Below are 144,179 nucleotides of genomic sequence, written 5' to 3'. Positions count from 1 at the left end.
ATTCACTGCATACCCTATAACTGTATAGCAGACCCTCTACTTTCTAATGGGAACATGTCGTACCTTGTTACTGTGGCCCTGCTCTGTGTGTCCTTAAATTCTTAGTGGGGTTTTTCCTAAAATTTGTCAGCCGTTGGATTCACTGCATACCCTATAACTGTATAGCAGACCCTCTCCTTTCTAACGGGAACATGTCGTACCTTGTTACTGTGGCCATGCTCTTTGTGTCTTTAAATTGTTAGTGTTTTTTTTCAAAAATTTTGGCCACCCTTGCAGTCACAGCATGGGCATTACCACTATAGAAGACCCGCTCCTTTATAATGGGAACATTTTTTTTACTGAGACCCTCCTCTATGTCTCTTCAAAGGGGTATTAGGTTGCGTCCAAATTTTTGACAACCCTTGCAGTCACTGGATGCGCAATAACAGTATAGGAGACCCACTTGTTAATAATGGGAACAACAAAGCATAGCCCTCTGATGGCTCTCTAACAATAGCTAGGGCCGACTGCTGGCCTTTTAAGAATAGTAAGGGCCGTCTGATGTCCCTATAAAAATAGGCTTTATGACTTTCAGAGTCCCTCCATCATAAATAAAACAGGATGTGTCTGATGACACCACATTGCCAGATGAGGTTGTAAAATGTTAAAATGACATTTCCCGGTGAATGCATTTGTCATAAAAAATAACATAAAAAAACATAACAATAGGATCTTCCTTTAGTATAAAAAACAGCATCACCAATTTAACCTCAATGTAATCACATTGTTCAGCTCATGCACCTCCTCCTCCATCTCCGAAATGACCACATCAGTCACAAGCTGACAGCACTGCAGCACTGCCTTGGCCAAACAGCAACAGGCTGTGCTGAAGATAACATGCTTAATGCTTAATTGACAAACCGCCCAGCGCTGCATAGTTGTTGAAAGCTGTAACACAGCAGCTTGATCTGTGGCTCTCACCGCTGAACATACAGCCAGGCATGGTCGTGTGTTACAATGGGCGGAACCTGGTGACGGAGAAATGACAACCGGGGTAGATAAGGTTTCCCTCTATGCCAGTCCTTTCACAGAGCTAAAGAATATGGCTGTGGTGAAATACAACTCTCACTGAGAAGCTGTTTCAGATTGAAAAACATTGTGCCCACCAGAGGATTTGTTTCTGAGGGCTAACCTTTCTCACCCGCTCAAGAGCCCCTATAGCAGCTGCAAAGTTAGCGCTATCATGAACTCTCCTGCGGTAGAAGCCAAGGCACACCAGAGAATTCTCTGGTGGGACTGTCCAACCCTGCCGAGAAGCAGTCCCGGCTAAGAAAAGTGTGTGGGAAGATTCCAGGACACTCTATTTTTACTGAGGAGGAAACACACGCAAACATGGGGAGAACATACAAATTTCTTGCAGATGTTGTCCTTGCTGGGATTTGAACCCAGGATCCCAGTGCTGCAAGACTTCAGTGCTAACCACTGATCCAATGTGCTGCCGTTCACCTTCTAATATCTAACAGGCTGGAGAAACTTGAACCTACTGCCACTCTATCATCAGCTCCTTTGTGAGAAAATGTATTTGGGCAGCCACTCAGTCTACCAAATAAAATTCCAGAGAAGGAAATTGAGGATGGCTTCGCTACTGGTACTGGGGGCAGTGCTAATACCATGGTGTTGTACCATAGTTTGCTGGAAATATTCCAGGCTGGTAGGAGGCAAGAAAATTCCCACAGAAACGTACCAGCAGTAATGTTCAGGCCACATTTCAAGTGCAAGCAGCTTTAGAGGACTTCCTGGGAGAAATGACACGCAGGGTAGATACGGTTTCCCTCTATGCCAGTCCTTTCACTGAGCTAAATACAACTCTTATCAAAAAAAGTTGTGGACTGGCTCCGTACCGTCCCTGGCCACATTCACCTGTCCACGTGTTTGTGGTTAGGCAGTCCTTCTTAGTAAGTGCACTGGGTAGGGCATGGGTAATGTTATGGGACCCGTGCTTGTGGAAGGCGAAGGCAATACCGGGAAAAATGCTGGCGGCTGGGGACCGAGTATGGACACCCGGCCGCCGCCTGCATGAGGTTGTGAAAAGCTTCCACCTCCACAAGCTTAAAAGGCCATATTTCAAGTGCAAAGAGCTGCTCAGAAATCTGTCAGTTTAGTATTGCGGCCTGTGGGTGGGTGGGTGGCTGGCTGCATACTTGCAATTGCATTCCAAGTAACAGAAAACTAAGCAGATGATGGCCTCTATCATCATCATGGCCTCACCTCGGCACTATGAACTCTCCTAAAGGAGAAGCCAGGGCCCGCCGGAGGAGTCTCCGGTTCTCTGGTGGGCCCGTCCAACCCTGCCGAAAAGCAGCCCTGGCTAAGAAAAGTGTGGGGGAAGGTTCCTGGACACTCTATGGCTACTTTTTTAATGCGGATCGGCCATGCTTATGCATGTTATTTCTCAAAACGCATTACGGATCAGGCCATTTTCCAACTCTGTATTCAAGAAATTAAATGCGCAAAGAAAGATGTGTGTGTGTCAAAGCACCATTGACAAGTGCGAGTTGATGTTGGATGGGCTGCCATTGCTTCTGCAACAAGCTCAATTACACGATTTTCTGGGAGAAATGACACGCAGGGTAGATACGGTATCCCTCTATGCCAGTCCTTTCACCGAGCTAAATACAACTCTTAGCAAAAAAAGTTGTGGACTGGCTCCGTACCGTCCCTGGCCACATTCACCTGTCCACGTGTTTGTGGTTAGGCGGTCCTTCCCAGTAAGTGCACTGGGGAGGGCACGGGTAATGTTATGGGACCCATGCTTGTGGAAGGCGGAGGCGATACCGGGAAATATAGTGGCGGCTGGGGACCGAGTATGGACACCCGGCCGTCGCCGGCATGAGGTTAAGAAAAGCTTCCGCCTCCACGAGCCTAATAGGCCACATTTCAAGTGCAAGCAGCTGTCAAAAATTTGGCAGTATAGTATTGCAGCCTGTGGGTGGGTGGCTGCCGGCATTCTTGTGCTTGCATTCCAAGGAATGGGGTAGGGACAACTGAACACTGCAGTGGGACAAGGACGTGGACGGTGATTGTTGCAAGTCTGCAACGACGGGTGCATGGCGGGAGGCACCTTCGCATGTGCCAAGGATCACTTATGATGGGCACACATTTAGGCAGTGACCTGGGAGTCAGAGATGTTTCCAGAGGTCTTCCCCTTGCTGTTCCCATGTCTTTTCAGCACTGTATGCATGTGTCTGATGATGTGTCACACACCACATGGCCAGATATGGTTGTAAAATGTTAAAATGACATTTCCTGGTGAATGCATTTGTCTTGGTTGAAAGCAATGCAAAAGTGCAAAAACGTGTCAAAAATGCTACGTGTGTAGGAGTATTTTTGTTTTTGTTTATTTATTTTGCCTTATATACAAGTCATCACCCTGGAAAGGATGTTCCTTACGCCGTAAAAGTGGCGTAATACTCTGACGACGTTGTTGACAGCAGTGATCTGGGAGTCAGAGATGCTTTCAGGGGTCTTCCCCATGCTGTTCCCATGTCATTTGAGCACAGTTCCCATCGATTTGGGCAATTTTTAGACCCTCTGCAGACCGCCGTGGGGAGCCACCTGAAAAATGCTCAAGTTTCCCCTAGACTTATATTGGGCTCATTGCTCGGGTTGAGCACCCGAGTATTTCAATTTGCTCGACCCGAGCAACGAGTACTCGAGCATTTTAGTGCTCGCTCATCACTAATGACAACCAAAAACATCCAAATAATCCTGATCAAAAAGTTCACATACCCTGGTGATTTTGGCCTGATAACATGCACAGAATTTGACACAAATGGGTTTGAATGGCTACTAAAGGTAACATCCTCACCTATGACCTGTTTGCTTGTGTGGCACCCCAGGGGTCTGGTTTCCACAGTAACAGCAATGTTATGTCTGAGAGCAGGTGGGAGGTCTCTTGGTCAGGAATCCTATGCATGCCACACCTCCTGCCCAGTCCTGGGAGGGGAAGGACTTCCCCTATATAAACCTGGGGCTGAGGCAGGGTTAGTGAGTAGAGAAGAAGTAGAGAAAGAAAAGCAGCTATAGGAAGAAACAACAGGAGCTCTGTGGGAGCAGTGCTACAAGGAGTCAGGGGCTGGCAGCTGCAGAGCTCGCCCTGACTGAGAAGTTATCACCGGACCCGGAGTCCGAGGCTGCAAGGACTAACTCCTATCCAGCAGCAGAAACCGACCGGCAGGGGATTGCAGGTCCTCTGGCCCAGAAACCCGAAGGCACGGTCACACGCGTGGGACCAGCACCGCCATCGTGGAGCGGAAGCCATTAGAAGGCCCCGAGTCACCGGCCATATGGGTGAGCACCACACGGTACACTCAGGGACGTGGGCTACTTTTACCCGCCTCTAGCAAGGTAGCCAGAAGAGTACAGTTAGTTGGGAAGGCCTACAACTCCGCCTAGCCAGGGGAGATCCCATCTGCTCAAGGACTGACCAGGCCCCGATTGCTAGCAAGTACTCCGGGAGGGTCTATCTTTGTCACCAGTAAAGACCCTGAACTACACCGCATCGTCTCTGAGTGGTTCCTGCTACCCCCATCATCCACGTCGGCTGCCCTGAGGCCATACCCCTCCCGTTGGGGGTTATACCATCCACGCTGCACCATCCTTCCACCGGCCTCAGCGGTCTGCCCTGCAGCGGCAGCTCCATAGCTGCATTCAACGGGTGGCGTAGTCATCCACCATCTACTGCTAATAGACTGCCACTTAGTCTGACTCCCTGGGCACGGACCGGGTCACCGCCACGAGACTACTACCCCCATCTGATCCGGCTCCGGGTAGGCTCCCGCGTGCGCAACGCTGCGCGACTCAGGCCCAGGGGCGCGTCACTTGTAATCAGTGTGTGTGCATAAAGCTGAGTGAGTTTCTGGGATTCAGCCACTGACGTTTCTGGATTTTGAGATGGGGAAAGCAAAAGAATTATCAACGGATCTACGGGAAAAGGTAGTTGAACTGTATAACACAGGAAAGGGAGGCAAAAAGAGTATAACACAGGCAAGGGATACAAAAAGATATCCCAGGAATTGATAATGCCGGTCTGCAGTGTTCAAACTGTGATTAACAAATGGAAAATCAGATGCTCTGTAAAAACCAAACCACAGTCAGGTAGACCAACAAAAATTTCAGCCACAACTGCCAAGAAAATTGTTCGGGATGCAAAGAAAAACCAACAAATAACATCAGCTGAGAACACACTTAGGGGTGTACTCACTTTTGTTGCCAGCGGTATAGACATTAATGGCTGTGTGTTGAGTTATTTTGCAGGCACACCAAATTTACAGTTAAACAAGCTGTACACTGACTACTGTACATTGTATCAAAGTGTCGCATCTTCAGTGTTGTCCCATCAAAAATATATATATGTATTCCGGCCCATTTTTGGAGTTTTGTGTGAAATTATGTCCAATTTGCCTTTTTTTTCTCAGTTTTTTTGTGTTGTTCCAATAAACACAAAGGAAATAAACATGCGGGTAATAAAACATGTGTAATTTTCTGAAACAATTTCAAGGGTGCCAGCACTTTCCGCCATGACTGTATATGCAGGTAGAGTCCTTAACCCCTTTACAACCCAAAGTGGTTTGCACGTTAATGAGAAGGCCAATTTTTACAATTCTGACCACTGTCACTTTATGAGGTAATTACTCTGGAACGCTTCAACGGATCCCCCTGGTTCTGAGAATATTTTTTCATGACATATTGTACTTTATGATTGTGGTAAAATTTCTTCGATATCACTTGTGTTTATTTGTGAAAAAAACAGATATTTGGCGAAAATTTTGAAAATTTTTAAATTTTCAAAATTTGAATTTTTATGCCCCTAAATCGGAGAGATATGTCACACAAAAAAAGTTAATAAATAACATTTCCCATATGTCTACTTTACATCAGCACAATTTTGGAACCCAAATTTATTTTTATTAGGGAGCTATAAGGGTTAAAATTGACCAGCGATTTCTCATTTTTCCAACAAAATTTACAAAACCATTTTATTAGTGACCGCATCACATTTGAAGTCACTTTGAGGGGTCTTTATGACTGAAAATACCCAAAAGTGACACCATTCTTAAAACTGCACCCCTCAGTGAATCGGGTCATCATGGCAACATCCGGGAAGCCGCGGCACACATTGCTGGACGCCGGCAGGAGAGGTGACTATCCCGATCACCTCCCCTTGCCCCCGCAATACTGCGAACGACTTCGATCGCAGCATTGCGGGGGTTAATGTGCCGGACCTCTCCCAGCACATAGCACCGGGTGTCAGCTGTGACAATCAGTTGACACCCGGCGGCGATCACGCCCGCACAGCCTGTGTGCGCGATCACAAAGATGTACTAATACGTATCAGGCTCTTAAGTCCCAGGGCGCAGATACGTATCAGTACGTCTTGGGCTTTAAAGAAGTTAAAATTATGTGAAAATGGGAAAAGTCACAAAACTTTGCAACTTTTCAAGAGCTTTATGCCAGTTTTCTGGCAAAAACACTGGTGAATCGGGTTCATAATCTCTAATCCTTTCAGCTCCCTTTAATTAGACTACTTTCAACAAACTAATTATAAGTATTGGGTCTGGTTTTTTTTTTATGCTTTTAAAATAATTGTAAATATTTTCAATCCCCTTTTGTTATAAGGATTTCCCAAAAATTAGCTAATCATAGGTTGTCCTGCATTCGTGACAGTGATTGACTGCGCGGTCACTTGGAAGTTTACATTGGCATCACTACAGGGCCGGTAAAGAAGGACTGTCAGGGACCCCCAGAGTGTGGTAAAATGCGCAAACTAATTCATAATTCATTTAATTCTCACACAATATACTAAGTTAGTGTAAGTCTACAAAAAAGCAACAAAACTTGGTGCTAAAAAAATTGAGCATAACTTTTTGAAAAATGAACCAGGTTATGCCAAATCTTACATATTTTGTGACTTTGTGATCAGTTATCAACACAAATATTTTACTCAAATTACCAGATCGATGGATAAGCATTGGGACTTTTCCCTAAATCTCTCCAAAACATCACCGCTTATAGAAGACCACCCTCATATCCAGATCAGATTTTCTGTGAGAGATGCCCAGATTCACAATATAGTATGCATACTGGCCGTCTATGAGAAGTCCACCCCAATGGAAGTCCAGTTATTAAAGGAGATTTTACTGTTTATATAAGGGGCAGACAATGACAGTGAAGGGCCCTTAATCAGGACTTCTGATCTGGGCCCCCCACCCTCCATCAGGCACCACCTACATATACATTTCCATGTATATTTATATTAGGCACACATATAAAATTTGCACATGCTAATACTCTATACACATTTTAACGTATGCATATACATAGTGCACACAAACATAAAATACGGACATACACATAAGATGCACATACACAGTATAGAGTCCCGGTAGTCCTCATAGTTTTAAGCATGGACCCTGGCAAATTGTAGACGGACTTTTATTGTTCATGGGCTTTAAGGGAGAGAGGCTTCCTTTGTGGAGGACACTCATGAATGCCATTCATTTGCAGTGTACACCGTGTCGTGTCATGGAAAACACTCACCCTAGTTTGGCTTTCTACTTCTTCAGCTAATAGCAATGAATTTGCCTGTTGATTTTCTTCTCATCAGAAGATGCTTTTGTTTAGATGTTAACTTCCATCTGACTGATAAGAAAAGCTTTGCTGATCTTCTTGTAGACTTCACATTTTTTGTAAAGAAATTATTTTCTTTCTCAGAAATGTCTTGTGACATTTCTCTTCTATGTGGTGCCACTTACCCTTCTCATCAGAGGACGCTTTTGTTTAGGTGTTAACTTCCATAGTCGGACTGGACGTCTCTGTAAGATGGTTGCAGTTCCATCTTTGTTATAGTTTTGCATCACTTTTGCTACAGTATTCTGACTGATAAGTAAAGTTTTGCTGATCTTCTTGTAGACTTCACATTTATTGCAAAGAAATTATTTTCTTTCTCAGGTTTTGTGACATTTCCCTTCTATGTGGTGCCATTGCTGATAGCATGAAATGGGAAGGAGTTTTCTTTATTAAGTAACTTCCTTTTACAGACACCTGTCTGCTGGACATCTGTTTAATGAATAATTACACTTACCTGTGGTTCAGTTCTTGTTAATTAGAATTTTGTTGTCTAAACTTAGCTTTTCTCTTAAGACTGTTACTGGGATGTTCTCATTTTTGAAACATGATCTTGAATGAGTTTGTTAAGAAAATTACTTTTTTGGGGTCTGCAAAATACCAAATCTTGTTTGCATTCAATGGCTCAAATTTGCGAGAGTATTTTGTAGTATGGTATCGCATATAAAATGATGATTCTGAAAGGAAACTACAGGTTTGCTGACAAATCTATTTGGGTGTACTGATTTATGCTAAACACTGTATATATATATATATATATATATATATATATATATATATATATATATATAACCTTATAAGTTTGGTATCACAGTAATCGTACTACTGACTCTGAATCATTTTGTCAGTTTATTTTTACAACACAGTACACACTGTAAAATGAAGGAACCCAAACCTGGCATTTTTTCTCATTTTTCAACACATTATATGATAAAATGAATGGTGTTGTTCAAAACTACAACACTAAGCGTCAGCACACTGTGATTTGCTGATCTGTAAGATGCGTTCTTTGTGCTGTGAAATACACAGCTGTGATATCTCACCAAATATTCATAGTGGGAACTTAAAATTATGTTTTTCTGCCATGATTAAGGATGGTTTGGATGTATGAAACATGTTGACCTTTTATTTCTATCTTTGTGGAATTAAGGCTGCATGAACCAGTCACCAACCATTATCTGTATATGTACAAATATTAAGTGCTACTGAGTGCTGTAGGAAAAACTTAGAATAGTGAGGTGATTTGATAGTCCTGCCACAAATAATCTGTTTCTACTGCACACTTAAAATCTCTGATAGTGGGAATGAACCTGATTGCCTGCAGTAGTGCACTCCTGACAGCTGGTGCAGCAGAGAAAATGTCTTGGACATGAGAGTGGGAGGTCCTGATTATGGAGGATGTTAATATTAGCTCATTGGAGTGTAGATATGGTAGAGATGCAGGACTGTGCAGCAGTGTGGAGAGGTTTGTGGATGAGTGTAATGACTGGTACAGGGTGGAGGCACCAGTGTAACTGCTGGACAGAAATATGAGACTGACTGCTGCATTAAGGATAATGAGAAATACATTTAGTGAGAAGAAGAGCAATTAGTGAGTTACAAGTATTTGTGAATTCAAGACAAAAAAGGAATCAGAGCAACAGTAACAGATTTTACTTTTTTTAATTAATAATGGGATGAATAAAATCGTGAACATTATCAATAGACTAAATCAAAGTCAGGAAGATAGCCGAGGTCAGATACCAGGTGATCAGTAAATGACAAGTCAGACGAGCAGTATGAATACCGTGGAGCCCGATGACAGAGGCGTTACTGAAACTTGTCCAGGTTGACCAGTCAGAAGGCCACAGGTAGATGGTGAAGGTCCTTCTATACAGCTCCAGCAGTGATGGTGGATCTGCTGGACTTCAGGGCGCTGGATGCTTAGGTGTCCCGTCTTTTAGATGGTTTTAGGGCAACAGTGACAGCATGCAAATGCGCGAGCAGCCCTGGATAATCCACGCCGGCAGGATGATAAGATCCGGCGGAAGATGGAACCTATGACAAGAGAAATAAATATAATGTAAGTGATGGGACTCCATATTACATGATAATGCTGTGCAGTCACTGTGGCCGGACGGCAGAGGAATATTATCATACAGAGGTCAGGGGTCATTGTCAGCAATCATACATGTGACAATCCCATCACTGACAGATGACATCTACTCCACATGAATTATTCTCACTGAAGTCACACAACATGGAGTTGATTCTCACACGTACCTCGTCTCTTTTTCCCATTTTTTCCATTTTCTGAGTTTTGTTGCTCCATACTCAGATTTATTGCCGATTTTCTTTCTTCATGAGATGGAAATTCTGATGAAAAATTAAAAAAAAAAATCAATAACAATATCTTCTTATAGGATCTGCTTTGTCATAATATGGATAACATAAGAGACCTATAGTATTGTATAAAACCATGTGGGAATATTTGAGCTTTGAAGTCAACATTCACATTGCTGGTGCTGTAGACATGTACATACCTGGCAATGGGGACGAGGGTGGCAAGATGGTAACAGCATTGTCTGTATTACATACAGGAACAGATACTTTCTGCCTGTTTGAAGAAGAAAAACATGTAAATCTCAAGTAAACTCCATATAAAAAGGGTTGTCTCACTAGAAGAACACCGACTATAAGGACTAGTAGGACATATGACTGTCATAGTGGGGAAGGTCTTCTGCTCAAGACTACCTTTTATAGAGAGCTGAGAGGAAAACAACTACCAAGAATGGCCGGCATTTCATACTACATCTCTCCTACAGTGAGGGCAGCACTAAAAGTGCATGACCGGCCACAATTATGGGCTGTTATCTCCAACAATTCCGAAAGCTGAAAGCACAATGACCCATAACCATGGGGCGGTGGATGCTGCATTTGATATTATGGTATTTATGTCCTATATTTGGTGTTGTGCACATATATCAGCCTGGAGCTCCCAGTAATGACCCCATAATCTACTCACATTTCTGAGATGTTTGTGTTGGATTCTGGTGTACACTCTGGAGGGGCCTTGGGATCCTCGTTGTTCACCATCCCGTTAGTGGTGGTAGAGTGCTAAATGTGAATAACAATAAGTTATTAAATATATATACCTTTTCATTTTGTAGATCCTTTTTTGTACATATTTTGGATTTATCGATCACATACTTACTTTAGAAAGCCTCTCAGAAGATGATGATGCAAATATTCGGAAGATAAAGTTCTCATCGTCCTCACTTGTGCCCTCCTTATCCTCTGAGATCAGATGGTTGTTTTCATCAGAGTGATCTACAAGACATAGGTAAGGAAGGATTGTTAGAGGGTGTCAGTATAACACAGTCGCTATATCTCACTAGGTTAAAAGATGATGCAACGTAATAAACAGAATACATGAAAAAAAACTCCTGTACAAAATTAGGGAAATAGGGATACAGTACGAACCCATGGTCAACATAGCTGAGATCCATGAAACATGGATAACATAGTAGACCAGAAAAACCATGTGGAAATATTTGAGCCTTGAAGTCAACATTCACATTGTTGGTGCTGTAGACATGTACATACCTGGCAATGGGGACGAGGGTGGCAAGATGGTAACAGCATCGTCTGTATTACATACAGGAACAGATTCTTTCTGCCTGTTTGAAGAAGAAAAACATGTAAATAATAAGAAAACACAGTATAAAATGGGTTGTCTCACTATAAGAACACTGACTATAAGGCCTAATAGGACATATGACTGTCATAGTGGGGAAGGTTTTCTGCTCCAAACTACCTTCCATGGATCAGAACACAACTACCAAGAATGTCTGGCAAGTAATACTACAGCTCTCCTACAGAGTAGGCAGTGCTAAAAATGCATGACCTGCCACAATTATGGGCTGTTATCTTCGGCATTTTCTGAAGCCAAAAGTACAATGACCGTTAACCATGAAGCGGTGAATGCTGCATTTGATATTCTGTTATTTATGTCCTATATTTGGTGTTGTGTACATAGATCAGCCTGGAACTCCCAGTAATGACCCTTTCTAATCTACTCACATTTCTGAGATGTTCCTCATTGTTCACCATCCTGGTAGAGATGGTACAGAGCTAAATACGGATAAAAATAAGATATAAAATATTTTTTTTATGTACTTTTAGAGTTTTTTTTATTTTTTTTTTACATATTTTGGATTTATTAATCACATACTTACTTTACAAAGCTTTTCAGAAGATGACGTAAAATTTTGGAAGTCAAGGCTCTCATTGTTCTCACTTGTGCCTTCCTCATCCTTTGAGACCAGATGTTTGTTTATATCAGAATGATCTACAAGAAATAGGTAATGAAGTATTATTAGAGGTTGTCAGTATAACACAGTCACTATTTATCACTAATATTAATGGGAACAGATGATCACATATTAGGGAAGATGAGACAAACAGTCGCTTAGTCTAGATGACGTCTCCTTCTACTTACTGATAAATAAGCTGGTGTCTGCGTCTGAAACAAGCTGAGGAACATACTCCAGCTCCTGGCTCAGAATGTTGTCAAAGTCCAAGTCACTCAGGAATGGATGAACCTTGATCTCAAATGCTCCTCCTAGAAAAAGAAAAACAAAAGTGATGCGGACATAGTCAGGGATGGCTCCATATCTGAACAGTTTATCGTAATCTGAACTAATGACAAAACTGAGCCGACATGAAGGAAATAAACTGAAAGTCTTAGTGTGGAGAACTAGAAATACAGTAGATGAGCTGATAGAGAAATGCTGATCTTCATGGACATGAGCGATATGTCCTTGGTCTAATAAGGGAATATTAATACTAGTATATCTGTTACCTGTCCCAAGTCTACGCACAGGATTTCTTCTGAGCAGCTCAGTGATGAGATTCTGAGCATCCAGGGGTGGAGCGCGATCACAATTCCAAATTAGTTCTCCTGTTACATAGAAAATTACAGAAAATAAAACCTCTTTACTGGACTGTAACATAAAGCAAAGGAAATAACTAAACAAATGTAACCAATCAACGCAATGATCGGATTATTCTACTCACCAATGACAACCCTTTTATAAAGCTCAGTGAGGGAATCAGCATCAAATGGTACACATCCCAGCAGGAATTTATACAGGATGATCCCCAATGACCACCAGTCAACAGGTCTTCCATAGCCTTCTTTCAGGATGATCTCTGGGGCTATGTAACATGGGGTGCCACAGAACTGGAAACCAACAGAACATAGAGATGAGAATCGATGAAACAATTATTATGACAAGATATTATCATTAAAACACAATGCAGAAGATAAAATATTAGTGGAAAAGTTCTCTAGAAAGGAAGAACGTAGAGAAGAGACAATAGTGTGATGAGATTTGCAAATAACAAGCTAAGTTCTTGTAGGTGATGCTGACCTCACGGTCCTGGAACTCTCTGGAGATGTCCACTGCTAATTCCTTGTAGGTGTTGGTTTTCGGTATCATTAGACCAAGTTTTGAAATCCCAAAATCGGTAACTTTAATATGTCCAGTAGATGTAATCAGGAAGCTGCAAAAGAGAAGATGGTTTTAGCCTCACAGACTGAATGATAATAAATGACAACTTTCCCCACTTTATTATACTACGGGGGCACTTACTTTTCTGGCTTCAGGTCTCTGTGCACCACACCGTAACTATGCAGGTATTCCACGGCAAGTACCGCCTCTGCAAAGTACAAGCGGGCCATGGGGACAGAGAAAGGACCCCTGGTGCTTAGAAGGGTCCCACAGTCTCCACCTATAGAAGAAAGGAAATATGACCGGTGAGGGGTTTATACAGAAGATAACCATGATATACCACGAGCAGATAACCATGATGTATAATGAGCAGTGAGCGGAAACATCCTGGGGAGATCACACAGATAGTGGCGTACATAGAAATCACAAGACCCCATATCAAAAGTTGTAATTGCCCCCCACCCTAAAAAATAAAAAATAAATATATTTATATCCCTGTTGAAGCAGCTTGGTGTTCTCACCAGCAATACAACTTTTATGGCCATTTTAGAGTATGATGCTCCCAAAAATGCCCACACCCACACTCAATGAGTATGGTATCCCCACAGTGAATCCTCCTAAGGAGGCCACCACTTAGAAGGAGGCCAGCCACAACCCCCTACTCGGTGTGATGGCACCCACAGCAACCCTCCCACTCGGGATAATGGTTCCCACAGTCCCTCACACAATATAATGGTCCGCATAACTCCCCACTCAGTATCATGTCCCCACACAGAATGGGGGCCTCCATATAGAGTGAGGACCCCCACAGCACCCCACTTAATATGATGACCTCCACTCAGCATTCACAGTCCCCCCATATCTAGTCATACGGCCCCCTTTCAGTATTTTGGCCCCTACTAGCCACCTACTCAGTATTTTTGCCCCCACCAGCCCCACCTCCTTGAAGAAGCAAATACCGCTGAAATTGTGATGACAGGTGGAGGGATGCTGCCCACTGCCGAGCGTCGACAGACCCCCTCCGACTGATGAGCCCCATAGCGCCCCTGCACCAAGATCAATGAATTTACAAGCATCTTGGTAATAGATAACCTATAGTAAATGCTCTGTGGGGAAGTAACCAACAATGTCCTAATGATATGAGCAGTGATAAGATGAAAGCAGACATGGGCTGAATATAATACAATAGATGTGTCTTACCTCCTACATACGCCATGACCATACACAGGTGAGATCTAGTTGGAAAGGAGCAGAGTATGGAGACCACAAAGGGACAATCAGCAAATGTTAAGATGTCCCTCTCCAAAAAGGCCCATTCCAATCTCTGTGCAGTATTTAGGTTCCGCTTAGCCATTTTCTTCATAGCAAAGGTCTGGTGTGAGTCTTTATGATGCACTAAGTAGACGGCCCTGGAGAGAAGGAGAATCCATCGGTTATAATAAATCCTTATTAATAATCCATCTATAGAAATCATTATATGTTTAATACTGGTATCCAAGGGGTAACATTTCTCCTTGCGGAGAGTGACATGTTAAGCTTGTCAAGGTGAGGAGACTTTTAAGCCTCAATGATCCTCTGGGAAATATGCAAATTGTCTCTTCAGAGAGGAAGAGAACTAGAACTCTAGTGCCCCTTATAGGAAGTAGTAATCCTAAAAGTCAATATCGACCCTTTAACGAGCCTTATCACATGACATGGAATAATAGCCATAACCAAAATCTCAATTTTCGGACACTATGTTTTGGGGTACAAGCACTCATCAGTGCAAAGTGTGAGATATGGTTTGGCTGGGTGAGAGGCATCTGACCGGGATCCAAGCGGTAACGGTTCTCCTTGCGGAAAAAGCCATGTTAAGCATGTCAAGGTGAGGAGACTTTTAAGCTGCAATGCTCTTCTGGGAAATATGCAAATTGTCTCTTTTCAGAGAGGAAGAGAACTAGCACCCTAGTGCCACCTATAGGAAGTAGCAATCCTATTTCCCAGAGGAGCATTGCGGCTTAAAAGTCTCCTCATGTCCGCAAGGAGAAACGTCAACCCCTTGGATACCGGTCAGACACCTCTCACCCAGTCAAACCATTCACACTTTGCACTGAAGAGGGGCAGTACCTCAGAACACAGTTCCTGCAAATTGAGATTTTGGTTTTGGCTATTATCCTAAGTCATGTGACAAGGCTTGTTAAAGGGTCGATATTGACTTTTAGGATTGCTACTTCCTATAGGTGGAGTTCTAGTTTGCTTCCTCTCTGAAGAGACAATTTGCATATGTTTAATACTAGAAGTCTGGCCGCCACTATAAATCCACATCTAGAAATACATAAAATAGCACTACATAGATCACCTATGGGAGGTCTCCACAATGCCACTTCTGCCGGAGCCATCACCCAGGTCACATTATAGATACGAGAATCTATCGAAATTCTCTTTGGGCAGATTCGCTATAACTGACCAAATACAATTTAGTGCAAATAAAATTCGCCCAAAATGAATGTGCTCCAGGGCTCTCTTCTGCTGCTGAGGCCAGTGATTGGGCCCACATGGTCATGGTGGAGGGTGTAGATGTCATTGACGTCAATATAGTGTCACCCTTCATGTGACCATGTGTAGCCAACTTCTCTGATCAGCTTCACAATGGAGCCCCCCCATCAAAACAAAGATCAAAGTGGAGAGCAGAAAAGCTCAGGTGGAGGAGGCAGCATAAGAACAGATGAGGGTCTAGCACAGGCGAATGTAATAATATTATATTATTATATATTATATTATATGTAATTATATTATTTAAATCGCTTTCCTTACAGTTTGATTTGCTACAGATCATATAATTTCCCTATGATAACACTGAATGGCAGAGTGCAGGGGCAGAAGCATTGTCATAGGGAACCCTGAGAAATGTGGATTATGGAAACAGAAATCTCACCCAAAATTTCCACTGCTGATGAGTTTGGAATTTTCATAGTCGCTCATATGCGGCTTTCTCGCCGGAACCAATGAATCCATCACGCTCTATAAAAGAATAAGAAATAATACTGATTTATTGAAGATGCAGGAAAAAAGTTACAGATGCAAAAACTTCTCCCCCCATATTATGTCCCAGATGATTTACACTGATATGATGTTGGGAGGATACAAACCGGACGCTGGGCAGACCTGGCGCTAGCACCCTGCATACCCAGGCAAGTGCCGGGGCCCTGAGTAGGCGAGGGGCCCACTTGCTGTCGGGCACCCTGGCGTGCTATGGGACCGGTGAGCAGAGGAGAGTGGTGCCAGCGCCAGCTAGTGGGGATTGCTCCTCCCCCCCCAATGCTTGCCCTGGACCACAGCCGGCACAATACTTACCTCTCCACAGCTGGTGAGCAGTGAGGTGAGCATTTGATTTTTTTTTTTTTATGTATGGAGGTATGGGGCATTATATGGGGGGAGAAGTGACATCCTGCATGGGGCATTATATGGGGGGGAGGCAGGGACATCCTGCGTGGGGTATTATATGAGGGGGAGAAGTGACATCCTGCATGGGGCATTATATGGGGGGAGTGACATCCTGCATGGGGCATTATATGGGGTGAGAGGTGACATCCTACATGAGGCATTATATGGGGGGGACATCCTGCATGGGGCATTATATAGGGGGGTGACATCCTGCATGGGGTATTATATGAGGGGAGAAGTGACATCCTGCATGGGTCATTATATGGGGGGGAGTGACATCCAGCATAGGGCTTTATATGGGGTGAGAGGTGACATTCTGCATGGGGCATTACATGGGGGGTGACATCCTGCATGGGGAATTATATGGTGGGAGTGACATCCTGCATGGGGTATTATATGGGGGGAGAAGTGACATCCTGCATGGGGCATTATATGGGGTAAGAGGTGACATCCTGCATGGGGCAATATATGGGGTGAGAGGTGACATCCTACATGGGGCAGTGTGTGTTGGGGGGACATCCTGCATGGGGCATTATATGGGGGGGTGACATCCTGCATGGGGCATTATATGGGGGGTGACATCCTGTATGGGCCATTATTTGGGGTGGGACATCCTACATGGAGCATTATGTGGGGGGGACATCCTGCATGGGGAATTATATGGGGGATGACATCCTGCATGGGGCATTATGTGGGGGGGATATCCTGCATGGGGCATTATGTGTTGGGGACATCCTGCATGGGGCATTATGTGGGGTGGGACATCCTGCATAGGGCATTATGTGGAGGGGACATCCTGCATGAGGAATTATATGGGGGGTGACATCCTGCATGGGCCATTATATAGGGGGGTGACATCCTGCATGGGGTATTATATGAGGGGGAGAAGTGACATCCTGCATGGGCCATTATGTGGGGGGGCACAGCCTGCATGGGGCATTATGTGGGGGGCACAGCCTGCATGGGGCATTATGTGGGAGGGACATTCTGCATGGGGAATTATATGGGGGTGACATCCTGCATGGGCCATTATGTGGGGGGGATATCCTGCATGGGGCATTATGTGGGGGGCACAGCCTGCATGGGGCATTATGTGGGAGGGACATTCTGCATGGGGAATTATATGGGGGGTGACATCCTGCATGGGCCATTATGCATGGGGCATTATGTGGGGTGGGACATCCTGCATGGGGCATTATGTGGAGGGAACATCCTGCATGGGGAATTATATGGGGGGTGACATCCTGCATGGGCCATTATATAGGGGGGTGACATCCTGCATGGGGTATTATATGAGGGGAAGAAGTGACATCCTGCATGGGTCATTATATGGGGGGGGAAGTGACATCCAGCATAGGGCTTTATATGGGGTGAGAGGTGACATTCTGCATGGGGCATTATATGGGGGGTGACATCCTGCATGGGGCATTATATGGGGGGAGTGACATCCTGCATGGGGTATTATATGGGGGGAGAAGTGACATCCTGCATGGGGCATTATATGGGGTGAGAGGTGACATCCTGCATGGGGCAATATATGGGGTGAGAGGTGACATCCTACATGGGGCAGTATGTGTTGGGGGGACATCCTGCATGGGGCATTATATGGGGGGGTGACATCCTGCATGGGGCATTATATGGGGGGTGACATCCTGTATGGGCCATTATGTGGGGTGGGACATCCTGCATGGAGCATTATGTGGGGGGACATCCTGCATGGGGAATTATATGGGGGGTGACATCCTGCATGGGGCATTATGTGGGGGGGATATCCTGCATGGGGCATTATGTGTGGGGGACATCCTGCATGGGGCATTATGTGGGGTGGGACATCCTACATGGGGCATTATGTGGAGGGGACATCCTGCATGGGGAATTATATGGGGGGTGACATCCTGCATGGGCCATTATGTGGGGGGGCACAGCCTGCATGGGGCATTATGTGAGGGGCACAGCCTGCATGGGGCATTATGTGGGAGGGACATTCTGCATGGGGAAATATATGGGGGGTGACATCCTGCATGGGCCATTATGTGGGGGGGATATCCTGCATGGGGCATTATGTGGGGGGCACAGCCTGCATGGGGCATTATGTGGGAGGGACATTCTGCATGGGGAATTATATGGGGGGTGACATCCTGCATGGGCCATTATGTGGGAGGGGGACATCCTGCATGGAGCATTATGTGGGGGGGGCACAGCCTGCATGTGGCATTATGTGGGGGGTCAAAGCCTGCATGGGGCATTATGTGGGGGTCACAGCCTGCATGGAGCATTATGTGGGGGGTCAAAGCCTGCATGGGGCATTATGTGGGGGGCACAGCCTGCAGGGGAGGAGTCCTGAGAAGATAATTTGCATATTCCCACTGCATTTTGGGGTAAGTGAAGAGTCTCCGCGAGCTCAAAGAACACTGGATTTTGGCTGTTGGAGCTGAAAAGAGGACATCGGTAAACCATTTTGAAGCTTTTTTTTTTAAGCTTTTTTCACTGTTTTCAGAACATTAACAATAAGAACATGGAAGAGTCCAGGAGCCATTTGGTGAGCTGCATATCCTGCTACATGTTCACAGACTTGCCAGTGGAAAAGCCAGACTTCACATGCCAGAAATGCAAGCTTGTGTCCCTGTTGGAGGAAAAGTTGCGAAATCTAGAAGAGAGGTTAACTACCTTGAAAATCATTAAGGAAGGTGAAGAGTTCTTAGACAGAGCAGAATTATCTCTTCATGATTCAGAAAGAGAAGAAATTCGAACTGCACCTGACGAAACAGAGGAATGGAAGCATGTGACCCACAGAAGCAGGAGGATCGAGAGGCAGTCAGCACCCATACTGCTCAGGAACCAGTACCAGGCTCTCACGCAGGAGAACCATGAAGAAATACAGCAAAATAAGACTTTGCCAGCAATGAATAACCTTGTAAGCCCTCAGAATCCTCCTGGATGGAGAAAGAAGAACGTTGTGAAGAAAAAACGGAGAGTGGTGGTCATGGGGGATTCCCTGTTAAGAGGAACAGAGGCCGCTATCTGCAGACCAGACATAACCTCAAGAGAAATGTGCTGTCTTCCAGGAGCAAAAATTAAAGATGTGTCTGACAGGATATCAAGACTCTTCAGACCTACAGATCACTACCCATTCCTGCTAATACATGTGGGGACAAATGACACCGCAAGAAAGGACCTGGAAACCATCTGCAGTGACTTTGAAGACTTAGGCAAGAAAGTGAAAGAATTGGGAGCGCAGGTGGTCTTCTCATCCATCCTCCCAGTGGATGGCCATGGAACAATGAGGTGGAATAAGATTCTACAGGTGAACAACTGGCTACGTCGATGGTGCCGTCAACAAGGATTTGGATTTCTGGATCACGGAATGAATTACCTATACGATGGACTACTTGCTAGAGATGGGGTGCACCTTACGAAGACTGGAAAACATGTATTTGGAAGTCGCCTTGCTACACTCATCAGAAGAGCTTTAAACTAGAACAATGTGGGAAGGGAAGCAAAAGGCCAGAAAAAGCCATACAGCTGACAAATACTATTGAGATCTCTGCTACTGGAAGTGGAAAAGAAGAACAAAGACAAAAAAATCTAAATAATAAAAATATGGGAGGAAGAGAAACCAATCACAAACTAAAATGTTTTTATACAAATGCACAAAGCATGGGCAACAAACAAGGAGAATTGGAACTACTAATGCAGGAAAAGGAATATGATGTCATTGGAATCACTGAAACTTGGTGGGACGATACACATGATTGGAATAAAAGGCTAAAAGGATACAACTTATTTGCAAGAAACAGACTTGATAAACGAGGAGGAGGTGTTGCATTGTATGTTAGAAAAGCGTATATCTGCACAGAGATTGAAGCTTCAGAGACTGGGAGTTCTGTGGAAACTGTTTGGGTAAGAATACAAGGAGAGAACAACGGAAAGGACACCATTGTAGGCATTTACTACAGGCCACCTGGGCAAGCTGAAGATATGGATGAACTCTTTATGTATCAAATGACCAAGTTCTCCAAAAAATATGACGTAGTGGTCATGGGAGATTTCAACTATCCAGACATTTGTTGGGAATCTCTCTTAAGTAAAACTAACAGGTCAAGCAAATTCTTATCCTCTCTTGCTGACAACTTTATCTTCCAAAAAAAAGGGGAGAAAACAAGGGGATCTGCTACTTTGGATCTAATCCTTATAAACAGGGAGGAAATGGTTGAGGAGGTAAAGGTGGCTGGGACCCTAGGAGGCAGCGATCATGCTATTATAGAATTTTGGATAACTAGAGGAGGAAGACATGTGAAGACTCAAACTTCAAGGTTAGATTTTAGAAAGGCAGATTTTAAGAGACTCAGAAAGAGAATAGGAGGGATCCAATGGCTGGATGTCCTTAAGGACAAAAATGTCCAGGAAGGATGGGAAATTTTTAAAAATGAGATTCTCAAAGCACAATCGTTAACAATCCCGAAAAGTAGGAAGAATGGGAAGCATTTAAGGAAACCAGGATGGATGAACACAGAACTTAAACACATGCTAAAAAGAAAGAAAGAAATGTTTATTAAATGGAAAGAGGGAGGCATATCTAAAGAAGATTATAATGCAGTCTGCAGATCCTGCAGGGCACGTATCAGGTTAGCTAAAGCTGACAATGAATTAAGGCTTGCAAGAGATGTCAAAAGCAATAAAAAAGGATTTTGGGGGTATGTCAAAAGTAAAAGAAAAGTCAAAGATGCTATAGGATTTTTACAGGATGAAAATGGAGAAATGGTAAGAGAGGATGTTGAGAAGGCCGAACTTTTTAATTCCTATTTTGCATCTGTTTTCTCTCAGAAAGAAAATGTAACATCAACTGATCTTCACTGTCCTTTTAAAGGAATAGAGGAATCCAAGTTATCAGTAAACAGAAAGATTGTGAGGGAATATTTAGCTAACATAAATGAGTTCAAGTCTCCAGGTCCAGATGAATTACACCCCAGAGTACTGAAGGAGATTGTAGAAGAAATTTTAGAACCACTCTCCATAATCTTTGAAAATTCTTGGAGAACAGGAGAAGTCCCAGAAGACTGGAGAAGAGCAAATGTTGTTCCTATCTTCAAAAAGGGGAAGAAGGTGGACCCAGGGAACTATAGGCCGGTGAGTCTGACTTCTATACCAGGAAAGATCTTTGAACAAATTATTAAACAACATGTATGTAAGTACATGGATAAGAATGAAGTGATTAACCAGAGTCAGCATGGGTTTGTAACTAACAAGTCATGTCAGACTAACTTAATTTCCTTCTATGACAGAATCACTGACTGGGTGGATCAGGGAAATGCTGTAGATATAGTATATCTTGACTTCAGCAAAGCATTTGACAAAGTATCTCACATCATCCTTATTGAAAAAATGACCAAGTATGCAATGGACCAGGCAACTGTTAGGTGGATTCATAACTGGCTTAGTGATCGGACTCAAAGGGTGGTTGTAAATGGCTTCACATCCAGCTGGATGAATGTCTCAAGTGGGGTACCACAGGGCTCCGTCCTGGGACCTGTATTGTTCAACATCTTTATCAATGATTTAGATGAAGGAATTGAGGGTAAACTGATTAAATTTGCTGATGACACAAAGCTAGGAGGGATAGCTAATACTAGAGAAGAGAGAGAGAGGATTCAAAAAGACCTAAATAAACTGGAGCAGTGGGCAGCAACCAACAGAATGGTTTTTAACAGGGAAAAATGCAAAGTACTACATCTGGGCAATAAAAATGAAAAAAGCATATACAGAATGGGAGGAATAGAGCTAAGCAACAGTACATGTGAAAAAGACTTAGGTATACTAATAGATCATAGACTGAACATGAGTCAACAGTGTGATGCAGCAGCAAAAAAGGCAAATACAATTCTGGGATGTATTAACAGAAGCATACAGTCTAGATCACGTGAAGTCATTATCGGTCTTTACTCCTCTTTGGTCAGACCTCATCTTTAATACTGTGTACAGTTTTGGGCACCACATTTTAAAAAAGACATCGACAAACTGGAGCAAGTTCAGAGAAGAGCGACCAGAATGGTGACTGGTCTGCAAACCATGTCCTATGAGGAACGGTTGCAGGATTTGGGAATGTTTAGCTTGCAAAAAAGAAGACTGAGAGGAGACTTAATAGCTGTCTACAAATATGTCAAGGGCTGTCACATTGTAGAAGGATCATCTTTATTCTCATTTGCACAAGGAAAGACTAGAAGCAATGGGATGAAACTAAATGGGAGGAGACACAGATTAGATATTAGAAAAAACTTTTTGACAGTTAGGGTGATTAATGAGTGGAACAGGCTGCCACGAGAGGTGGTGAGTTCCCCTTCAATGGACGTCTTCAAACAGAGGCTGGACAGACATCTGTCTGAGATGATCTAGTGAATCCTGCTTTGAGCAGGGGGTTGGACCAGATGACCCAGGAGGTCCCTTCCAACTCTACCATTCTATGATTCTATGATTCTATGATTCTATGTGTGGGGTCACAGCCTGCATGGGGCATTATATGGGGGCACAGCCTGCATGGAGCATTTTATTGGGTCCATTATTCTATATGGAGCAATATATGGAGCTCATAATACGGTATAGAGGACTATGTGGTGCCATTATACTGTGTGGAGGACATTACTGTCCGGTCTGCACTGTGAGCTGTGAGGATTCGCCGCTTTCTGAGTTATTGTGGAATTTACAATAGATATCGCTCATGTAATGTAAGAAGTGAAATCTTCGGGCTTGTACTATATATATATATATATTTATCTGCGGTATCTGTGCATCATGAATCGTGGTATGTGTTAAAGGGGCCACTGAGACTCTTTCGCCCAGGGCCCACGAAATCCTGGAGCCGCCCTGCAACGGTCATCATACATTACTATAACATTCTGGATAATGTGGGAGATCACACAGAGGAGGACTTACAGGTAATCTGTCACCAGGTGTTTGCTAAGTATTCTGAAAGCACCATGATGTAGGGGCAGAGACCCTGATTCCAGTGATGTGTTACTTACTAGGCTGTGTGTGGCTGTTTCAATAAAATCAGTAGATTATCACTAGAAGACTATCTGTCTAGCCAGGTAGTCCTATTGCTCTGTACCCCTGCCTCCACCACTGATTAGCAGCTTTCTGCCTATGCACAGTGTACACAGAAAGCTGCCAATCAATGGTGTGGGCGGGGTTATACAAGACTCAGCATTCAGAGCTCTGCAGCAGAAAAAAATAGTGATTTTATCACAACTGCTTCACCGAGTAAAGTAATCAACACATGGAATCAGGGTCTCTGTCCCTGCATCATGCTTCTCTCAGACTAAATAGCATAAACCTGGTGACAGATTCCCTGTAATTCAAATGTAATTAACACCATAGGGTCATCTACACTTAGAATAGAGACGTCCCATGGTTGTATGGGGGATAATACTGGACGAGTCATTCACACCCCATGATCTGATGACACACACGCATCCCCCTCTATGATACTTACGGATTCTTGGATCTCTGGGATCTCACTAATTCCATTGTTAGGATTCGACAGCTCAGTTGTTTCTAAAATAATGATGAAGAAATGAAATGTATTAGAGGATATTATTCCTACATAGATAATACAGCAATATAACGGAGAAATGACAAGATGTCTGTAAATGGGATTAATACTCGTTATATGGGGATTCTAAATATGAGAATATACGGGGAATCCATAGATAAATGTAATGTAAATGATGGAGGAACCCCTTCATAAATAACAAAAGACTGACCATCACTTCCGAAAAGAAAATGGGTGTGAACAGGTGCATACTAAGAGTAGCCATCCAAATACATAACTAACAAAGTTGCACTCTGTAACGCTATAGCATGTAAACATGAAATAAATGAAATTTGAATTGCATTACTGCTGTAGAAAATAGGATAAAAGGAAGATACTTAGCGCATAATTTGGCCAATTCATGCATGGCCAGCAGCTACGGCAAGGCGACCTTCTTTTTCTGGGTGCATGCCCAGTAGCCACGGTAAGGTGACCTTTTTTTTTGCTGGGTGCATGCCCAGCAGTCACGGCAAGACGACCTTCTTTTGCTGGGTTCATGCCCAGCAGTCACGACAAGGCGACCTTCTTTTGCTGGGTGCATGCCCAGCAGTCACGACAAGGCGACCTTCTTTTGCTGGGTGCATGCCTAGCAGCGACGGCAAGGCGACCTTCTTTTGCTGGGTGCATGCCCAGCAGTCACGGCAAGGCGACCTTTTTTGCTGGGAACCTATCTCCACCCATCAGCCCCGGGTGGTTTTAATTACAACAGGATCCTACCTACCCATATAAATGTAGGCTTCAGCCTAGGAGAGGATTCACATTAGGAGAGGATTCCAACAAAAAGATCGCCTTGTCATTGGCTGCTGGGCATTCATGCATTGGCCAAATTATGTGCTCAGTATCTTAGTTTTTTCCCATTTTCTAGAGCAGTAATGCAATTTAAATTTAATTTATTTCATGTTACTTGCTATAGCACTGCAGAATGGACCCTCCATCACATGAAGCCCCCACCCACGCTGCACATACGAGTGATGGTAAGAGAGCTGAAACATAGGAGATATTTGCAAATTAGCCTGGAAGTGCACTGGGGGCGTGTCACTGCACTTGGATTTCTTCTTTCACGCCCCCAGCGCACTTCCATTCTGATTTGTATATGGTGTCTACTTTACATTTCTCCTGACTGGCACATTGGATTTCTACAAACAATTATTATTAGGGGACAATGGCCTATACCGTCACACCACTACTTCTATATGTAACAATGTGCTGCCAGGTTCCCATTACACAGAGTAGAGAGTAAATCTAACATTATCCTCCGTCCTCTGTAATATCTGGACATTCCTTGTAGAAGGTCGGGTGATCGCTCACCTGTAATCAGATCGCTGTTCAGCTCCGGCTGACTCCTATTAGGGTCAGGGATTTTCGGGGTCACATTTTGCCCATATTTGGCGTCGCCTCCTGTTGTTTCCTGATAGATATAATATATATAATTAATATGTGGAAGATTTCACTAAATCACCAAATACAAAAATCATGAAGGACTAAACCAACATTTACAGATGCACCAATTGTAACGATACAAATCCCGCGCCATCTTCAGACCTTTTCTCAGAAAGTCTCCTCAGATACGGTGGATTAAGATACGTCTATTAATATTGATCCTTACCGGGCGTTCCAATGAGCGTTCTAGTATAGACAGGACTTTTTCGGCCAGTTCTTTAAAGACAGCCAAATCTTCAGTCTGAGATCTTTCTTCAGCCTATAAAGAAGGAAAAATGGAAAGGAGAATTTTGAGATGAGAGCGATCAGAATGGAGGCGGAAATTGTATGTGACATCGGTTCTCTGTCTGCAGATACAATGACTACATACTGTATTTGGGGACTCGTTGTGTTTTACCGTATTTTTTGGAATATAAGATGCCTTTTTTTAAAAAATGTTTGACCTCCCTTCTAACACTCTCGCACCCCTCCAATCTATCCTAAACTCTGCTGTCTGACTAATCCACCTGTCCCCCCGCTATTCCCTGGCTTTTCCCCTCGCTCCGCCAATCCCTTCACTGGCTCCACATTACCCAGAGACTCCAGTTCAAGACCCTAACCTTGGCATGCAAAGCCACCCACAACCTGTCTCCTCCATATATCTGTGACCTAGTCTCCCGGTACTTACCTGCACGCAACCTCCGATCCTCACAAGATCTTCTTCTCTACTCCCCTCTTATCTCCTCTTCCCACAATCGCATACAAGATTTCTCCCGTGCATCCCCCCTACTCTGGAACTCTCCACCCCAGCATATCAGACAGATTATTAATAAAAATAATTGTCTGAATGTAGCTTACCAGGGGGGTGGCTGTGGTGGAGTGAGGTCACAGGAGGTAGGGTCACTGCTGTAGGAAGCCGGCAGTAGAAGTGGGGCGCTGCTGCGGGCCCCGAGCTGGGAGGAGCGGGGTATCCAGGAGGTGCGAGGCTGCAGGCCCTGGGCTTCAAGGAAATGTTAGCGGTGATTTAGGAGGGGAGTCTCCGCTCTGCCCATTGAATTTCTGGCGGTGGGCTTCAGGCAAATGGCCGCTGGAGGCAGTGCATGTGCAGATTTAGATCTCGGCTCAATGAGGAGCTGAGATCTCAATCTGCGTATTGGCCATCTCCAGCAGCCTACTTCTTGAAGCCCACTGCAGAGAAATCAATAAGCAGAGCAGGGCCTCCCCTCCTGAATTACCGCTAACATTTCCTTGAAGCCCAGGGCCCGCAGCCTCGCACCTTCTGGGCACCCCGCTCCTCCCAGCTTGGGGCCCGCAGCAGTGCCCCACTCCTACTGCCAACTTCCTGCAGCAGCGACTCTGCCTCCTGTGACCTCGCTCCACTGCCACCACCCCCCTCAGTAAGCAACCGAAAATTCGGACTATAAGACAGGACTATAAGACAGACCCCCATTTTATTATAATAAATGTTTTTCCTATTTACCTCCCAAAAATTTTTGGTGCATCTTATGGTCTGCAAAATACGATATATTAGAAGAAAAAGCTTCTATCCCTCCATTATTATCTATTAATATTGAGATGTTCTGTGCAGAGTGTCCGCCACTTACCTGGTGTAGTAATGTCCTGATGTTCTGAAGTAAATCCGTCAGATAGTCTGACGTTAGACGACGTTGTCGGTGTTTGGTCAGGCAATCCTTTACTAGCTCCATCACCAGCCGGTGAGTGAAGCTGAGGACGCCATCGGGTGGTAGAAGCACACTGTTAGGACGATTGATCATAAGGATCAACAATAGTGCTTTTACCTGAGGAATGTCCAAAACAATTCCAGCCATAGTGAAAAACTGCAAGTGCTATCAGTCACTATAGAGCCAAGAAAGGCACGGGTGAGCCTATGTGCATTGTATATATAGCGACTGTGAGCAGTGATGTCACCATCACCTGTGATGTCATCACGGAATCTTGTGATAGAATCTTCACGGAGCAGCTCTGCGCAAATAGAATGCGGCCTGGTATTATATAAAGTGAAAACACCATACAATTAAATACCCATGTTATCATGACCGTTCTATTTTATATCCAATTAGAACACAACCAGGATAAAGGTGTGTTCACAAGTTGGATTTTGGCAGTATTTTTTTTCTACCTCAAAAATCAAAGGTGGCAGGAAAAACGCTGCTTAAAATTCAGGTGTTTTTACTTGTGTTTTTTTTTCCATTCATTTGCATGGGTGAAAAATGCTGCAAAACCTCTGAAAGACTTGACAAGCTGCAGATTTAAAAAAAATGCAAAAAAAACAGCATGTGAATGAGATTTCAGAAATGTCATTCACTAAGATGGTACTGTAAAACACAGCATTTTTGCTGCAGAAGAAAGAACAGTGAATACACCCTAAAGATATCCTCAGTCATATTATGGGAAATATTGTATATTTCGCATTTATTATCTCACGTGTTTTTCTTCACCATAGAACTTTTAAGGCTGTGTGCCCACTATGCGTTTTTTAGGCGTTTCTGCAGCGTAACTTCAGCCGCGGAAACACTTAAAAAACGCTTGGTGATAGGTCTGCAATGGTCCCCAATGATAATCCGCATGTGCTGTGCACATGCCGCGGAGATTTCCGCTGCGGATTATCATTGCGGAAAAATCCGCAGCACGTCCTTTAATTTTGCAGAGTCGCTGCGATTTAGCCGCCATTGACTTGCATTGGAACGCATAACATCCGCATGACTACAAATACACATGTGGATATTATGCGACTCAATGTGTGGATGGTACCCGGGTCTGGAGATGAAGAGACTCTCCTCCAGACCCGGGTACCATAGTACCTGTAGTTAAAATAGAATTAAAATAAAAAATAAACATATACTTACCTTCTGATGGCCCCTGTCTGCTCCCGGCGGTGCTGCTGGCTCTTCTGCTGCTCGCGTTGGTAAAAGGACCTTCCATGACGCCATTTAGTCGGTTGCATGGAATTATATAGTGTGACCAAGTTGTCAAGCACTTTTCCAAGTGATGCTAAAATCACTTGGCAAAGCGCTTGACAACCCAGGGAGATGCAGAAACGCTTAGGAAAAATCCGCAGCATTTCTGCATCGTGGTCATATATCCTAACTCATTGGCGAACTGTTATACAAGGCTATATTCACACTAGACTTTTTTTAGCGGGCTTTTTATGCAAATTTTCAGCTGCGTTTTACAGTACCAACAAAGTCTATGAGATTTCCGAAATCTCATGCACAAAGCTTGCTTATTTGTCCTCAGTATTTTGTGCTTTCTATGGCTTTTTGCAATAGAGTATGTCACTTGTTTCAGCGTTTTTCACCCATTAAAAAAAAGGGTGGTGGAAAAAAATGCTGAAAAAAAGCCTAATGTGAACATTTTGCTGCGTTTTTAATGAAAAAAGCAAGTATGCGACACACATTTATTCTTGTGATTTTCCCAAGTTTAAACCATCTTGTCTTGGTCACCTGAGATAGCAGCTTGGATTATTACAGTTTAATTAAATTAGTGATGCCTACAAAGTAAACATTGGTTGAGCTAGGTGTGAGATTGAACAACACGTGTGGCCCAGGGAGGTGTGAAAATGAACAATGCCTGAGCAACTCAATGGCAAACCATAATGTGAAAGTAAATAGTGTCCTACAAATTCAATGAACTGCCAGGGTCTTAGATAAATCATTCCAGACCAATTCACCCCCACCCCCCCTGTTACATTTGTAATGTGTACTTTTTCATGAACATATGTCTTGCAATGGTGACCTGTTTTCATGTGTCTATGGTGGAAGCAAAGCTGAACTTTGGGATCCTGAAAAACGCACCAAAAATGCACCAAGAACCACTGCAAAAAAACACACCAAAACCTGCGTTTTTGACGCTACTTCTTTCCTGCCAAGAGATTATGTTTTGCTGCAGAAAAAAACACCTAGTGTGAATATAGCCCAAGACTTACTCTGCCAGCATTAATAGTCAATATTCTGTATACAAATAGGACTCCAATCCAGGTATTCAGTTTATCATAAACATGCCTGAGTTAATCTGCCAAATACACATAGTATGCTTTCTCATAGGTGAAATATAAATCCTGTTAAAGGTCCAAGTTGCAGCAGTTAAGTAGAACAAAACAGACCTCTTCATTCTTTGTAGGTGGAAAAACTTTCGAAATTGTCAGTGTATCAAGTACTTATACTCCTGACTGTATATAGTATAATTGCCGCACTGCTACATACAGGTGCTTCTCAGAAAATTAGAATATCATCAAAAAGTGAATTTATTTCAGTTCTTAAATCCAAAAAGTGAAACTCATATATTATACAGAGTCATTACAAACAGAGTGATCTGTTTTAAGTGTTTATTTCTGCTAATGTTGATGATTATGGCTTACAGCCAATGAAAACACAAAAGTCATTATCTCAGTAAATTAGAATTAACAAGAAACACCTGCAAAGGCTTCCTAAGCATTTAAAAAGGTCCCTTAGTCAGTTTCAGTAGGCTCCACAATCATGGGCAAGACTGCTGACTTGACAGATGTCCAGAAGGCAGTCATTGACACACTCCTCAAGGAGGGTAAGCCACAAAAGGTCATTGCTAAAGAAGCAGCTGTTCACAGAGTGCTGTATCTGAGCATATTAATGGACGTGGAAGGAAAAAGTGTGGTAGAAAAAGGTGCACAAGCAACTGGGATAACCGCAGCCTTGAAAGGATTGCTAAGAAAAGGCCATTCAAAAATTTGGGGGAGATTCACAAGGAGTGGACTGCTGCTGGAGTCATTGCTTCAAGAGCCACCACACACAGACGTATCCAGGACATGGGCTACAAGTGTCGCATTGCTTGTGTCAAGCCCCTCATGACCAATAGACAACGCCAGAAGCGTCTTACCTGGGCCAAAGAGAAAAAGACCTGGACTGATGCTCAGTGGCCCAAGGTGTTGTTTTCAGATGAAAAGTAAATTTTGCATTTCATTTGGAAATCAAGGTCCCAGAGTCTGGAGGAAGAGTGGAGAGGCCACAATCCAAGCTGCTGGAGGTCTAGTGTGAAGTATCTACAATCAGTGATGGTTTGGGGGGGCCATGTCATCTGCTGGTGTAGGTCCACTGTGTTTTATCAAGACCAAAGTCAGCGCAGCCGTCTACCAGGACATTTTACAGCACTTCATGCTTCCCTCTGCCCACAAGCTTTATGGAGATGGAAATGTCATTCTCCAGCAGGACTTGGCCCCTGTCCACACTGCCAAAAGTACCAATACCCGGTTTACACACAACAGTATCACTGTGCTTGATTGGCAGCAAACTCGCCTGACCTTTACCCCATAGAGAATCTATTATAGAGAATCTATGGGGTATTGTCAAGAGGAAGATGAGACCCCAGACCCCACAATACAGATGAGCTGAAGGCTGCTATCAAAGCCACCTGGGCTTCCATAACACCTCAGCAGTGCCACAGGCTGATCCCTCCATGCCACATTGCCGCATTGATGCAGTAATTGATGCACGAGGAGCCCGAACAAGTATTGAGGGCATTTACTAAACATACATTTCAGTAGGCCAACTTTTCGGATTTTAAAAACATTTTTCAAGCTGTTGTTATGAAGTATTCTAATTTACTGAGATAATGACGTTTGTGTTTTCATTGGCTGTAAGCCATAAGCATCAACATTAACAGAAATAAACACTTAAAATAGATCCCTCTGTGTGTAATGACTCTATATAATAGATCCCTCTGTGTGTAAAGACTCTATATAATAGATCCCTCTGTGTGTAATGACTCTATATAATAGATCCCTCTGTGTGTAATGACTCTATATAATAGATCCCTCTGTGTGTAATGACTCTATATAATAGATCCCTCTGTGTGTAATGACTCTATATAATAGATCCCTCTGTGTGTAATGACTCTATATAATAGATCCCTCTGTGTGTAATGACTCTATATAATAGATCCCTCTGTGTGTAATGACTCTATATAATAGATCCCTCTGTGTGTAATGACTCTATATAATAGATCCCTCTGTGTGTAATGACTCTATATAATAGATCCCTCGGTGTAATGACTCTATATAATAGATCCCTCTGTGTGTAATGACTCTATATAATATAGGAGTTTCACTTTTTGCATTGAAGAACTGAAATAAACTAACTTTTGATGATATTCTAATTTTGTGAGAAGCAGCTGTATATAGTATGAAGCCCCACTGCCCCATATGTGTATGTATAATTTGATGCACATGACTCGCCCCCTGGGCCGTGGGGTACACGGAACCGGGCCTTCTAGTGTACGGTGCTGATGGGGGTAGTAGTGGCAACCCGATCCCGTGGCTCAGGGTGGTCAGACCAAATGGTGGCAGTCTATTTATCAGTGTTTTGAATGTCCGACTACGCCACCCGTGGATTGCGGTCAGGGATAACCGCCGCTGCGAGGCAGACTGCTGAGGCTGGTGTTGGTGTGCAGCACAGGTGTAGGATAACTCCCCACGGGAAGAGTGTAGCCTCAGGGCAGTGTAGGTGGATGTTGGGGGTGATAGTGCAGGCCGCAATAGTAAGAGTTCAGAGTCCGCTTCAAACAGTTCAGGGTCTTTATTGTAGATATTATTAATGACCCAACAGTACCGGTTAGGAATGGGCCTGGGTGTCTGAGAGCATTCGGGCGAGCCCCACTGGTCAGGGTGAGTGTGTAGGCCTACCGTTCTCTCTATGCTCTTTCTGACTATCCCCCTTTTCGTGGTGTAATAGCCCACGTCACTGAGCTGGCCGTGTACTTCTCGCCTGTATGGCATGCGACTAGGGACTTGGGTACCTGTTGCTTGCTCCTCGCTGTACTGGTCCCTCTGTGTGGCGGAGCCTCCAGGCTTCTTAGGCCAAGGGACCTGAAATCCCTCGCAGGTTGGTTCTCTGCTGCTGGGCTTGTAACCCTGACAGCCCCGGACCCCAATGCCCGGTAGATTGGTTCTCTTCCAGGACTGGCTCTCGTCACCTCTGTCCCTGGCTTGCAGTTTCTCCTCTGCCTCACGGACTCCTCAGCTACAGCTGAACTGTCCCTCGTTCTCTGGGACTAGTCTCACTCCTGAGCTAGGTCTTCCAGTTCTCTCTAACCCTGCCCCCAGTTCCAGCTTTTATAGGGGCAGCCAGCTCCCCCTGCTGGCCTGGGACAGGAGGTGCTGTATGCTAATTGTCCCTAACCAGGGGACCTCCCTCCTGCTCTCAGACACAGATTATTGTTTGTGGCATCCAGGCCTGGGGTGACACATTCTCCCCTAGTAAAATTTAGTACTCCGGACTAAACAGGAAACACAAATACATGGTATAAATGACAACATAACATATATACAAGTATATTTTGTCCTTGAGGTCACGGCGCTTCCGTGACCGGGTGTCCATGTCACCCAACAAGGTGTGAAGTTTTCCACGGTGTGGGGACCTGTTTCCATAAACCCCAAGTTCCTCGCCTTGGGCGTGGCGACAAGGCTGAGCTCTCTACTTTGGGCCACAAGGAGGCCACAAGGAGGCCACACCGGATAGATTTTTCTTCCTTGGCCATCTTCGAAAGAGGGCACCAAGTGCAACTATCTACAAGACAGTTCCGGTTATTCAGCGTCCATAACCTGTTAGTCCATGAACTAGAAAGACTGGAAAAACATAATTAGCAACCAGGCAACAAACATAAAACATTTACAATATACAGCATTTAGATCTTCCAGCGAGCTGGTATTTGCCCCCTAGTGCTCCGGGTTGACCTGCGTAACCCACTGTCTGGTGGTGGTCTAACCTGACTTTCCCCACTAGCATTCAGGGTACAGCTACTAGCTGGGTTTACAGGCAGTGCAGGCAGCTATCTGCGGGTCCTTTGGCTTACCGCAGGTATGGCAGGCTCACTGTCAGCAGAGGGTTGACTCTCCTGGGTTGCTGGCATGGGTTCTTCTGCCTCTAGGGCTGCTTCGTCTTCTGATTCCTCCTGCTCTCCTGTAGGTTCCTGCTGGGTTGGTTGAAGGAAGTGTAGGACGGGTACCACTATTGCATCATTTATCCGAGTCCAGGACCGGGGGAACTCTCCAAGAACTGTGCTGATCATTTCTTTCTTGTCTTCTGCGGGTTCAAGGTCATCTTGATCTTCTCCTGCACTCTGTAGTTGCTTGGGGCACCTTTTTAGGTGGTCTCTGGAGACGGTGCTAGTGGTTTCTCCTCCATCCTTGGTAATTACACATACCTTCGGGTTGTTGTGGTTGGACTGCAGTACTGTGTACGGGTCGCTCTCCCACTGGTCATCTAGCTTGTGAAGCCTTCTCTTCCGCTTCAGGACCTGCTCCCCAGGTTCCAGGACCAGCAGGGGCGTGTTGGTTGAAGAGCCTCTCTTGCTTTTCTCTCGCTTGAGCCAGACTCCTCTCCACACTCTCCTGTACCTTCTTGTACTGTAGCCGCCGTTCCGTATCCCAGTCCGCGTCTGGGGAGGTGGGGAGGACTCCCATCTCCAGGTCTATCGGCAGCTTACCTGGTCTTGCCCTCATCAGGTAAGCCGGGGTGCAATTTGTAGCATTCACCGGGATATGGTTGTATAAGTCTATCAGGTCTGGCAGCTTGTGTACTTCCCTTTCCCCAATGTTTAAGATCCGGACGGGCACCCTTCCATGGCGGACATCGACCACCCCCCGGGCTGTCAAAATGGTGGGCCTGCTGTCTGAGTACACGGGTTCTACCATGGCTTGGTAGTCTCTCCCTCTTAACCCGATTGCAGTCCGACACCAGATCATTTCACTTTTGGGGGGCATGGCAATGGGGAACGGGTCGCTCATCCTCACGCTACCGATCTCACCACCAGACAGTTCTACCTGTTGCCATCTCATCAGGGCTCTTATCTCCTTCTGGAGGACCCTCTGTTGGCTGGAGCTCGCGTTCATCGCCACCTGCTGCAAAATTACAATTGCTTCTGAAAGACAATTTTCAATCACATTAGTACCCAAGGTTATTTTAGGGTGACTTTCTCGACGGTCAATGTCCACAATGATCACTCCCTGTGCCGGCAGTTCAAGTTTACCAATCTTAATGGTCATCTCTCTGAACCCCACCTGCGGCACGGGTTGACCATTGCTGGCGATGATGCTCAAGTCATCGTCTGGATAACGAGTTATATCAGTGTCACTCCAGTACTGCGTGAAAAGTACATAGGGGATGGTAGTCACTTGGGACCTGGTGTCCAGCAGTGCACTCATGGGGATACCGTCCTGCACTACGGGTAAAATCGGGCGTCCCCCTACGTACTTATCAAGCAAATTAGATGGGCCTGATGACCTTATGCCTGGGGGTTGGCCCTTTGCCCCAGGTCGGACCCATTTAAAGTACAGTACCTGGTTACGTGTCCCGGCTGGCTGCAACGGCGGCAAATCGGCTGTCCATCCTCAGTGTAATGATCGGCGGGCCTCCCTCTGAACCACGGGATCCTCCTGCGTCGACGCCACGGGACATCCTCCGGACTGGAAGCCAGCTTGATTGGTCCTGACGGGTCCATCTGTAATGACTGTACGGTCCTGGTCAATGCAGCAACACTCTTTGTTAGTTCTTGGACCTGATGGTGCAGGTTTGCAGGAGGGGATGGATTTAGGGCCTGCGCATCAGCCCCCACAAGGTCTGCGGGATAGGGCGCCGCCCCCTGGTGGTAAGGGATGGCAGGGCGCCGGGAAGCTACAGCGCCACCCGGTGCAGGTTCTCGGAGCTCCCCGATGGCCCTATCTTTGAACTGTGCAAAAGTCAAATCGGGGTTCTGTAGGGCCATGAGGCGCAGCTGGGTTCTGTGGGCGCTGGACAGCAGACCTTCTATGAACTGGTCAGTCAATAGTTTATCTGTATCCTGCACGCTGCCAGGGTCAGCTTGCTTAATTGCCCCCAAGGCTTCCTGTAAATTTAGGGCATAATCTCGGATGCTATCTTGAGCTCACTGCTTACATCCATAGAACCGCATTTTGATTTCTGCTGAGGTACGGGTATCAAAGGTGTCCCGTAGACGGGTCAGAACCCCCCTTACAGTCCTTTTCTCCTCAGCTGTCCAAGACTTTACCTCCCGCTGGGCCGCACCAGTTAACTGCCCTATCAGTATGCTTACTTTCTGTTCTTCTGTCAGGGGATAAACTTTGAACAGTCTATACAGCCTTTCTTTAAAGTCGCCCAAGGTATGCGACTCGCCGGCATACTGGGGCAGCCAGGCCGCTCCGGGGATATAGGCAGGGGTGGATTAAGAGTAGCAAGGGCCCCGGGCAGTTTAGAAGGCGCGGGCCCCCTCCACACACCTGATTTATCACGTGACATGTCACATGATCCCCTGTGATAGATCATGTGATAGTTCACGGGAAATTAATTTGGCATAATATTAATTGTGCTGCCTCATCTGAGAGCAGCACAATATTGGGGCAGATACCCTGATTCCAGCGATGTGTCACTTTTTCAGCTGCTTGTTGTCATTTTGAGAAAATCACCGTTTTATCTGCTGCAGATCTAGCAGCTCTCTGAATGCTGCGCTCTGTATAGCCCCACCCACACCACTGATTGGCAGCTTTCTGCCCATGCTCAGTGTACACAGAAATCTACTGATCAGTGATGGGGGTGGGGTCCTACAGAACTTACTAGTCATCTAGTGATAATTACCTTCTGACAAATCAATGATTTTATCAAAGCAACACTAAGCAGCCCAGTAAGTGACACATTACTGGAATCAGTGCCTCTAACCCTACATTATGCTGCTCTCAGCTTAGGTGGCAAAAACCTGATGACAGATTCCCTTTAAAGGAGCTGTAAAGACAAAAAAGTTTGTATTAAAAAAAATACAAGCCATTTGTTAAATTAACTTTTTTTAATTGTTAATTCACATTAGACTGTATCTTCAACACTTTTGTCAGCAGGTCTTATTTCAGACTCTGAATAGGGCAGCTCTCTCCCTCTCCCTCAGCAGAAAGTCACAGCATGGTTAAAAAACGGGATCTTTTATGATTTTCTCATAATAAATAAAAAAGGACATGCAAGTCCTCCAAACTATTTTCCGTTTCTCTATAGGCGAGGTCCTAAATCTTTCTTGTTCTTTAGTTGATCACATGTCAAAAATGCAAAGCATTTACTATGAACTCGCCTAAAAAAATATACACTTGGAGAGTAATATCATCATCTGCATGTAAATATTCCTTGACTCTAAGGGCTCGCTCACACTGTCGTATAACACGGCCGAATGCTATGTTAGGTTTTATCGGATAGGACTCGGCCCTATGTTATACTATGGGACAGTGCGATTATTGGCATGAGAAAATAATCTCATTCGATATTCGGACCATGTGCACCCATACAAGTCTATGGGTGCACGTAAAACATTGGACTGCACTCGGATGTCATCCAAGTGCAGTCCGATGAACACTCACAGAGACTATGGAGAAGATGGAGAAATTAAGTTCTCCATCTTCTCCATATCTGTGCTGCGAGAGAATCGGATCACACTCAGTTGAAGCTCTGACAGAGTTTGAGCCCAGTGTCATTAGCATAATTGGCCCTATTCTCTTGCATGAGAGAATATATGGCTTAGTGAGTGGACACTAAAACTGAATAGTAGTGACGGACAGGCACCTCACAAGCGGGATCCATGTAGCTCTCAGATGTCATGTAGGTAGGGCTTCATTCCATGGGGTAGGGCTTAATTTCAAGGTATATACAAAAAATGGACTTCAAATAAAAATTAAATGAACACAAAAAGCACTAATTGAATTATTTTTTTCATATTTATGTTTGCAGCCCCTTTAAAAACCCTTTGAGGACCAAGGCACATATATGTCCCATAGTTTTAAACTGGAAAAAAATTTGATTGAATAAAATTTAAGGTCCTAAAAGGTTTAAGTAGGTCATAAATTCATATGAATACTTGCTCATACAATTGCACATGCCAAAAGATGAAGAAGAACAGAATCAAAAATATGACATTAAGTGGAGCACTTACAGGTATTCAAGGTGAAAGAGACCAGCAAAGGCATCGTCTCGAATGACAGTAAATGAGTTAGAATTCAGCAAGCTGAAAATGAAGACAGCAGGTTAGAAGCGAACCAGACTTTATGGTGCTCAGAATTAGTCAAGCAGAATTTATTGACTGCTCTTGCAAAGCACTGAGACTGCCGCTGTGTATAGATGGCGCCGTGCGGCCTCCCGCTGTGTATAGATGGCGCCGTGCGGCCTCCCACTGTGTATAGATGGCACCGTATAGATGGCTACGTGCGGCCTCCTGCTGAGTATACGTGTATAGATGGCTACGTGCGGCCTCCTGCTGAGTATAGATGCCGCACGGCGCTCCCCCCAGAGACAGCAGGAGGCCGCACAGCGCCATCTATACTCAGCGGGAGGCCGCACGTAGCCATCTATACACAGCAGGGGGCCGCACGGCGACATCTATACTCAGTGGGGGGCCGCACGTAGCCATCTATACACAGCGGGGGGCGCACGTAGCCATCTATACACAGCGGGAGGCCGCACGGCGCCCCCCCAGAGACATCAGGAGGCCGCACGGCACCAACTATACTCAGCAGGAGGCCGCATGCAGTCATGCACACACACAAACATATACAGACACGCATAAACACATTTGAAACACAAAAATACATACAGACATCACACAATGACATCTGCCCACCCACACACACACACACACACACAAACAGACAGACATCACACGCACACACACACACACACCTGCCCACACACACACATGCGCACACACACACACACACCTGCCCACACACACACACACCTGCCCACACACACACATCTGTGTGTGTGTATGTATAGTGTGTGTGTGTGTGTATAATTTGTGTGTGTGTATTTTTTTTTTAAGTTAAAAACAAGTAAAATGCATGTGGCATCAATATCAAAACTCCAGATATAAGGGCCTATTCACACTGAATTTTGCAATGCATTCATCTCCTCTTTCCAGGCTTCTATCTAAATCCCTGAAAAATGGCATTCAGATGTGCCTTGACATAGCCATTGATTTGAACAAAGGCAAACCGAGGCTAAAGTCTGAATCTTTAGGCTCCATTTGCTCTGCTTTCAGATGTCTCATTTCAGACAGCACAATCCTGAATTTCAGGGATTCAGTTGTAAGCCTTGTGTAAAGACCTGAATGCAGCGCTGAATGTAGTGTGAATAGGTCCTTACATCCTACACCACCTCAGGGGATTGTTGTTATGCAGTATTGCCCCTGGGTGGCCGCAGTTATGACCACCACCAGGGCTCGCGGTCACCCACCCTAGCTTTGGTATTCTGGGGAGCTGGTATAATGAATATCTGAGAAGAGCCCTAGAGAAGCAAGAACATTGGACAACCAAGAGGTGGTGGCCTCAAGTCAGGTGTAGTGTTCAACAGGGCAAGACTTTCTAACCTGCCCACACACACACACACACACACATCTGCCCACACACACACACACCTGCCCACACAGACACACACACACATCTGCCCACACACACACACACACACACACATGTAGCGCCTCGAGGGTTCGGCCGCTACAGGGGTATTGCACCTCAGACCAGAGGTGTGATATTCCACTCCCAGGTAAGGATGGAGTATGGACCAGGGCTCAGTTAGCTGCATACAGCACACACACCCCATTTCCGAGGGACAGCTCAACGGTGCTCCCACTAGACAGAAGTGCAGGCACGACCGACTATGTGTCTGCCTGGAGTGGGGAGGGGGGTGGAACACCCAGTGCTGTAGGGGCAGATAGGGGTTGGTTCCTGAGCGTAGGAGGGAGCTCATTGGTTACTGGTCACCTAGGCTCATGGTCAGAGGGAGGTATAAAAGGTGGGCACCATCTTAGATCTAGGTTCTGTCCAGAGAGGAGAAGACAGGGAGTAGAGGCTCTGTAGGAGCTCTAATCCAGAAGGGCCTAGTGAGAGGCCGAGGAGGAGGTGAAGGGGAGCTGAGATTGTGGCTCATCCCAGCTCCAAGAGAAAGGAACAGGAAGGAACAGAAAAGGAGAAGAAGAGACAGAGAAACAGAAGGGCTCAGGAACAAGAAGGTGGAAGGGACCCTAAGAACCCACGAGAATCCAGGGTGAAGGGTCAGGCAGATTAAGGGTACCGGATCCCAAGTTGGTGGAGGAGAAACTACCCTCAGCCAAAGACCGGTCGTCGTGATCATTTATTGGTGCGACACCTCATCAAACCTGCTAGGAAGGCACCATATAGGACAGCGGAGGACGGGGCCCACGTTTAACCGCACAAGCCTGCGGCAGCTGGACAAAAGTGGGTCACTGGTGAGGCAGGCCAGAGAAAGGATTAAAGGGGGTCCTGAGCCATACTTCTGAACTGCCTGGGAGTTGACCGAGCCCCTCACCTGGTGGACGCAGCATGGCTCGGGCGGTCACCACCTGTACAGAATTGACCTGGAGTTCCTGAACTGTGAGTAAAAGACATTGGACTGCAGTACGTTGTCTGTGTGCTCTTTCGCTCCTCCAGCACTACCGGTACTGGGACTCTCACCACCATCACTCCCACCATTCACTACACTGCCCTGGGGCCGCACTCTTCCCGTGGGGAGTCACATCATCCCAGCTGCATACATCATCAGCCCCAGCGGACTGCCTTGCAGCGGCGGTTCCTAATAGCCGCAATCCACGGGTGGCGTAGTCGGACTTTATCATCAGTACGTAGCAGGCTACCATTGGTCTGACCACCCTGAGCCACGGGACCGGGCCGCCACCACTACCCCCATCGCTCCCCTATCGCCCGGATCCGCATGCCCCACGGCCCAGGGGGCGAGTCACACACATCTGCCCTCACACACACCTGCCCACACACACACACCTGCCCACACACACACACACACCTGCCCACACACACACACCTGCCCACACACACACACACACCTGCCCACACACACACACACACCTGCCCACACACACACACCTGCCCACACACACACACACACACCTGCCCACACACACACACACACCTGCCCACACACACACCTGCCCACACACACACCTGCCCACACACACACCTGCCCACACACACACCTGCCCACACACACACACCTGCCCACACACACACACACACACACCTGCCCACGCACAAACACCCACCCACACATCTGTCCACACACACATCTGCCCACACACACACACACACTCAAATTCCCCCGGCTCCATTCCTCCTGCCTGCTCTCTCTCTTCTCCGGTGCAGCACTGCAGGCTGGGCGCGCACTGCGTGACGTCAGAGCTAGGAGACACGGCCGCGCACAGGGCCATGTCTCCTAGCAGTGACGCGGCCGGGCCAGCACAGGGAAGTTAACTGCTGCAGTGCTGGCCCGGCCGATGAAGAAGTAGCGGCGGCCGCTGCTGGGGGAGTGGTCCGGGCCCCCCCCTCCCGCCACTGCTACCGGTATGTGCCGCGGCGGGCCGCACATATAATGAGGGCAATCCGGCATTAGACACCCCGCCTGGAGCCGCGGGCCCCCTGCGGGCTCGGGGCCCCGGGCGGTCGCCCGGATTGCCCTCATTATAACCCGCCTATGCACACAGGGGAGAAGCCTTTCTCATGCTCAGAATGTGGAAAATGTTTTACACACATGACTAGTTTTATCAGACATCAGAGAATTCACACAGGGGTGAAGCCTTTTTCATTTTCAGAATGTGGGAAATGTTTTGTGAAGAAATCATCTCTTCTTAGTCACCAGAGCAGTCACACAGGGTAGAAGCCTTTTTCTTAATGTGGGAAATGTTTTCCTTGAAAATAAACTCTTAATAAACTTTAGAGAAGTCACACAGGGGAGAAGCCTTTTCCACGTCCAGAATGTTGGAAATGTTTTAACTGAAAATTGTACAATCTTAAAGGGGTTGTTCACTACTAGGACAACCCGTGTCATTCCTCATGTTTAGCCTAGAGAAAATAAAAACACTCATACTCAGCTCCCATGCCAGCGCCGTTCCAGCGGTGCCGGGACTCACATTCCCGGGGTTGTTACATCACATGAGCCCTGCACCCAGTCAATGCTGACTTCACTGTCCCCACTTTCGGACATATTGAACATCAACAGGAAGCCAGGGCTGCAGCTGCTCTCAGATTTCCTCATGATGTTCGATTTTTCTGAAGGTGGAGACAGTGATTCCAGCAGTTACTGGGCTCACACGACGTAACAGCCTCACATGAGCCCCGGGAACGCATGTGCCGACACTGCTGGAATGGCGCCGGCATCGGAGGTTTGATACAAATCTTACAGACTGTTTGATAAAGAAAATATAACATATAATAAAACATCACATTTACAGGATTAAAAAGAAACACCCCCAACCCTCCCCTCCAGATCCTCCCCCTTTCATCCCTTACCCATCTGATTTTGCATAAGACTATTGTCCCTTCTTGAGGTAGAAATACCAAATGTATCATGAATTGCACAACTTTCTATCCATCCTATTATGTTGTTATTAAAGAACTAGCATATCAAATATTATGTCTCTGACCAACTCATCCAACACCACACTTGAGCATTTAACCCAATCCCCCCACTGTTTCCCAAATTTAGCTGTGGCCCATTTTTATATAGACCCGTTTTTCCATTAGAATAGTACTGTTGAAAGCTCCCACTACTTCTTCTATTAAGGGAGCTTTGCTTGCCAACCAATGCCTACATACAGTCTTTCTAGTATGATATAAAATCTTGGCTATTGGCAATTGTATTGGAGGCGAATCCCTAACCCCTGCCACATACCCAGCACACATACCTTGGGAGCTAGAGGAATAGGAGTATTAAAAACCTCTGAGATCAGTTTACCAATATCTCCCCACAGCCCAGCTACATGATACAGGATCAGAACATATGGACGAAATCTGCCGCTTCCTCGCCTCCATGGACACCGATCATCTGCCCTAATGCCCATTCTAGTGTTCTAGGAGTTCTATAGGCTCTGTGTATAAGAAATAATTGAGATCTTCTTTGGGTCCACTTTATAGATAATTTTCTTGGTGACTCCAGGCTTTCCTCCCACTCCTCCTGAGTGACTAATCTCACATCCCTCTCCCATTTAGGTTTAATTGTAGCCAGAAGATCTCCCACAATCTTTAATAGCAGAGAATTATACATCAGAGAGATAAGACCTCTCATGTTCTTTGCATTTATTACTGAGTCCAGTATCCCATTAAGAGAAATGGTCAAATCTGAGATAGACTCCTGAGCTCTGACGGCGTGCCGCAATTGTAAATATCTGAAAAATTCAGAGTTATCCCAATTAAAAGTTTGCTTTAAATATTCGGATGAGCAAAAGTGCCCTTCCACGTATAATTGGTGTAGATATTTCATTCCCTTACTTTTCCATGTCCCAAAGCCCTCCGACCTTTTGTAATTCTTTCAAATAGGGGTTGGTCCACATAGAAGTATATTTCGAGTACACACCCATTCTCAACCATTTCTTGCAGGGCCACCAAATTTTATGCATAATAGTTAGAGTTGGAAAACCTCTCGAATCGCCCTTGAACTTTTTCATCTCTAGGATATCTACAAAATTGTAACAAATGCAGTTTAAAAGCTACTGGGGTGGGAGAGGGTGCATCGCTGCTGGTTCCATGCTCAGACAGGCCCACCCGGAGAAACTGCTACTCTAAACTATCGCTGTGTGCAGTGCGCCAATCTGGTTAAACTCTGGAGTGGAGCAGGGACACATGATCTCTCTGTACTTCCGCTTCACATTCTATAGACTGCAGGTCGATTTAACGATTAATCCTGTGGTCTACAGAAAAGTAGGGAGATACACAGACAAAGTGGATTCTACATGCCCCAGCATGATGATATCACCCTATTGGTCCTCTCATGCCTTGGTCCGGTCTGCCGGCAGACTTTTGGGAACCATGGTTGAATATAAGATGTTTGTTTTTATTTTAATAGAGCTCAAGGGTGGACTACTAGGGGCCATCCACACAGTGTGAGGTGACTACTGGAGCCATCATACATTGTGGGGGGAAGACTGAGCTCCAGCCATACAGTGTAAGGGGCTACTGGACTACTGGGGGCCATCCATGCAGTGTGTGGAAAGACTGGGGGCCATCCATAGTGTAGGGGGACTAATGATCTACAGGGAGCTATCCATACAGTGAGGGGGACTACTTGGGACCATCCACACAGTGTAGGGGGAAACTGGGGGCCGTCCATACAGTGTGGAGGGAATACTGGGGACCACTTACAGTGTGGCGGAACTACTGGGGGCCATCATACAGTGTGGGGGACTATTGGGGATCATCATATAGTGTAGGGGACTACTGGGGGCCATTTACAGTGTGTAGGGACTACTGGGGGCCATCATACAGTGTGGGAGAACTACTGTGGGGCCCATCATACTGTGTATAGGGAGCTGTGGGCCCAAAATGTTGTGTATGTGGGAGCTGTGGGGGCCATGATGCTGTATAGAGGGGAAATATAATGGGGGACTTGGAACATTATTACATTTTAAGTGTGCACTTAAGATGCATAATTGTTATAGGGGCACGCCGGCTATTGTGACTGTCAAATGTGCCCACTGGAGGCATTATTATTTTCTATGGGAAAAATGTGGCCACTGTTTTCGGGGGCACAGTTTTACCATCTAAGGGCACAAAGAAGGCGTTTTACTTTGTAAAAGGCACATTGGTGGGCATTATTATGTGGGCACTAAGAGGATCAGGAATAGGGACACAGCAGTGGTTCAGGATTGGGGTGACAGCGGGATGAGGAGTTTGTGCAGGTTGGGAACAGATGGGGACGGTGCTGGAGGTGTGAGAAGTCAAATGTTTCTTTGTTGTAATCTCTGCAGTCGTTGCTAGAGAAGTCGTGATATCGGCCCGGACCAAATGGAAAAGACGGGAAAAGTGAATGACCCAATCAGAAAGAAAACGTCAGCTGTGAGTTAATTTAATATAACATATACAGTACAGACCAAAAGTTTGGACACACCTTCTCATTTAAACCATTTCCGGTGACTACCTCTTGAAGCTCATCAAGAGAATGCCAAGTGTGTGCAAAGCAGTCATCAAAGCAAAAGGTGGCTACTTTGAAGAACCTAGAGTATAAGACATATTTTCAGTTGTTTCACACTTTTTTGTTAAGTATATAATTCCACATGTGTTAATTCATAGTTTTGATGCCTTCAGTGTGAATGTACAATTTTAAAAGTCATGAAAATACAGAAAAATCTTTAAATTAGGTGTGTCCAAACTTTTGGTCTGTACTGTATATACAGTTGAAACCAGAAGTTTACATACGCTATATAAAAAAACTCATATGTATGTTTTTCTCACTATCTGAAATTAAATCAGAATAAACCTTTCCCGTTTTAGGTCAATTAGGATTACAATAATTTTCAATATTTGCCAAATGCCAGAATAATGAGAGAGAGAGAATGTTTAAGGAATTTTTTTACTTACTGCAAAGTCAAAAGTTTACATACATTTCATTAGTATTTGGTACCACTACCCTTAAACTGAATGACTTGGGTCAAACGTTTGGGATATCCTTCCACAAGCTTCTCACAATAGTTGGTTGGAATTTGGGCCCATTCCTCCAGACAAAACTGGTGTAGCTGATCCAGGTCTGTAGGTCGTCTTGCTCGCAGCCTTTTCAGCTTTGCCCATAAATTTTCAATAGGATTGAGATCAGGACTTTTGTGATGGCCGCTCCAAAACATTGACTTTGTTACCAATAAGCCACTTTGTTACCATTTTGGCAGTATGGTTCGGGTCATTGTCCATGTGAAAGACCCATCTCCGCCCAAACTTTAACTTCCTTGCTGATGTCTTGAGATATTGTTTCAGTATTGCCACATAATCTTTTTTTCTCATGATGTCATTGTGACAACACAACTTTTCTTCTTAATTATGCCAGACATACTTTCTGATGGCAAGAGCAATATACCTTTATTTTTATGCTGACTTTTTAACCTGTAATCTTCTGTGGTTGGTTAACACAGACTATTGTTTGAATAATCCTGATCGTTGACACTTGCGTAAAGATGTACTACAACTTATTGTCTGCAAATTTTGCAAGATAGGGTGAGCAATACTGTTTGATAATATGCTGATTACATATTATACCAGCTAAAGGGAGTTGTTGATTTGCCGAGCAATAGAGGACAAACTATTCAAGTTGATTAAATGCTCAAACATGAGCTCTTTCCACCTTCATCCCTGACCTTTGACTTGTGAATGATGGCTGCAAGGACAATTGTGATCTATAAAAAGGGGGTCTCTATCTCTATTCGGTGAGCATGTCAGCTTAGGGGACTTCGGCCCCAGCTGGAGGAATACAGATCGGCTCCATTGACCATTGCTGAACCCTCAGAGATGTCTTAAGGAATCCAGATTAGGACAAACAGGTCACCTGGCCCCAGACCTCACTGCCCTCGGCTAGTTTCCTAAGCTTGTCATTACCTCCTCTCTTTGGGGGCCCGCAAAAAGCGGTGTGCCACTGGTGGGGGTTGTCAGCCCTGGAGGCCCCAAAATCGCGACTGTTCTATCCCAGATGGGCCAGTGGAAGGGTGAGGACTCTGTAATTTTTACCATCTTGGGTACTTGCTGAGACTGTTCTATGTGTTTATTGCCCTATTTTGTGGTTCATTAAAGTATTGCCACACTGTTTAACCCTCACCCTGTGTTGTCTGAGTAGTGTTACTGTTACAACTCTCCTGTTAGTTTTTTTTTAGTTTGCTGGTCACATGACCATTTTGCCTATTTAATCCGGCTCCGCCCTCCTGGCTTTGCTGGACTTCATTGTATTTACTACTGTTGAGCTAGCTTGTTGCTCTATTGCCGTTCTCTGTTAGTTTTGCTAGGTCTTCTGACCTCTTTGCTTTTTGTTGTGTGTTTGTCTTTGACTGCTACTATCTCTGCTAGGAGGTGTCCAACTAAATCCCAGTCCTTAGATCTTGTAGGGATCCCTCCCCCACATCTATAGGTCTGCGTTCAGACTAGCCGAGGACTTTAGCGGGTCTGATCGCAGGATCAGGTTCCCCGTTACATCGTAGGGATCTAGTTTAGTTCTATTGTAGGGACAGATCTCTTCTCTTTCCTTAGTCTCTGTAGCAGATCATAACAGTAAGTCCAGCCTGTAAAGAAAAAAAAAAAAATAAAAAAAATTTCTCTAAGGAAAGACCTCCAGTTTTCCATCATGGTCTCGGTGCAAGATTTGGCTCAACGCTTGCAGGGACTCTCTCTGGAGGTGACCAAGCTCCAACAACACGTGAGTAGCTGTTCTGGAGCGCATTTTGTTGAACCTAAGGTACGTCTGCCTGATCTATTTTTTGGCGAACAACAAGATTTTTTTTCTTTTAAAAATGCTTGTCTATTATATTTTCGTTTGAGACCCGGATCCTCTGGTGATGAATCACAGCGCATAGGGTTCATAATGTCACTTTTGCGCAAAGATCCTCAGGGATGGGCCTTTTCTCTCCAACCTAGTGATCCGTGCTTTAGATCAGTGGATAGTTTTTTTTCTGCTTTGGGTTTGTTGTACGATGATCCTGATCGTGTCTCATCTGCTGAGTCTGAATTAAGACGTTTGAGGCAGGGAACAGGTAATGTGGAAAAATATTGTTCTCACTTCCGTCGGTGGTCTGCCCAGGTGGGGTGGAACGATTCTGCTTTGAAAAGCTTGTTTCTTGCAGGGCTATGTGAAAGGGTAAAGGATTTACTGATTGCTTATCCCACACCTGGAAACTTGCAGGAGGCAATGCAATTAGCTATACGGGTGGACAGGAGACTGCGTGAAAGGGTTAATGTGAGCAAATCCTCTGCTATGTCAGCTTTGAGTTCTGAGAGGTTCGGTGCTGACAATGGAGAGCCGATGGAAATTGGGGCGATGGCACCCCGCTCTCAGGAAAAAGACCGCCGATTTTCTGAAGGCTTGTGTTTCTATTGCGGAAGCTCTGGTCATTTTATTAAAAGCTGTGTGCTTCGTATGAAGAAAGAAAAAAAAATGGTCAGTCATGCCCGTATTGCCTGTTTAAATTCTAAGGGAGTATTCCTATCTGCCACTACTGCTGCTCAGGATGAATTAATTGAATTTCGGGTATTTGTGGATTGTGGATCTACTCTGAATGTGATTGATGGGGGATTCTTGGAAAAACTTAAATTAGAACCTAAAACTTTGTCATCCCCTATTGCTGTGGTTTCTGTTGATGGCTCTCCCTTGAAGAGTGTTACTCACAAGGTCTGTGAATTTCCCCTCACTATTAATGGTATTCATCAAGAGAATTTGGATTTGGTGGTATTGGATAATTTGCCTTCTCCAGTAATATTGGGGTTACCCTGGTTGAAATTGCACAATCCTGTGCTGGATTGGTCTACCAATGAAATTAAGTCCTGGAGCCATAAATGTTATGACAAGTGTTGTAACGGGCGCATTGCTGCTGTGGATAGAGGGGAATTGCCTGTACCTATTCAGGATTTTTGGAGAGTCTTTTCTGAGGAGGAGTCGCAGGTTTTGCCTCGCCATAGAGACTATGATTGTACCATTGAATTTGTCCCTGGAGCGACTCTTCCTAAGAGTCGTTTATTTAATCTTACTATTCCTGAGAGAAAGGCTTTGGAGGAATACATACAGACAAGCTTGGCCGCCGGTCACATTAGGCCTTCCAAGTCTCCTGTGGCTGTTGGTTTTTTATTTGTAAAAAAAAAAGATGGCGGTTTACGTCCTTGTCTGGACTTTCGTGAGATTAATAAAATTACTGTACGCAATCCTTACCCACTGCCATTGATTCCCGATTTATTTAACCAGTTAGTGAGGGCCAAGTGGTTCTCTAAAATTGATCTCCGGGGGGCATACAATTTGTTGCGCATGAAGGAGAGTGATGAATGGAAGACTGCTTTTAACACTCCTGTGGGTCATTTTGAGAATTTGGTTATGCCTTTTGGTCTTACCAATGCTCCAGCATTTTTTCAGAATCTTATTAATGATATCCTTAGACCTTTAATCGGCAAAAATGTGGTTGTGTATTTGGATGACATTTTGATTTATTCGCCGGATCTGGAGTCTCATTGGCGGAGCGTACGTGAGGTATTACAGTTATTAATGGACAATTCACTTTTTGCTAAGCTGGAGAAATGTGAGTTCGCTGTACAGAGAATTAGTTTTTTGGGCTACATTGTCTCCAGTGAGGGTTTTGAGATGGACCCGGTGAAAGTTCAAGCTGTGCAGGAATGGCCTAGGCCTAATGGTTTGAAATCGATACAGAGGTTTTTGGGTTTCGCCAATTATTACAGAAAATTCATAAAAAATTTTTCTATTATTGTCAAACCGCTGACCGATCTCACCAGGAAAGGCGCTAATGCAGTTCAGTGGACTTCTGAGGCCATTGAAGCTTTTGTGTTTTTAAAGGAGAGGTTCACCTCTGCTCCCATCCTTATGCAGCCTGATGTGACTAAGCCGTTTTTGGTTGAGGTTGATGCTTCTTCGGTGGGGGTTGGTGCGGTGTTGTCTCAGGAAAACAAGGATGGAGTACATCCCTGTGCCTTTTTTTTCAAAAAAATTTTCCGAGACTGAACTTAATTACGATATTGGTAATCGGGAATTGCTGGCGATTAAACTCGCATTTGAACACTGGCGCCAACTCTTGCAAGGTGCTGAATTTCCCGTTCAGGTTTTCACTGATCATAAAAATCTGATCTCTCTTGATGCTGCCAAGCGCTTGAATGCCCGTCAGGCTAGGTGGGCACTTTTTTTCTCGCGGTTTAATTTTTCTGTTACTTACATCCCGGGTACCAAGAATGTTAAAGCGGATGCTTTGTCTCGCAGCTTTTCTCCCATGGTCGGTGTTGAGGAGGAGGAGGAGACCATTTTACAAGAAGGTGTTGTGATTGCTGCTTTGGACTCCGTTTTGGAGGATGAGATTCTTAAAGCACAGGAGAATGCCCCATCTAACACTCCCCATGGGAGGTTGTTTGTGCCTAAGACTTTTAGGAGAGATTTGTTTGTTGAGTGTCATGAGTCTCGGTTGGCAGGTCATCCAGGAATTTCTGAGACCAAGAGACTTGTGTGTCGCAGTTTTTGGTGGCCTGGATGGCAGAAGAAAGTCATTAAGTGGGTGCGCCAATGTACTGTGTGTGCAAGATCCAAGTCTTCACATGCTCCTGCTGCGGGGTTGCTTTGCCCTCTGGAGGTTCCTAGTGCACCTTGGACACATCTGGCTATGGACTTTATTACTGACCTTCCTCCCTCTGAAGGTTTCACGGTCATCTGGGTGGTCGTGGACCGTTTTAGCAAGATGTGTCACTTGGTTCCCTTCATCAAACTGCCTTGCGCTAAGACACTCGCTAAGGCCTTTGTCAAGGAGATTGTCAGACTACATGGTGTTCCTACTGACATTGTTTCTGATAGGGAACCTCAGTTCGTGGCTCGTTTTTGGCGTGCCTTTTGTGACAGGTTGGGAGTTCATTTGTCGTTTTCATCCGGATACCATCCTGAGTCTAATGGCCAGACAGAAAGGAAGAACCAGGATGTTGAGCAGTTCTTGCGTTGTTTTGTGGCAGACAATCAAGAGGGGTGGTCTGAGTTTCTGCCACTTGCTGAATTTGCTCTTAACAACCATACATCCTCTTCTGCTGGGTGTTCGCCTTTTTTTTGTTGTTCTGGGAGACATCCGTCTTTTGGGTCATTTTCCAAACTGGTTTCGGCTGTGCCTGAGGAGGAGAGTTTTTAAGGTGATTTGGAGAGAGTTTGGACGGATGTGCGTGGTTATCTTCAGGAGGCTAACAAAAAATCTAAGAGGTACTTTGATAGGAAACGGCAAGAGGTTTTGTTTGCTGTTGGTGACATGGTTGGTTGTCCTCTAAGAATCTGCGATTCAGGATTCCTTCTAAAAAATTGGGTCCCAAGTTCGTAGGGCCTTTTAAGGTACTTCAGATAGTTAACCAATCTGCTGTTAGGCTGGAGGTTCCTACGTCCTGGAGGATTAATCCGGTGTTTCATGTTTCTCTGTTGAAAAAAGCTGATGTGTCGGATGGTGACGCCTCTGCCACTGTTCCTCCGGTGGTGGAGGACGGGGAATATGAAATTTCCCGCATCCTAAATTCTAGACGGTATAGAGGGAGTTTGCAGTATCTCGTCGCTTGGAAGGGTTTCGGACCTGAGGATAACTCATGGGTGAGGGCGGATGATGTTTCTGCCCCCAGAGTTGTCCGAGCGTTTCACAGGAGGTTTCCTGGTAAGCCTGGGCCTAGGGGATCCGGAGGATCCTCTTAGAAGAGGGGGTACTGTTACAACTCTCCTGTTAGTTTTTTTTTAGTTTGCTGGTCACATGACCATTTTGCCTATTTAATCAGGCTCCGCCCTCCTGGCTTTGCTGGACTTCATTTGTATTTACTACTGTTGAGCTAGCTTGTTGCTCTATTGCCGTACTCTGTTAGTTTTGCTAGGTCTTATGACCTCTTTGCTTTTTGTTGTGTGTTTGTCTTTGACTGCTACTATCTCTGCTAGGAGGTGTCCAACTAAATCCCAGTCCTTAGATCTTGTAGGGATCCCTCCCCCACATCTATAGGTCTGCGTTCAGACTAGCCGAGGACTTTAGCGGGTCTGATCGCAGGATCAGGTTCCCCGCTACATCGTAGGGATCAAGTTTAGTTCTATTGTAGGGACAGATCTCCTACCTTTCCTTAGTCTCTGTAGCAGATCATAACAGTTACGCCCACAGAAGACCCCGGGTCTTCACGACCATCTATTTTGTGAAGTACACCAGTCCCTCCTGCAGCAAAACAACCCCACAACATGATGCTTCCACCCCCGTGTTTCACAGTTAGGATGGTGTTTTAGGCTTACAAGCTTCTCCCTTTCTCCTCCAAACGTACCTATAGTCATTATGCCCAAAAAGTTAAATTTTAGTTTCAGCAGACAACAGGACATGTCTCCAAAAATTAAGGTCTATGTTCCTGTGTGCATTTGCAAACATTAATCTGGCTTTTTTATGTTTCTTTTAGAGTAATGACTTCTTCCTGGCAGAGTGGCCTTTCAGCCCATGTTGATACACTACTCATTTCACTGTGGATATTGACACAATCTTAACAGATTCCGCCATCATTTTCACAATGTCTTTTGCTTTTGTCCTTATGTTGATATGCAAATATCGGAAAAAAGCATGTTCATATCTGGGACATAGAACCCATCTTCTTCCTCAGCGGTATAATGGCTGGACATTCCCATCTTTTTTGTACTTGCGTATAATTGTTTGTACAGATGAACGAGGCACCTTCAGGTATCTTGAAATTGTACCCAAGGATGTGCCAGACTTCTGCAAGTCCACAATTCTCTTCCTGATATCTTGGCTGATTTCTTTAGACTTTCCCATGATGTTACACAAAGAAGCAGTGTGTTTCAGGTGTGCTTTTAAAAACATCAATAGGTGTGTCTCTAATTAACTCAGATGTTGCCCAAAAAAAAAAAGAAGCTTCCAAACGCTTGACATCATCATATGGGCAGTCCAGAATTGTTTAAAGGCATAAGGATCTTAGTGTATATAAACTTTTGACTTTGCAGTAAGTAATAAAAATGCCTTAAAACATTCTCTCTCTCTCTCATTATTTGGGCATTTGGCAAATATTAAAAATGATGTTAATTCTAATTTACCTAAAACGGGAAAGGTTTATTCTGATTTCATGTCAGATATTGAGTAAAACATGCAGATGTGTCTTTTTATATAGTGTATGTAAACTTTTGGTTTCAAATGTATATATCCAGGGGTGGGTTAAGGATAGCCAGGCCCCGGGCAGTTCAGACTGTGTGGACCCCCGACGGGTCACGTGACGGGTCATCATATACCTGAAACAGATTATTTCTGAAAAAAAATAGCTGCTGAGTGAAACTATAACCAAAAAAAACCCATCAATTAATACACAATTTACCTACAGTTAAAAGTGTTTAAGCCATAGTATTGAACAGACCAATTGTAATATGTAACAAGTCTCTTTCCAGTTGTCACAAGCTTTTCATATCGATAGTGCAGCACAAACACAGAATACTGTAGAAAACATTTACAGCATCACATTTCCACTACAATAGAAACATCAGTCATTATATCAATAATAAAGTGTCAAATGTATAATGTAAAATAAATCTATATATATTTCATAAAGCTGCCTGGACCATAAACTGTAGAAAGTGTCCTCTCACTAAGCCTAAGCTCAAGCACACAGATAGTTTGGGGTTTGTTACTTGTTACATTTTATAGGTTAATTTGACCTTCAACCAAGGGGACTTAGTAGAGATTTGTCTCTGGACGCGTTACCCTTTTCCCCTGTATGATGCTGACCAATCATAAACTGGAGGCAACATGGAGGGAAAAGAAGAAAACACCCCCAGATTAGGTAAGACCTGACCTTTCCTGTGTAATAGAAGACTCGTGTTTGAAGCACTACTCCAGGAACTTCGTTTAGTTGCACCATTCCAGCACTGAAATAAAAACAAAACACTAGACCGTAGCTTTAACCAGGTCACAAAACTCTCACTAGCGGTGATTACTGTGCAGGGGAGGAGAGCGGAGGTGTGTGATTCCATGTACTGCTCTGTATCTATCCCAGGCTGTGTGGAGTAATGTCCTGGGACCTGGGGTAAACGCTGAGCGCTGTATGTGACACGTGCTGATCGGACACTGCAGCTCTCATCTCAGCCCTGTCCTGCTGCTGTGAGACTAGAGCTGTGGTGTGCGATCGGCATTTATCCCAGGTACCGGGAAGTTATTCCCCAAAGCCTGGGATGGATGCGGAGCAGTATATGGAATCTCACATCTCTGCATAGTAATCGCTGGAAGTGAGATTTTTTTTTTAACTAGTTAGACGTGTATTATATCAGATACAGAGAAAGCCAGTTCTGATATTCTCTGGGGGTGTGCTCTTTATCCTCTGCCTGACACCTCTTGCATATTAATGGACAATGTCATACAGGGGAAAAGTAAATGCCCCCTTAGTTGAAGGGGAAATTGGTGTAAAGTTTACAAGTTAATATCTCTGCAATGGAGATGAGAAATAAAAGAAACCATGTATTATTCATATCTTCAGACACTTGAATGTAAAGTAACTAGTTCCTCTTTAAAGGGAATCGTTTAATAATATGAACCTGGCTCAAACCACATATATAGACATGCAGATCCTTGAAACCTAAATCCAATGACACCTTTATATCTTTTATCTGCTGCTGCATACCAAAGAAATCAGTTTTGTAACTGGACTTGAAATATGATAACTAATGGGTGAGTGGTCTGGTGGGCGTTGTTTTCCTTAGTCTAATTGTTCCACAGTCCCACTAATCATGTTATCATGCCCTGTGGGTTTGAGTGACATTATTTGCAAGAGCGGTGCCATCAACAGCTCTCTGTAAATTTCAGCATCGCTGATAATGCACAATAAGCCAGGTGTGCTTCATGGGAACACTGAGCATGCCGGGTATGCAGCACGGACGCAGGACACAGCCAGCTGCGGAATTTGCAGAGAACCGTCTGTGAAGGCTGGCTGTGTCCTGTCATCATTGCCTGCAGTTAATACACTGTGCCCCGATAAAGTTGGGGTGCATACGCCTGGCTGACTGCGCAATGTCAAAGAGCCAGTGGTAACAACGCTCTTGTAACTAATGTGACTCATGCTCACAGGGGTATAACGTGATTAGTGGGACAATTAGTCTGGGAAAACAACACCCCCACAGCTAGTCCCCCAGTACTTAGCAAATTGCAAGCCCTGTTATAAAACTGATTTTATGCATAGGCAGCAATTAATAAGCCCAAAAAAAGCCTTGTAAGAAGGGTATAAAGGGATCAATAAATACGTGGTTACAGATTGGAGATCCTGACCGATTCCCTTTAAAGTAAAAATTTCTTGGAAATTAATAGACATGAATATTAGTGATGGGCGAGCACTAAAATGCTCGGGTGCTCGTTGCTCGGGTCAAGCACATTGGAATACTCGGGTGCTCGACCTGAGCAACGAGCCCAATGTAAGTCTATGGGTAACTTGAGCGTTTTTAGGTGGCTCACCCCCAGCGGTCTGCAGAGGGCCTAAAAATTGCCCAAATCGATGGGAGCAGTGTTCAAATAACATGGGAACAGCATGGAGAAGACCCCTTGAGGCATTTCTGACTCCCAGGTCACTGCTGTCAACAATGTTGTCAGAGTTATTACGCCACTTTTACGGACTCACAATAAAACATACAAAAAAAGGAAGCCAAAATGGATTTTCCTGGGAAATATGTTAAGGAACATCCTTTCCAGGGTAATGACTTGTATATAAGGCAAAATAGATAACCATAAACAAAAATACTCCTCCACACCATAGGCTATGTTCACACATAGCGTTTTTGATGCGTTTTTGCACTTTTGTATTGCTTTCAACCTTGACATATGCATTCACCAGTAAATGTCATTTTAACATTTTACAACCTTTTCTGGCCATGTGGTGTGTGAGACATGATCAGACACATCCTGCTTCATTTATAAAGGAGGGACTCTGAAAGTCACAAAGCCTATTCTTAGAGAGCCATCAGCCGGCTATGCTTTGTTGTTCCCATTACTAAAGAGTGGGTCTCCTATACTGTTATTACGTATGCAGTGAGTGGCAGGGCTGCCCAAAATTTGGACGCACCCCAATACCCCTTTGAAAATTTGGACGCACCCCAATACCCCTTTGAAGCGACTTAGAGGAGGGCCTCCTGAAAACAATGTTCCCATTATTAGGAAGTGTGTCTCCCATACTGTTTACCTATGCAGTGAATGCAAGGGTTGTCAAAAATTTGGAGGCACTCCAATGCCCCTTGGAAGAGACGCGGAGGTCAGAAGGCCTCCTCAAAACAATGTTACCATTATTAAAAAGTGGGTTTCCCATTGTGTTTGTCTATGCAGTGAATGCAAGGGCTGCCAAAAATTGGGAGGCACTCCAATGCCTCTTGGAAGAGACGTGGAGGAGGGCCTCATAAAAAAATGTTCCCTTTAGAATGGAGCGGGTCTTCTATACTTGTAATGCCCATGCACTAAGTGTATGAGTGTATGGGCTGACAAACATTTACCCCTGGGGGCTATACATGAACATACTGTATAAAAAATTTTTTTTACGAGCATCATAAACACCCTTTAAAAAAATTGGGTGGGTGTTGCATCATGGACCACGGTCACACAGGTGATATGTGGTGGAGGAGGAGGACAAGAGCAAATAGCCAAAATCAGGAAGCGTATACCCATGTGTGGGTGTGAAAAGGTGCATGGGAATACACCTCCCAAAAAAAGACACTGGATTTGAGTTTATGTTACGCTGCTATCATTCGGTGGTGTTGAGAAGTCTGGCCCAATCCAGCCCTTGTTCATTTTTATAAGAATTAGCCTGTCAGCATTTTCAGTTGGCGGATGCGCTTATCAGTTATAATTCCACCAGAGGCACTAAAAACCCACTCTGATAAAACGTTAGCGGCAGGCAGGCCAGGACCTCCAAGGCGTAGAGAGCCAGTTCATTCCACGTGTCCAGCTTGGATACCCAATAAATATAAGGCACAGAGGAATCACGGAGGAGGTTGGTACGGTTGGCAAGGTACTTCCTCAGCATTTTCCCAAACTTTGCACTCCTTCTGAGAGTAACTGTGCGATGGGAGGGGCTGAGAAAACTCTCCCAGAGCTTTGACAGTGTTCCCCTGCCTCTGTTGGAGTTGTGTCTCTCTCGACTGTACTCCTTGGTTGTCCAACGAACTGTGACCTCTGCTGCCAGCGTTTTCAGATGGGAATTTTTTTAATAGTTACGCAACAAGGGCCTTCTGGTACTGCCCCATTTTTGTAGACCTGTAAGCCTCAGGAATAAGAGATAGAAAGTTCTCCTTGTAGCGTGGGTCTAGAAGTGTCACCAACCAGTAATGACTGTAACCAAAAATTTTGAGAACGCGAGGGTCACGGGAAAGGCAGCATAACATAAACTCAGCCATGCGTGCCAGATTGCTAACAGGCAAGACTTCCATGTCCTCACCAAGAGGACGACTGACCATGCTCTCCTCCTCCCTGTCCTCAGGCCATCCACGCTGAACTGACAGTATGACAGTTGTACAGGTAGTACCGTCTATAGCGCATGAAACTAGCTCCTGTTCTTCCTCCTCCTCTTCCTCATTGTCACCCAATCCACGTTGGGAGGAGATGAGGCTGGGCTCTGTGTAATCACGCTGTATGGTTCCTTGCTCCATCTTATCGTGCTCCGCCTTCAATGCATCCTCTTTGATTGTGAGCAGAGAGTGTTTCAGAAGACAGAGAAGCGGGATGGTGAAGCTAATTATGGTGTCATTGCGCTCACCATCTTGGTGGAGTCCTCAAAGTTTTGGAGGATGGTACAGATGTCTGACATCCATGTCCACTCCTGAGGTCTTATGCGTGGAGTCTGAACTGAATACCAACGGCCTTGTTGATGCAGGTAGTCAACAACTGCCCTCTTCTCCTCACAAATCCTTCCCAACATCTGCAGTGTAGAGTTCCAACGCGTTGGGACATCACACACCAATCAGTGAGCCGGAAGCTGCAAACGCTGCTGAAGCACGGTAAGGGCGGCGGAAGCTGTAGCTGACTTTCTAAAATGGGCAAACAGGCGGCGTACTTTGACAAGCAGATCCGGCAGTTCCGGGTAGCTTTTGAGAAACCGCTGAAACACAAGGTTAAGCACATGGACCAGGAATGGTACATGTGTGAGCTCGCCTCAGAGCCGCCACCAGGTTCCGGCCATTGTCACACACGACCATGCCTGGCTGTAGGTTCAGCAGTGTCAGCCACAGATCTGCCTGCTCTTTCAGAGCGCTCCACAACTCTTCAGCATTGTGCGGTTTGTCACCTAAGCATATTAGCTTCAGAACAGCCTGTTGCCGCTTGGCCGAGGCAGTGCTTCCAGCTTGTGACTGATGTGATCATTTCGGAGATGGAGGCTGAAGAGTAGGAGGTGGCTGAGGTGCAGGAGCTGTAGACTGTGGGGGCAACCCTGATTGACCTAGGGCCCACAATCCTCGGCGTCGGGAGGATGTGTTCCGTCCCAAGGTCTGGCTGGGTCCCGGCTTCCACTATGTTAACCCAGTGTGCCATCAGCGACATGTACTGTCCCTGCCCACAAGCACTTTTCCACGCGTCTGTGGTTAGGTGAACTTTCCCTGTATCTGCATTGTTGAGGGCACTGCTAATGTTGTGGGACACGTGCTTGTGGGGACGGCACACCGCGAAAAATAGTGGCGGCTGGGGACCGAGTACCGAGGGACGGCCACTGCAATCAGGTTGCGTAAAGCTTCCTTCTCCATGAGCCTAAAAGGCAACATTTTGAGCGCAAGCAGTCGTGAAATGTGGGAATTTAGTAGTGTGGCCTGTGGGGCGTCGGCTGCGTATTTGCGTATTTGGACAACTGAACGCTGCGCTGTGACAAGGACATGCTTGCTGATAGTGCTAGTTGAGAGTGTGCAACGACAGGTGCAGGGCAGGAGGCATCTTCGTATGGCATGTGCCATGGGCAGGGGATTGGCTTGCACGCACAACAGCAGAAGAAGCAGTGGTGTCACCCGCAGACACTGTTCCTGGACCCTGGGATTCGGTCCACAAAGTCGGGTGCTTTGCTGCCATGTGCCTGATCATGCTGGTGGTGGTCAGGCTGGTAGTTTTGCTACCCCTGCTGATGCTGGCCAGGCAGGTGGTGCAAATGGCCTTTTTGGGGTTATCGGCAGAGTATTTAAAAAACAACCAGACTCGGGAAGACTTAACAGTTGTACTGGCAACTTCAGTCGTGTTGTTGTTACGGGGAATGGTTGCCCGCCTTCTGTTTGTGGTCACCACACTGCTTCTTCCTGCCTGTTGGGGTGCTCGGCCTCCCGCCTCCTGTGTTCTGCTGTCCTTGCTCTGCATGTCCTCCTGCCAGGTTAGGTCAGTTACTATATCATTCACCACCTTGTCTTCCACTTCCTCACCCCGGTCTTCCTTCTGACTTTCTGGCAATTGTGTCTCATCATCGTCCACCTCTTGTGACACTTTCCCACCGTCACCTTCATACGACCGTGGCTGCTCAAATATTTGGGCATCGCAACATGTGATCTCCTCTTGCCCCGTTTCAAGTGGACCAGGCGAGACGCCCGAATCTATAAATGGAAAAGTGAACAGCTCTTCGGCGTGTCCAAGTGTGGGATCAGTTGTCTCTGGGCACTCGGTATGGTGGGTGGAAAGGAGGTTCAGGGTGAGGAATATGCGGTCCAGACTCACAGCTACTGAGACTTCACCGTGTGGAAGACAGAGTGGTGGTGGTGGCTAAGTGACGGAAGCATTATCTGCTATCCAACCAAGAGCCTTTTCACACTGATCTGTGTTCAATAGTGGTGTATTGCGGTCCCCTATTAATTGGGACAGGAAGGTCGAGCAAGAAGATGTGGGCATTTGTTGTGGCACAATTTCAGCTTGCCCTCAGCCTCGGCATGCACCATCACGTCCAGTTCCCTGTCCCTTGTCACGTGCCTTGCCCATTTTAAATGGAGGACAATATCTTCCACGCTCACTACAAATAGCTGAATTTGGAGCCAACTTATATGTGATCCGTGTGACGGACAAACCACAGTTTTAAATAGCCGGCCTGTAGGTAACTATTTTTAAACAACGTTGACCTCGTGTCAATAAGTTCACTGACACACTGCAACAAAATTTCAATGGAGGCCAGAAATGGCAGTATTTTCAGCGCAATTATATGTGATCCGTGTGACGGACAAACCACAGTTTTAAATAGCTGTATTTTTAGCGCTTTAATATGGAAAGGACCTGGCTGTATTCTGCAGTGCCAACAAGCAAATGGGGCAGATAAACGGTGTTCTCTGGATTGCTTTTTAAGCAAATAATCAGGATTAAGATAAAAAATAAATTATTCCTGGCCCCTGATACCTGGGCCTATTTCTACAAATATCTGTAAAAGGACAAGCAGACAGAACTGGAATGGACCCTCTTGCTATGTGCACTGCAGTCTGCTATATACCCGGCCTGCCTGCTTAGCATGGCGGCGCCAGGTCTGATATAGACCTGATGACGCTGTGCGGCCAGCCAATCCCTGTAATGCAACAACCAACATGGCTGCGGCATTACAGTGTGTGGCAGAAAATCCCTGCATGTTGATTGGCGATCTAAAGTGCGCCACACATGCAGGGTGGGGACCCGAGCTCCCGCCGAGCAACCCTGGAAAGTGTCACAAGAGCAGTGAGATGCTCAGGCATGCACCGAGCAGTAGCGAGCATGCTCGCTCATCACTAGTTACGGTTCATTACAACATTCCACGCTAAAGCGACAGAATTACGTGACTGTCTTATCAAATCATGGCCCATCTTAATGGCTGACCCTATATTGGCAAAATATCTACCAGAGAGACAACAAATCACCTTCAGAAAGGCAAAAAATCTCTGTGATCACCTTATGAGAAGCCACTATTATCCTACCACTCCCCCTAATTTTTTGAAAAGACCACCTCCACTAAATGTATGTGTACCATGTGGTAGATGTGTGGCGTGTCCTAATGTCGAACATGCTAACTCTTTCACAGATTCCCAGGGCTCTAGGACCTATTACATCACCAAACCGATAACTTGTACCTCTAAAGCGGTGGACTATTATGCGATATGCCTGTGTCCTAAAATCTATGTAAGGTTCACAACTAGACAACTTAAGACAACAATACGTGAACACGTCCTAGGTATTGAAGCGGCGGTAAAGGAAACTGATATTTCTACGTTAAAAACTATTCCCAAGCATTTTAGAATACACCATAAGTGTGACGCATCTAAACTTAAAGTTCGGGGTATTGACATGATCACCACTAATATTAGGGACGGTAGAGTGAGCCAACTATTAGCCCAGAAAGAGAGCAGATGGATTTGGACTTTAAAAACACTCCATCCATTGGGCTAGAACGAAAATATTAGTTATGCCCCATTTCTCTGATCACCTATATCCACATTGTTTTAACTTTTTCCTATTTCTTTAGTGTTCCTCCATGAGAGTTTGTCGTCTTTTTCTACCAAATATTCATAAAGGCATTACATGGTGATTGGCATGTTTGTATACATGATCTCTCCATTTCTATGTCAATGACGTTCATGACTTCCATTCTGCTATTGGATAACATGGACATAATTGCTGGCACTGTATTGTCTCTCAAGATCTGTAACTTTTTTCTGTGTGTGCATTTTTTGTCCATACAGTTATTATTGGATATCTTTCGCATTTATAGATCGATATTTTGAGAGATATTTTCTTATATCTTATTATGCATTTACAGTATACTATGATCTCATATAATCATGTTATACTTCATGCGTTTCTTAAAGATATACTTTATTTGTTTCGTCATGTCCAATTAACTTCTCTGACTTATATATAATTGGCTATCGCCTATACCCCTTAGATATATATATACATTTGTGCTATGCTATTATTGACAGTTTACCCCATTATGCTAGTTTCTTTTTCTCTCTGGTTGTATTTGACTATATATGTCTGTGGACTGGGCGGTACGCATGTCTTCACTGTTCTCTGTGGTGTCCTCGCTGGTCGTATCAATATTTGCTCCATGACGAGCGGTCACGTGGTTCCCCATGTGCTTGCGGCATCATGGATCATATGATGCGGTAGCCGTGGATGCCGCGGTGATTGCCATGTGTCATGCCACGCCCTCCCTACACCCATTGGCGGACTACACCCCCCCTTTTCCATTGGCTCAAGGGTTTCTAAACCCTACCCACCTTCATTGACGCCACCCCCTGACGAAGGCAGCCGTGCTGAAACGCGCATCAGGGTGAGCGCCATTGAGGAGCGTGTTCACATCCACTGTGGCTGTAAGTATTCTATAGGATTTATGCTACACTCTTTTTGCTGCCGTTCTTTAATCTTTTTTCCTACTTAGGTGCATTTTCTAGGCTTTAATATGTATTAGGATATACTTTTACCCTGTAGCCTAAGAGGTCACTTATAAAGATCTGCTGTCCCCGGTATGAGCTATCTAGATTAGTACCTATATATAGACAGCGGTATGACTAACCTCTTATATAGCAACTACTTCTGACCTACCTCATAAGCACCTGCACTTTTATTGAATGCTTCACTGCATTTTAACAATATATTCTTATTTTTTTGGCAGCCCAATTATGTATTTACATCAGAAAATAATCATGTTAATTTGTCTCATGCTCCTCATTAGTGCTCCTCCATTGTTTTACTATTAACTGTCTCTGATTCATATTTTTTTCCTGTATAAATTATAATTAATACAATTTTGTAATTTTTTCACTATTATATGGGACTCTGACTTGAAGTTTTTTCCTCTTGTTTATTATGTATGGAGAACTATGTGGGGCCCATTATTCTGTATGGAGGACTATGTGGGGCCCATTATTCTGTATGGAGGACTATGTGGGGCCCATTATACTGTACACTGGTTGGCCCACGACTTTGTCAAAGTTTTTCATTTTGGCCCTCTGCATGTTTTGAGCTTTACATCCCTGATGTAGTCAGTCTGGGTAAATGTACATGGAAATGGCAATAATGCAAAGCTGCTAATTGGACTTTGCTACAAGCCTCCTAATATAGCTGAACACGTAGAGGATGATATGCTGCAACAAATTAAAAAGGCAACAAAAACATGTCATCGTCAAAAGTGTTGGCTCCCTTGAAATTGTTCCAGAAAATGAAGTAATTCTCCCAGAAAATTATTGAAATTACACTTTTTGTTATACACGTTTATTTCCTTTGTATGTATTGGAACAACACAAGAAAACAGAAAAAAAGGCAAATTGAACATAATTTCACACAAAATAGGTAGGACAAAATAGGTGACACCTTGCCAAAATTGTGGGTAAACAACTTTGTTTCAAGCATGTGAAGCTTGTTCAAACGCAATTTTGGCAAGTAACAGGTGTGGGCAATATGAAAATCACAACTAAAACCAGATAAAGGAAGAAGTTGATTCAATCTTTGCATTGTGTGCATATGAGTGGCACACTAAGCATGGAGAAAACAGAAAACGGAGAAGAGAACTGTCTGAGGACTTGAGAACCAAAATTGTTGAAAAATATCAACAATTTCAAGGTTATAAGTCCATCTTTAGAGATCGGCATGTTCCTTTGTCCAAGGTGTACAGCATAATCAATAAATTTACAACCCATACAGTCAAATATGGGGGAGGTTCAAAGGTGTTTTGGGGTTGCTTTGCTGCCTCCGACTGTGTGCAAGGCATCATGAAATCTGAAGATTAGCAAAGGATTTTGGGTCACAATATAGTGCCTAGTGTCAGAAAGCTGGGTTTGCGTCCTAGGTAGTGTTGAGCGAGCATGTTCTATTAACCCTTTCGCCGAGTATGCTCGGGCCGAGCTCCGAGTATTTACAGCTGCTCAGTGATATGTTTGAATCACTCCCATGTGCATGATTTGCAACTGTTTGACAGCTTTATTACATGTGAGGAATGTCCATTTCTTACACATTCCTCACATGTAATAAAGCTGCCAAACAGTCGCAAATCATGGACACTGGAGCGATTCAAACATAACACTGAGCAGCTGTAAATACTCGGAGCTCACCCGAGCATACTCGGAACAGAACATACTCGCTCAACACTAGTCCTAGGTCATGGATCTTACTGCATGACAATGAGCCCAAATATACTTCAAGAAGCACCCAGAAAATGGATGGAAACAAAGTGCTGGAGAGTTCAAACAAGCAATGAGTCTTGATCTAAATCCCATTGAACACCTGTGGAGAGATCTTAAAATTGCTGTATGGAGAAAAATATTAAAATTTGAGAGTCCTCAGTGGTTGATACCATTTTTTCAGTTAGCCATTAGTCAGTAAGCTTTCGAGACTACTCAGATCTCTTCAGCAGACATAGTATAACACAAAATCTGAAGAGTCACATATTTATACACAACAGGGCACAGGAATAATGCAATAGATAAGACAAGTGAAGTGAAGCAGAACTATCAGTATGGGAGAGGGATAAGCAGTTGTGGCCGTAAAAATGTGTGGACACAAGTAGATTTATTCTTTTTTTCGTTTTTTTGTGTGGTGATGAGAATTCATCCTTGTTTTAAATTTTTGCCCTGTCTTCCCTACATACAGACCCCCAGTTGGACATTTGGAACATATAATTAAGTTCATTGTGATGCAGCTGAAAGTACCTGGGATCTTGTGGTCCTGATGTGAGTTGGGAATCTTTATCTTGTCCGTGGTCTTTATAAATGGACGGGTTTTACATTTACAGTTGGTGAGGATGAATCCTGTAAGTTTCACCACAAAGGTGAAACTATCCTCCCGGTCAGTTTGCTTTCCCTCCCAGTACCTTTTAATTCTAACAATGTTAGGTTTCTGGGAGATTATACTTGTTCCTTTTATTTTTGGTTCTCCTTAGCTTGCCTTCTTTGCCCTATATGAATGTGTTTTTCTTTCTCATTCAGGGTTTTCATATTTTACTTCATACTTTCCTTTCCCCTTGTTGACAGTGTGTTGCAGTGTCCCCTCTGGTTCCTCAGGAGGTATGAGAAACTCATCAACGACTTATTAGGGAGTTAGGTCTGTGGTGACGTTTTTAGTTGTACAGCTAGGGCATTTCTTGTCTGTACAGAGACTAGTTGGGTGTAGTTGCGGCATTCTCCCGTGTGGGTTCTCCGATGGTTATCAAGATGCGCTTTCTGTTTAAAACATTTCCCACATTTTGAACATGAAAAAGGCTTCTTCCCTGTGTGAGTTCTCTGATGTTTATTAAGATGTGAATTCTGTCCAAAACATTTCCCACAATCTGAACATGAAAAAGGCTTTGCCCCTGTGTGGGTTCTCTGATGGTTGATAAGATTTGATTTCTCTGTAAAATATTTCCCACATTCTGAACATGAAAATGGCTTCTCTCCTGTGTGAGTTCTCTGATGGTTGATAAGAGTTGATTTCTCAGAAAAACATTTTCCACATTCTGAACATGGAAAAGGCTTCTCCCCTGTGTGAGTTCTCTGATGTTTGAAAAGATTTGATTTCTTTGCAAAACATTTCCCACATTCTGAACATGAAAATGGCTTCTCCCCTGTGTGAGTTCTCTGATGCATATTAAGATATGATTTCTGGTTAAAACATTTTCCACATTCTGAACATGGAAAAGGCTTCTCCCCTGTGTGAGTTCTCACATGTTTGATAAGAGTAGATTTCTTTGCAAAATATTTCCCACATTCTGAACATGAAAATGGCTTCTTCCCTGTGTGAGTTCTCTGATGTTTATTAAGATGTGAATTCTGTCCAAAACATTTCCCACATTTTGAACATGAAAAAGGCTTCTTCCCTGTGTGAGTTCTCTGATGTTTATTAAGATGTGAATTCTGTCCAAAACATTTCCCACAATCTGAACATGAAAAAGGCTTTGCCCCTGTGTGGGTTCTCTGATGGTTGATAAGATTTGATTTCTCTGTAAAATATTTCCCACATTCTGAACATGAAAATGGCTTCTCTCCTGTGTGAGTTCTCTGATGGTTGATAAGAGTTGATTTCTCAGAAAAACATTTTCCACATTCTGAACATGGAAAAGGCTTCTCCCCTGTGTGAGTTCTCTGATGTTTGAAAAGATTTGATTTCTTTGCAAAACATTTCCCACATTCTGAACATGAAAATGGCTTCTCCCCTGTGTGAGTTCTCTGATGCATATTAAGATATGATTTCTGGTTAAAACATTTTCCACATTCTGAACATGGAAAAGGCTTCTCCCCTGTGTGAGTTCTCACATGTTTGATAAGAGTAGATTTCTTTGCAAAATATTTCCCACATTCTGAACATGAAAATGGCTTCTCCCCTGTGTGAGTTCTCTGATGTATAATAAGATTTGATTTCTGTACAAAACTTTTCCCACAATCTGAACATGAAAAACGCTTCTCCTCTGTGTGGGTTCTCTGGTGTTTAAGAAAACTAGATTTATGGTTAAAACATTTTCCACATTCTGAACATGGAAAAGGCTTCTCCCCTGTGTGAGTTCTCTGATGTTTGATAAGAGTAGATTTCTCTGTAAAACATTTCCCACATTCTGAACATGAAAAAGGCTTCTCAACTGTGTGAGTTATCTGGTGCCTAACAAGACTTGATATCTGATTAAAATATCTCCCACACTTGGAGCAAGAAAATCTATTCTTCGCTGTGTGAATTTTTTGATGTTTAAAAAAAGACTTTTTGAGAAGAAAACTATTTCTATATTCTGAATGTGAAAATGGCTTCTTTGCATTAGGAGCAGTTTGTTTTTTAATGCTTATTTTGTGACTTTGATTTTCCTTAGTAGTCGGTAATGAATCAGAAGACGAGACCTGTTTCAAAGGATCAGATGGCAGATCTTTGCTGTGAAGGGATGATGGTAAATCTGGAGTAATGGCATTCACTTCAATTGCATCCTGTGGAATCTGAAAATTATCTGATTTGAAAATTGAAGATGTCAGCTGTCCCTCTGATCTCCTGGTACAGTCATCTGCCAAGAATAAAAACAATCATCATTTTTTAATAAAGAATCCTTGAATTTTATATTTTTGAACATTTCTACTTAAACGGTCCATTAAAAAAGGCAAGTTATATAAAAAAATTCACTTATTCACCAAGACAATGACCATCTAATAGAAAACCTCATAGGATGAAGCAGTGGAGCGTGGTGTTCAACTGTTTGTTCATTCTGGCTCCCAAATATGGAGTAAAAGGCGCAGGCTCTGTCCAGCCACTAAGATTAGGGTGCCTGGGACCTGTAGTACCATCCAGTCTGGCAGTATGGGTGTGTGTGCTGTCCAGCTGGAATAATCTGCTCCCTGCTTCAGCCATTTGGAGAGCACCGCACCCTACTAAAGGTGGAAGCATATTGCTGGAAGCTGCCAGATACAGCCTTGTTCTCCTCTGGTTCAGTCCTCTGTGCTCAGCTCCCGGCTTGTGGATTTGTTTCCTGTTGTGACCTCGGCCCGTTTACTGACTACTCGTGTCTTCTGATTTTGTATTTTCTCTGCCCTCCTGGTTCTGACCCGGCTACCTGACTATTCTTCTTTCCATCTCACTCCAAAGAATAGCAGGTAACACCGTGGCCCAAGCCTAGGGGTCTCTGTGTAGGTTCAGATCCATGTAGAGGGGTTAAAGGGTGATGATCAAAGTAATTTGTGAAATCTGTAAACAGGGTAGATAGTGACAAGCCTGTTCGTGGTAGCCATCTTTTGAGCATTCCTAATATCTAAATGGCGCTCCTTCCCTTCTTAACCTGCCATGTGCCCAGACAGTAGTGTACAACCGTATATAGGGGATTGTCAGATTCAAAAGAAGTTGGAAAATAATTTGTAAGGTCCATTTGTTTCCTATTATCCTTTGTGAAGAATTCCAAAGTTATCACCACATAAAGTGACACACGTCAGATTTGAAAAATGGGGCCTGATTAGAAACATAAAACTGCGGGAAGGGGTTAAATCAGAGGATTACAGAAGTTAAAAACTGTGACTATAGACAATAAAACATCGACTGAAATGATCAAACTGAACAGTCTTCATCAGAGAAAAATGAGTAACTAGTGGTGAAACCTCTCTGGGGTAATTGGAGTATGGGGCTCGGTGGCTCTTGGCAATCTAAACCATCGTAAGAACCAATATTTTCTGTCAGATGAGTGTCAAGAAGAAATATTAGACATTTAAAGTGAACTTTTTTATAATACTGCATTTGGAAGAGGTAATGGAGATCTTTTTGAAAAACTACCAGGGAGTTATAGAGTCACATAAGTGAGGCCGGCCGATCCCACCACAATGAAACTATCATAGAGAGGGAATTTGTAAAAAAAAGAAAGAATATAAAAACATGTAACATCCCCAACAACAACGTATGTATGAAGGGAGAAATCCAACACTAAACTGGAGTTGCACTCATTTATGGTGGACCATTTGGCTCGAACAAGCCGGAACCCCGAACACGAACCTGAATTTGAAATGCCGAACAAATTCGCTCAATACTATTTATGATGTGGAGTGAATCCATGAAACCAGGGCTCAAGCCAACACATCTCCTGCAGGCGTGAAAAAATGTATATTACAGCCATCAGCCACGCACAGCTTAGAGATATATCATGGCACAGGTGTAATGTTTTCTGTATAGTTTATCACAATCCAGTTTGCAGTTAGTTGGTTTTAAAATAAATTGAACAGTCAGGATAAAGGGAAACTCTACTGTTATTGTACAGAAATTCACACTTGGCCTCACTGCACATTTAATGTTGTCGATCATAAAAGTGAAGTTTGGCCAAAAAGACTGGACCTGGTCTTGTAGGGACCATATGAGCACATTCAGCAGCACAGAAGGTAGATTCATCCAATAAGATATCAGGGATCTAGGAAGCCAACACCATCATTACCCTCCGCTTTCTCTTACAGGCCCATCATTATATTTTTCTTCAAGGGATTTTCTCACTAGTCAGCACATTCTACGTACGCTGTCATTTGGCTTTATAGTTTACAGACCTGGGCAGGTAACGGTCAGCGTCTACTAATCCCAGGGGGTAGGTGGATCCTCCAGGTTGTAAGTGCTACAGAAAAGGGCTTTCACAATTACACAAAGTAATCTGAATATTTTCGGACGGAGGAGAATGTTGTGGTCTAGCGGCAAAATGGTGATCACACGATTGTGATATGGCTGGACTACATCACCGATAAAGCAGCCACAGCCAGTGACTGAGAAGAATCTGAGACTTCTCTGCATTTAGTGGTTACTACTCACCTGGGTAGTCATATGTAGGAATCTCCTCTTTACACCGCTCATCACCCCTCACATATGTCTCTGTAGTATTAATATGGGTCAGATCTTCACCCTGAAACAAATATTATAAAAGTCAAAGACAGATGAAGAAGTCACATCTATGATCAGCTCTAATCCTGTTATCTCCACCGTTCTCATAACACAAATTTAAAACATAATAATGGTGGATAAAACAAGACTGAAGACAGGACCTTTACAGCCGTCTACACATCATAGGGGAAATCTCATGACATCTTCTCTCCATCTACCTGAAGAACATTGGTATCTTCTTGTTTACAGTCCTGTGGAAGAAGAGGATGGGGACATCTCTCTGGTGTTGTCCTCTTACTGGATAGATCTGGAGGAAACACATACAAGGACTGAATTCATTTTTTACATACAGATAATTATAGGCCGTGTGTATTTAGTCCTGTCTATTACCTGGTGATGTGAAGGGCTGGGGAACCTCCATCATGACGTCCTTGTACAGATCTTTGTGTCCTTCTAAATACTCCCACTCCTCCATGGAGAAATAGACAGCGACATCCTGACATCTTATAGGAACCTGACACATACAATGATACCGTCATCCCCCAGATCCCTTCATAGCATTACTGTATAATATCCCAGCATTCCCAGCAGTGTCACCTCTCCAGTCAGCAGCTCAATCATCTTGTAGGTGAGTTCTAGGATCTTCTGGTCATTGATGTCCTCATGTATCAGAGGGTGAGGTGGAGGCCCTGTGATTGGGCTCAGGGGTCTTCCCCATTCCTCAGACACAGGGTCCTGACAGCGCTCACTAGAGGTCTTCTTCACTACTGTGTAATCCTGGTTATGGAGAGACACATTAATAAATCTCCCTCCAGACATTTCCAGAGTCCTCACCTCTCCAGTTCTGTTCATCTGTTATTCCCATAGATAAGAATGATGTAATGGGACGTCATCAAAATCTCTCACCTCTCCAGTAAGACGGAAGAGGATCTCTAGGGCGAGGTGTAATATCCTCTCCGCCATCTTGTCCATCATTTTCCTGGATAAATCAGGAAAATTTTCTTATATAGATGATCTTCACTGAGAGGATCCGGTATTTTAGAGATCTGAATGAGAAAAAGATAAGCTGATGGATAAGACCATTTTTCACAGCTTACTAATTCTCCTATACATAAAGATGGAAATATTCTTTGACCTGATCTTCGCCCGGCTCTGTTCAATACATGATTTTACTAACTCTCCTCTTCCACTCTCTGATCACAACCTTCTTTCATTCTCTGTCAAGAACTGTCACCCTGCTCAAGACACCCCCACTTTCCACACTTATACAAATATACATGCCATTAACACCCAGAAATTTATGAAAATGTTGCAATCATCATTGGCCCCAATCTCCTCCCTCTCATGCCCTGACTTTGCACTGAAGCATTATAACGAAACATTGCAATGCGCCCTGGATGAAGCCGCACCTCCTACACAGAGAACAACTCGGCACAGACGGCGACAACCCTGGAACACACTGCAAATACACTTTCTCCAGTGGTGCTCCAGGTGTGCCGAACGGCTGTGGACAAAATCTAATCTGGCCGAAGATTTCCTCCATTATAAATTTATGCTTAAAACCTATAACTCCACCCTTCACCTCTCCAAACAAACCTACTTTAACAACCTCGTCATCTCATGGTCCAATAATCCTAAACACCTGTTTGACACTTTTCACTCTCTCCTTAATCAAACAGCACAGGCCTCAAACATCAACCTCAGCACTGACGATCAGGCCAATTATTTAAAAGAAAAAAATGACCATATCCGATAGGAAATTTTCTCTCAATCCCCAAATGTTATGCATACTCCTCCCTCCCACACTGCATCTTGCTAATTTTCTGACTTCAAACCAGTCACGAAAGAAGAAGTGAAAAGGCTCCTTTCTTCCTCTCGCTCTACCACCTGCACCAGTGACCCTATTCCCTCACATCTCCTTCAGTCTCTTTCTCCAGCTGTCACTACTCACCTAACTAAAATATTAAACCTCTACCTTTCATCTATTATTTTTCCCTCCTTTTTTAAACACGCCAGCATACATCCATTACTTAAAAAAACATCCCTCGACGAGAACTGTGCTGCTAACTACAGACCTGTTTCCAATCTTCCCTTTATCTCTAAACTACTCGAACAAGTGGTCCACTCCTGTCTAATCCGCTATCTCTCAGATAACTAACATTCTACTGAAACTGCACTCACTAAAGTTTCTAATGATCAACTAACAGTAAAATCTAATGGTCACTACTCCCTGCTGATTCTCCTGGATCTCTCTGCAGCATTCGACACTGTGGATCTACCTCTCTGACCGCTCCTTCACTGTGTCTTTTGTTGGCTTCTCTTCTTCTCCCCTTCCCCTTATTCTCGGGGTTCCTCAAGGATCAGTCCTAGACGCCCTTCTTTTCTACTTATACACCGCTTCTATTGGACAAACAATTAGCAAATTCGGTTTTCAGTACCATCTCTATGCTGATGACACCTAATTAGACACCTCTTCTCTGGACATCACTCCTGCATTATTACAAAATACCAGTGATTGTCTTTCCGCTGTCTCTAACACTATGCCCTCCCTCTATCTAAAATTGAATCTGTCAAAAACTGGACTCCTCTTATTTCCTCCCTCCACTAACCTATCTATGCCCGATATTGCCATTTCTGTTTGTGGCTCCATCATTACTCGCCAGCAACATGCCCGCTGTCTTGGGGTCATACTTGATTCAGATCTTTCCTTCACTCCTCACATCAAATCACTTGCTCGCTCGTGTCTTCTATACCTCAAAAACATCTCTAGAATTAGAAATTTTCTTTCCTTTGACTCTTACTGTAGCTCTTACTCATTCTCGTCTGGACTATTGCAACTCTTTACTTATCGGTCTCACCTACCGATACAACGATGTCTCTTCCCTGTGCCAGTCATTGCACTGATTGCTCATCCAATACAGAGTTCAATATAAACTTAGTGCTCTTACCCACAAAGCTATCCACGATTCAGCACCACTCTACATCTCCTCCCTCGTCTCATTCTAGCAGAACGAAGGGCACTGGTAGGGTGGTAATGACTTAAAGCTGAAATCCTCAGTAAGCCGCACCTCCCACTCCCGTCTCCAAGATTTCTCGCATGCTGCACCAATTCTTTGGAATGCACTACCCAGGACAATTTGATTAATTCCCAATACCCACAGTTTTAAGCGTGCCGTAAAAACCCATTTATTTAGACTGGCCTATCACCTCAACATACTTATCTAACTGTCCCAGTTTTGGCCCATATTAAAATTTTCTTCAAAATCATGCTCATACCATCCATGCACTGCATAGCCTCTGTCTGTACTGTACACATACTGGCTGGCGATCAGTTCATCTAGTGTTATGTACTTACCCTATTTAGTATATTAAGGCTGTATTATACAATATATGTACATTTTACCTTTTGTGTCTCCCCTATTTCCTTATAGACTGTAAGCTTGTGAGCAGGGCCCTCACTCCTTTTAATATCTGAGTTATGCTTATTCTGTAAAGTCTGTATTGTCTGTGTAAGTCCCCCCTAAAATTGTAAAGTGCTGTGGAATATGTTGGCGCTATAAAAAAATTATTATAATTAAATTCAGATGTAAATCTCAGGCCCACTCTATTGATGTTGAGTTCCCTGACAAATTCAAAAGATTGTTCACTCGTCCCCGACCAGATGATAAAAATGTCATCAATATATTTGTACCATACCCCAATATATGGCTGCCATCACTTATGACCATCCCTGAATATTGTGGATTCCTCCCACCAGTCCAGGGATAAGTTAGCATATGAGGGGGCACAGAGGCTCCCCATCGCAGTACCCCTGAGCTGGTGGAAGTACTTCCCGTCAAAAAGAAAGAAGTTATGAGTAAGAGTGAATTTTAGAAGATCCTCCATGAAGTCATTATGTCTGCTACACTCTATTGACCTGGATTTCAGGAAATATCTTACTCCTCTGATACCATCCTCATGCGGTATATTACTGTACAAAGCCTCGATATCTAGTAAGGCCTGCTCCCCTACATGCATGTATACATGCTCGAGGGTCTACATGTAGGGGAGCAGGCAAAGGGAAAACCAACTCTAGAGGGATTATTCCAACTTCAGGACCTCAGGCGATACTATGGGAATATTACACTGTGTAGGGGCATCATACATCCTGCATAAGGGGGATAATGGGGGCATTACACTGTGTGGGGGCATCATACATCCTGCATAAGGAGCATAATGGGGGCATTACACTGTGTGGGGGCATCATACATCCTGCATAAGGGGCATAATGGGGGCATTACACTGTGGGGGCATCATACATCCTGCATAAGGGGCATAATGGGGGCATTACACTGTGTGGGGGCATCATACATCCTCCATAAGGGGCATAATGGGGGCATTACACTGTGGGGGCATCATACATCCTACATAAAGGGCATAATGGGGGAACATTACACTGTGTGGGGGCATCATACATCCTGCATAAGGGGCATAATGGGGGCAGTACACTGTGTGGGGGGCATCATACATACTGCATAAGGGGCATAATGGGGGCATTACACTGTGTGGGGGCATCATACATACTGCATAAGGGGCAAAATGGGGGCATTACACTGTGGGGGGCATCATACATACTGCATAAGGGGCATAATGGGGGCATTACACTGTGGGGGGCATCGTACATACTGCATAAGGGGCATAATGGGGACATTACACTGTGTGGGGGCATCATACATCCTGCATAAGGGGCATAATGGGGGCATTACACTGTGTGGGGCATCATACATCCTGTATAAGGGGCATAATGGGGGCATTACACTGGGGCATCATACATCCTGCATAAGGGGCATAATGGGGGCATTACACTGGGGCATCATACATCCTGCATAAGGGGCATAATGGGGGCATTACACTGTGTGGGGGCATCATACATACTGCATAAGGGGCATAATGGGGGCATTACACTGTGGGGGCATCTTACATACCGCATAAGGGGCATAATGGGGGCATTACACTGTGGGGGCATCTTACATACTGCATAAGGGGCATAATGGGGGCATTACACTGTGGGGGGCATCATACATACTGCATAAGGGGCATAATGGGGGCATTACACTGTGGGGGCATCATACATCCTGCATAAGGGGCATAATGGGGGCATTACACTGTGGGGGCATCTTACATACTGCATAAGGGGCATAATGGGGGCATTACACTGTGGGGGCATCGTACATACTACATAAGGGGCATTATGGGGGCATTACACTGTGTGGGGGCATCATACATACTGCATAAGGGGCATAATGGGGGCATTACACTGTGGGGCCAGTAAAGGGGTCCTGTACTATGAGAACAATACGTTTCCTCCCTTCCTGTCTCCATAGTTGGGTCGTATGTATCTATTATAGGAAACAGAACAAAAACCTTGATTCTTATAAAGGGGCAACACAAGACCCCAAAAGAGTCTCCGTGCTGAAGGGGTTAATGCCCCCTGCCTCCAGTAATGGGGGAACTCCACATACCTCCACCTGCAGAGCCGCCACCACATATATGGCTGCTCTGTGCGCACAGGAGCTGTGATGAGGTCACAGGAGGGGAGGAGTCAGGGGTCACATGATCAGGGGCCTCAGTGGATGCAGGACTCTGCTGTGCTGGTTGTCATGGTGCTGGATGAGCTGAAGTTTATGTGTGGGGTCAGGAGGGGTTTACAGTGTGGATGTAGCAGAGCCGTGTGTGTACGAGGTGTACGGAGCAGAGCCGCGTGTGTACGAGGTGTACGGAGCGGAGCCGTGTGTGTACGAGGTGTACGGAGCGGAGCCGCGTGTGTACGAGGTGTACGGAGCGGAGCCGTGTGTGTACGAGGTGTACGGAGCGGAGCCGCGTGTGTACGAGGTGTACGGAGCGGAGCCGTGTGTGTACGAGGTGTACGGAGCGGAGCCGCGTATGTACGAGGTGTACGGAGCGGAGCCGCGTGTGTACGAGGTGTACGGAGCGGAGCCGCGTGTGTACGAGGTGTACGGAGCAGAGCCGCGTGTGTACGAGGTGTACGGAGCGGAGCCGCGTGTGTACGAGGTGTACGGAGCGGAGCCGTGTGTGTACGAGGTGTACGGAGCGGAGCCGTGTGTGTACGAGGTGTACGGAGCGGAGCCGTCTGTGTACGAGGTGTACGGAGCAGAGCCGCGTGTGTACGAGGTGTACGGAGCAGAGCCGCGTGTGTACGAGATGTACGGAGCGGAGCCGCGTGTGTACGAGGTGTACGGAGCGGAGCCGCGTGTGTACGAGGTGTACGGAGCGGAGCCACGTGTGTACGAGGTGTACGGAGCGGAGCCGCGTGTGTACGAGGTGTACGGAGCGGAGCCGCGTGTGTACGAGGTGTACGGAGCGGAGCCGCGTGTGTACGAGGTGTACGGAGCGGAGCCGCGTGTGTACGAGGTGTACGGAGCGGAGCCGCGTGTGTACGAGGTGTACGGAGCGGAGCCGCGTGTGTACGAGGTGTACGGAGCGGAGCCGCGTGTGTACGAGGTGTACGGAGCGGAGCCGCGTGTGTACGAGGTGTACGGAGCGGAGCCGCGTGTGTACGAGGTGTACGGAGCGGAGCCGCGTGTGTACGAGGTGTACGGAGCGGAGCCGCGTGTGTACGAGGTGTACGGAGCGGAGCCGCGTGTGTACGAGGTGTACGGAGCAGAGCCGCGTGTGTACGAGGTGTACGGAGCAGAGCCGCGTGTGTACGAGGTGTACGGAGCAGAGCCGCGTGTGTACGAGGTGTACGGAGCAGAGCCGCGTGTGTACGAGGTGTACGGAGCAGAGCCGCGTGTGTACGAGGTGTACGGAGCAGAGCCGCGTGTGTACGAGGTGTACGGAGCAGAGCCGCGTGTGTACGAGGTGTACGGAGCAGAGCCGCGTGTGTACCAGGTGTACGGAGCAGAGCCGCGTCTGTATGAGGTGTACGGAGCGGAGCCGCATGTGTACGAGGTGTACGGAGCGGAGCCGCGCGTGTACGAGGTGTACGGAGCAGAGCCGCGTGTACGAGATGTACGGAGCAGAGCCGCGTGTGTACGAGGTGTACGGAGCAGAGCCGCGTGTGTACGAGGTGTACGGAGCAGAGCCGCGTGTATACGAGGTGTACGGAGCAGAGCCGCGTGTGTACGAGGTGTACGGAGCAGAGCCGCATGTGTACGAGGTGTACGGAGCGGAGCCGCATGTGTACGAGGTGTACGGAGCGGAGCCGTGTGTACGAGGTGTATGGAGCGGAGCCGTGTGTACGAGGTGTATGGAGCGGAGCCGTGTGTACGAGGTGTATGGAGCGGAGCCGCATGTGTACGAGGTGTACAGAGCGGAGCCGTGTGTACGAGGTGTACGGAGCAGAGCCGCATATGTACGAGGTGTACGGAGCGGAGCCGTGTGTACGAGGTGTATGGAGCGGAGCCGCATGTGTACGAGGTGTACTGAGCGGAGCCTTGTTTGTACGAGGTGTACTGAGCGGAGCCGCGTGTGTACGAGGTGTACTGAGCGGAGCCGCGTGTGTACGAGGTGTACTGAGTGGAGCCGCGTGTGTACGGAGCGGAGCCGCGCGTGTACGAGGTGTACGGAGCGGAGCCGTGTGTACGAGGTGTACGGAGCAGAGCCGCGTGTGTACGAGGTGTACGGAGCAGAGCCGCGTGTGTGCGAGGTGTACGGAGCAGAGCCGCGCGTGTACGAGGTATACGGAGCGCAGCCGCGCGTGTACGATGCGTACGGAGCGGAGCCGCGCGTGTACGAGGCGTGTGGAGCCGTGTGTGTACGAGGTGTACGGAGCAGAGCCGCATATGTACGAGGTGTACGGAGCAGAGCCGCATATGTACGAGGTGTACGGAGCGGAGCCGCATGTGTACGAGGTGTACGGAGCGGAGCCGCGCGTGTACGAGGTGTACGGAGCAGAGCCGCGTGTGTACGAGGTGTACGGAGCAGAGCCGCGTGTGTACGAGGTGTACGGAGCGGAGCCGCGTGTGTACGAGGTGTACGGAGCGGAGCCGCATGTGTACGAGGTGTACGGAGCGGAGCCGCATGTGTACGAGGTGTACGGAGCGGAGCCGCATGTGTACGAGGTGTATGGAGCGGAGCCGCATGTGTACGAGGTGTACAGAGCGGAGCCGTGTGTGTACGAGGTGTACGGAGCAGAGCCGCATATGTACGAGGTGTACGGAGCAGAGCCGCATATGTACGAGGTGTACGGATCGGAGCTGCGTGTACGAGGTGTACTGAGCGGAGCCTTGTTTGTACGAGGTGTACTGAGCGGAGCCGCGTGTGTACGAGGTGTACTGAGCGGAGCCGCGTGTGTACGAGGTGTACTGAGCGGAGCCGCGTGTGTACGAGGTGTACTGAGTGGAGCCGCGTGTGTACGAGGTGTACTGAGTGGAGCCGCGTGTGTACGGAGCGGAGCCGTGTGTACGAGGTGTACGGAGCAGAGCCGCGTGTGTACGAGGTGTACGGAGCAGAGCCGCGTGTGTGACAGGTGTACGGAGCAGAGCCGCGCGTGTACGAGGTATACGGAGCGCAGCCGCGCGTGTACGATGCGTACGGAGCGGAGCCGCGCGTGTACGAGGCGTGCGGAGCCGTGTGTGTACGAGGTGTACGCGGAGCGGAGCCGCGCGTGTACGAGGCGTACGGAGTGGAGCCGCGTGTGTACGAGGTGTACGGAGTAGAGCCGCGTGTACGAGGTGTACGGAGCAGAGCCGCGTGTGTACGGAGCAGAGCCGCGTGTGTGCGAGGTGTACGGAGCAGAGCCGCGTCTGTATGAGGTGTACGGAGCGGAGCCGCATGTGTACGAGGTGTACGGAGCGGAGCCGCGTGTGTACGAGGTGTACGGGGCGGAGCAGTGTGTGTACGAGATGTACGGAGCGGAGCCGCGTGTGTACGAAATATACGGAGCGGAGCCGCGCGTGTACGGAGCGGAGCCGGGCATGTACGGGGTGTATGGAGCGGAGCCGCGTGTGTCCGAGGTGTACGGAACGGAGCCGCATGTGTACGAGGTGTACGGAGCAGAGCTGTGTGTGTACGAGGTGTACGGAGCAGAGCCGCGTGTGTACGAGGTGTACGGAGCAGAGCCGCGTGTGTACGAGGAGTACGGAGCGGAGCCGCATGTGTACGAGGTGTACGGAGCGGAGCCGCGTGTGTACGGAGCGGAGCCGCGCGTGTACGAGGTGTACGGAGCAGAGCCATGTGTACGAGGTGTACGGAGCGGAGCCGCGCGTGTACGAGGTGTACGGAGCGGAGCCGCGCGTGTACGAGGTGTACGGAGCGGAGCCGCATGTGTACGAGGTGTACGGAGCGGAGCCGCATGTGTACGAGGTGTACGGAGCGGAGCCGCGTGTGTACGAGGTGTACGGAGCGGAGCCGCGTGTGTACGAGGTGTACGGAGCGGAGCCGCATGTGTACGAGGTGTACGGAGCGGAGCCGCGTGTGTACGAGGTGTACGGAGCGGAGCCGCGTGTGTACGAGGTGTACGGAGCGGAGCCGCGTGTGTACGAGGTGTACGGAGCGGAGCCGCGTGTGTACGGAGCAGAGCCGCGTGTGTACGAGGTGTACGGAGCAGAGCCGCGTGTGTACGAGGTGTACGGAGCAGAGCCGCGTGTGTACGAGGTGTACGGAGCAGAGCCGCGTGTGTACCAGGTGTACGGAGCAGAGCCGCGTGTGTACCAGGTGTACGGAGCAGAGCCGCGTCTGTATGAGGTGTACGGAGCGGAGCCGCATGTGTACGAGGTGTACGGAGCGGAGCCGCGTGTGTACGAGGTGTACGGAGCGGAGCCGCGTGTGTACGAGGTGTACGGAGCGGAGCCGCGTGTGTACGAGGTGTACGGAGCGGAGCCGCGTGTGTACGAGGTGTACGGAGCGGAGCCGCGTGTGTACGAGGTGTACGGAGCGGAGCCGCGTGTGTACGGAGCAGAGCCGCGTGTGTACGAGGTGTACGGAGCAGAGCCGCGTGTGTACGAGGTGTACGGAGCAGAGCCGCGTGTGTACGAGGTGTACGGAGCAGAGCCGCGTGTGTACGAGGTGTACGGAGCAGAGCCGCGTGTGTACCAGGTGTACGGAGCAGAGCCGCGTGTGTACCAGGTGTACGGAGCAGAGCCGCGTCTGTATGAGGTGTACGGAGCGGAGCCGCATGTGTACGAGGTGTACGGAGCGGAGCCGCGCGTGTACGAGGTGTACGGAGCGGAGCCGCGTGTACGAGATGTACGGAGCAGAGCCGCGTGTGTACGAGGTGTACGGAGCAGAGCCGCGTGTGTACGAGGTGTACGGAGCAGAGCCGCGTGTATACGAGGTGTACGGAGCAGAGCCGCGTGTGTACGAGGTGTACGGAGCAGAGCCGCATGTGTACGAGGTGTACGGAGCGGAGCCGCATGTGTACGAGGTGTACGGAGCGGAGCCGTGTGTACGAGGTGTATGGAGCGGAGCCGTGTGTACGAGGTGTATGGAGCGGAGCCGCATGTGTACGAGGTGTACAGAGCGGAGCCGTGTGTACGAGGTGTACGGAGCAGAGCCGCATATGTACGAGGTGTACGGAGCGGAGCCGTGTGTACGAGGTGTATGGAGCGGAGCCGCATGTGTACGAGGTGTACTGAGCGGAGCCTTGTTTGTACGAGGTGTACTGAGCGGAGCCGCGTGTGTACGAGGTGTACTGAGCGGAGCCGCGTGTGTACGAGGTGTACTGAGCGGAGCCGCGTGTGTACGAGGTGTACTGAGTGGAGCCGCATGTGTACGGAGCGGAGCCGCGCGTGTACGAGGTGTACGGAGCGGAGCCGTGTGTACGAGGTGTACGGAGCAGAGCCGCATATGTACGAGGTGTACGGAGCGGAGCCGTGTGTACGAGGTGTATGGAGCGGAGCCGCATGTGTACGAGGTGTACTGAGCGGAGCCTTGTTTGTACGAGGTGTACTGAGCGGAGCCGCGTGTGTACGAGGTGTACTGAGCGGAGCCGCGTGTGTACGAGGTGTACTGAGTGGAGCCGCGTGTGTACGGAGCGGAGCCGCGCGTGTACGAGGTGTACGGAGCGGAGCCGTGTGTACGAGGTGTACGGAGCAGAGCCGCGTGTGTACGAGGTGTACGGAGCAGAGCCGCGTGTGTGCGAGGTGTACGGAGCAGAGCCGCGCGTGTACGAGGTATACGGAGCGCAGCCGCGCGTGTACGATGCGTACGGAGCGGAGCCGCGCGTGTACGAGGCGTGCGGAGCCGTGTGTGTACGAGGTGTACGGAGCAGAGCCGCATATGTACGAGGTGTACGGAGCAGAGCCGCATATGTACGAGGTGTACGGAGCGGAGCCGCATATGTACGAGGTGTACGGAGCGGAGCCGCGCGTGTACGAGGTGTACGGAGCAGAGCCGCGCGTGTACGAGGTGTACGGAGCAGAGCCGCGTGTGTACGAGGTGTACGGAGCAGAGCCGCGTGTGTACGAGGTGTACGGAGCAGAGCCGCGTGTGTACAAGGTGTACGGAGCGGAGCCGCATGTGTACGAGGTGTACGGAGCGGAGCCGTGTGTACGAGGTGTATGGAGCGGAGCCGCATGTGTACGAGGTGTACAGAGCGGAGCCGTGTGTGTACGAGGTGTACGGAGCAGAGCCGCATATGTACGAGGTGTACGGAGCAGAGCCGCATATGTACGAGGTGTACGGATCGGAGCTGCGTGTACGAGGTGTACTGAGCGGAGCCTTGTTTGTACGAGGTGTACTGAGCGGAGCCGCGTGTGTACGAGGTGTACTGAGCGGAGCCGCGTGTGTACGAGGTGTACTGAGCGGAGCCGCGTGTGTACGAGGTGTACTGAGTGGAGCCGCGTGTGTACGAGGTGTACTGAGTGGAGCCGCGTGTGTACGGAGCGGAGCCGTGTGTACGAGGTGTACGGAGCAGAGCCGCGTGTGTACGAGGTGTACGGAGCAGAGCCGCGTGTGTGACAGGTGTACGGAGCAGAGCCGCGCGTGTACGAGGTATACGGAGCGCAGCCGCGCGTGTACGATGCGTACGGAGCGGAGCCGCGCGTGTACGAGGCGTGCGGAGCCGTGTGTGTACGAGGTGTACGCGGAGCGGAGCCGCGCGTGTACGAGGCGTACGGAGTGGAGCCGCGTGTGTACGAGGTGTACGGAGTAGAGCCGCGTGTACGAGGTGTACGGAGCAGAGCCGCGTGTGTACGGAGCAGAGCCGCGTGTGTGCGAGGTGTACGGAGCAGAGCCGCGTCTGTATGAGGTGTACGGAGCGGAGCCGCATGTGTACGAGGTGTACGGAGCGGAGCCGCGTGTGTACGAGGTGTACGGGGCGGAGCAGTGTGTGTACGAGATGTACGGAGCGGAGCCGCGTGTGTACGAAATATACGGAGCGGAGCCGCGCGTGTACGGAGCGGAGCCGGGCATGTACGGGGTGTATGGAGCGGAGCCGCGTGTGTCCGAGGTGTACGGAACGGAGCCGCATGTGTACGAGGTGTACGGAGCAGAGCTGTGTGTGTACGAGGTGTACGGAGCAGAGCCGCGTGTGTACGAGGTGTACGGAGCGGAGCCGCGTGTGTACGAGGAGTACGGAGCGGAGCCGCATGTGTACGAGGTGTACGGAGCGGAGCCGCGTGTGTACGAGGTGTACTGAGTGGAGCCGCGTGTGTACGGAGCGGAGCCGCGCGTGTACGAGGTGTACGGAGCAGAGCCATGTGTACGAGGTGTACGGAGCGGAGCCGCGCGTGTACGAGGTGTACGGAGCGGAGCCGGGCGTGTACGAGGTGTATGGCGCGGAGCCGGGCGTGTACGAGGTGTATGTCGCGGAGCCGGGCGTGTACGAGGTGTACGGAGCGGAGTCGAGCGTGTACAAGGTGTACGGAGCAGATCCGGGTCTACGGAGCGGAGCCGCATGTGTACGAGGTGTACGGAGCGGAGCCGCGTGTGTACGAGGTGTACTGAGTGGAGCCGCGTGTATACGGAGCGGAACCGCGTGTGTACGAGGTGTACGGAGCAGAGCCGCGTGTGTACGAGGTGTACGGAGCAGAGCCGCGTGTGTACGGGGTGTACGGAGCAGAGCCGCGTGTGTACGAGGTGTACGGAGCAGAATCGCGTGTACGAGGTGTACGGAGCAGAGCCGCGTGTGTACGAGGTGTACGGATCGGAGCAGCGTGTACGAGGTGTACGGAGCGGAGCCGTGTTTGTACGAGGTGTACGGAGCGGAGCCGCGTGTACGAGGTGTACGTAGCCGAGCCGCGTGTGTACGAGGTGTACGGAGCAGAGCCGCGTGTGTACGAGGTGTACGGAGCAGAGCCGCGTGTGTACGAGGTGTACGGAGCAGAGCCGCGTGTGTACGAGGTGTACGGAGCAAAGCTGCGTGTGTACGAGGTGTACTGAGCGGAGCTGCGTGTGTACGAGGTGTACTGAGTGGAGCCGCGTGTGTACGGAGCGGAGCCGCGCGTGTAGGAGCGGAGCCGTGTGTGTACGAGGTGTACGGAGCGGAGCCGAGTGTGTACGAGGTGTACGGAGCGGAGCCGCGTGTGTACGAGGTGTATGGAGCGGAGCCGCATGTGTACGAGGTGTACGGAGCGGAGCCGAGTGTGTACGAGGTGTACGGAGCAGAGCCGCGTGTTTACGAGGTGTACAGAGCGGAGCCGCGTGTGTACAGAGCGGAGCCGCGTGTGTACAGAGCGGAGCCGCGTGTGTACAGAGCGGAGCCGCGTGTGTACGAGGTGTACAGAGCGGAGCCGTGTGTACGAGGTGTACAGAGCGGAGCCGCACGTGTACGAGGTGCACGGAGCGGACCCGCGCGTGTACGGAGTGGATCCGCGCGTGTACGAGGTGTACGGAGCGGAGCCGCGCGTGTACGAGGTGTACGGAGCGGAGCCGCGCGTGTACGAGGTGTACGGAGCGGAGCCGCGCGTGTACGAGGTGTACGGAGCGGAGCCGCGCGTGTACGAGGTGTACGGAGCGGAGCCGCGCGTGTACGAGGTGTACGGAGCGGAGCCGCGCGTGTACGAGGTGTACGGAGCGGAGCCGCGCGTGTACGAGGTGTACGGAGCGGAGCCGCGCGTGTACGAGGTGTACGGAGCGGAGCCGCGCGTGTACGAGGTGTACGGAGCGGAGCCGTATGTGTACGAGGTGTACGGAGCGGAGCCGTGTGTACGAGGTGTACGGAGCGGAGCCGCATGTGTACGAGGTGTACGGAGCGGAGCCGCGTGTGTACGAGGTGTACGGAGCGGAGCCGCGTGTGTACTTAGCGGAGCCGCGCGTGTACGAGGTGTACGGAGCGGAGCCGCATGTGTATGAGGTGTACGGAGCAGAGCCGCGTGTGTACGAGGTGTACGGAGCAGAGCCGCGTGTGTATGAGGTGTACGGAACGGAGCCGCATGTGTACGAGGTGTACGGAGCAGAGCCGCATGTGTACGAGGTGTACGGAGCAGAGCCGTGTGTGTACGAGGTGTACGGAGCAGAGCCGCGTGTGTACGAGGTGTACGGAGCAGAGCCGCGTGTGTACGAGGTGTACGGAGCAGAGCCGCGTGTGTACGAGGTGTACGGAGCAGAGCCGCGTCTGTATGAGGTGTACGGAGCAGAGCCGCATGTGTACGAGGTGTACGGGGTGTGCGGAGCCGCGTGTGTACGAGGTGTACGAGGCAGAGCAGTGTGTGTACGAGATGTACGGAGCGGAGCCGCGCGTGTACGGAGCGGAGCTGGGCATGTACGAGGTGTATGGAGCAGAGCCGCGTGTGTCCGAGGTGTACGGAACGGAGCCGCATGTGTACGAGGTGTACGGAGCGGAGCCGTGTGTATACGAGGTGTACGGAGCGGAGCCGCATGTGTACGAGGTGTACGGAGCGGAGCCGCGTGTGTACGAGGTGTATTGAGTGGAGCCGCGCGTGTACGGAGCGGAGCCGCGTGTGTACGAGGTGTACGGAGCAGAGCCGTGTGTATACGAGGTGTACGGAGCGGAGCCGCATGTGTACGAGGTGTACGGAGCGGAGCCGCATGTGTACGAGGTGTACGGAGCGGAGCCGCGTGTGTACGAGGTGTATTGAGTGGAGCCGCGCGTGTACGGAGCGGAGCCGCGTGTGTACGAGGTGTACGGAGCAGAGCCGTGTGTGTACGAGGTGTACGGAGCAGAGACGCGTGTGTACGAGGTGTACGGAGCAGAGACGCGTGTGTACGAGGTGTACGGAGCAGAGCCGCGTGTGTACGAGGTGTACGGAGCAGAGCCGCGTGTGTACGAGGTGTACGGAGCAGAGCCGCGTGTGTACGAAATATACGGAGCGGAGCCGCGCGTGTACGGAGCGGAGCCGGGCATGTACGAGGTGTATGGAGCGGTGCCGCGTGTGTCCGAGGTGTACGGAGGAGAGCCGCGCGTGTACGAGGTGTACGGAGCGGAGCCGCGCGTGTACGAGGTGTACGGAGCGGAGCCGCGCGTGTACGAGGTGTACGGAGCGGAGCCGCGCGTGTACGAGGTGTACGGAGCGGAGCCGCGCGTGTACGAGGTGTACGGAGCGGAGCCGCGCGTGTACGAGGTGTACGGAGCGGAGCCGCGCGTGTACGAGGTGTACGGAGCGGAGCCGCGCGTGTACGAGGTGTACGGAGCGGAGCCGCGCGTGTACGAGGTGTACGGAGCGGAGCCGCGCGTGTACGAGGTGTACGGAGCGGAGCCGCGCGTGTACGAGGTGTACGGAGCGGAACCGCGCGTGTACGAGGTGTACGGAGCGGAACCGCGCGTGTACGAGGTGTACGGAGCGGAGCCGCGCGTGTACGAGGTGTACGGAGCGGAGCCGCGCGTGTACGAGGTGTACGGAGCGGAGCCGCGCGTGTACGAGGTGTACGGAGCGGAGCCGTATGTGTACGAGGTGTACGGAGCGGAGCCGTGTGTACGAGGTGTACGGAGCGGAGCCGCGTGTGTACGAGGTGTACGGAGCGGAGCCGCGTGTGTACTTAGCGGAGCCGCGCGTGTACGAGGTGTACGGAGCGGAGCCGCATGTGTATGAGGTGTACGGAGCAGAGCCGCGTGTGTACGAGGTGTACGGAGCAGAGCCGCGTGTGTATGAGGTGTACGGAACGGAGCCGCATGTGTACGAGGTGTACGGAGCAGAGCCGCATGTGTACGAGGTGTACGGAGCAGAGCCGTGTGTGTACGAGGTGTACGGAGCAGAGCCGCGTGTGTACGAGGTGTACGGAGCAGAGCCGCGTGTGTACGAGGTGTACGGAGCAGAGCCGCGTGTGTACGAGGTGTACGGAGCAGAGCCGCGTCTGTATGAGGTGTACGGAGCAGAGCCGCATGTGTACGAGGTGTACGGGGTGTGCGGAGCCGCGTGTGTACGAGGTGTACGAGGCAGAGCAGTGTGTGTACGAGATGTACGGAGCGGAGCCGCGCGTGTACGGAGCGGAGCTGGGCATGTACGAGGTGTATGGAGCAGAGCCGCGTGTGTCCGAGGTGTACGGAACGGAGCCGCATGTGTACGAGGTGTACGGAGCGGAGCCGTGTGTATACGAGGTGTACGGAGCGGAGCCGCATGTGTACGAGGTGTACGGAGCGGAGCCGCGTGTGTACGAGGTGTATTGAGTGGAGCCGCGCGTGTACGGAGCGGAGCCGCGTGTGTACGAGGTGTACGGAGCAGAGCCGTGTGTATACGAGGTGTACGGAGCGGAGCCGCATGTGTACGAGGTGTACGGAGCGGAGCCGCATGTGTACGAGGTGTACGGAGCGGAGCCGCGTGTGTACGAGGTGTATTGAGTGGAGCCGCGCGTGTACGGAGCGGAGCCGCGTGTGTACGAGGTGTACGGAGCAGAGCCGTGTGTGTACGAGGTGTACGGAGCAGAGACGCGTGTGTACGAGGTGTACGGAGCAGAGACGCGTGTGTACGAGGTGTACGGAGCAGAGCCGCGTGTGTACGAGGTGTACGGAGCAGAGCCGCGTGTGTACGAGGTGTACGGAGCAGAGCCGCGTGTATACGAAATATACGGAGCGGAGCCGCGCGTGTACGGAGCGGAGCCGGGCATGTACGAGGTGTATGGAGCGGTGCCGCGTGTGTCCGAGGTGTACGGAGGAGAGCCGCGCGTGTACGAGGTGTACGGAGCGGAGCCGCGCGTGTACGAGGTGTACGGAGCGGAGCCGCGCGTGTACGAGGTGTACGGAGCGGAGCCGCGCGTGTACGAGGTGTACGGAGCGGAGCCGCGCGTGTACGAGGTGTACGGAGCGGAACCGCGCGTGTACGAGGTGTACGGAGCGGAACCGCGCGTGTACGAGGTGTACGGAGCGGAACCGCGCGTGTACGAGGTGTACGGAGCGGAGCCGCGCGTGTACGAGGTGTACGGAGCGGAGCCGCGCGTGTACGAGGTGTACGGAGCGGAGCCGCGCGTGTACGAGGTGTACGGAGCGGAGCCGCGCGTGTACGAGGTGTACGGAGCGGAGCCGCGCGTGTACGAGGTGTACGGAGCGGAGCCGCGCGTGTACGAGGTGTACGGAGCGGAGCCGCGCGTGTACGAGGTGTACGGAGCGGAGCCGCGCGTGTACGAGGTGTACGGAGCGGATCCGCGCGTGTACGAGGTGTACGGAGCGGAGCCGCGCGTGTACGAAGCGGAGCCGCGCGTGTACGAGGTGTACGGAGCGGAGCCGCGCGTGTACGAGGTGTACGGAGCGGAGCCGCGCGTGTACGAGGTGTACGGAGCTGAGCCTCATGTGTACGAGGTGTACGGAGCGGAGCCGCATGTGTACGAGGTGTACGGAGCGGAGCCGTGTGTACGAGGTGTACGGGGCGGAGCAGTGTGTTTACGAGGTGTACGGGGCGGAGCAGTGTGTGTACAAGATGTACGGAGCGGAGCCGCGTGTGTACGAAATATACGGAGCAGAACCGCACCTGTACAGAGCGGAGCCGGGCATGTACGAGGTGTACGGAGCGGAGCCGCGTGTGTCTGAGGTGTATGGAACGGAGCCGCATGTGTACGGAGCAGAGCCGTGTGTGTACGAGGTGTACGGAGCGGAGCCGCGCGTCTACGAGGTGTACGGAGCGGAGCCGCATGTGTACAAGGTGTACGGAGCGGAGCCGTGTGTGTACAAAGTGTACGGAGCCACGCGTGTGTACGAGGTGTACGGAGAGGAGCCGCGTGTGTACGAGGTGTACGGAGCAGAGCCATGTGTGTATGAGGTCTACAGAGTGGAGCCGCGTGTGTACGAGGTGTACGGAGCAGAGCCGCGTGTGTACGAGGTGTACGGAGCAGAGCCGCGTCTGTATGAGGTGTACGGAGCAGAGCCGCATGTGTACGAGGTGTACGGGGTGTGCGGAGCCGCGTGTGTACGAGGCAGAGCAGTGTGTGTACGAGATGTACGGAGCGGAGCAGCGCGTGTACGGAGCGGAGCTGGGCATGTACGAGGTGTATGGAGCAGAGCCGCGTGTGTCCGAGGTGTACGGAACGGAGCCGCATGTGTACGAGGTGTACGGAGCGGAGCCGTGTGTATACGAGGTGTACGGAGCGGAGCCGCATGTGTACGAGGTGTACGGAGCGGAGCCGCATGTGTACGAGGTGTATTGAGTGGAACCGCGCGTGTACGGAGCGGAGCCGCGTGTGTACGAGGTGTACGGAGCAGAGCCGTGTGTATACGAGGTGTACGGAGCGGAGCCGCATGTGTACGAGGTGTACGGAGCGGAGCCGCATGTGTACGAGGTGTACGGAGCGGAGCCGCGTGTGTACGAGGTGTATTGAGTGGAGCCGCGCGTGTACGGAGCGGAGCCGCGTGTGTACGAGGTGTACGGAGCAGAGCCGTGTGTGTACGAGGTGTACGGAGCAGAGACGCGTGTGTACGAGGTGTACGGAGCAGAGACGCGTGTGTACGAGGTGTACGGAGCAGAGCCGCGTGTGTACGAGGTGTACGGAGCAGAGCCGCGTGTGTACGAGGTGTACGGAGCAGAGCCGCGTGTGTACGAGGTGTACGGAGCAGAGCCGCGTGTGTACGAGGTGTACGGAGCAGAGCCGCGTGTGTACGAAATATACGGAGCGGAGCCGCGCGTGTACGGAGCGGAGCCGGGCATGTACGAGGTGTATGGAGCGGTGCCGCGTGTGTACGAGGTGTACGGAGCGGAGCCGCGCGTGTACGAGGTGTACGGAGCGGAGCCGCGCGTGTACGAGGTGTACGGAGCGGAGCCGCGCGTGTACGAGGTGTACGGAGCGGAGCCGCGCGTGTACGAGGTGTACGGAGCGGAGCCGCGCGTGTACGAGGTGTACGGAGCGGAGCCGCGCGTGTACGAGGTGTACGGAGCGGAACCGCGCGTGTACGAGGTGTACGGAGCGGAACCGCGCGTGTACGAGGTGTACGGAGCGGAACCGCGCGTGTACGAGGTGTACGGAGCGGAGCCGCGCGTGTACGAGGTGTACGGAGCGGAGCCGCGCGTGTACGAGGTGTACGGAGCGGAGCCGCGCGTGTACGAGGTGTACGGAGCGGAGCCGCGCGTGTACGAGGTGTACGGAGCGGAGCCGCGCGTGTACGAGGTGTACGGAGCGGAGCCGCGCGTGTACGAGGTGTACGGAGCGGAGCCGCGCGTGTACGAGGTGTACGGAGCGGAGCCGCGCGTGTACGAGGTGTACGGAGCGGAGCCGCGCGTGTACGAAGCGGAGCCGCGCGTGTACGAGGTGTACGGAGCGGAGCCGCGCGTGTACGAGGTGTACGGAGCGGAGCCGCGCGTGTACGAGGTGTACGGAGCTGAGCCTCGCGTGTACGAGGTGTACGGAGCGGAGCCGCATGTGTACGAGGTGTACGGAGCGGAGCCGTGTGTACGAGGTGTACGGGGCGGAGCAGTGTGTTTACGAGGTGTACGGGGCGGAGCAGTGTGTGTACAAGATGTACGGAGCGGAGCAGTGTGTGTACAAGATGTACGGAGCGGAGCCGCGTGTGTACGAAATATACGGAGCGGAACCGCACCTGTACAGAGCGGAGCCGGGCATGTACGAGGTGTACGGAGCGGAGCCGCGTGTGTCCGAGGTGTATGGAACGGAGCCGCATGTGTACGGAGCAGAGCCGTGTGTGTACGAGGTGTACGGAGCGGAGCCGCGCGTCTACGAGGTGTACGGAGCGGAGCCGCATGTGTACAAGGTGTACGGAGCGGAGCCGTGTGTGTACAAAGTGTACGGAGCCACGCGTGTGTACGAGGTGTACGGAGAGGAGCCGCGTGTGTACGAGGTGTACGGAGCAGAGCCATGTGTGTATGAGGTCTACAGAGTGGAGCCGCGTGTGTACGAGGTGTACGGAGCAGAGTCGTGTGTGTATGAGGTGTACGGAGCGGAGCCGCGCGTGTACGAGGTGTACGGAGTGGATCCGCGTGTGTACTAGGTGTACGGAGCGGAGCCGCGCGTGTACGAGGTGTACGGAGCGGAGCCGCGCGTGTACGAGGTGTACGGAGTAGAGCCGTATGTGTACGAGGTGTACGGAGCGGAGCCTTGTGTACGAGGTGTACGGAGCGGAGCCGCATGTGTACGAGGTGTACTGAGTTGAGCCGCGTGTGTACTTAGCGGAGCCGCGCGTGTATGAGGTGTACGGAGCAGAGCCGCGTGTGTACGAGGTGTACGGAGCAGAGCCGCGTGTGTACGAGGTGTACGGAATGGAGCCGCATGTGTATGAGGTGTACGGAGCAGAGCCGTGTGTGTACGAGGTGTACGGAGCAGAGCCGCGTGTGTACGAGGTGTACGGAGCAGAGCCGCGTGTGTACGAGGTGTACGGAGCAGAGCCGCGTGTGTACGAGGTGTTCGGAGCAGAGCCGCGTCTGTATGAGGTGTACGGAGCAGAGCCGCATGTGTACGAGGTGTACGGAGCAGAGCCGCGTGTGTACGAGGTGTACGAGGCAGAGCAGTGTGTGTACGAGATGTACGGAGCGGAGCCACGCGTGTACGGAGCGGAGCTGGGTATGTACGAGGTGTATGGAGCAGAGCCGCGTGTGTCCGAGGTGTACGGAACGGAGCCGCATGTGTACAAGGTGTATGGAGCGGAGCCGTGTGTATACAAGGTGTACGGAGCAGAGTCGTGTGTACGAGGTGTACGGAGCGGAGCCGCATGTGTACGAGGTGTACGGAGCGGAGCCGCGTGTGTACGAGGTGTATTGAGTGGAGCCGCGCGTGTACGAGGTGTACGGAGCAGAGCCGCGTGTGTACGAGGTGTACGGAGCAGAGCCGCGTGTGTACGAGGTGTACGGAGCAGAGCCGCGTGTGTACGAGGTGTACGGAGCAGAGCCGCGTGTGTACGAGGTGTACGGAGCAGAGCCGCGTGTGTACGAGGTGTACGGAGCAGAGCCGCGTGTGTACGAGGTGTACGGAGCAGAGCCGCGTGTGTACGAGGTGTACGGAGCAGAGCCGCGTGTGTACGAGGTGTACGGAGCAGAGCCGCGTGTGTACGAGGTGTACGGAGCAGAGCCGCGTGTGTACGAGGTGTACGGAGCAGAGCCGCGTGTGTACGAGGTGTACGGAGCAGAGCCGCGTGTGTACGAGGTGTACGGAGCAGAGCCGCGTGTGTACGAGGTGTACGGAGCAGAGCCGCGTGTGTACGAGGTGTACGGAGCAGAGCCGCGTGTGTACGAGGTGTACGGAGCAGAGCCGCGTGTGTACGAGGTGTACGGAGCAGAGCCGCGTGTGTACGAGGTGTACGGAGCAGAGCCGCGTGTGTACGAGGTGTACGGAGCAGAGCCGCGTGTGTACGAGGTGTACGGAGCAGAGCCGCGTGTGTACGAGGTGTACGGAGCAGAGCCGCGTGTGTACGAGGTGTACGGAGCAGAGCCGCGTGTGTACGAGGTGTACGGAGCAGAGCCGCGTGTGTACGAGGTGTACGGAGCAGAGCCGCGTGTGTACGAGGTGTACGGAGCAGAGCCGCGTGTGTACGAGGTGTACGGAGCAGAGCCGCGTGTGTACGAGGTGTACGGAGCAGAGCCGCGTGTGTACGAGGTGTACGGAGCAGAGCCGCGTGTGTACGAGGTGTACGGAGCAGAGCCGCGTGTGTACGAGGTGTACGGAGCAGAGCCGCGTGTGTACGAGGTGTACGGAGCAGAGCCGCGTGTGTACGAGGTGTACGGAGCAGAGCCGCGTGTGTACGAGGTGTACGGAGCAGAGCCGCGTGTGTACGAGGTGTACGGAGCAGAGCCGCGTGTGTACGAGGTGTACGGAGCAGAGCCGCGTGTGTACGAGGTGTACGGAGCAGAGCCGCGTGTGTACGAGGTGTACGGAGCAGAGCCGCGTGTGTACGAGGTGTACGGAGCAGAGCCGCGTGTGTACGAGGTGTACGGAGCAGAGCCGCGTGTGTACGAGGTGTACGGAGCAGAGCCGCGTGTGTACGAGGTGTACGGAGCAGAGCCGCGTGTGTACGAGGTGTACGGAGCAGAGCCGCGTGTGTACGAGGTGTACGGAGCAGAGCCGCGTGTGTACGAGGTGTACGGAGCAGAGACGCGTGTGTACGAGGTGTACGGAGCAGAGACGCGTGTGTACGAGGTGTACGGAGCAGAGACGCGTGTGTACGAGGTGTACGGAGCAGAGACGCGTGTGTACGAGGTGTACGGAGCAGAGACGCGTGTGTACGAGGTGTACGGAGCAGAGACGCGTGTGTACGAGGTGTACGGAGCAGAGACGCGTGTGTACGAGGTGTACGGAGCAGAGACGCGTGTGTACGAGGTGTACGGAGCAGAGACGCGTCTGTATGAAGTGTTCGGAGCGGAGCCGCGTGTGTACGAGGTGTACGGAGCGGAGCCGCGTGTGTACGAGGTGTACGGTGCGGAGCAGTGTGTGTACGAGATGTACGGAGCGGAGCCGCGTGTGTACGAAATATACGGAGCGGAGCCGCGCGTGTACGAGGTGTATGGAGCGGAGCCGCGTGTGTCCGAGGTGTACGGAACGGAGCCGCATGTGTACGAGGTGTACAGAGCAGAGCCGCGTGTGTACGAGGTGTACGGAGCAGAGCCGCGTGTGTACAAGGTGTATGGAGCAGAGCCGCGCGTCTACGAGGTGTACGGAGCAGAGCCGCGCGTGTACGAGGTGTACGGAGCGGAGCCGCGCGTGTACGAGGTGTACGGAGCGGAGCCGCGCGTGTACGAGGTGTACGGAGCGGAGCCGCGCGTGTACGAGGTGTACGGAGCGGAGCCGCGCGTGTACGAGGTGTACGGAGCGGAGCCGCGCGTGTACGAGGTGTACGGAGCGGAGCCGCGCGTGTACGAGGTGTACGGAGCGGAGCCGCGCGTGTACGAGGTGTACGGAGCGGAGCCGCGCGTGTACGAGGTGTACGGAGCGGAGCCGCGCGTGTACGAGGTGTACGGAGCGGAGCCGCGCGTGTACGAGGTGTACGGAGCGGAGCCGCGCGTGTACGAGGTGTACGGAGCGGAGCCGCGCGTGTACGAGGTGTACGGAGCGGAGCCGCGCGTGTACGAGGTGTACGGAGCGGAGCCGCGCGTGTACGAGGTGTACGGAGCGGAGCCGCGCGTGTACGAGGTGTACGGAGCGGAGCCGCGCGTGTACGAGGTGTACGGAGCGGAGCCGCGCGTGTACGAGGTGTACGGAGCGGAGCCGCATGTGTACGAGGTGTACGGAGCGGAGCCGTGTGTACGAGGTGTACGGGGCGGAGCCGTGTGTACGAGGTGTACGGGGCGGAGCAGTGTGTGTACAAGATGTACGGAGCGGAACCGCCTGTGTACGAAATATACGGAGCAGAGCCGCACCTGTACAGAGCGGAGCCGGGCATGTACGAGGTGTACGGAGCGGAGCCGCGTGTGTCCGAGGTGTATGGAACGGAGCCGCATGTGTAAGAGGTGTACGGAGCAGAGCCGTGTGTGTACGAGGTGTACGGAGCGGAGCCGCGCATCTACGATGTGTACGGAGCGGAGCCGCATGTGTACGAGGTGTACGGAGCGGAGCCGTGTGTGTACAAGGTGTACGGAGAGGAGCCGTGTGTGTACAAGGTGTACGGAGAGGAGCCCTGTGTGTATGAGGTCTACGGAGTGGAGCCGCGTGTGTCCGAGGTGTATGGAACGGAGCCGCATGTGTAAGAGGTGTACGGAGCAGAGCCGTGTGTGTACGAGGTGTACGGAGCGGAGCCGCGCATCTACGATGTGTACGGAGCGGAGCCGCATGTGTACGAGGTGTACGGAGCGGAGCCGTGTGTGTACAAGGTGTACGGAGAGGAGCCGTGTGTGTACAAGGTGTACGGAGAGGAGCCGTGTGTGTACAAGGTGTACGGAGAGGAGCCGTGTGTGTACAAGGTGTACGGAGAGGAGCCGTGTGTGTACAAGGTGTACGGAGAGGAGCCCTGTGTGTATGAGGTCTACGGAGTGGAGCCGCGTGTGTACGAGGTGTACGGAGCAGAGCCGTGTGTGTATGAGGTGTACGGCGTGGAGCCGCGTGTGTACGGAGCGGAGCCGCGCGTGTACGAGGTGTACGGAGCATAGCTGCGTGTGTACGAGGTGTACGGAGCTGAGCCGCGTGTGTACGAGGTGTACGGAGCTGAGCCGCGTGTGTACGAGGTGTACGGGGCGGAGCAGCGTGTGTACGAGGTGTACGGGGCGGAACCGCGCGTGTACGAGGTGTGCGGAGCGGAACCGCGTGTGTACGAGGTGTGCGGAGCGGAGCCGCGTGTGTCTATGACGTGTACGGAGCAGAGCCGAGTGTGTACGAGGTGTACGGAGCAGAGCCGCGTGTGTACGAGGTGTACGGAGCAGAGCCGCGTGTGTACGAGGTGTACGGAGCAGAGCCGCGTCTGTATGAGGTGTACGGAGCGGATCCGCATGTGTACGAGGTGTACGGAGCGGAGCCGCGTGTGCACAAGATGTACGGAGCGGAGCCGCGTGTGTACGAAATATACGGAGCGGAGCCGCACGTGTACAGAGCGGAGCCGGGCATGTACGAGGTGTACGGAGCGGAGCCGCGTGTGTACGAGGTGTACGGAGTAGAGCCGTATGTGTACGAGGTGTACGGAGCGGAGCCGTGTGTACGAGGTGTACGGAGCGGAGCCGCATGTGTACGAGGTGTACGGAGCGGAGCCGCGTGTGTACGAGGTGTACGGAGCGGAGCCGCGTGTGTACTTAGCGGAGCCGCGCGTGTATGAGGTGTACGGAGCAGAGCCGCGCGTGTATGAGGTGTACGGAGCAGAGCCGCGTGTGTATGAGGTGTACGGAGCAGAGCCGCGTGTGTATGAGGTGTACGGAATGGAGCCGCGTGTGTACGAGGTGTACGGAGCAGAGCCGCGTGTGTACGAGGTGTACGGAGCAGAGCCGCGTGTGTACGAGGTGTACGGAGCAGAGCCGCGTGTGTACGAGGTGTACGGAGCAGAGCCGCGTGTGTACGAGGTGTACGGAGCAGAGCCGCGTGTGTACGAGGTGTACGGAGCAGAGCCGCGTGTGTACGAGGTGTACGGAGCAGAGCCGCGTGTGTACGAGGTGTACGGAGCAGAGCCGCGTGTGTACGAGGTGTACGGAGCAGAGCCGCGTGTGTACGAGGTGTACGGAGCAGAGCCGCGTGTGTACGAAGCAGAGCCGCGTGTGTACGAGGTGTACGGAGCAGAGCCGCGTGTGTACGGAGCAGAGCCGCGTGTGTACGAGGTGTACGGAGCAGAGCCGCGTGTGTACGAGGTGTACGGAGCAGAGCCGCGTGTGTACGAGGTGTACGGAGCAGAGCCGCGTGTGTACGAGGTGTACGGAGCAGAGCCGCGTGTGTACGAGGTGTACGGAGCAGAGCCGCGTGTGTACGAGGTGTACGGAGCAGAGCCGCGTGTGTACGAGGTGTACGGAGCAGAGCCGCGTGTGTACGAGGTGTACGGAGCAGAGCCGCGTGTGTACGAGGTGTACGGAGCAGAGCCGCGTGTGTACGAGGTGTACGGAGCAGAGCCGCGTGTGTACGAGGTGTACGGAGCAGAGCCGCCTGTGTACGAGGTGTACGGAGCAGAGTCGCCTGTGTACGAGGTGTACGGAGCAGAGCCGCCTGTGTACGAGGTGTACGGAGCAGAGCCGCCTGTGTACGAGGTGTACGGAGCAGAGCCGCCTGTGTACGAGGTGTACGAGGCAGAGCAGTGTGTGTACGAGATGTACGGAGCGGAGCCACGCGTGTACGGAGCGGAGCTGGGCATGTACGAGGTGTATGGAGCAGAGCCGCGTGTGTCCGAGGTGTACGGAACGGAGCCGTATGTGTACGAGGTGTACGGAGCGGAGCCGTGTGTACGAGGTGTACGGAGCGGAGCCGCATGTGTACGAGGTGTACGGAGCGGAGCCGCGTGTGTACGAGGTGTACGGAGCGGAGCCGCGTGTGTACTTAGCGGAGCCGCGCGTGTATGAGGTGTACGGAGCAGAGCCGCGCGTGTACGAGGTGTACGGAGCAGAGCCGAGTGTGTACGAGGTGTACGGAGCAGAGCCGAGTGTGTATGAGGTGTACGGAATGGAGCCGCGTGTGTACGAGGTGTACGGAGCAGAGCCGCGTGTGTACGAGGTGTACGGAGCAGAGCCGCGTGTGTACGAGGTGTACGGAGCAGAGCCGCGTGTGTACGAGGTGTACGGAGCAGAGCCGCGTGTGTACGAGGTGTACGGAGCAGAGCCGCGTGTGTACGAGGTGTACGGAGCAGAGCCGCGTGTGTACGAGGTGTACGGAGCAGAGCCGCGTGTGTACGAGGTGTACGGAGCAGAGCCGCGTGTGTACGAGGTGTACGGAGCAGAGCCGCGTGTGTACGAGGTGTACGGAGCAGAGCCGCGTGTGTACGAGGTGTACGGAGCAGAGCCGCGTGTGTACGAGGTGTACGGAGCAGAGCCGCGTGTGTACGAGGTGTACGGAGCAGAGCCGCGTGTGTACGAGGTGTACGGAGCAGAGCCGCGTGTGTACGAGGTGTACGGAGCAGAGCCGCGTGTGTACGAGGTGTACGGAGCAGAGACGCGTGTGTACGAGGTGTACGGAGCAGAGACGCGTGTGTACGAGGTGTACGGAGCAGAGACGCGTGTGTACGAGGTGTACGGAGCAGAGACGCGTGTGTACGAGGTGTACGGAGCAGAGACGCGTGTGTACGAGGTGTACGGAGCAGAGACGCGTGTGTACGAGGTGTACGGAGCAGAGACGCGTGTGTACGAGGTGTACGGAGCAGAAAAGCGTGTGTACGAGGTGTACGGAGCAGAGCCGCGTGTGTGCGAGGTGTACGGAGCAGAGCCGCGTGTGTGCGAGGTGTTCGGAGCAGAGCCGCGTGTGTACGAGGTGTACGGAGCGGAGCCGCATGTGTACGAGGTGTACGGAGCGGAGCCGCGTGTGTACGAGGTGTACGGAGCGGAGCCGCATGTGTACAAGGTGTACGGAGCGGAGCCGCGTGTGTACGAGGTGTACGGAGCAGAGCCGCGCGTGTACGAGGTGTACGGAGCAGAGCCGCGCGTGTTCGAGGTGTACGGAGCGGAGCCGCGCGTGTACGAGGTGTACGGAGCGGAGCCGCATGTGTACGAGGTGTACGGAGCAGAGCCGCATGTGTACGAGGTGTACGGGGCGGAGCAGTGTGTTTACGAGGTGTACGGGGCGGAGCAGTGTGTGTACAAGATGTACGGAGCGGAGCCGCGTGTGTACGAAATATACGGAGCGGAGCCGCACCTGTACAGAGCGGAGCCGGGCATGTACGAGGTGTACGGAGCGGAGCCGCGTGTGTCCGAGGTGTATGGAACGGAGCCGCATGTGTACGAGGTGTACGGAGCAGAGCCGTGTGTGTACGATGTGTACGGAGCGGAGCCGCGCATCTACGAGGTGTACAGAGCGGAGCCGCATGTGTACGAGGTGTACGGAGCGGAGCCGCATGTGTACGAGGTGTACGGAGCGGAGCCGCATGTGTACGAGGTGTACGGAGCGGAGCCGCATGTGTACGAGGTGTACGGAGCGGAGCCGCATGTGTACGAGGTGTACGGAGCGGAGCCGCATGTGTACGAGGTGTACGGAGCGGAGCCGCATGTGTACGAGGTGTACGGAGCGGAGCCGCATGTGTACGAGGTGTACGGAGCGGAGCCGCATGTGTACGAGGTGTACGGAGCGGAGCCGTGTGTGTACAAGGTGTACGGAGCCACGCGTGTGTACGAGGTGTACGGAGAGGAGCCGCGTGTGTACGAGGTGTACGGAGCAGAGCCATGTGTGTATGAGGTCTACGGAGTGGAGCCGCGTGTGTACGAGGTGTACGGAGCAGAGCCGTGTGTGTATGAGGTCTACAGAGTGGAGCCGCGTGTGTACGAGGTGTACGGAGTAGAGCCGTGTGTGTATGAGGTGTACGGAGTGGAGCCGCGTGTGTACGGAGCGGAGCCGCGCGTGTACGAGGTGTACGGAGCATAGCTGCGTGTGTACGAGGTGTACGGAGTAGAGCCGTATGTGTACGAGGTGTACGGAGCGGAGCCGTGTGTACGAGGTGTACGGAGCGGAGCCGCATGTGTACGAGGTGTACGGAGCGGAGCCGCATGTGTACGAGGTGTACGGAGCGGAGCCGCATGTGTACGAGGTGTACTGAGTGGAGCCGCGTGTGTACTTAGCGGAGCCGCGCATGTATGAGGTGTACGGAGCAGAGCCGCGTGTGTATGAGGTGTACGGAATGGAGCCGCATGTGTACGAGGTGTACGGAGCAGAGCCGTGTGTGTACGAGGTGTACGGAGCAGAGCCGCGTGTGTACGAGGTGTACGGAGCAGAGCCGCGTGTGTACGAGGTGTACGGAGTAGAGCCTTGTGTGTATGAGGTGTACGGAGTGGAGCCGCGTGTGTACGGAGCGGAGCCGCGCATGTATGAGGTGTACGGAGCATAGCTGCGTGTGTACGAGGTGTACGGAGTAGAGCCGTATGTGTACGAGGTGTACGGAGCGGAGCCGTGTGTACGAGGTGTACGGAGCGGAGCCGCATGTGTACGAGGTGTACGGAGCGGAGCCGCATGTGTACGAGGTGTACGGAGCGGAGCCGCATGTGTACGAGGTGTACTGAGTGGAGCCGCGTGTGTACTTAGCGGAGCCGCGCATGTATGAGGTGTACGGAGCAGAGCCGCGTGTGTATGAGGTGTACGGAATGGAGCCGCATGTGTACGAGGTGTACGGAGCAGAGCCGCGTGTGTACGAGGTGTACGGAGCAGAGCCGTGTGTGTACGAGGTGTACGGAGCAGAGCCGCGTGTGTACGAGGTGTACGGAGCAGAGTCGCGTGTGTACGAGGTGTACGGAGCAGAGCCGCGTGTGTACGAGGTGTACGGAGCAGAGCCGCGTGTGTACGAGGTGTACGGAGCAGAGCCGCGTGTGTACGAGGTGTACGGAGCAGAGCCGCGTGTGTACGAGGTGTACGGAGCAGAGCCGCGTGTGTACGAGGTGTACGGAGCAGAGCCGCGTGTGTACGAGGTGTACGGAGCGGAGCCGCGTGTGTACGAGGTGTACGGAGCGGAGCCGCGTGTGTACGAGGTGTACGGAGCAGAGCCGCGTGTGTACGAGGTGTACGAGGCAGAGCAGTGTGTGTAGGAGATGTACGGAGCGGAGCCACGCGTGTACGGAGCGGAGCTGGGCATGTACGAGGTGTATGGAGCAGAGCCGCGTGTGTCCGAGGTGTACGGAACGGAGCCGCATGTGTACGAGGTGTATGGAGCGGAGCCGTGTGTATACAAGGTGTACGGAGCGGAGTCGTGTGTACGAGGTGTACGGAGCGGAGCCGCATGTGTACGAGGTGTACGGAGCGGAGCCGCATGTGTACGAGGTGTATTGAGTGGAGCCACGCGTGTACGGAGCGGGGCCGCGTGTGTACGAGGTGTACGGAGCAGAGACGCGTGTGTACGAGGTGTACGGAGCAGAGACGCGTGTGTACGAGGTGTACGGAGCAGAGACGCGTGTGTACGAGGTGTACGGAGCAGAGACGCGTGTGTACGAGGTGTACGGAGTAGAGACGCGTGTGTACGAGGTGTACGGAGCAGAGCCGCGTCTGTATGAGGTGTACGGAGCGGAGCCGCATGTGTACGAGGTGTACGGAGCGGAGCCGCGTGTGTACGAGGTGTACGGGGCGGAGCAGTGTGTGTACGAGATGTACAGAGCGGAGCCGCGTGTGTACGAAATATACGGAGCGGAGCCGCGCGTGTACGGAGCGGAGCCGGGCATGTACGAGGTGTATGGAGCGGAGCCGCGTGTGTCCGAGGTGTATGGAACGGAGCCGCATGTGTACGAGGTGTACGGAGCAGAGCCGCGTGTGTACGAGGTGTACGGAGCAGAGCCGCGTGTGTACAAGGTGTACGGAGCAGAGCCGCGTGTGTACAAGGTGTACGGAGCAGAGCCGCGCGTGTACAAGGTGTACGGAGCAGAGCCGCGTGTGTACGAGGTGTACGGAGCAGAGCCGCGTCTGTATGAGGTGTACGGAGCGGATCCGCATGTGTACGAGGTGTACGGAGCGGAGCCGCGTGTGCGAGGTGTACGGGGCGGAGCAGTGAGTGTACAAGATGTACGGAGCGGAGCCGCGTGTGTACGAAATATACGGAGCGGAGCCGCACGTGTACAGTGCGGAGCCGGGCATGTACGAGGTGTACGGAGCGGAGCCGCGTGTGTCCGAGGTGTATGGAACGGAGCCGCATGTGTACGAGGTGTACGGAGCAGAGCCGTGTGTGTACGAGGTGTACGGAGCGGAGCGTGTACGAGGTGTACGGAGCGGAGCCGCATGTGTACGAGGTGTACGGAGCGGAGCCGTGTGTGTACAAGGTGTACGGAGCCACGCGTGTGTACGAGGTGTACGGAGAGGAGCCGCATGTGTACGAGGTGTACGGAGCAGAGCCGTGTGTGTATGAGGTCTACGGAGTGGAGCCGCGTGTGTACGAGGTGTACGGAGCAGAGCCGTGTGTGTATGAGGTGTACGGAGTGGAGCCGCGTGTGTACGGAGCGGAGCCGCGCGTGTACGAGGTGTACGGAGCGGAGCCGCGCGTGTACGAGGTGTACGGAGAGGAGCCGCACGTGTACGAGGTGTACGGAGCGGAGCCGCACGTGTACGAGGTGTACGGAGCGGAGCCGCATGTGTACGAGGTGTACGGAGCAGAGCCGCATGTGTACGAGGTGTACGGAGCAGAGCCGCATGTGTACGAGGTGTACGGAGCAGAGCCGCATGTGTACGAGGTGTACGGGGCGGAGCAGTGTGTGTACAAGATGTATGGAGCGGAGCCGCGTGTGTACGAAATATACGGAGCGGAGCCGCACGTGTACAGAGCGGAGCCGGGCATGTACGAGGTGTACGGAGCGGAGCCGCGTGTGTCCGAGGTGTACGGAGCAGATCCGCATGTATACGAGGTGTACGGGGTGGAGCAGTGTGTGTACGAGATGTATGGCGCGGAGCCGCGTGTGTACGAGATGTACAGAGCAGAGCTGCGTGTGTATGAGGTGTACGGAGCGGAGCCGCGTGTGTACGAGGAGTACGGGGCGGAGCAGCGTGTGTACGAGATGTAGAGGGCGGAGCAGCGTGTGTACGAGATGTAGAGGGCGGAGCAGCGTGTGTACGAGATGTACGGAGCGGAGCCGCGCGTGTACGAGATGTACGGAGCGGAGCCGCGCGTGTACGAGGTGTGCGGAGCTGAGCCGCGTGTGTCTGTGAGGTGTACGGAGCAGAGCCGCGTGTGTACGAGGTGTACGGAGCAGAGCCGCGTGTGTATGAGGTGTATGGAGCGGAGCCGCATATGTACGAGGTGTACGGAGCGGAGCCGCGTGTGTACGAGGTGTACGGGGCGGAGCAGTGTGTGTACGAGATGTACGGAGCAGAGCCGTGTGTGTACGAAATATACGGAGCGGAGCCACGCGTGTACGGAGCGGAGCCGGGCATGTACGAGGTGTACGGAGCGGAGCCGCGTGTGTCCGAGGTGTACGGAACGGAGCCCCATGTGTACGAGGTGTACGGAGCAGAGCCACGCGTGTACGAGGTGTACGGAGCAGAGCCGCGCGTGTACGAGGTGTACGGAGCGGAGCTGCATGTGTACGAGGTGTACGGATCGGAGCCGTGTGTGTACAAGGTGTACGGAGCCACGCGTGTGTACGGAGAGGAGCCGTGTGTGTACGAGGTGTACGGAGCGGAGCCGCGTGTGTACGAGGTGTACGGAGCGGAGCCGCGTGTGTACGAGGTGTACGGAGCGGAACCGCGTGTGTCTATGACGTGTACGGAGCAGAGCCGAGTGTGTACGAGGTGTACGGAGCAGAGCCGCGTGTGTACGAGGTGTACGGAGCAGAGCCGCGTGTGTACGAGGTGTACGGAGCAGAGCCGCGTATGCGAGGTGTACGGGGTGGAGCAGTGTGTGTACGAGATGTACGGAGCGGAGCCGTGTGTGTACGAAATATACGGAGCGGAGCCGCGCGTGTACGGAGCGGAGCCGGGCATGTACGAGGTGTACGGAGCGGAGTCGCGTGTGTCCGAGGTGTACGGAACGGAGCCGTGTGTGTACGAGGTGTACGGAGCGGAGCCGCGCGTGTACGAGGTGTACGGAGCGGAGCCGCGCGTGTACGAGGTGTACGGAGCGGAGCCGCATGTGTACGAGGTGTACGGAGCGGAGCCGTGTGTGTACAAGGTGTACGGAGCAGAGCCGTGTGTGTACGAGGTGTACGGAGCGGAGCCGCGTGTGTACGGAGCGGAGCCGCGCGTGTACGAGGTGTACGGAGCGGAGCCGCGCATGTACGAGGTGTACGGAGCGGAGCCGCATGTGTACGGGGTGGAGCAGTGTGTGTATAAGATGTACGGAGCGGAGCCGCGTGTGTACGAAATATACAGAGCGGAGCTGCATGTGTACGAAGTGTACGGAGCGGAGCCGTGTGTGTACGAGGTGTACAGGGCGGAGCAGCGTGTGTACGAGATGTACGGAGTGGAGCCGCGCGTGTATGAGGTGTGCGGAGCAGAGCCGCGCGTGTATGAGGTGTGCGGAGCAGAGCCGCGTGTGTACGAGGTGTACGGAGCGGAACCGCGTGTGTCTATGAGGTGTACGGAGCGGAGCCGCGTGTGTACGAGATGTACGGAGCGGAGCCTCGTGTGTACGAGGTGTGCGGAGCCGTGTGTGTACGAGGTGTACGGAGCGGAGCTGTGTGTGTATGGAGCGGAGCCGTGTGTGTACGAGGTGTACGGAGCAGAGCCGCGCATGTACGAGGCGTATGGAGCGGAGCCGCCCGTGTACGAGGTGTACGGAGCAGAGACGTCTGTGTACGAGGTGTACGGAGCGGAGACGTCTGTGTACGAGGTGTACGGAGCGGAGCCGCGTGTGTACAAGGTGTATGGAGCGGAGCCGCACATCTATGAGGTGTACGGAGCGGAGCCGCGTGTGTACGAGGTGTATGGAGCAGAGCCGTGTGTGTACGAGGTGTACGGAGTGGAGCCGTGTGTGCACGAGGTTTTTCCCTCATATCTTTACCATTTGGCGGTGTGACAATAATATTACATTTGTTCACCCACCATGCCGGCAGGTCCTATATTAGCCGGCAGGTCCTATATTAGGCCACTCCACCCACCGCTCTCTGCTGAATGTTGGTTCCTGGGCAGTTCACTCTGCTAGTGTCCAGTTTGTTGCTCCTGTTATACCTCGCACTAGTGTCTCTGACTCTTCCACCAGCTGCTGCGGTCCTGGGGACTACCATTGAGTAGTACCCGATGTCTACCAGCAGCCCATCCTATCCTCTCCACCAGAGGCTCTAGTGAAGACCTGGTAGACACCTAGTTATGCCCTCCAGGGTAAGCTCGGCCCGTGGCCCTGTGGGTCCACATCCACCAGCGTTACACCAAGTAACCGTGTGTACAATTACGGTGGCACAGCCTAATCATAGGTATAGGGGAACCTCCGCAGATGACTGCGCTGTTACTGAAAATTCCTATACAAAGATTAAGCCCACATTCACATGTTCAGTATTTGGTCAGTATTTTACAATAAAATTTGTAAGCCAAAACCTATTCTTTATAGTTCATCTCTCTTTGCAAATCCCTTCACTGGCTCCCAATTGCCCAGCATATCCAGTTCAATCTACTAACACTGACCTACAAAGCCATCTATAATCTTTCTCCTCTGTTCATCTCTGAACTAATCTCCCAATATATTCCCTCATGTAATCTCCGGTCTTCCCAAGATCTCCTTTTCTCCTCCACACTTATTCATTCCTCACCCAATCGCCTCCAAGACTTCTCCCGAATTTCCCCCATCTTCTGGAATTCTGCGCCTCAACAAGTCCGATTATCTGCCACATTCGGATCCTTCAGACGGAACCTGAAAACCCATGTCTTCAAGAAAGCTTACAACTTGCAATGACCACGCTGCCGCCTCACCACCACCAGAGCTGCTGCAACCCCCCAACCTACTGTCTCCTTCCCCACCATCCTATAAATGTAAGCCCGCGAGGGCAGGGTCCTCTTCCCTCTGTACCAGTCTATCATTGTTAGGTCATTTACTGTAAGTGATATCTGTATTTCGTGTGTAACCCTTTCTCATGCACCATGGAATCAATGGCGCTATATAAAATAATAATATTTCAGTCTTGTGATTTTCCTGGATATTTAAGACCATTTAAGCGGACCCGTATAGACATTAATCTACGTATCCCTCTTATTCTATTGTTTTTTTATGCATATAAGAATTGTTCATGGGTACACACTTAATATATGTTTGCATGTGTAACTTTAGGTACATATTCTATATATATGTGTACAGTTATTATATTTCACATTGCACTTTATTTTTCATGCACATAGACAACTAATTCTGTCATAATATGTGCTTTTGTGTATATACAGAACAGACCAAACGTTTGGACACACCTCATTTAAAGATTTTCCTGTATTTTCATGACTATGAAAATTGTACATTCACACTGAAGGCATCACAACTATGAATTAACACATGTGGAATTATATACTTAACAAAAAAGTGTGAAACAACTGAAAATATGTCTTATATTCTAGGTTCTTCAAAGTAGCCACCTTTTGCTTTGATGACTGCTTTGCACATTTTTCCTTATTCTGGGACTTGTGGGGGAAGGGAACTGGACTAAGTAGCATGGGGAAAATCCAGGTCCTTGAAGAAGAACCCCGGACGAAGTCTCAGATGGAGGAGTTCCCACTGTGCGTCCTTGTCGGTGATGAGGGTGAGATGGTGACCGAGGAGGCCGACCTCCCTGCGTTAGATATGTCCAGAGAGAACTTTTGGACTGCTCAAGTTCGAGACCTGACCTTAAAAGGGGCGTTCCTACCAGGTTACTGTATGTAATGGGGTTGCCCAAGAGCCAGGGGCCGACACCAGATTCCCCCACTTTGCAGTGCAGGGGGAGTTGCTATATCGGGTGGCCAAACTGAGGGGCGGTGAGATAGTGGAACAGCTGTTAGTGCCGGGGCCATACAGACGGCGGGTGCTACATATGGCCCATTCACATGTTCTGCGGGGACACCTAGGGGTCGAGAAAACTCAGGAGAGGATATTGAGAAGGTTTTATTGGCCAGGGTGTTATCGAAAAGTTCAAAACTATTGTAGGTCCTGCCCCACCTGCCAAATAACCGCTCCCTCCTTCCACTTCCGTAGCCCCTTAGTCCAACTACCTGTGATAGAGGTTCCCTTTGAGAGGATTGCCATGGACCTCGTGGGCCCCTTAGTTAAATCAGCTCGGGGCCACCAATATATCCTGGTCATCATGGACTATGCGACTCGGTATCCGGAAGCGGTTCCCCTAAGGAACATGTCCAGTAAAAGTATAGCCCGAGAGCTGGTCCATATTTTTGCTTGGACAGGTCTACCAAAAGAGATTCTGACAGACCAAGGAACCCCCTTCATGAGCAAGGTGATGAAGGAGCTTTGCAGAGTCCTTCAGATAACTCAGCTTCGGACCTCGGTTTATCATCCACAGATGGCCGGCCTAGTAGAACGCTTCAACAAGACCTTAAAGGCGATGCTCAAGAAGGTTGTTGAAATGGATGGGCGAGACTGGGACTACCTGCTCCCATTTCTGCTTTTCTCGGTCAGAGAAGTTCCTCAAGCCTCCACTGGCTTCTCTCCATTTGAGCTCCTATATGGGCGGCATCCAAGAGGTCTCCTACACATCGCCAAGGAAACTTGGGAGGCTGAAGTCACACCACACCGGAGTATCATCGAACATGTCGCCCAGTTACAGGGGAGAATGTCAAAGGTGATGCCCATCGTGAAGGAACATCTCCTCCAGGCGCAGGAAGCCCAGGCGAGGGTCTATAACCGGTTGGCGAGACTAAGACAGTTCCAGCCCGGGGACCGTGTTTTGGTGCTGATCCCTACCGTTGAGAGCAAGTTCCTCGCCAAATGGCAAGGTCCATACGAGGTGGTGGAGAAAGTCAGCGAGGTTAATTATAAAGTCCACCAGCCTGGCCGAAGAAAGCCGCATCAAATATATCATGTAAATTTGCTCAAGCCGTGGCGGGACCGTGAACCTGTGGAAACTCCTTGCCTGGGAGCCGCACCAGAAGGCAAGGTGGAGGAGGTCACTATTGCAGAGACTCTATCACCGGCCCAGAAGCAACAGTGTCGAGAATTACTACAGCGGAATCGGGAGCTGTTCTCAGAGTTGCCGGGGCATACTCAAGTGGTAGAGCATGATGTGCTGACAGAGCCGCACGTACGAGTGAATCTGAAGCCGTATCAGATTCCAGAAGGACGCCGGGAGGTGATCTCGGCCGAGGTGAAGAGGATGTTAGACCTCGGAGTAATAGAGGAGTTAAAGAGTGGGTGGTTGAGCCCAATCGTCCTCGTGCCGAAACCCAATGGAGAGTGGAGGTTTTGTAATGACTACTGCAGACTGAATGAGGTATCCAAGTGTGACGCGTACCCGATGCCCCGTGTCGACAAACTCATCGAGAGGCTTGGACCGGCGAGGTACATCACCACTCTTGACCTGACGAAGGGCTACTGGCAGATCCCCATGTCCCAAATGGCTAAGGAGAAGACGGCTTTCTCAACACCTGATGGGTGTTTTCAATACACGCAGATGCCATTCGGACTACAGGGGGCCCCAGCCACTTTCCAGGGGGCTATGGATCGGATCCTAGCCCTACATAAGAAGTATGCCGCAGCCTACCTCGACGACATTGAGGTCTTTAGCCCAGACTGGGCTAGTCACCTACCTAAACTACAGGCCGTTCTGGACGCGCTAAGGAAGGCAGGATTTACCATAAATCCGAGAAAGTGTGCCATCGGAAAGGAGGAGGCCAAGTACCTGGGCTATGTTGTTGGGAGAGGCGAAATAAAGCCGCAAATCAAGAAAGTGGAGGCAATTCAAACCTGGCCGCAACCACTCTCGAAGAAGCAGGTGAGAGCATTCCTGGGAATGGTGGGATACTACCGGAGGTTTATCCCGAATTTCGCTATGATTGCCGCGCCACTAACGAATCTTCTAAAAGGCACCAAATCAATCATGGTGAAATGGACGGAAGAAACGGAGACCGCGTTTCAACAGTTGAAGCTAACACTGTGCAAGCAGCCGGTCCTGGTCTTCAAGAAAGAATTTGTAGTCCAGAGGGACGCTTCAGAGGTTGGTCTAGGGGCTGTACTCTCCCAAGAGATAAATGGGGAAGAACATCCCATTCTCTATCTAAGCCGAAAGCTGTCCTCCTGCGAGAAGAACTACGCCATAGTAGAGAAAGAGTGTTTAGCCATAAAATGGGCCGTGGATACACTGAAATATTACCTACTAGGCTGGAAGTTTAAATTAGTATCAGACCATGCCCCGTTGAGATGGTTGAGGGAGAAGAGGGGTAAAAATGCCAGGGTAACTAGATGGTTCCTAGGACTTCAAGAGTTTAACTTTCACGTGGAGCATAGGCCCGGGAAGTTACATGGGAATGCAGATGCCCTCTCTAGGATTCCCTGCCTGGTGTCAGAAGGTGCCCAAACCCCCGGCTTTGGGCAGAGGGGGGGAATATGTGACAGTGTCACTGGTTTTATATGTGAGGGGAGGTATGTATCACTCAGGATGCTCTCCTGTGTGAACTAAGACCTACTTTATTTTTCTGCCAGCATGTTATATGCTGGTAGATTTACTCTGTTAAAGGGTGTGCGGTTTTATGGGAATGGCAAAGAGGGCGGGACACCATTCCCCCTACCTCCCCTCAAGGTGTGGCTGAGCAATGTGTAAAAGCTCAGTCCTGTTTTTTTTCCCTGTGAAGTGTGGTCTGGAGAGGGAAGTCTCCAGACAGTATTGTGGAAGCTGCAGAGCTTGTTACCTGTGCAGTTTATGCTACCGAGATCGGGCGGAACCCGCTCAACTATGGATGGAGCTATACTTTGTTTTGTTTTTCCATTTAACCCAGAGGGGTCTTGTTTATTTTTTCTGCGAAACCCTGCACGAGTTTATGCCAGACAATAAACCAGCAGAAAGGTAACCTTAGAACGTGTGTCCTGAGTCTGCCTCCTGGAGAGCCGAGCGAGTCGTCTTGCCACAGTATATATATATTTTATTGTCTTTATCAATAAATGTTATATTTTATACTGCCCTAGTTCCTGTGTCACATATGTAGGTTATTATAGTTGCAGATACATGAACGTCTGATTATAGCACTATACTGACTTTGAGTAATTATCCAATAACTAGTGATCAGCAAATGATCTTTGGATAAGGGGTTAACCGAGCACGCTCAAGTATAACTGAGTATCTTTGGCGTGCTCGTATATCATGTTCGAGTCCCTGTGTCTGCATGATTTGCAGATGTTAGACAGCCTCAACACATGCAGGGATTCCCTGTTTATTGGGGAATCCTCACGTGTTGAAGCTGTTTAACAGCCGCAAATCATGCAGACACAGGGACTCGAACACAATATACGAGCACTCCGATGATACTCAGTTATGCTCGAGTGCGCTCTGTTAACCCCTTATCCGAGCACGTTCCCTCATCACTACCGATAACAAGATGCGGCCGGACAATCGCAGTAATGCCAGTAGAAAACATGGCTACAGCACTACAGTGTATGGCAGGCAATGCCCGAATGTATACTGGCCGTATAACAGACACAAGACATACGGGGGGCGGTCTAGAACTCCCCCGATACTCGTAATGGAGAGATAATCACCAGTATCTACATTACTGTGCTGGAACCAGGAGAGGAATAATGGCGCTGTGTGAGGACTTCTCTGGGCTTCTGTCCTTCATCCTGCAGTCGTCTGAATGGATCTAATGTGGACGGGAACCAGCTAAGCCGCATTCTGTCCACAGCTGTTACCTCACTGTTCACACCACACAGAGACCCCAAAAGAGTCTCCGTGCTGAAGGGGTTAATGCCCAGTAATGGGGAATCTCCACATACCTCCACCTGCAGAGCCGCCACCACATATATGACTGTTCTGTGCACACAGGACCTGTGATGAGGTCACAGGAGGGGAGGAGTCAGGGGTCACATGATCAGGGGCCTCAGTGGCTGCAGGACTCTGCTGTGCTGGTTGTCATGGTGCTGGATGAAGTTGTCTACTAGATAGATAAAGTGTCTCTCCATAACCAGGATTACACAGTAGTGAAGAAGACCTCTAGTGGGCGCTGTCAGGACCCTGTGTCTGAGGGATGGGGAAGACCCCTGAGCCCAATAACAGCGCCTCCACCTCACCCCCTGATACATGAGGACATCAATGACCAGAAGATCCTAGAACTCGCCTACAAGATGATTGAGCTGCTGACTGGAGAGGTGACATTGCTGGGAATGCTGGGACATTATACAGTAACGCTATGAAGGGATCGGGGGATGACAGTATCATTGTATGTGTCAGGTTCCTATAAGGTGTCAGGATGTCGCTGTCTATTTCTCCATGGAGGAGTGGGAGTATTTAGAAGGACACAAAGATCTGTACAAGGACGTCATGATGGAGGTTCCCCAGCCCCTCACATCACCAGGTAATAGACAGGACTAAATACACACGGCCTATAATTATCTGTATGTAAAAAATGAATTCAGTCTGTTATGCACACGCCCGGACTGACTGGCGTGTGCGTGATTAGTGATCCCACTGTACCATGAACCGAAGAGTGCCTGGAGGGGCATAACTAAGTATCAACCCGATCCGACCAAGGTCGCACGGCGGCTCAGTCGACTCCGTGCACCAGTGAGGAACCGAGCAGAGGGACCAGGTGCTACTCCAGGTCAGACCCCGGACACAGCTGTTGACCCACACTGGGGAATGCAGGAACAGGCAGGTTAGGCTGACATGCAGATAGGTGGGTATTGGCAGGCACGGCTGGTATGCAGACAGGTGGGTTCTGGCAAGCACGGCTGCTATGCAGACAGGTGGGTACTGGCAAGCACGGCTGGTATCCAGACAGGTGGGTACTGGCAAGCACGGCTGGTATGCAGACAGGTGGTTACTGGCAAGCATGGCTGGTATGCAGACAGGTGGTTACTGGCAAGCACGGCTAGACTGCAGACAGGGAGGTACTGGCAAGCACGGCTGGAGTGCAGACAGGGAGGTACTGGCAAGCTCGGCTGGCGTGCAGACAGGTGGATACTAGCAGGTTGGAGCGCAGGCTGGATAGGGTCCAGTACAGACTGGGATACAGGAACAGAGCCGCAGATGCGGTAGACAAGCAGAGTAAAGCGAAACCGCCGGAGCGGTGGACAAGGCAGAGCAGAGCGAAACCGCAGGTGCGGTGGACAAGGTAGCAGATCTAGTGAAGAAGAAGAAGAAACTGCTGACTGTCCTGAAAATATGGGGACTGGACACCCCTTGTACCTTAGCAGTCCCCTAGGATACACCATGCAGGATCTCCAGACCTGAGCGGGCACTAGATCTCTTGGCTCTGGACGACCTGTGAGTAAACCAGTCAGCACCTGGAATGTGAACTTCTTCATGTGTAATGCTCCAATCTGGAGCTTAATTTGTACAGACATATTTTGACTGTTTCTGCGTAGGGCTCGTCCTTCCGCTGACAATGCCCAAACTGACTTCTGGAGTTTTCGGACTGGAATCAAACACTGACTCTTCAAGGCTTTAAGCCCGAAACTTCCGGTTAATCCGAGGCTTTCACTTGCCATGGAGACAGTCATGGTCATCTGTGGAGAGGAAACACTAACGCCAAGGGCAGCCTCTCCTACAGGCCTAATGTCTTGGGATTCCCCAACCTTCGCTGGACAAAGACCGTCAGGGGGTCCCAAACAACTGCAGAGGGACCGCAATCCAATTTTGTGACTGAGTTCCGGCCTCTGCTTAGCCTGACGAACATGGTCAACCTTCATGGATTCAGTGCGGATAGCTGCCTCTACGGGCTTGGGAACAGGAGGTCTTTGGGAGGACAGAACCTGGCGTGATGGTTTACCTCTATGCCTTGCACGTCTGGACTGCCTCTTGAGGTTGGGAAGAGAAGTATTCTGTGGAGCATAGTCATCCTGTGTGGATTCTGGGTGGGCAGCTGTCTCTTCGGGCTGGAGAACTGGTAGGCTACCTACACACATTACTCATCGGGGCTGCTCCGGGATATTGGGAAGGGAAGCTTTAGCAGAGGCTTCAGGATTAGGGTCATCGAAGACCATTAGAAAGGCCACCAGGAAGGCCTGCAGGTCAGAGATGATAGGATCCCATGCTTCCCATAGGGGGGCGATCTATTTCAAGGCATCACCCGCTAGGTAGGACATCATAAATGCTACTTTAACCCGATCGGTAGGAAAATAGTGAGAATAGAACTTGAAATGCAGCATGCATTGCTCCACAAACACACGGCTTCGTTTTGGATCCCCATAGTACCGTGGCAGATCCGCAGGAACGAGTGTTGATAGCTCCATTTGGGCTGGTGCGTAAATCGCCTGGACCTCAGCTTGTGGAAAAAAATTTTCTTGGTGCACGTATTCGCCAGACAAGGATTCAAATGTCTCTGAGAGCGAAGGGCCGTGGGGCTCAACGGGAACCATGGCATGAGAAAACTGTTATGCACACGCCCGGACTGACTGGCGTGTGCGTGATTAGTGATCCCACTGTACCATGGGTACCATGAGTGCCTGGAGGGGCGTAACTAAGTATCAACCCGATCCGACCAAGGTCGCACGGCGGCTCAGTCGACTCCGTGCACCAGGGAGGAACCGAGCAGAGGGACCAGGTGCTACTCCAGGTCAGACCCCGGACATGGCTGTTGACCCACACCGGGGAATGCAGTACAGGCAGGTTAGGCTGGCATACAGACAGGTGGGTATTGGCAAACACGGCTGGTATGCAGACAGGTGGGTACTGGCAAGCACGGCTGGTATGCAGACAGGTGGGTACTGGCAAGCACGGCTGGTATGCAGACAGGTGATTACTGGCAAGCATGGCTGGTATGCAGACAGGTGGTTACTGGCAAGCACGGCTGGTATGCAGACAGGTGGGTACTGGCAAGCTCGGCTGGAATGCAGACAGGGAGGTACTGGCAAGCATGGCTGGAGTGCAGGCAGGGAGGTACTGGCAGGCACGGCTGGTGTGCAGACAGGTGGACACTAGCAGGTTGGAGCGTAGGTTGGATAGGGTCCAGTACAGATTGGGATACAAGAACAGAGCCGCAGATGCGGTAGAGAAGCAGAGTAAAGCGAAACTGCCGGAGCAGTGGACAAGGCAGAGCAGAGCGAAACCGCCGGAGTGGTGGACAAGGCAGAGCAGAGCGAAACCGCTGGTGCGGTGAGAAAGTAGAGCAGAGCGAAACCGCAGGTGCAGTGGACAAGGTAGAGCAGAGTGAAACCGCTGGAGCGGTGGACAAGGTAGAGCAGAGCGAAACCGCCGGAGCAATGGACAAGGCAGAGCAGAGAGAAACCGCAGGTGCGGTGAGCAAACTGAGCATAGCGAAACCGCAGGTGCGGTGGACAAGGTAGAGCAGAGCGACACCGCCGGAGTGGTGGACAAGGTAGAGCAGAACAGGGCAGAAGGTGCAGGCAGAGAGGACAGGGCTCTGTTCACATGGAACAGACTGGAAAATACAGGAAGATGCTTAGAACACAGGAGGTAGATACGGAGGAAGGGAAAAGGGACAAGCAGAACCAGATACACACAAGGTACTTACAATGAAGTAGCTAGTGGACTCTAAACTCACAAACAGAAGTACAGAGACAACGAGTTGGAGTTAGGTGCAGGTTCAGACACTGCAGGAAAAGGGAAGGTACGGACATAGAGAGAAACAGGTAACAGGTTAGGAGACAGTTCAGACAAGAACTGACACTGGAACGAGATACAGGAACGAGCCTGGGTACTCAGCCCCCAGGAAGGCAGAAACAAACTAGAAGTCACAGGTAACAGTCCGGGGTATACAGCCCCCAGGGTGGCGGAAACAGACTAGCAGTCACAGATACAGGTAACAGAATCAGACAAGATGCAGAACAGGACCTGGCAACTCAGAGGCAAGGAGCACACTGATTGTTAGTGTTGCTCAGGCACCTCCTTCTGGGTGGGGGGGTTTAAATATCCAGTGACTCACAGCAATAGGCTGGGTACGCTTTAGGAGTGCGCCCACAGCAGCTATAAGAATCAGAAAGTAACTGGGCCACCGCCCTAAGCAATCAGACAAGACACATGCACACAGCATGTACTGGAGCAAGGTTTGCAGGCTGGACTGATCTGTAAGATTGCGGTCTTGTATGGTGAGAGGTGGTGCACTATGCAAGCACTGACGAGTGACTCTGACAAGTGATTCTGACGAGTGATTTTGACAAGTGATTTTGACGAGTGATTCTGACAAGTGATTTTGATGAATGATTCTGACGAGTGATTCTGACGAATGATTCTGATGAATGATTCTGAAGAGTGATTCTGAAGAGTGATTCTGACGAATGATTCTGAAGAGTGATTCTGAAGAGTGATTCTGACGAATGATTCTGACGAGTGATTCTGACAACTGATTCTGAGGAGTGATTCTGACAAGTGATTTTGACGAATGATTCTGACGAGTGATTTTGACGAGTGACTTTTACAACTGTAATAATAATAATAATAATAATAATAATATTAAAAAAAAAAAGTACCTGTTCGCTGATGGGACTTGAACACAAAAGTCTATGTCCCAAAGCCAGCGCACTAACCACTAAGCTATTAACTTAGCTGTAAAAACCTATGAGTTCTATTTGGTTATATGATTTTCAGTGCAAACTTGTCTAAAACTTATTGGGACTTATGCACAGACTGCAAGCAAGCCAAATTCAAATCATGTTTGATTCTGATGTGTGAGTCTGATGTGTGACTTTCTTCAAACATCAGAATCATAATGACTTTTAGTCACCCTGAGTATTTTCATGGTTAATCTCATAAGACAAGAAAAGCTGCCAGCTACAATCACTTGACTGGATAGTTCAATGGTAAGGCAACAGTCTCTGAAACTACTTTGTCAGAGATCAAATCCTGACAGGCATAAGATTTTTTTTATTTTAATTATTCCTATTAAGCACACAAACTACAGGGGTGTTTTACTTTTAATATCTGACGTTCTGATTGTCATCCTGACGTGTTAAGAGTTTCGGACACGCTGTCTATTTGTATGGTAAATTACATAGCCAAACTAAATTGGGAGGCAAGAATTTACTACATATCTATTTCCAAGTGACTTTATATTTGCATAGCTTCTTAAAGGGGTCTAATGATAAAATGTTTTTATTGTAAATTTTTATTTCCATCCACCCAAGTACTGGCTGCAAACTCCCAATTTACTTTTGCTATCTAATTTACCATGCAAATAGACAGCGTGTCCAAAACTCTTAACACATCAGGATGACAATCAAAACGTCAGATATTAAAAGTAAAACACCCCTGTAGTTTGTGTGCTAAATAGGCATAATTAAAAAAAAAATAAAAATCTTATTCCTGTCAGGATTTCAACTCTGACAAAGTAGTTTCAGAGGCTGATGCCTTACCATTGCACTATCAAGTCAAGTGATAGTAGCTGCCAGCTTTTCTTGTCTTATAAGATTAACCATGAAAATACTCAGGGTGGATAAAAGTCATTATGATTCTGATGTTTGAAGAAAGTCACACATCAGACTCACACATCAGAATCAAACATCATTTGAATGTGGCTGGCTTGCAGTCTGTGCATAAGTCCTAATGAGTTTTAGACAAGTTTGCACTGAAAATCATATGACCAAATAGAACTCATAGGTTTTTACAGCTAAGTTAATAGCTTATTGGTTAGTGTGCTGGCTTTGGAACACAGACTTTTGGGTTCAAGTCCTATTAGCGAACAGGTACTGTTTTTTTTATTATTATTATTACAGTTGTAAAAGTCACTCGTCAGAATCATTCGTCAAAATCACTTGTCAGAATCACTTGTCAGAATCACTTGTCAGACAGGGTATTTAGCCTCAAACTGACATCATTCTGATGTTTGATTTTGATATCTGATCATGTCCTAAAATGGACACTGTAACAGAGACATATGTGAGGGGTGATGAGCGGTGTAAAGAGGAGATTCCTACATATGACTACACAGGTGAGTAGTAACCACTAAATGCAAAGAAGTCACTGATTCTTCTCTTGGAAATATATATATGATGCGCCACATCAAAGGTAATTTGTATCTAATAAAATATAAGCTGGGTGACAGTTCTTTGTAAAACAACAACGATAAAGGATAAGACAAAATTACTTGGAGGGTGAGGGCTTTTTAGCTCCTTTACTTTAACCGGACAAAACCATCGGTCTGGAGGGATTTTTATACCATATAGATGTTTTTTTAGACTTAGATGCTTTTTAAAAACAAATAACATAAATAATGATGTAAATATGTAAGGCGCTTTCATGAATCTCCAGTAGATTGACAATTGAGATCAGAAGCAAATATTTAGCTCTTTTGGTCAGAACGGAACATGCATTATGGTTGTAGGTTTATTTTCTCCCATTCGATTAAAACTTGTGAACATTCGTCTTTTTTCATTCGTATTAACTATGTAAATATGTCAGATATTATTATTGTGCGATAACATGGAGATATATAGGCAAACAACAGAAGATTCCTAGGAGCATGGAAGGGCAGTGCTATGGGTGTCGCTGCTCATCTTCCTTCTGCTGCAGATTTACTTCTGTTGAATCTGCTCAAAATATTCATCTGAAAGAGATTAAATGCTGGAAATATCTTCTGGTTTATCCAGCCTCAGAAAGCCTTTAATAATTAATAATAATAATAATTTTTATTTATATAGCGCCAGCATATTCCGCAGCACTGTACAATTAAGCGGGGACATGTACAGATACTAAATTCAATACAATTTAAGGACAGTTTAAACAGTTACATCAGGAGTGAGGTCCCTGCTCGCAAGCTTACATTCTACAAGGAAATGGTGGACACACTGGGTGAAAAGTGATTTGTTATTTCAGGTCAGGCAATTATAATAAATAGGGATATTCATGTAAAGCTGTATGATCCGGTCATCAGCCCATATGTTTAAGTGCAATACTCAAGTATTGAGTGCAGTTATCTTGTGCATGGAGAGTGTGGAGACAGATGAAGAGAAGGGAACAGATTCTGAATGATATTTAGAAGGAGGGAACAGGGGAAAGTTAATTTACTGAGTAGTTAAGGTGTTAGGATTGTTTAAAGAGATGGGTTTTTAATGCGCGCTTGAAGATGTGGTGGCTAGGCATCAGTCGGTTCGTCTGGGGTAGATTCCAGAGAACTAGCGCAGCATGGTAGAAGTCTTGGAGACGGAGATGCGAGGTTCTGATTATGGGGGATGTTAGTCTTAGGTCATTTGTAGAACGGAGGGCACGTGTAGGGCGATAGAGACGAGAGAGGAGATATAAGACGGTGCAGAACTGTGGAGAGCTTTGTGGGTGAGAGCGATGAGTTTATATTGGACCCTGTAGTCAATGGGCAACCAGTGTAATGACTGCCACAAGATGGAGGCATCAGTGAAATGACTGGACAGAAATACGACCCTGGCTGCCGCATTCAGGACGGATTAGAGAGGAGAAAGTTTGGTAAGAGGGAGACCGATCAGAAGAAAGTTGCAGTAGTCCAAACGAGAGTGAATCAGAGCGACTGTAAGACTTTTAGCAGTTTCCGAAGGGGTCGGATTCTGGAGATGTTTTTAAGATGCAGTTGACAAGAGCGAGTGAGTGATCGGATATAGGGAGAAAAGGAAAGGTTAGTGTCGAATATGACCCCAAGGCATCGGGCGTGCTGCTTGGGAGTTATGGTTGAACCCTCCAAGGTAATTTCGGTGTGAGGTAGAGTTGGGTTAGTAGAGGGGAGAAACACAAAAAGGTCAGTTTTGGTGAGATTCAGTTTAAAATAGAGAGAGGACATGATGTTAGAGACAGCAGACAGACAATCCTTGATATTTTGTATTAGGGTAGGGGTGATGTTAGGGGGAGAAGTGTATAATTGGGTGTCATCAGCATAGAGATGATAATGAAACCCAAATCTGCTGATAGTTTGTCCAATAGGGGCAGTGTATAGAGTTAAGAGGAGGGGGCCTCTTCTCTCTGTACGTCTGTTTAAAGGGGGCTTTTAAACAGATGTATAGTGGGGAGAATAAGTATTTGATACACTACTAATTTTGCAAGTTTTCCCACCTACAAAGAATGGAGAGGTCTGTAATTTTTATCGTAGGTATACTTCACCTGTGAGAGACAGAATCTAAAAATAAAAACCAGAAAATCGCATTGTATGATTTTTAAACAATTAAATTGCATTTTGTTGCATAAAACAAGTATTTGATCACCTACCAATAAGCTAGAATTCTGGCTCTCACAGACCTGTTAGTTTTTCTTTATGAAACTGCGCTCATTACCTGTATTAACTGCAGCTGTTTGAACTCATTACCTGTATAAAAGACACCTATCCACACACTCAACCAATCACACTCCAACCTCACCACCATGGCCAAGAATAAAGAGCAGTCTAAGGACACCAGGGACAAAATTTTAGATCTGCACAAGGCTGGGATGGGCTACAGGACAATAGGCAAGCAGCTTGGTGAGAAGGCAACAACTGTGGGTACAATTATTAGAAAATGGAAGAAACACAAGATGCCTTTCAATATTCCTTGATCTGGGCCTCCATACAAGATCTCGCCTCATGGGGTAAGAATGATTTTGAGAAAAGTCAGGAATCAGCTCAGAACTACAAGGGAGGACGTGATCAATGACCTGAAGAGAGCTGGGACCACAGTCTGAAACATTACCGTTAATAACACACTACGCCATCATGGATTAAAATCCTGCAGGCCACGCAAGATCCCCCTGCACATGCTAGCACATGTCTGGGAAACATCATTCTTTGGGGTTGCTTTTCTGCAGAGGGGACAGGACAACTGCACCGTATTGAAGGGAGGATGGATGGGGTTATGTATCGTGAGATTTTAGCCGACAACCTCCTTTCCTCAGTAAAAGCATTGAAGATGGGACGTGGTTGGGTCTGCCAGCATGACTTGATCTGAAACACACAGCCAGGGCAACTATGGAGTGGCTCCGTAAGAAACATTTCAATGTCCTGGAGTGTCCTAGCCAGTCTCCAGACCTGAACTCAATATAAAATCTTTGGAGGGAGCTGAAACTCATGTTGCCCAGCGACAGCCCCGAAACCAGAAAGATCTGGAGAAAATCTGAATGGAGGAGTGGGCCACAATCCCCGCTGCAGTGTGTGCAAACCTGGCCAAGAATTACAGGAAACGTCTGACCTCTGTAATTGCAAACAAAGGTTTCTGTACCAAATATTAAGTTCTGTTTTTCTATTGTATCAAATACTTATTTCATGTAATAAAATGCTAATTAATTATGTAAAAATCATACAATGTGATTTTCTGGATTTTTTTTTATATTCTGTCTCTCACAGGTGAAGTGTACCTGGGAAATACAAGGAGGCCTTGTGTAGTAAGGTTGTAAGTCCATACTCTCAGTTTTGCACCGATTACCGCTGACCAATTCTTATTATTCTCTCTTTTCATGTTGTGTACATTATAATATTTAAGCCATATGACAAGAGCCTTGGGGCAGGGCCTTCATAACCCTTATCCCTTTTGCTGTATGAGGAGAAATTACTGGAAACCTCCGAGTATAGACCACTACTTTCAGAATGAGTTCCATCATTTAGACTGAATATAATTAGTTTGTCTCCTCTCTTTGTGCTAACCAGCAAACAAATGCAGGACAATTGTGACCTCTCCGAGCACAGGAGGCGCTTAGTTCAGTTTATTCAATAGTTCCATTAGGAAAGAAAATCCTCAGCTCTCACCGAATGTTGCAAATTATCCATTTTTTTTTTACTTAAAAGCCAGGAGTCGATTATAAGGGAAGGAAACATATGAAAAGTCCCCTTTTTATCCACTCCTAACTTTTTCTACATTCCCTTTTACAATTTTCCACTGAGGATTTAACTAGAAAAGACTGACGATGGGCAACACTGATATATGAGCCTACGAAAATGGTTTTGATTAATGAAAAATAAACTGCAAGAAAGCAGCATGGGGCGAAGTGTCATCTTCTGTTTTTGTTTTAAAGCCTACTGTTAGATTGTGATCAGCGTTGCATCACTGTTTTTGTTAAAAAGCAAATTTTTCTGTATGCTTTGTAGTTTGGATGAAAACTTTTACATATTAAGGTTCTAAAATATCAGTAGCAGAGGCGTAGCTAGGGTTTTGGTTCAGGGGGGGGCGAAACTTCTGAGTGGGCCCCTAACCAGGTAATCCTGATTATAACTATGGTGGTGCACCCTAATAGTGGATGTAGGAGAACCTCAGCAGATGACCGCGCTGTTACTAAAAATAATCTCTATACAAAGACCAGCACTGATATTACCGCCATGTGGTTACATACAGTATATTGATAGATACCAGTCCTGCAGAACATATAAGAGATCACAGCACAGTTATATATGGTGACTTACAGCTGACGTTCTTTCTGATTAAATTGTTCACTTTTCTCGTCTTTTCCATCTGGTCCAGACTGACACGACGACTTCTTCATCCAGGACTCAGAGTCTCAGGTCTGCAGAGATCACAACAAAGATACATTTGACTCCTTACATTTCAGGCACCGTCCCCCATCTATTCCCAACCTGCATAAACTCCTCATCCTGCTGATACTGCACCTGCTGTGTGCTCTCTAGATGGTAAAACAAATGTCTAAAATATAGTAATGCTGTATGCAAGTGCCCTAGAAAACATTGCCAACATTTTGCCCCTAGAATGTTATAGTGTCCTCTGTGTGCTCCTCTGACTGTTATAATAACCTGAGTTCCCCTATAACGATAAGTGCCCACTTAAGATTTAATAATGTCCTGAGTCTCCCCCCATATACAGCCCCCTCTACACAGTATGATGCTCTCTTATACACAGTATAATTCCCCCTTACTGTATAGTACCCCCCACAGTATACTGACATCTTAGTAGCCTCCAAACTGATGTCTCCAACACTGTATGATGGCCCCCACACTGTGCAAAGACCCAACATTATCTCCCACACTGTATGATGGCCCCCTCACTGTGCAAAGACCCAACATTATCTCCCACACTGTATGATGGCCCCCACACTGTGCAAAGACCCCACATGTATGACCCAAATGTAATCCTCACACTGTATAAATAGCCCACATATAGTATAATGCCCCTCCCATAGGCAAAGTCTGTAGTATAATGTTCCCCCTCATAGGCAGAGTCTGTAGTATAATGTCCACCCCCCCATAGGCAGAGTCTGTAGTATAATCCCCCCCCCTCATAGGCCGAGTCTGTGGTATAATGTTTCTCCCCCCACCCCATAGGCAGAGTCTGTAGTATAATGTTCCCCCTCATAGGCAGAGTCTGTTGTATAATGTTCCCCCTCATAGGCAGAGTCTGTAGTATAATGTCCCCCCCTCATAGGCAGAGTCTGTAGTATAATGTTCCCCCTCATAGACAGAGTCTGTAGTATAATGTCCCCCCCCTATAGGCAGAGTCGGTAGTATAATTCCCCCCCCCTCATAGGCCGAGTCTGTGGTATAATGTTTCTCCCCCCACCCCATAGGCAGAGTCTGTAGAATAATGTTACCCCCCTCTCACCCCCCGGCAAAAAATGACTAAGCAAATACTCACCTCTCCTCCTCGTTCCTTCACTGCTCCGAGTGCTGCTCCTGGCCTGCACATCTTCAGAACAGCGGCCGGACGCCAAGTGATGAAGTCACTGATGTCAGACGCAGAGGGGACTGATGAGAGAGGGAGCATCGCGAGAGGGAGCCATATACATGTTTGGAATGGGGAAAATGTTTTGACTGGAAATCAAAATTTATTCAACATAAGAGAAGTCACACAGGGGAGAAGACAATTTGTTGTGAAGATTGTGAGAAATGTTTTAGCGAAAGATCTTTTCTTTTTAGAGAAGCAACACAGGAGCAAAAACGTTTTCATTCTCACAATGTGGAAAATGCTTTAAATAGAAATGAGGCCTTGTAAAACATAAGAGAAGTCACACAGGGGAGAAGCCGTATTCATGTTCAGAATGTGATAAATGCTATAGTGATAAATCAAGTCTTGTGAGTAGTGTTGAGAAATATCGGGCATCGACCGATATTCGCTGTATCGGAGTTCCGATACTGAGTTCCGATACTTTTACAATATCGAATACCGGAATCGGAAGTTCCCATAATGCCTGCGCTCTGCAGTGTCTCTGAAGGATGACAAGCTGGATGGCAGCGCTCAGCTGCGATCCAGCCTGTCATCAGAATGCCATCCCAGCGTGAGAGAATTCTCCTGCTCAAGCGCTGACATTACATTATCTCCCTTACATTACAATTAAATGGAATAGCAGGAATTCATAATTTTTAAGACGTTAATGCCACAGCCATGGCGGTTGTGGCATTACAGTGGTTGCCCAAATCGATGGGAACAGTGCTCACAGTGAAACATGAAAAGCCGGCAATTCATCAGCGGCATATACAGGTACCCGACAATTTAGAACAGAAAGAATAGAGCTTCACACATAGATTAGATAGATAGAAACATGTTAGTCACATCTACTATATAATTGTCTTATCCCGTCTGTCTGTCTGTCTTTCTGTATGTCTGTCTGTCTGTCTGTCCTGGAAATCCCGGGTCGCTGATTGGTCCGGCCGCGTCCAATCAGCGATGCGGCATTTCTGAAAAACATGGCGGCCGTTAGCTGCTCATGTGTGGCACGGAGGTCAGCGGCGATGCAGCTGGGAGATGCAGCCGGCTACTCACAGCATAAGTCCCCCGACCGCAGGCGCCGCTGACCTACATGCGGCTATCATCGGGAGATCAGCGGCTACGGCCGCTTATCTCCCGAGGACAAGTGTGACGCCGATTCCCCTCCCCTTCCCTCTCCTCTCCTCTCCCCTCCCCTCTCTTCCCGTCCCTCCCCCAGCTCGATCAGGGCCCCGCCACCAGGCGTCATACTTACCCCTCCCCTCCCCTCCCCTCTCCTCTCCTCCCCCCTCCCCTCTCCTCCCGTCCCTTCCCCCACTCGATCAGGACCCCGACACCGGCGTCATACTTACCCCTCCCCATGCCTCCGCAGCAGCTCCTGTGTCTTCCGCTGATGCTCTGTGACGTCTCAGGTCAGAGGGCGCGGTGACGTCTTTACACCGCGTGCGCTCTCTCCTGACCGGTCACAGCGCACAGCGTCAACATGTGGGCTACGCTGGAGTCCAGAGAAGCAGCTGAGAAGGGAGGTGAGTATTGGATTTTTTTTTTTTTGTTTAGGGCCATAGGGGACCTGCATGGGGCACTATGGGGGGATGGATATACAGGGGATATGACTTCCTGCATGGGGCATTATATGGGGGGGAGAGGTGAAATCCTACATGGGGCATTATATGGGGGGAGAGGTGACATCCTACATGGGGCATTATATGGGAGAGAGGTGACATCCTGCATGGGGCATTATATGGGGGGAGAGGTCACATCCTGCATGGGCCATTATATGGGGGAGAGGTGACATCCTGCATGGGACATTATATGGGGGGAGAGGTCACATCCTGCATGGGGCATTATATGGGGGGAGAGGTGACATCCTACATGGGGCATTATATGGGTGAGAGGTGACATCCTGCATGGGACATTATATGGGGGGAGAGGTCACATCCTGCATGGGGCATTATATGGGGGGAGAGGTGACATCCTACATGGGGCATTATATGGGGGAGAGGTGACACCCTGCATGGGGCATTATATGGGGGAGAGGTCACATCCTGCATGGGGTATTATATGGAGGGAGAGGTCACATCCTACATGGGGCATTATATGGGGGAGAGGTCACATCCTGCATGGGGCATTATATGGGGGGAGAGGTCACATCCTACATGGGGCATTATATGGGGGAGAGGTGACATCCTGCATGGGGCATTATATGCGGGGATGTGACATCCTGCATTGGGTATTATATACGGGGGATGTGACTTCCTGCATGGGGCATTATAAAGGAGGGTCGGGAGACATATGCTAGAATACCCGATGCGTTAGAATCGGGCCACCATCTAGTATATAATAAGTACAATGACAGTGTTGCTTACTGTACTTGTCATTTAGTGTAAAGGATTTATTTAAAAAAATATTAGTGTTTTCGTGCACCGTCTCTTTAAAAAAGCCGGCCGGCAATTCAGCAGCGGTACCCGACAATTTAGAACAGAAAGATAGAGCATCACACATAGATTAGATAGATAGAAACATGTCAGTCACATATATAAGAAGTACAGTGATAGTGTTGGTTATTGTACTTGTCATTTAGTGTTAAAATAAAAGATTTATTAAAAAAAAAAAATTTGGCGTGAGGTTCCCCCATAATTATAGTCTCTAGCGGAGGTTAAGCAGACAGCTGGGGCAGATGTTTGAAGCCTGGGAAGGGGGTAATACCCACGGAGCTTCCCAGGCTACTAATATCAGCCCCCAGCTGAATACCTAGTCTTTACTAGCTATTAAAATGGGGGACCCCCCCAAAAAATGACGTGGGGTCCCCCATATTTTAATAGCTAGCAAAGGCTAGGCAGACATCTGGGGGCTGATATTAATAGCCCAGGAAGGGTGCCATAAATATTGGCCCCCTCCCAGGCTAGAAACACCAGCCGTCAGCCGCCCCAGAAATGGCGCATCCATAGGATGCGTGTACGAGGCGTACGGAGCGGAGCCGCGCGTGTACGAGGCGTACGGAGCGGAGCCGCGCGTGTGCGAGGCGTACGGAGCGGAGCCGCGCGTGTGCGAGGTGTACGGAGCGGAGCCGCGCGTGTGCGAAGTGTACGGAGCGGAGCCACGCGTGTGCGAAGTGTACGGAGCGGAGCCGCGCGTGTGCGAAGTGTACGGAGCGGAGCCTTGTGTGTGAGAGGTGTACAGAGCGGAGCCGTCGCGCGTGTACTTATCTCTATAAATGTACATACAGTACAGAATATATACATACTGACCCTATATACATACAGTACAGAATATATGCATACTGACCCTATATACATACAGTACAGAATATATACATACTGACCCTATACACATACAGTACAGAATATATACATACTGACCCTATACACATACAGTACAGAATATATACATACTGACCCTATACACATACAGTACAGAATATATACATACTAACCCTATACACATACAGTACAGAATATATACATACTGACCCTATACACATACAGTATAGTATACATACTGACCCTATATACATACAGTACAGAATATATACATACTGACCCTATATATATACAGTACAGAATATATACATACTGACCCTATACACATACAGTACAGAATATATACATACTGACCCTATACACATACAGTACAGAATATATACATACTGACCCTATATATATATACAGTACAGAATATATACATACTGACCCTATATACATACAGTACAGAATATATACATACTGATCCTATACAGTACAGAATATATACATACTGACCCTATATACATACAGTACAGAATGTATACATACTGACCCTATACACATACAGTACAGAATATATACATACTGACACTATACACATACAGTACAGAATATATACATACTGATCCTATACAGTACAGAATATATACATACTGACCCTATATACATACAGTACAGAATATATGCATACTGACCCTATATACATACAGTACAGAATATATACATACTGACCCTATACACATACAGTACAGAATATATACATACTAACCCTATACACATACAGTGTGTTTATTTCAATTAAAGGACTTTATTCTGGGTGTTTGTGTTTTTTTTTTAACTTTGACTATGGGGTTAGTAATGGGGGTGTCTTATAGACGCCTCTCCATTACTAACCTGGGTTTGATGTCAGCTGGCATTATAAGCTGACATCAACCCCAGCCCTATTACCCCACTGCCACCGCTACAGGGCAGTGGGAAGAGCGAGGCTAAGAGCCAGAATTGGCGCATCCTATGGATGCGCCATTTCTGGGGCGGCTGACGGCTGGTGTTTCTAGCCTGGGAGGGGGCCAATATTCATGGCACCCTTCCTGGGCTATTAATATCAGCCCCCAGCTGTCTGCCTAGCCTTTGCTAGCTATTAAAATAGGGGGGACCCCACGTCATTTTTTTTGGGGGTCCCCCATTTTAATAGCTAGTAAAGGCTAGGTATTCAGCTGGGGGCTGATATTAGTAGCCTGGGAAGCTCCGTGGGTATTACCCCCTTCCCAGGCTTCAAACATCTGCCCCAGCTGTCTGCTTAACCTCCGCTAGAGACTAAAATTACGGGGAACCCCACGCCAATTTTTTTTTAAATAAATCCTTTATTTTAACACTAAATGACAAGTACAGTAACCAACACTGTCACTGTACTTCTTATATATGTGACTGACATGTTTCTATCTATCTAATCTATGTGTGATGTTCTATTCTCTCTGTTCTAAATTGTCGGGTACTGCTGCTGAATTGCCAGCCGGCTTTTTTAAAGAGACGGTGCATGAAAACACTAATATTTTGTTAAATAAATCCTTTAACACTAAATGACAAGTACAGTAAGCAACACTGTCACTGTACGTATTATATATGTGACTGACATGTTTCTATCTATCTAATCTATGTGTGAAGCTCTATTCTTTCTGTTCTAAATTGTCGGGTACCGGTGTATGCCGCTGATGAATTGCCGGCTTTTCATGTTTCACTGTGAGCACTGTTCCCATCGATTTGGGCAACCACCTCCCCCAATACATTCTACATTATTGTTAGTTGTTTTCCTTCATGTAGAATTAACCTACAAGGAAAGAAAGGGTTTATTTTCATTCCGATATTTGTGTCCCATTGACTTGCATTGGTTTCCGGTATCGGAATCAGCGATATCCGATATCTTTTGAGTATCGGCCAATCCAATCCGATCCGATATTTCCTGATATCGGAAGGTATCGCTCAACACTACTTGTGAGACATCAGTGAATTCACACCGGGGCAAAGCCGCATTCATATTCAGAATGTGGGAAATGCTATAGTGATAAATCAAGTCTTGTGAGACATCAGTGGATTCACACAGGGGAGAAGCTGTATTCATGTTCAGAATGTGGGAAACTTTATAATAATAAAACACATCTTGCCACACATCAGTGGTGAAGCCATTTTCATGTTCAGAGTGTGGGGCATTTTTTACTGATAAATCATCTCTTGTTAACCATCAAAGCGTTCATACAGGATCAATGCCATATTCATGTTCAGAATGTGGGAAATGTTTTATTAATAAATCAAATTTTGTTAGACATCAGTGGGTTCACAAGGAGGTGAAGCCGTTTACATGTTCAGAATGTGGGAAATGTTTTAGTCAGAAGTTGTAAGACATCAAAGAACTCACACAGGGGAGAAGCCATTTTCATGCAATAATGTCAGAAATATCTTACCAAGAAATCAAGTCTTAGGGTATGTGCTCACGTAGCGTTTTACAAGCGTATATGCTGCGGAATTTCCGCAGCATAAACGCTTGGGAAACGCTTGGTAATCCGCCCCCCATGGTCCCCAATGACAAGCCGCAATGTCAATGCCCATGCTGCGGATTTTTCCGCAGCGTTTATGCTGCGCTCAAAAATCCGCAGCATGTCCATTAATTTGGCGGACACGCAGCGTAATCGCTGCCATTGACTTGCATTGAAACGCATAATATCCGTGTCAGTACATTTGTACACACGGATATTATGCGTTTCTATGTGCGGATGGTACCCAAGTCTGGAGGAGAGGAGACTCTCATCCAGACCTGGGTACCATAGAAACTGTAAAAAAAAGAATTTAAAATAAAAAATAAAGTTTATACTCACCTTCCGGTGTCCTCCCGGTGTTTTGTCTGCTCCTTCCGGTGTCTTTCACTGCTCGCGCTGTTGTGAAGGACCTGCCATGACATCACTGAGTCATGTGACCCATCACATGGCTCAATGACGTCACCACTGCGAGCATTGCAAGAGACCGAACGCAGCAGAGATAACACCGGGAAGACACGGGAAGGTGAGTATAATCTTTTTTTATTTTTTACCATTCTATTCTTTTTTTTAACTATTACTTGGTCACACTATATAAATCCATGCCGGTTGCATGGATTTATATAGTGTGAACAAGTTGTCAAGCACTTTCCAAGTGATGCTAAAATCGCTTGGAAAAGCGCTTGATAACCCGCATGCAGAAATGCATGCAAAGACGCTTGACAAACGCTTCTACCTGGCGGGAAAAACGCATGTAAAAAATGTTTTTCCTGCCAGGGAGAAGCGTAAAAAATATGCAGCATTTATGCATCGTGGGCACATAGCCTTAATAACTATTAAAAAACTCAAATATATCAGAGAAAACTTTCACCTACCCTATTCGGAGAGTGTTTTAATCAAAGCCAGCTCTATTTCTGCATCAGAAATCTTTTATCGGAAAACATTTCCAATTCCTGAATGTTTTACTCACAAATCAAATCTCCATTAAAAATAAATGGATTCATTCAGTGACAGCATTTTTTCAAGCTGTTTTATGTATTAAAATGATAATAGACATTCAATTTACAGTCAAAATAAATCATTGATGAGATAGGAAAAGATATAACATTGGTCAAGAACTTAAAGGGTTGTCCCCTTTCAGAAAATCCTCGTCCCATGCTGCCGTTTGTTATAAAATAACCATCCACTCTTCACTCACCTTCTCTGGGTCCAACACTGAGTTTCTGGCTCTGCTCCCGGTGACCAGTATTGAATGCTGCGTTGACTTCATGGCAAAAGTGTGGCACCCAATCAGTGAGCTCAGCGACTCTGCACGTGTAGACTGAGCCCGCCCCATTCAGAGTTTCTGAGTTCTCTGATTGGCCGCCGCGCTGTCGACGTGGGGTCAGCACCGCAGCCAATACCAGACACCAGGAACAGGGGTAAAGACTTAGCGCTGGATCCTGGGACGGTGAGTAACGAGTGGTTGGTTATTTTATAACAAACTTCAGTTGGAGACGAAGATTTTCTAAAAGGGGATAACCCCTATAAAAATGTATATAAAAAAGTATTTGCCTTTTTGTAGTTTCTTTCAGTTTTATTTTTTTTGTCACATGTAAATGTTTGTGATCATCCAACTATTTTTACCATAAAATAAAGTTTAAACAAGTAACTACAAAATGCAGCTTCTAATTGATCATTCCATTTACTGAAGTTCAAAGATTTATACAAACCCTATAGATCCACCTTGTAAAAAAAGAATAATTGCTTTTCTAAACAAATAATTGGTCGTGCCATCCTCTACAGTAACAGATGCAAACCATTAGCTTGCGATAACCTGTAACCTGTGATGAGTTTTTTTACATCAATGTGGAGGAATTTTGGACACTTGCAGAATTGTTTTTATTCGGCTACATTGGAAGGTTCTCAAGCATAAACTGCCCGTTGAAAGTCTTACCACAGAATCTCAATGAAGTTCAAGTTAGGACTTTGACTAAGGCAATCCAACACCTTAGTTTTGTTTCTTTTTAGCCATTCAGAGAGAGACCAATTTCTGTGAATTTGTGATAGGGTTCAGAATACATGTTTCTGTCAATTCTGGTAACTCGACCACTTCTTGTAGAAGCAGCTCCACACCATCACAGTACCTCATTTGTCTCATTTTCTCCAGGTGTTCTCTGTTCTGGAGATTGCTACTTAACTGAGCTGTCTGCCATTGATCCCTGCCAGATGTAGTTTGTGCTTCCTGGTGAGTGTTTGCCTGGTTCTGTTCTGCTGAGTTCTGATCTTCCGCTGCCTGACCCTTTGTTATGACTATCCCTTCGTCTTGTCCTTTTGCCTTGATCCGCTCTCTCCTGGTATTTTGACCCCGGACCATTACCTGACTTATGTCTTTATCTATTCCCTATGGTTTTCTATGTGCTCTCTTGGTATTGACCCCGCAACGTCTGACTTCTCTGCCTCACGGTCTGTCCACAAGTAGTGACTAGTGTCACAAAACCTTTATGTTCTTTTTGGTCAGCCACGTTTTGCAACTCTCCCATGCAATTTCTGCCCATCTTTCTTATTGTGAAATTAAGGACATTTTACATTAACTGAGGAGAGAAACGAGGCCTTTAGTTCTTTAGACGTTCATCTTGGTTCTTTTGTGACATTCTGGATAAGTTCTAGGTGAAATTTTGGTAGGTTGGATCCTCCAAGGAAAATTCAACATGGTTCCAAATTTTTTTTCCATCTCACTCTCACTTTAATTCACTAGAATCCCCAGGGGCGGGCTGGGCCGGGTGGCAGAGGGCCAATTGCCTCCCCAGGCCGGTCCTCTAGCAGCGGTTTTGGGCCGCCCGGCTGTCAGCCATCGCCTCAGCCGGGCGACCCAAACTGTGCCGCCTGACTGCAATACTGCCGCGGCCACTCTCCTCTACGTGCACCCTCCCATCAGGGTGCGCGGCCTGATGGGAGGGCGCGCCGCCTGACAGGAGCTGCGGCGCTAGTGAAAGGGGGATGGCTCGTGGGCCCACAGGTAAGTAGGGATCAGCGCTGGAATGGCAGAGGTGAGTATTTATTTATTTTTTTAATCTGGGACTAATATACAATACACTATGCAGGGCCATATATACAATACCGAGCACTTTTCAGGGACATATATACAGTACAGAGCAATATGCGGGACCCTGTATACAGTACGGTGTCCAGAGCCCAAATCCAACGGGCTTCCAATTGTGCCAAACGTTGACTCCTCTTTCCACCTCTAGCAGTATTTGTAAGTAAATCTATACCCCGCACTTTAAGAAGTGTGCTGTCACAGTCATGATGTAATTGAAAGTGATGGGGAATGGTCCTAAGCGTCACTTAGGGCCATATATATAGTACGGAGAACTATGCAGGGCCATATATACAATATGGAGCACTATGCGGGGCCATATATATAGAACGGAGCACTATGCAGGGCCATATATACAGTACGGAGCACTATGCAGGGCCATATATATAGAACGGAGCACTATGCAGGGCCATATATACAGTACAGAGCACTATGCAGGGCCATATATATAGTACGGAGCACTATGCAGGGCCATATATATAGTACGGAGAACTATGCAGGGCCATATATACAGTATGGAGCACTATGCAGGGCCATATATATAGTACAGAGAACTATGCAGGGCCATATATATAGTACGGAGAACTATGCAGGGCCATATATACAGTACGGAGCACTATGCAGGGCCATATATATAGTAAGGAGAACTATGCAGGGCCATATATACAGTATGGAGCACTATGCAGGGCCATATATATAGTAAGGAGAACTATGCAGGGCCATATATATAGTAAGGAGAACTATGCAGGGCCATATATACAGTACGGAGCACTATGCAGGGCCATATATATAGTACAGAGAACTATGCAGGGCCATATATATAGTACGGAGAACTATGCAGGGCCATATATACAGTATGGAGCACTATGCAGGGCCATATATATAGTACAGAGAACTATGCAGGGCCATATATATAGTACGGAGAACTATGCAGGGCCATATATACAGTACGGAGCACTATGCAGGGCCATATATATAGTAAGGAGAACTATGCAGGGCCATATATACAGTATGGAGCACTATGCAGGGCCATATATATAGTAAGGAGAACTATGCAGGGCCATATATATAGTAAGGAGAACTATGCAGGGCCATATATACAGTACGGAGCACTATGCAGGGCCATATATATAGTACAGAGAACTATGCAGGGCCATATATATAGTACGGAGAACTATGCAGGGCCATATATACAGTACGGAGCACTATACAGGGCCATATATATAGTAAGGAGAACTATGCAGGGCCATATATACAGTACGGAGCACTATGCAGGGCCATATATATAGTAAGGAGAATTATGCAGGGCCATATATACAGTACGAAGCACTATGCTGGGCCATATATATAGAACGGAGAACTATACAGGGCCATATATACAGTACGGAGAACTATGCAGGGCCATATATATAGTACAGAGCACTATGCAGGGCCATATATATAGTACAGAGCACTATGCAGGGCCATATATATAGTACGGAGAACTATACAGGGCCATGTATATAGAACGGAGCACTATGCAGGGCCATATATATAGAACGGAGAACTATGCAGGACCATATATACAGTACAGAGCACTATGCAGGGCCATGTATACAGTACAGAGAACTATGCTGGGCCATATATATAGTACGGAGAACTATGCGGGGCCATATATACAGTACGGAGCGCTATGCGGGGCCATATATATAGAACGGAGCGCTATGCGGGGCCATATATATAGAACAGAGCACTATGCGGGGCCATGTATACAGTACGGAGCAATATGCAGGGCCATATATATAATACGCAGTACTATGCAGGGCCATATATACAGTACGGAGCACTATGCAGGGCCCTATATACAGTATGAAGCATTATGCAGGGCCATATATACAATACGGAGCACTATGCAGGGCCATATATATAGTACGGAGCACTATGCAGGGCCATATATACAGTACAGAGCACTATGCGGGGCCCTATATACAGTATGAAGCACTATGCAGGGCCATATATACAATACTGAGCACTATGCAGGGCCATATATACAGTACGGAGCACTATGCAGGACCATATATACAGTATGAAGCACTATACAGGGCCATATGTACAGTACGGAGCACTATGCAGGGCCATATATACAGTACGGAGCTCTATGCGGGGCCATATATACAGTACGGAGCACTATGCAGGGCCATATATACAGTACGGAGCACTATGCAGGGCCATATATACAGTACGGAGCACTATGCAGGGCCATATATACAGTACGGAGCACTATGCAAGGCAATATATACAGTATGGAGCACTATGCAGGGCCATATATACAGTACAGAGCACTATGCAGGACCATATATACAGTATGAAGCACTATACAGGGCCATATGTACAGTACGGAGCACTATGCAGGGCCATATATACAGTACGGAGCTCTATGCGGGGCCATATATACAGTACGGAGCACTATGCAGGGCCATATATACAGTACGGAGCTCTATGCGGGGCCATATATACAGTACGGAGCACTATGCAGGGCCATATATACAGTACGGAGCACTATGCAAGGCAATATATACAGTACGGAGCACTATGCAGGGCCATATATACAGTACGGAGCACCATGTAGAGCCATATATACAGTACGGAACTCTATGCGGGGCCCTGTATACAGTATGAAGCACTATGCAGGGCCATATATACAATACGGAGCACTATGCTGGGCCATATATACAGTACGGAGCACTATGTGGGGCCCTGTATACAGTACGGAGTAAATTTACTCAGCCTCAGAGCCAAAACCTCGGCCAATATTTTGATGTCTGTGGGTAGTAAAAATATTGGCCTATAAGAATCAGGTACAAGTGGATCCTTTTTTGGCTTCATGAAATGAGCTTGGTAAGCTATTGGCATCAGCAGCTTCATGGAAAGTGTGTAATACAAGGAAATTCACTCGAATGAGGCTCTGAATATTCTGTAACAACTCTTACTATGACAAAGCAATCTGATCTAAACAGATGCAATATGCACCTCAGTATATGGAGCTTCGAACAAGCCAGGATGCATTGAGGTAGAAGCTGTTGTAGCGTTTACCCTCCGTTTGCGACTTCCATCCATTGGTAAGGGACACAGCAGAAATTGAGTCCTTTTTCGGCAACAGGGTAATTGGCAATCACAGTTTCTGGATCTAACACCACCAGACTTCTTCCTTTTGGGGGATGCTCAAAGGAAGTTTATCAGAACTAGTCTTGCACTTCAGAAGTTTTGAAGGAAAATATCCAACGTGAAGTTACTGCTATACCCCCGATATTCTTGCCGATGCCTTCAGGAACATGGAACGCAACTTTGAAATGTGTCTGGCGGAAAACGAGTATCACTTCCAGCATGGCAAATGACGCAACCAATTATACATACGTCATGGTATATAGTATATTTTATTTTATTCAGATTACTTAATCTTAATGGAAATTACAACAGAATACATTGTTCTACATATTTTCAAAAGTTGTCAGGTTCATTTATGAAATGAGCCATTTGTTAATGATTTTGACCTCCTGAATTCAAATCTCACAATGAGAATTTTTAGTTGTCTCTTGTTTCTATGACATCAAAGAGTTTTCCTTTTACTGCTACATATAATGAAAGCTTAAAAGTTTCAGTACTTTGAAACATTATTATTTTTGCAAATATAAAAATGCAGAATATTTTGCTATGCCAATCTTCTGATATTTATGTAGAGGAAACTTAGCAACAATTCAAATAACTAAAACCTGTCTAAACACTATTGCGAATTATTGAGAGTTGCAGAAATTGCACTACAACATTTGCTCCTCAGTCAGTGACCACTCTTTCTTGCTTGTCTCTTGTACTCCTACACTGGATCATCTCTTACAATTGTATAACAGTAATCTGCAAGCATTGATGGCTTCCATTTTTCTTGATATCTTTCCTCCATAGCCGTAATATCTTGGTGAAATCTCTCACAGTGCTCTTCATTCACTGCTCCACAGTTTGGTGGAAAAAAGTCTAGATGCGAATGTAAGAAATTAATCTTTAAGGGCATGTTATAGCCAAGATCATTATATGTTTTGAGGAGAATTTCTCCCAATTTTTCATAGTTATCTACTCTGGAGTTTCCCAAAAAATTAGTTACCACTAATGTGAATGCTACCCATGCAGTCTTTTCATTGCCCTGCAATGGACAAACTGCTCATCTTGAAGAAGCTTAAGAATCTGAGGTCCAATAAAGAGTCCTTCCTTTATCTTTGCTTCTCTCAACCTTAGAAATGTATCAATGAGATACTTTTATGCTTTTGCATTTTTATCTATTGCCTTTACAAAGTTCTTCATTAGGCCCAACGTAATATGCAATGGTGGCAACAAAATCTTATCTAGGTCAAGAAGTGCTGGATGCAGGACATTTTTACTCCCTGGCTGAAGTGACTGTTGGAAAGGCAAGTCTTTTATTGTAGTGATATTCTCTTGCACAACTATTTCACTCAGAAAGAAGCAGTACTTTGTGTATCCAACCTGGAGACAAAGTTAGAGGGAAACCACCTTTAAGTCACCACAGAGGGGCTGCAAATGTTGGTCATAGTTCAGGCACCTCAACAGCTGTTTCATGTTGTTATAGGTTTCTTTCATGTGGACTGCATAACCTAATGGAATTGAAGGTAGCGGATGTTTTGGACGTTCGATGAAGAGCCTCCACTCCTCTGAATTATGACTTATCTTCAGAGCTTCCATTAAACTGTTCATGTTGTTACATAGACTGAAAAAAGATAATTAGCTCATATCACCTGATACTCACAGGAATCCCAGGCTCACGGATTAGTGTCCAGCATACACTTGCAAGGATATATAAGGAAGATAAAATCCGGTGCCACATGCGATAAATCCTTTTATTCCAAAATTAAAAATCACAACATGTCACTAGGAGGGGAACAACTGGACGCGTTTCGACGACACAGCCCCTTATTCATCAGTATCTTTTTATTTGCTAGTGTTTGTCTGAGAACGACGCTTACCACATATATGGCAGCCTCAGGCCACAGGAGATTGCAGAAGGCATCCGATCTCATTTCCTATGCTGTGGCTGCCATAGCAGTAGGGGAGTAAGGCACCATTTAATTGTATTATCACTGTATGCTCCAAAATGATACATAGCACTTCAATAACACTTGAAAGTTCACCAGTCTGTGACATAAAATGTCAAAGACAAAGAAAAGCTATATGATTATAATAAAATTTTAATTTTATTAAATTACATAATAAAAATTATAAAAGTGCAGACCATTAGATTGTGACTTTATCAGATTAGTAATATGCAGAAGTATATGTAAAATAAGAAAGAATTAATAAATTCTTAAATGCTAGTGCAATATATTATCCCTATATCTTAATAATTACCCGCAGTTTATATATCATTATTTAACCACTATTCCTATTTCATCACAGTTAAGCACCGCATAGGATCCTTATCAGGTAAACTTATTTCACTTGAATGAACATAGGGAATAGTAAATTTGTATACAAGTCAGTCCCCTTTTCCCCCGACGCGCGTTTCAGCGCTCTGGCTTCTTCCTTGCGGGCGTGTCTTAAGTGGGGGGCATGGCCTGGTTAAATATGTCACTGGACCAATCAGCTACAGATACGTTTTTACTCAATCAGCCATAGAAAATGGCATCTGACGTCATGAAGTGGGTGGTGTCGTTGGCGCATAACACTCCTGTGCCGCCCTATAAGGAAGTGATCTCCTTCATGTGCGAGGTGAACCACAAGCAGGATATGCTAGTGGTTACTATGATACGCACTGAGTTTGGTCTATGAGGTCCTCAGGAGACGCATGCGCACTACCGCCCATTATTACTTAGATGGTTCTCTGCGCTGTTTTTATATATGTTTGGATATTGAAGGGAGTAGTAGGGGGAAATAAAATAATTATATGTAGGAAAATGTTTGTATTACCAAAATAATCCAGACTATTTAGTATTTTTTGAATACTATATATGTGTTCAGATTACTATAAATTTTATACATTGTTATAGCCTATACCTATCACTAGGAAAACTGTACAACAAAAAGAGCCCATGGGAGAAGAATATTATTATACTTATTGTTTGGATAAGTGAAATTAGTATAGGAAAAATAATTTGCCCAAATGTGTGAAAAGAAATTGTGACTAAGGATGTATGATGGAAATGTCACGTGTTAAGCAGCAAATATGGAGAGGTGATGCTGAGAAATTGTAAGGAAAGAGCAAAAATATACAGACATGTAGAAGTGATGAAACGGGAATAGTGGATCAATAGAGAAAAGACTTTATATGATTTATAAACTGCGGGTAATTATTAACATCCAGGGAGAATATACAGTGCTGGCCAAAAGTATTGGCACCCTTGCAATTCTGTCAGATAATACTCAGTTTCTTCCTCAAAATGATTGCAATCACAAATTCTTTGGTGGTATTCTCTTCATTTAATTTGTCTTCAATGAAAAAAACACAAAAAGAATTGTCCTAAAGCCAAATTGGATATAATTCCACACCAAACCTAAAAAAGGGTGTGGACAAAAGTATTGGCACCCTTTGAAAAATCATGTGATGCTTCTCTAATTCGTGTAATTAACAGCACCTGTAACTTACCTGTGGCACCTAACAGGTGTTGGCAATAACTAAATCAAACTTGCAGCCAGTTAACATGGGTTAAAGTTGACTCAACCTCTGTCCTGTGTCCTTGTGTGTACCACATTGAGCATGGAGAAAAGAAAGAAGACCAAAGAACTGTCTCAGGACTTGAGAAACCAAATTGTGAGGAAGCATGAGCAATCTCAAGGCTACAAGTCCATCTCCAAAGACCTGAATGTTCCTGTGTCTTCCGTGCGCAGTGTCATCAAGAAGTTTAAAGCCCATGGCACTGTGGCTGACCTCCCAAGATGTGGACGGAAAAGAAAAATTTATGAGAGATTTCAACGCAAGATTGTGCGGATGGTGGATAAAGAACCTCGACTAACATCCAAACAAGTTCAAGCTGCCCTGCAGTCCGAGGGTACAACAGTGTCAACCCGTACTATCCGTCGACGTCTGAATGAAAAGGGACTGTATGGTAGGATACCCAGGAAGACCCCACTTCTTACCCCAAGACATAAAAAAGCCAGGCTGGAGTTTGCCAAAACTTACCTGAGAAAGCCTAAAACATTTTGGAAGAATGTTCTCTGGTCAGATGAGACAAAAGTAGAGCTTTTTGGGAAAAAGCATCAACATAGAGTGTACAGGGAAAAAAAGAGGCATTCAAAGAAAAGAACACGGTCCCTACAGTCAAACATGGCGGAGGTTCCCTGATGTTTTGGGGTTGCTTTGCTGCCTCTGGCACTGGACTGCTTGACCGTGTGCATGGCATTATGAAGTCTGAAGACTACCAACAAATTTTGCAGCATAAGGTAGGGCCCAGTGTGAGAAAGCTGAGTCTCCCTCAGAAGTCATGGGTCTTCCAGCAGGACAATGACCCAAAACACACTTCCAAAAGCACTATAAAATGGTTTTAGAGAAAGCACTGGAGACTTCTAAGGTGGCCAGCAGTGAGTCCAGACCTAAACCCCATAGAACACCTGTGGAGAGATCTCAAAATGGCAGTTTGGAGAAGGCACCCTTCAAATATCAGGGACCTGGAGCAGTTTGCCAAAGAAGAATGGTCTACAATTCCAGCAGAGCATTGTAAGAAACTCATTGATGGTTACGGGAAGCGGTTGTTCGCAGTTATTTTGGCTAAAAGTTGTGCAACCAAGTATTAGGCTGAGGGTGTCAATACTTTTGTCCGGCACTTTTTTGGAGTTTTGTGTGAAATGATCAATGATTTGATTTTTGCTTCATTCTCTTTTGTGTTTTTTCCTTGCAAGCAAATTAAATGAAGAGAATTATACCAAAGAATTTGTGATTGCAATCATTTTCAGGAAGAAACTGAGTATTATCTGACAGAATTGCAGGGGTGCCAATACTTTTGGCCAGCACTGTATTACACTAGCACTTAATCAGTTATTAATTCTTTCCTATTACACATATACTTCGGTATATTACTAACCTGATAGTCACAATCTAATGCTCTGCACTTTCCTGAGGTTTCCTTGTTTTTACATGATTTTTTGTAATCTTTTAAAAATATTTAAATTTGAGAGTCCTCAGTGGTTTATACCTTTTAATGACTAACTGAAAAGATAGTAACAGGTTGAAAGCTGGCTAACACAGTACAAAAAAAAATATATATATATATCGGGCCACCATCTAGTGTGTGTGTATGTATGTATATATATATATATATATATATATATATATACAGTGCCTACAAGTAGTATTCAACCCCCTGCAGATTTAGCTGGTTGACACATGCGGAATTAACTTGGCATTGTGACATTTGTACTGCAGATCAGCCTGGAAGTGGGAAATGCACTGCAGCAATTTTTTTTTTTTTAAAACGTAAAAAGTTAATTCAGAGTGTCATTTATTATTCAACCCCTCAAACCACAAGAATTAAAGTATTAAGAAGTAGTTCAGGCACCAAGAATAATGAGCTTCACATGTGTGGATTAAAGATCTCTTTTGCCAGCCTTTTCTGACTATTTAAGACCCTCCCCAAACTTGTGAACAGCACTCAGACATGGTCAACATGGGAAAGACAAAGGAGCATTCCAAGGCCATCAGAGACAAGATCGTGGAGGGTCACAAGGCTGGCAAGGGGTACAAAACCCTTTCCAAGGAGTTGGGCCTACCTGTCTCCACTGTTGGGAGCATCATCCGTAAGTGGAAGGCTTATGGAACTACTGTTAGCCTTCCACGGCCAGGACAGCCTTTGAAAGTGTCCTCCCGTGCCGAGGCCAGGCTTGTCCGAAGAGTCAAGGCTAACCCAAGGACAACAAGGAAGGAGCTCCGGGAAGATCTCATGGCAGTGGGGACATTGGTTTCAGTCAATACCATAAGTAACGTACTCCACCGCAATGGTCTCCGTTCCAGACGAGCCCGTAAGGTACCTTTATTTTCAAAGCGTCATGTCAAGGCTCGTCTACAGTTTGCTCATGATCACTTGGAGGACTCTGAGACAGACTGGTTCAAGGTTCTATGGTCTGATGAGACCAAGATCGAGATCTTTGGTGCCAACCACACACGTGACCTTTGGAGACTGGATGGCACTGCATACGACCCCAAGAATACCATCCCCACAGTCAAGCATGGTGGTGGCAGCATTATGCTGTGGGGCTGCTTCTCTGCCAAGGGGCTTGGCCATCTGGTCCGCATCCATGGGAAGATGGATAGCACGGCCTACCTGGAGATTTTGGCCAAGAACCTCCGCTCCTCCATCAAGGATCTTAAGATGGGTCGTAATTTCATCTTCCAACAAGACAACGACCCAAAGCACACAGCCAAGAAAACCAAGGCCTGGTTCAATAGGGAAAAAGTCAAGGTGTTGGAGTGGCCTAGTCAGTCTCCTGACCTTAACCCAATTGAAAACTTGTGGAAGGAGCTCAAGAATAAAGTCCACATGAGACACCCAAAGAACCTAGATAACTTTGAGAAGATTTGCATGGAGGAGTGGGCCAAGATAACTCCACAGACCTGTGCCGGCCTGATCAGGTCTTATAAAAGATGATTATTAGCTGTAATTGCAAACAAGGGTTATTCCACAAAATATTAAGCATAGGGGTTGTATAATAATTGACCCACACTTTTATGTTTAAAATTTAATAAAATTCAACTGAGCAACATAACTTTTTGGTTTGTAAGATTTATGCTTCTGTTCATAAAACCTACTCTCGTTTGCAGTTTGAAGGCTCTAACTTATTTGCATCTTATCAAACCAGCTAAATCTGCAGGGGGTTGAATACTACTTGTAGGCACTGTATATATATATATATATATATATATATATATATATACAGTATATAATATATATTTTATACTAGATGGTGGCTGTAGCGCCGGCGTCCCTGCCCTCTGCTAGGCAGGGACGCTGTTCCCCTCACCTCTCTGCTCCGTGCCCGGCGTCCTCCTCCCGCTCTGCTGGCAGCGCGCGCTCCTTCCCGGCCACTGTGCTTAGGGCGCGCGCGCGCGCTCTCCCTCCCTCTTAAAGGGGCCGCGCGCGCCGTCCTAAGGAGTCCCCGGCCAATGGCCGGAGGACTTCACCATATATAAGGCACCTCCTCCAAAATGGAGGTGCCCGAGCAATGTTGTTGCACTGTTCACTACTCTGCTTCAGCCCTCAGGTCCCGTTGCCAGTTACCTGCCAGCTTGCTGTCTTATTCCTGCCTGATATTCTGCTACCTGCCTGCTAGCCTGAGGTCCGACGGTCTGCCTTACAACTCCTGTCAGTCTGTCTAAGGACCAGCTTGCCCGCTCACCTGGGAGCGCACATCAGCTACCTGCCTGCTTGCCTGAGGTCCGACGGTCTGCCTTCCAACTCCTGTCAGTCTGTCTATGGACCAGCTTGCCCGCTCACCTGGGAGCGCACATCTGCTACCTGCCTGCTAGCCTACCTGGAGGCTCCGCCGTCACGTGCTGTGACCACCTGCCTGTCCAGTGACTCCTGCCCACTCACCTGGGAGCGCTCATCTGCTGCCTGTCTCCTAGCCTACCTGGAGGCTCTGCCGTCACGTGCTGTGACCACCCGCCTGTCCAGAGACTTCTGCCCGCTCACCTGGGAGCGCTCATCTGCCGCCTGTCTGTTGGTCTTCCTGGAGGCTCCGCCGTCACATGCCGTGACCACCCGTTTATCCAGAGACTCTCGCCTGCTCACCTGGGAGCTCACGTCTACCATCAGCCGCCACAGGTCGTACCAACCCTTTACCCAGAGACTGCCCCGGTCACTTGCCGTGACCATCTGCCCGTTCATCCAGAGACTGCCCCGGTCACTTGCCGTGACCATCTGCCCGTTCATCCAGAGACTGCCCCGGTCACTTGCCGTGACCATCTGCCCGTTCATCCAGAGACTGCCCCGGTCACTTGCCGTGACCATCTGCCCGTTCATCCAGAGACTGCCCCGGTCACTTGCCGTGACCTCCTGCCCGTTCTTCCAGAGACTGTCCCGGTCACCTGCTGTGACTGCCTGCCTGGTCGCCACCCGCTCCCTTACAAGGACCACCCCCTTGTATAGTAGCTCAGAGGTTCCGCCTCCCAGACCCGTTACAGTGGCCCGATTCTAACGCATCGGGTATTCTAGAATATGTATGCGGCCGACCGGGCGCGACTAATCAGCGAAGCAGTATTTAAATGGGTTGTGCACAGCTGGAAAGACACACAAGGGGGGTCCAAGTTGGACAGACACACAAGGGGGGGGCCCAGCTGGACAGAAACACAAGGGGGGACCCAGCTGGACAGACACACAAGGGGGGGCCAAGTTGGACAGACACACAAGGGGGGGGCCCAGCTGGACAGACACACAAGGGGGGGGCCCAGCTGGACAGACACACAAGGGGGGGCCCAGCTGGACAGACACACAAGGGGGGGCCCAGCTGGACAGACACACAAGGGGGGCCCAGCTGGACAGACACACAAGGGGGGGCCCAGCTGGACAGACACACAAGGGGGGGCCCAGCTGGACAGACACACAAGGGGGGGCCCAGCTGGACAGACACACAAGGGGGGGCCCAGCTGGACAGACACACAAGGGGGGCCCAGCTGGACAGACACACAAGGGGAGGCCCAGCTGGACAGACACACAAGGGGGGGCCCAGCTGGACAGACACACAAGGGAGGCCCAGCTGGACAGACACACAAGGGGGGCCCAGCTGGACAGACACACAAGGGCGGGCCAAGTTGGACAGACACACAAGGGGGGGGCCCAGCTGGACAGACACACAAGGGGGGGCCCAGCTGGACAGACACACAAGGGGGGGCCCAGCTGGACAGACACACAAGGGGGGCCCAGCTGGACAGACACACAAGGGGGGGCCCAGCTGGACAGACACACAAGGGGGGGCCCAGCTGGAAAGACACACAAGGGGGGGCCCAGCTGAACAGACACACAAGGGGGGGCCCAGCTGGACAGACACACAAGGGGGGGCCCAGCTGGACAGACACACAAGGGGGGGCCCAGCTGGACAGACACACAAGGGGGGGCCCAGCTGGACAGACACACAAGGGGGGGCCCAGCTGGACAGACACACAAGGGGGGGCCCAGCTGGACAGACACACAAGGGGGGGCCCAGCTGGACAGACACACAAGGGGGGGCCCAGCTGGACAGACACACAAGGGGGGGCCCAGCTGGATGGACACACAAGGGGGGCCCAGCTGGATGGACACACAAGGGGGGCCCAGCTGGACGGACACACGAGGGGGGGCCCAGCTGGACGGACACACGAGGGGGGGCCCAGCTGGACGGACTCACGAGGGGGGGCCCAGCTGGACGGACACACGAGGGGGGGCCCAGCTGGACGGACACACGAGGGGGGGCCCAGCTGGACGGACACACGAGGGGGGGCCCAGCTGGACACACGAGGGGGGGCCAAGCTGGACACACGAGGGGGGAACCCTGGCTGGACACGCAAGGGGGGGGGCCCTGGCTGGACACGCAAGGGGGGGAGCCTTGGCTGGACACGCAAGGGGGGAGCCCTGGCTGGACACGCAAGGGAGGGGAGCCCTGGCTTGACACACAAGGGGGAGCCCTGGCAGGACACACAAGGGGGAACCAAGGTGGACCCAGGCAAAGGGGGGTGGGCAGGATGGGTATATGGGGGGCAGGCTTGACACATGGAGGCCAGGATGGATATATGGGGGGCAGGATGGATATATGGGGGGGCCAGGATGGATATATGGGGGGGGCAAGCTGGACTTATGGAGGCCAGGATGGATATATGGGGGAGGGGGGGCAGGCTGAACACATGGAGGCCAGGATGGATATATGGGGGGGGACAGGCTGGACACATGGGGGGCTAGGATGAATATGTGGGGGGGGCGGGCTCGATACACATGGGCTAGCATAAATATATGGAGGGGCACGCTGGATATATGGGGGGTGTCAGGATGGATATATGCAGGGGGTAAGGGCAGTATGGATATATGAGGGGAGAGGCTGGACACATGGAGGCCAGGATGAATATGTAGAGGGCAGGCTGGACACATGGAGGATATATGGGGGGGACATATGGGGGCGCAGGCTGGAAACATGGAGGCAAGGATGGATATGTGGGGGGGCAGACTGGCACATGGGGGGGCTAGGATGGGTATATGGGAGGGGGCAGGCTCGATACACATGTGCTAGGATAAATATATGGAGGGGTCACACTAGACAAATGGTGGCCAGAAGGGACATATGGGGGTGCCTGGCTAGACAAGGGACTTAATTACTGTTTGGGAGCCAGATTGAGGAACATACTTTATTAGTTTATGGTGACCAGTGGGGAACATTATTACTTTAGATTCCAATTATTATTACATTATTACTTCTGTAATATAATTTACTTTTTAGGAAATTGTTTTCCATGGGATGGGACAAAAGAGAGGTCCTGTTACTGTGCAGGACGGCACTATGTTGCTTTTTTTCTTCAACTGGTGTAGTGTAGAGGTCGGGGGGGGGGGGAAGTGGGAATATTCTCTAGAAGAGATCAGTTATTAATAACTGTGTGTTATTTTCTGCAGAGATGATTCCTGGCTGGAAGAAGTGATGGCTGTCTGTGCCAGATGAAGAAGAAAAGCGAAGATGAAGGACTTCACCTAGAGACATCACTGGTGAGTCAGTGTATTACATGTACACTTACACTACACACGTGGTCAAAATTGTTGGTACTCCTCGTTTAATGAAAGAAAAACCCACAATGGTCACAGAAATAACTTCAATCTGATAAATTACAAATTTTTGAAAATGAAGAGATGAAGGTCAGACATTGATTTTCTGCTTCCACAGAATTTAAAAAAAAATTAACCTCTTCTTCTTAACTTAATATTTTGTTGAACCTTTTGAGGCAATCACTGCAATCAAACGATTCCTGTAACTGTCAATGAGACTTCTGCGCCTCTCGACAGGTATTTTGGCCGACTCCTCATGAGCAAACTGCTCCAGTTGTCTCGTGTTTGAAGGTTGCCTTTTCCAGAATGTTTCAGCTCTTTCCAAAGATGCTCCATAGGATTTAGGTCAGGGCTCATAGAAGCCACTTCAGAATAGTCCAATGTTTTCCTCTTAGCCATTCTTGGGTGTTTTTAGCTGTGTGTGTTTTGGGTCATTATCCTGTTGCTAGACCTGCGACTGAGACCAAGCTTTCTGACACTGGGCAGCACATTTCTCTCTAGAATCCCTTGATAGTCTTGAGATTTCATTGTACCCTGCACAGATTCAAGACACCCTGTGCCAGGTGCAGCAAAGCAGCCCCAGAACATAACAGAGCCTCCACCATGTTTCACAGTAGGGACAGTGTTCTTTTCTTGATATGCTTCATTTTTCCATCTGTGAACATAGAGCTGATGTGCCTTGCCAAAAACTTCAATTTTTGTCTCATCTGTCCATAGTACATTCTCCCAGAAGCTTTGTGGCTTGTCAACATGTAGTTTGGCAAATTCCAGTCTGGCTTTTTTACTATTTTTTTTTTCAACAATGGTGTTCTCCTTGGTCGTCTTACATGAAGTTCACTTTGGATCAAACAACGGTGGATAGTACGATCTGACACTGATGTTCCTTGAGCTTGAAGTTCACCTTTAATCTCTTTAGAAGTTATTCTGGGCTCTTTTGTTACCATTCATATTATCCGTCTCTTTGATTTGTCATCAATTTTCCTCCTGCACCCACGTCCAGGGAGGTTGGCTACAGTCCCATGGATCTTAAATTTCTGAATAATATGTGCACCTGTAGTCACAGAAACATCAAGCTGCTTGGAGATGGTCTTATAACCTTTACCTTTTAACATGCTTTTCTATAATTTTCTTTCTAATCTCCTGAGACAGCTCTTTCCTTTGCTTCTTCTGGTCCATGTTGAGTGTGGTACACACCATGTCACCAAACAACACAGTGAGTATCTGTAGCCCTATATACAAGCACAGTGAGTATCTGTAGCCCTATATACAAGCACAGTGAGTATCTGTAACCCTATATACAGGCACAGTGAATATCTGTAACCCTATATACAGGCACAGTGAGTATCTGTAACCCTATATACAGGCACAGTGAGTATCTGTAACCCTATATACAGGCACAGTGAGTATCTGTAGCCCTATATACAGGCACAGTGAGTATCTGCAGCCCTATATATAGCACAGTGAGTATCTGTAGCCCTATATACAGGCCCACTAACTGATTACAAGATTGTAGACACCTGTGATGCTAATTAGTGGACACAACTTTATTTAACATGTCCCTTTTGTCACATTATTTTCAGGGGTACCATCATTTCTGTCCAGGCCGATTTCATGAGTTTAATTTTTTTTTTAAATTCAGTGGAAGCAGAAAAGCAATGTCTGACTTTCATTTGTTCATTTTCATAGATTTTTAATTTATTATTACTTTTGTCAGATTCAAGTTATTTCTGTGACCATTGTGGGTTTTTCTTTCATTAAACGAGGGGTACCAACAATTCTGACCACGTGTGTATATAGTATATACAGAACTCCTGTGTATGTCACTGGTGATCACTATATTATGTATACACTATATACAGAGCTTCTGTGTATAATGTCACTTGTGACCACTGTATTACCTGTGCAATATATACAGAGCTCCTGTGTATAATGTCACTGGTGACCACTGCATTACCTGTACACTATATACAGAGCTCCTGTGTATAATGTCACTGGTGACCACTGTATTATCTGTACACTATATACAGAGCTCCTGTGTATAATGTCACTGGTGACCACTGTATTACCTGTGCACTATACACTATGTACAGAGCTCCTGTGTATAATGTCACTGGTGACCACTGTATTACCTGTACACTATATACAGAGCTCCTGTGTATAATGTCACTGGTGACCACTGTAATACCTGTACACTAAATACAGAGCTCCAGTGTATAATGTCACTGGTGATCACTGTATTACCTGTACACTGACACTCTATACAGAGCTCCTGTGTATAATGTCACTGGTGAACCCTGTATTACCTGTACACTGACACTA

At 48.4% G+C, this 144,179-nt stretch overlaps 1 protein-coding gene and 1 pseudogene across 2 annotated transcripts; one reads left to right on the top strand and one right to left on the bottom strand.

The window, feature by feature from the left end:
* Positions 1-62,264: 62,264 nt before the first annotated feature.
* On the bottom strand, positions 62,265-107,592 carry LOC141178619 (uncharacterized). Of its 2 annotated transcripts, none has more exons than XM_073660502.1 (7): positions 107,513-107,592; positions 69,259-69,398; positions 68,950-69,129; positions 68,743-68,866; positions 68,571-68,659; positions 68,284-68,374; positions 62,265-66,022 (listed from the first exon to the last, which is right to left on the bottom strand). In XM_073660502.1, exons 2-7 carry the CDS (start codon positions 69,325-69,327, stop codon positions 64,101-64,103), a joined length of 2,475 nt encoding a protein of 824 aa, XP_073516603.1. In that variant the 5' UTR covers positions 69,328-69,398; positions 107,513-107,592; the 3' UTR covers positions 62,265-64,100. The 2 variants fall into 2 exon arrangements, with proteins under 2 accessions (XP_073516603.1, XP_073516604.1); XM_073660503.1 differs by lacking the exon at positions 107,513-107,592 and adding an exon at positions 107,279-107,407.
* A 16,923-nt stretch (positions 107,593-124,515) lies between these two features.
* Positions 124,516-126,361, top strand: LOC141178699 (uncharacterized; annotated as a pseudogene).
* The last annotated feature ends 17,818 nt before the right edge of the window (positions 126,362-144,179 follow it).

Source organism: Phyllobates terribilis, unplaced genomic scaffold, assembly GCF_046119375.1.
Source record: "Phyllobates terribilis strain yellow unplaced genomic scaffold, ASM4611937v1 Scaffold_29__1_contigs__length_15306474, whole genome shotgun sequence".
NCBI lineage: Eukaryota > Metazoa > Chordata > Amphibia > Anura > Dendrobatidae > Phyllobates > Phyllobates terribilis.
The sequence above is the reverse complement of the archived record's forward strand: the minus strand, read 5'-3'. Positions and strand labels throughout refer to the sequence as shown.

What these genes read in the sequence shown, in the direction of transcription:
- LOC141178619 (XM_073660502.1), bottom strand. Translation starts at nt 69,327, where the DNA reads ATGATGGACAAGATGGCGGAGAGGATATTACACCTCGCCCTAGAGATC. An exon ending in CCAGCCCTTCACATCACCAG is followed by an intron (nt 68,660 to 68,742) that starts GTAATAGACAGG and finishes TGTTTCCTCCAG; the next exon opens with ATCTATCCAGTAAGAGGACA. An exon ending in AAGATACCAATGTTCTTCAG is followed by an intron (nt 68,375 to 68,570) that starts GTAGATGGAGAG and finishes TATTTGTTTCAG; the next exon opens with GGTGAAGATCTGACCCATAT.